The sequence below is a fragment of the Mobula birostris genome, chromosome 4, assembly GCF_030028105.1.
Source record: "Mobula birostris isolate sMobBir1 chromosome 4, sMobBir1.hap1, whole genome shotgun sequence".
Classification (NCBI taxonomy): domain Eukaryota; kingdom Metazoa; phylum Chordata; class Chondrichthyes; order Myliobatiformes; family Myliobatidae; genus Mobula; species Mobula birostris.
In genome coordinates this window covers 74,120,382-74,264,560 of record NC_092373.1, presented here as the reverse complement: position 1 = coordinate 74,264,560, position 144,179 = coordinate 74,120,382, and the positions used below count along the sequence as shown (strand labels likewise).

The following is a 144,179-nucleotide window of genomic DNA, read 5'->3' as shown; positions in this document are numbered from 1 at the left end:
ACTTACTCTGTTCCAGTCCAGGTTGAGATCGAGAAACTGCCTCCCTCGTCTGCAGGAATGAGAAAAAAACTCTTCGGTTCACGCAATTCCCAGCGTGTTGGCGAATTCGAGCGCTCTTCCACAACCCGCCTACATATTCTTAGAATATAAAATCTATGTTAATTTTTTTTTAAACTGTATACTGAAATTGATCTTATAATCATTTAATTACATTACATAATTACATCCAACTGGTCGTTGCTGGATGCGTTGCAGTCTCTATTCCGCATTTATGCATGAATGCTGCCAAAGTCTTTTTGTCGTCAGAGTAAAACCCTACTCTGAATATTTACTCCTCAAAGAGACACAGCTCAGGTTATAAACTGCAGCTGGATTTGGCTTTCACCTGGCTGGCTGAATGACAGGTAACTGAACACAGTCTGTGCTCACGTGTTCATTTCAAACACTCACCAGTTGTCTTGGCTCTATATAGCTGTTGATCAAATCTGACTACACCAGAGTTAGTCACACTACTATTACTGAGGGAAATAGGTCCACACTCCTTTGTATTCTTGCAGAACAGCGTGGCGGGGAATCTGCAAGAACAGAATCCCTTGCATATTTATAGTTAACCTGAGAAGGAGGTGAAGATTGACAGGCTGTAGTTAATGCTATGAAGTGGTGCGGGGATAGTTTTCTGAAATACTGCAGTCAGAGTGGAAAATATATTCATTTACTACTGCTTGGTAGGAACCTACAAGATTTTCATCTATTAATACAAAAAATGAGGATATGTCGGCATGATGTGCTACTTAAAGTGGAACTTTCACAGTGACACACCATACCCTTGCTTTGCTTGATCTTCTGGCTCTGGATCTGAGCCGTGAGGTTGAATACAATACCGTGAGTTGATCCAGTATCTGAAGATGGTATGTACTACAGCTATTGTCAATCACAGAGTTTTTTTTAAATTAAATAAACTTTATTCATAATAAAAATATTTACAAGATCAAACCATGTTATGCCTTTTCATTCTTCCATCCGCAGAGAATGCATTAAGTACTATTCAATTTCTTTTTTTAAACTATCAGACCATAAGACATAGGAGCAGTAACAGGCCATTTGGTGCATCAAGACTTGCTCAATCAGTCAATCATGGCTGAATCTTTTTGTCCTCTCCTCAGACCCACTTCCCGGCATTCTTCCTGTAACCTTTGATCCAATCAAGAACCTATCAATCTCTGCCTTAAATACACCAATAACCTGGCCTCCACAGCTGACTGTGGTAACAAATTCCACAAATCTACCACCCTCTGTCTAAAGAATTTTCTCTGCATCTGTTTCAAATGGACACCCCTCCATCCTGAGGCTGTGCCCTCTTGTCCTGGACACAACTGCCATTGGAGACATCCTTTCCACTACTCTGTCTAGGCCTTTCAATATTCAAAAGGATTCAATGAGATTCCCCGCTCATCCTAAATTCCAGCGAGTACAGACCCAGAGCCATTAAATGCTCCTCGTATGATAACCCTTTCCTTCCAGAATCATCCTTGTGCACCTCATCAGAACCCTCTCCAAAGCCAGCACATCTTTTCTGAGAGGAAGAGCGGAAAACTATTCACAATACAGAAGGTGAGGCCTCATTAGTGCCTTATAAATCCTCAGCATACATCCCTGCTCTTGTACTCTAGACTTCTTGAAATGAGTGCTAACATTGCATTTGCCTTCCTCGCCACCAACTCAAACTGCAAGTTAACATTTAGGGTGTTCTTCACAAGGACTTCCAAGTCCCTTTGCATCTCAGATTTTTGGATTTTCTCCCTGTTTAGAAAATAGTCTGCACATTTATTTCTACTACCAAAGTGCATGACCATGTATTTTTCAACATTGTACAATCTATTTCATTTGCCACTTTTTTGCCCTCTCTCATCTGTCCAAGTCCTGCAGCATACCTGTTTCCTCAACACTACCTGCACTAATCTTCATATCTGCAAACTTGGTAACAAAGCCATCCAACATCGTGGCTATCCCTTGGGGTCGAGGATGATGGTCTTCATTCCGTTGATCTATTTATGGGCTCTCAAGTGGCTTATGAGTCCAATCTTGGCTTTGAAAGTTCTGCATTCAGGACAGGTAGTTCCAGATGGCGGGGCCCACAGAGTGAAGACGCCTGTGCATGTATTTGTTTAACATGTACTTGATGTTGCACTCCAAGAAGCACACAATACTTCACAAATCAACCAACTAATTCCAATGGCATGGAAACCACGACGATTGAAGCTGATGGATTTGTTGCAGCCTTCATTCGCCTTCACAGCCATTGAGTTCAAAGTAACTTCATCCACCAGTTCCACCGTTGAGATCTTGGTTGGATTGTTCTTTGTCAGGGACCTTACCCTCGACCTTACCGCCATGGGTGAACCTACCAGGAGCATAGCTCCAGACGGCATTGCCCTCGGGATCTCAGGACCACACAAGCTTCTCCACCACGACAAGGTGACAATCTATGGAGAAGAAAGCCATCCATTCCATCAGCTAAATCATTGATGTCCGGCATAAAACGAAGCGGTCTCAAGACCAACCCCAGCAGAACACCACTAGTCACTGGCAGCCAACCAGAAAAGGATCCTTTTATTCCTACTCACTGCCTCCTACCAATCAGCCAATGCTCTAACCATGCCAGTAACTTTCCTATAATACCATCATCTCTTAACTTGGTAGGCAGCCTCACCTGTGGCACCTGGTCAAAGACCTTCTGAAAGTCCAAATATACAATATCCACTGCATCCCCTTTATCTATCCGACTTGTAATCTCCTCCAAGAATTCCATTAGGTCCGAGAGGCAAGATTTCTCCTTAAAGAAACCATGCAGAATTTGTCCTGTGTCACCAAGTACTCCATAACCTCATCCTTAACAATTGACTCCAACATCTTCCCAACCACTTAGGTCAAGCTAACAGGTCTATAATTTCCTTTCTGCTGCCTTCCTCCCTTCTATGACCTCATTTTCTAGCGGTCCTATATCCACTCTCAGCTCTCTTTTATTTTATTTTAATTTATTTTATTCTTATTTATTTATTTTCATGCTTGAAGACGTTGTGAAGAATGGGTGAACCCAAACGCAGGACACTGACACAGAGGTAGAGCAATCTGAAGAGTGTTCATTAATGGTTGCAGGGAAGGCAGGGGAGTGAGCGAGGCTTGACCGGGGACCGAACCCGGGACAATGCGGTGAGAACGCGGCATTTAACCACTGAGCCAGCGGAGAGTGTAGGCCAGTGGCGGGACGAGGCAGAGCAGGTATGTGAGCGTGGCTGGAAGAGAACGGTAGGCAGGAGGATGAAGAGGAAGGCGGGCGGCATGCGGTGCTCCTGTTAAAGCGGAGAGACAGAGTTAACACATGCAAACAACAGCACGGAAACAAAACTTAGAATACACAATTCTAAGCAGCCTGGAACGTGAACTACCACACTGGCTGGAGCAATGATCTGGCAATGAGTGGATCGAAAGCCGGGACATTTATGCTGCAGGTTATATGAGATTCAGGTGCACCGCAATCTGGAAGCCCCGGAGAACTAAAGGAACTCAACGCCCCCCCCCCCCCCACACACTCAAACAAACAGAGAGACAGACGGGGAGCAGGAGAAATACGGGGAAAAGGGAATTAGGAGAACATGAGGATAAACAGGAGGGACGGCTGGGACCATGACAGTCCCTCCCTCTAGGGGCGCCTGTAGGCGAACCACTAGGCTTGCCCAGGTTGTCGCGATGGAAGTCTTGGATGAGGGAGGGATCTAAGATGAAGGAGCTGGGAATCCAGGTGCACTCCTCCGGACCGTATCCCTCCCACTCGACGAGGTACTGGAAACTCCTGCCTCGGTGGCGCACATCCAGTATTCGCCGGACGGTGTAAACTGGGTGATTGCCAATGACCCGGGCGGGTGAAGAAGGTTCAGCAGGAGGGCACAAAGGGTTGACGGACATGGGTTTCAGTTGGGAGACGTGGAACGTGGGATGAATGTGCCTGGATCTGGGTAGCTTGAGTTTGACCGCCGAGGGGTTGATGATACTCTCAATCTCGAATGGTCCGATGTAACGAGGGGTGAGTTTCTTGGATTCGGTTTTGAGGGGGATGTCTCTTGAAGAGAGCCAAACCTTCTGACCAGGCTGATAGTTGGGTGCTGGAATCTGGTGGTGATCGGCGATGCGCCAGTTGCGGTCAGCTGAGTGGAGCAGGACCGCACGTGCATCCTTCCAGACCTTGCGGCAGCGGCGGAGATGGGCCTGAACTGAAGGTACGGCTTCGTGGGCCTGAACTGAAGGTACTGCTTCGTGGGCAGGAAACAGATGAGGTTGGTAGCCTAGGGAGCATTCGAAAGGGGACATACCGGTGGCGGCACTGGTCAGGGAGTTGTGGGCATACTCAATCCAAGTGAGATGTGTGCTCCAGGATGATGGGTTACTGGTAGAAATGCAGCGCAGTGCTGCTTCCAGGTCTTGATTGGCTCGTTCCGTTTGACTGTTAGTCTGTGGATGGAAACCGGAAGACTGACTTACTGAAGCTCCGAGAGCTCGACAGAAGGTTCCCCAGACTTGAGAGATGAATTGCGGGCCGCAGTCAGAAATGATGTCAAAGGGAATTCCATGAAGGTGGAAGACGTGATGGACAAGGAGGTCGGCAGTTTCACGGGCTGTAGGGAGTTTGGGAAGGGCTATGAAGTGCACGGCTTTGGAAAAACGGTCCACAACGGTGAATGTAGCAGTGCTACCATGTGAAGGGGGTAGTCCAGTGACGAAATTGGGACCAAGTCCAGCCACGAAAGGTAGGGGATGAAGCAGCCCAGCAAATGGTCGATGGGAAGCTTTTCCACAGGCACATACAGAACAGGCAGAGACGAAGGAGCGAGTGTCAGCATCTATGGTGGGCCACCAGAAATGTTGCTTCAAATGGGACAGGATGCGACTGATTCCAGGATGGCAGGCGAACCGGAAGTATGACCCCATGGAAGAACCTGAGAACAGACAAATTCAGGCACGAAGAGACGAATGGGGGGTCCAGTGCCTGGGTTTGGCTGAGTCCGTTGGGCCTCTCTAACTACGGACTCGATCTCCCACGACGCAGGATCGTGGAAGGATGGTATTAGGATTGGAGACGTACTGACGAGAGAGAGCATCAGGCTTTACGTTCATGGAACCAGGACAGTAGGTAAGGGTGAAGTTGAAGCGGCCAAAGAACAGTGCCCAGCGGAGTTAAGGCGTTTAGCTGTCTGAATGTATGCCAGGTTCTTATAGTCCGTCCAAACGATGAAAGGGTGTTCTGCTCCCTCCAGCCAGTGCCTCCACTCCTCCAAGGCGAGTTTAACGGCCAGCAACTGACGATTCCCAACGTCGTAGTTCCATTCGGCGGGGGATAGACGGCGAAAGAAGAAGGCGCAGGAATGGAGCTTTTGGCCTGGGACGGAGTGTTGGGAAAGGACAGCTCCCACCCCAGTGTCAGAGGCGTCCACCGCCACTATGAACTGGCGAGATGGGTCAGGCTGGACCAGGATGGCAGCAGAGGTGAAATGCCTCTTAAACTCTGAGAAGGCTGAGTTCACATCGGGAGTCCAGTGGAAGCGGGTCATAGGTGAGGTGAGCTGGGTAAGGGGCGCTGCCAACCGGCTGTGGTCCCTGATGAAGCAACGGTAGAAATTGGCAAATCCCAGAACTCGCTGGAGCTGTTTAAGCAAAGTGGGTTTGGGCCACTCTGCCACCGCCCAGATCTTTTCGGGATCCGTCCTCACTTGCCCGTTTTCAATGATGTACCCCAGGAAACTGACGGAACGGGCATGGAATTCGCATTTCCCAGCCTTAACAAATAGTTTGTTTTCCAAGAGCCTCTGAAGAACCTGGCGAACATGGAGGGTGTGCTCCTAGAGGTTACGGGAGAAGATTAGGATATCGTCCAGATAAATGAAGGCAAACCGGTTGCTAAAGTCCCTAAGAACATCGTTGACCAGAGCCTGGAACACCACGGGAGCGTTGGTCAAGCTGAAGGGCATCACCAGGTATTCAAAATGGTCGAGGGGGGCGTTGAAGACTTGTCTTCCATTCATCAAAGGGAGGAGGGGAGGAGAAGATGGCGGTGCGACGCAGCGCGTGCGGCCGCTCTGGTCTGATATCATATTTGTAAGTAGGTACTATGCAGAAACCTGATTTGATGGAGACAGACGTGAGAAGCATGAAGGAACATCTGGAGAAACTTCTGAAATGCCCGCTTCGCTGCCGCTGCTACTGTGCGATTGAGAATCTCCAGAGGGGAAGGCACCAAATCCTGGGCTTTGCCTATTGCTTGTTGCCGGGGCTGGGGTCGAAGCGCTCAGCAGAGATGGCACTCGGTGCTTGGTGTTGGAGGGCTGGTCGGAGGCTGGAAGTTTTCAGATGGACTCAAGAGACCGCTGTGGTCGGGTGCTTTCAGGGTGCTGCATCAGCAAGTTTGCGGCGCTAGAAGCTTATGGCAGGGAGAGTTTTTCTTTCTTCTGCCGTCTGCGTGAGATGATGAGACTTTCGAGAGACTTTGAGACTTTTTTTTTTACCGTGCCATGGTCTGTTCTTTATCAAATTACGGTATTGCTTTGCATTGTTGTAACTACAAACGTTTGTATATGTTATAATTATGTGGTCATTGTCGGTTTTTTAGTCTTGGTTTGTCTTGTGTTTCTGTGATATCATTCTGGAGGAACATTGTATCATTTCTTAATGCATGCATTACTAAATGACAATAAAAGAGGACTGTGTGTCCTTATAATCTAATCTAATCTAATCTCCCTCCTTTATCCTGGCCAGGTGATAGGGAGTCATTTACGAACGTCTCCATAGCTTCTCTTTCTGGACGGGACACGCTGTACAGCCGACTGGTAGGTAGTGAGGCTCCGGGGAGAAGGTCAATCACGCAATCGTAAGGGCAATGTGGAGGCAGGGAAAGGGCCCGTTGCTTACTAAACACCTCTCCAAGATCATGATATTCTGCGGGACGGTGGACAAGTCGGGGGCTCAGAGGAGGACGAGATAGCACTGACCTCCGCTGGGGGAAGTGCTGATTGCAGGCAAGAGGATTGGCAGAACGAGCTCCAGCTGACTATCTTCCCGGTAGGCCAGTCGATGTGAGGGTTATGACGGCTTAGCCATGGGTGGCTAAGAATTAAAGGGGCCTGAGGAGAGGAGATTAGATTGAATCGTATGTGTTCCTGACGGTTTCCGGAGAGAAGGAGAAGCAGGGGTTTCGTGCAGTGTGTGACTTGGGTGAGAACAGAGTTGATGGTGGAGGATCTCTCTGCTTCTTTTTGGATTCCAGACCAAATCAGTTCCCCTCTACCACCACTCTGCTCCGTCTAGCAGAATTAGTCCTTACTCTTAATAATTTCTCCTTTGGCTCCTCCCACTTCCTCCAAACTAAAGGTGTAGCTATGGGCACCCGTATGGGTCCTAGCTATGCCTGCCTTTTTGTTGGCTTTGTGGAACAAGCTATGTTCCAAACCTATTCTGGTATCTGTCCCCCACTTTTCCTTCGCTACATCAACGACTGTATTGGCGCTGCTTCCTGCACACTGCTGAGCTCGTTGACTTCATTAACTTTGCCTCCAACTTTCACCCTGCCCTCAAGTTTACCTGGTCTATTTCCGACACCTCCCTCCCCTTTCTAGATCTTTCTGTCTCTATCTCTGGAGACAGCTTATCTACTGATGTCTACTATAAGCCTACTGACTCTCACAGCTATCTGGACTATTCCTCTTCTCACCCTGTCTCTTGCAAAAATGCCATTCCCTTCTCGCAATTCCTCCATCTCTGCTGCATCTGCTCTCAGGATGAGGCTTTTCATTCCAGGATGAGGGAAATGTCCTCCTTTTTTAAAGAAAGGGGCTTCCCTTCCTCCACCATCAACTCTGCTCTTAAACACATCTCCCCCATTTCACACACATCTGCTCTCAGGATGAGGCTTTTCACACATACACACATCCTTTCTCTCACTCTCCATATTCTCCCTCTGTCCCTCTGACTATACCCCTTGCCCATCCTCTGGGTTTTTCCCCCCTCCCCCTTTTCCTTCTCCCTGGGCCTCCTGTCACATGATCCTCTCATATCCCTTTTGCCAATTACCTGTCCAGCTCTTGGCTCCATCCCTCCCCCTCCTGTCTTCTCCTATCATTTCGGATCTCCCCCTCCCCCTCCCACTTTCAAATCTCTTACTAGCTCTTCTTTCAGTTAGTCCTGACGGAGGGTCTCGGCCTGAAACGTCAACTGTACCTCCTCCTAGAGATGCTGCCTGGCCTGCTGCGTTCACCAGCAACTTTGATGTGTGTTAGAATACACAGTTCTAGGTGGCCTAGAACGTGAACTACCACAGTGGCTGAAGCAATGATCTAGCGATGAGTAGATGGAAAGCTGGGATACTGTATTTGTGCTGCAGGTTAGATGAGATTCAGGTGCGCTGCAATCAGGAAGTCCAGGAGAACAAAAGGAAAGCCACGCTCACTGCACACACACACACACACACACACACACACACACACAGACACACACAGTCACACCCACACACACACACACACACACACACACACACACTCACACACTCACACACACTCATACACACACATACACAGACACACACACAGTCACACCCACACACACACACACACACACACTCACACATACACACACTCACACACACTCATACACACACACACTCTCACACACACACATACATACACTCACACACACACACAGAGACGCACACACACACACACTCACAGACACACACACACACACACACCCACACACATACACACACACACTCACACATACACACTCACACTCACATACACACACACCCACACTCACATACACACACATACACTGACACACAGACACACACACACTCACACACACACACACATACACACATTCACGTACACACACACCCACACACACACACACACACACACGCTCACACATACTCACACACATAACACACACACACACACACACACACACACACACAGACTCATACTCACACACATAACACACACACACACACAGACACTCACACACACACACAGGCACAGGCACAGCCACACACACACACACACACAGGCACACACACACACAGGCACACACACACACACACACACTCACACACAGATGGAGAGCAGGAGAAACACGGGGAAAAGGGAATTAGGAGAACATGAGGAATAAACGGGAGGGACGGCGGGGACCATGACAGAAGAAGCTTTTACTATCCCCTTTGATATTGGTTGCCAGCTTCTTTCATATTTCATCTTTTCCCTCTTAATTATTCTTTTATTTGCTCTCTGTATCTTTTAAAAGCTTCCCAATTCTGCGTCTTCATACTAATTTTTGCATTTTTGTATGCCCTCTCATTTGCCTTTACATTAGCCTTGACTCCACTTGTAACCATGGTTGTACTATTTTTTCATTTGAGTATTTCCTTGCTTTTGGAAAAAATCCATCCTGCACCTTCCTCATTTTCCCAGAAACTCACACCATTGCTGCTCGGATGAAATTCCTGCCTGCATCTCGTTCCAATTTACTTTGGCCAAATCTTCTCTCTTACTATTGTAATTTCCTTTACTCCAGTAAAATAATGCTACGTCAGACATTCCTCTCTCCCTATCAAATTTTAAGTTGGACTCAATCGTATTGTGTTCGCTGCCTCCTAAGGGTTCTTTTACATCAAGTTCCCTAATCTCCTCTGGTTCATTACTTAACACCCAATCCAGTAAAGCTGAAACCCTAGTAGGCTCAATGACAAACTGCTCTAAAAAAACTATTTCATAGAAATTCAACAAACTCACTTTCTTGAGATCTATTTTCAACCTGATTTCCCCTAATCCATTGTTTACCAGCAGAGCCACTCCACCTCCTCTGCCTACCTTCCTATCCCTCTGATACAACATGTAACCTTGGACATTCAGCTCCCAACTACAACCATCCTTCAGCCATGATTCAGTGATGGCCACAACATCAGATCTGACAATCTGTAATAGTGCAACAAGATCATCCAACTTATTTATTATATTCCATGCATTGAGATATAACACTTCCAGCACTGTATTTGCTATCCTTTTTGATTCTGCATCCCTAATGCACTGATACTCACTCTGCTGGCTGCAATTATGTTTAATAAGCTTCCTGCCCTTCCCGATAGTCTGAATGCATGCTATCTTTGCTTTTTTACCATCCGTCCTATCCTGAGTCCCCTCGCTCTGGTTCCCATCCCCCCTGTCAAATTAGCTTAAACCCTCCCCATCAGCTCTAACAAACCTGCCTATGAGAATATTGGTCCTCCTCGGATTCAGGTGCAAGCCGTCACTTTGGAAAAGGTCATACCTCCTCCATATTCCCACTGGTGCTATGGTAGACCCATGCAGTGGTGCAGTACCTCAATAATTGAGGATCTACTTGTTGAGTAGTGGAAGAACACTATCCCGTGGTCTTTCCCCACCAAGCCCTTGTGGTGGCTGCACCCAACTTCAGTGTATCCATCAGCACGTGCTCCTGCAGGCTGGAACTTGCCAGTCGGCAGCATTCCTCGACGGACATCTAGATGTGTTAGCAGACCAACAATTTTCAGGTAGATCAGAAGACTGCCTTTCACTGTGCCAATCACCTTCCAGCAGCACTTTAAGTCCATCACTGGGAACAGCCCATAGATCAGAGAGTCCTCTGTCACGTCTCTGCTCAGGATGAACCGTGACACAGGCATCTTTCTCCACACCCCCTTCACAAAGCCACAGACCACAAAGAGGTGAGCAACTGTCTCAAAGTTCAAAGTAAATTTATTATCAAAGTACATACATGTCACCATAAACACCCTGATGTTCATATTCTTGTAGCATACTCAGTAAATCCAATAACCATAATAGAATCGCTCAAAGACCATCCCAACAGGGTGGACAGACAGTGTGCAAAAGACAACAAACTGCAAATACAAAAATAAATAATAATAATAAATCAACAAGCAATGAATATTGAGAACATGAGATGAATTCTTCTTGAAAATGAGTCTATAGGTTGTGGGAACAGTTTAGTGATGGGGCCAGTGAAGTTATCCCCTTTGGTTCAAGAGACCAATGGTTGAGGGGTAATAGCTGCTCCTGAACCTGGTGGTGTGAGTCCTGTGGCTCCTGTACTTTCTTCCTGATTGCAGTAGCGAGAAGAGAGCATGACCAGGGTTGTGGGGGTCCCTAATGATAGTTGCTGCTTTTTTGCGACAATGTTCTGTGTAGAAATGCTCAATGATGGGGAGGGCTTTACCCATGATGGACTGGGTTACATCCACTATATCTTGTAGGATTTGCCAGTCAAGGATATTGGTATTTCCATACCAGGCTGTGATGCAGCCAGTTAATCTACTCTCCTCACTCCCATCTCATCCCCACTACAGTCATCTTGGGGACATTATGCAGTGGGAATGAGGTTCTAGGCATGCAGGAAAGAATTGACTGGGAGGGTCACTGGCACTGCCAGCTAGGTAGGGTCTTGGTGCCTGTTGCTGAGGCAATAGTGTATGTGGATAAAGTGCCAGCATCAGATCTATTTTGCCCTGGATATATTGAGCTTGTTTCAGGTTGCAGTACACTGGACATATTCATACTATTTTCAGATTCCTGGTTTTTATTTTACAAATGGTCAGTGTTTTGGAAAGTCACTCAACACAGGATATCCAGATATGAACCTGCTGAGTAGCTGCAGTAATTATGCTTCTGGTTCAATTAAAATTCTGCTAAATGTAGAATCCAGAATGTGCATGAGGGAATGGCAGATGGGAACTTTTGTGACAGGCAACTAATTTCACGAGTTATTGTCTGACATTTATGTGTCATGAATTTTACTTGTCACTGGCCAATCGTGTCCATGTCTTGCAACACATGGACAATATCTGTAAGAGGAAACAAAGTTTGTTACCATCAGCAAACATACACATTTTTGACATACTAAGCAAAGCTCTGAGCAGTCTTGATTCTGACTCTGGTAACAATTTGGTGTGATTTAGCCTGAATTTCCCACTTTCCAGCAGCCACAGTACTCACTGTTCTCACTGTAAAATTTCTCTTTGCATTTGTGACCCGGCCTCACTGTTGTTCATTACACTCAGCATTATTTCAGTGTCTGACAAAAAGTAAGAAGACATTTAGCAAGGTTGAATTCAATAGTAAATTATTGTAAATTGCAATGGTTATGCACAATGTCCACCTTATTGAAGTTCCTTTTCTTTGCAGTTCTCATTGGTGAAATCAATTTTATTTTGTTATTTTGAAAGATTACAAAGATGTAAGGAAATGTAGAAGGCCTTGAACCAAAAGTAGAGCAGTGGAGACAATTCAGCAGTGAACAATAACTTTAAGAATGCATTGCAAAATAGCAAAGCATCTGGAGGGAGGTTGTCACTAAACAAGAAAAAATAGAAGGTAAACACAACAGACGCCAAAGTAAGTTTTACGCAGGGAGAGTGAAAGCTAGGAGCAACTGATTGAGGTCAGCTGTTTCAATGAGTGAACAATGACTGTGGATGAGAACTGGGGTTAAGGAGGCTGCAGGGGATGAGTCTGGAACAAGCCTTTCCTTTCCAGTCCATGTACCTGCCTAAATTTCTTTTATGCATTCTAATTGTACCCACCTTTACTATTTCCTGTGGCAACACATTTGACATACCCACCACTCTCTATTGTTGCTCAAGTCCCTTTTAAACCTTTCCCCTCTTATTTTAAATCAATGCCGTTTAGACATCCCAACCTTGTGGGGAAAAATCCTGTGATCATTTACCTTATCTATTCTGCTCGTGATTTTAAATATATTAACTTCCTCGCTCTGGGGGATAATGTTGTCTACTCGCTGTCCATATAACTCAAGCTCACCCATCCAGTAATATCCTTGTGAAAATTGTTTCTATAAACTTCCCAGTGTAGTGACATCCTTCTCATAGCTAGGTGAACAGAACTGAACTGAAGTGCTTTGAGATGTTGGTAACAAAGCATATCAACACCTGCCTGTGGAAACTTTGGTTTTATAATATCATTCATGGATATTAAAACTATGGACACTGACACCATTCCTGGCTATTCATTTGTTCATGGATAGAAATATGGATAACCCTGGGAATTATAGACTAGTGAGTCCTACACCAGTTGTTTGCAAACCATTGGAGAAGATTTTGAGAGATAGAGTTTATGAGCATTAATTGAATTGATTTTATTACTTACATCATAGAACAAAGAAATAGAAAACCTACAGCACAATACAGGCCCTTCAGCCCACAAAGCTGTGCCAAACTTGTCCTTACCTTAGAACTACCTAGGCTCACCCATAGCCCTCTATTTTTCTAATCCTTCATATACATAAGTAAAAATCTTTACGTTTCATCTCTGTCTAAATGTGCAGTGTGCAATTTATAGTAATTTTATTAAAAAGTATGTACATCAGGATAGTCAATATAACATAGAAATACAGTTGTGTCAGCATGAATTAATCAGTCTGATGGCCTGGTGTGAGAAGCTGACCCGGAGCCTATTGGTCCTGGCTTTTATGCTGATAGCAGCTGGAAAAGTTGGTAGTTGGGGTGTCTTGGGTCCCCAATAATCCTTCGGGCCCTTTTTATATACCTGTCTCTGTAAATGTCCTGAATTGTGGGAAGTTCATATCTACAGATGCGCTGGGTTGTCCAAACCACTCTCTGCAGAGTCCCGTGATTGAGGGAAGTACAGTTCCCATACCAGGCAGTAATGCAGCCAGTCAAGATGCTGTCAATTGTGTCCCTGTAGAAAGTTCTGAGCATCTGCGGGCCCATACCAAACTTCATCAACCAACTGAGGTGAAAGAGGCGCTGTTGTGTGTTTTTCACCACACAGCCGGTATGTACAGATCATGTGAGATCCTCGGTTGTGTGTACGCCGAGGAACTTAAAGCTGTTCACTCCCTCAAACCCAGATCCATTGATGTCAGTTGGGGCTAGCCTGTCTCCATTCCTCCTGTAGTCCACAACCAGCTCCTTTGTTTGCACACCATTGAGGGAGAGGTTGTTTTCTTGACACCACTGTGTCAGGGTGATGACTTCTTCTCTGTAGGCTGTCTCGTTATTATTTGAGATTAGGCCAATCCATGTAGTATCGTCAGCAAATTTGATTAGCAGTTTGGAGCTATGGGTATATAGAGAGTAAAGGAGGGGGCTTAGTACACAGCCCTGAGGGACTTAGTACACAGTGTTGAGGGTCAGAGGGGCAGAGGTGAGGGAGCCCACTCTCACCATCTGCCAGTGATCTGACAGGAAGTCTGGGATCTAGCAGCACAAGGCAGGGTCAAGGCAGAGGTCTCTGAGCTTAGAGGGAATTATGGTGTTGAATGCTGAACTGTAGTCCAAGAGCAGCATTCTCACATAAGCATCCTTCTTCTCTAGATGGGTAAGGATGGTGTGTAGAACTGTGGCTATTGCATCATCTGTTGTTTGATTGTGCTTTAGGTGAATTGTAGGGGGTCCAGTGTGGGTGGTAGCATGCTGCAGATGTAGTCCTTGACCAGCCTCTCAAAGCATCTGCTTATTATTGAGGTGAGTCTCTGGAATAGTCAGTATGGCCTTGTGAGGAAGCAAGTAGTACCTCATGAATCTGATTGAATTCTTTGAGGATGTGACAAAGCAGTTGATGTGGTGTCCACAGAGGCAGAGGGTGGTAGGGGATGGAGCATATGGAGCAGATTCTGACTGAAGGGTGGTGACCAGAGGAGTTCTGGGATGGAGCAAATGGAGTTCATTCCGCAAAAAATGTGAAGTGATACTTTGGAAGGTCCAACTGGAAGGCAGAGTAGAGGGTTAATGGCAGGATTCTTAGAAGTGTGGAGGAACAGTTGGTACTCATACCCACAGATCCCTCAAAATTGCTGTGACTCTCGAACTCAATCCTACAACCAATGAAAGTTAACACACCATATGCCTTCTTAACAAATCTATCAAGTTGATAAGGTGGTTAAGCCTCTTCATTGTCTATGTAAGACAGTCCCTGTTCCAAGCCTTCCCTAGTAATTCTCCCCAACTCTTCTTCAGCTATATTGATGACAGTAGTGGTGATGTTCCATACACCCACGCTGAGCTCATCAACTTCATCAACTTTACATCCACCTTGCACCCTGCTCATAAATTCATTTTGCCCATTTCTGACACCTCCTTTCCCTTTCCTTGATCTCTGGAGACAAACTGTCAGCCAATATCTTACATCTTATATTCGCCTGCCAGAGCAACAAGTCAACGACAGATGACATCTCTCTGGCACTACATTCCTCCTTAGAACACCTGGAGAATAAAGATGCATATGTAAGGCTCTTTTTCATTGACTACAGCTCTGCCTTTAATGCTATCATTCCAAATAAACTGATTCCTAATCTCCGGAACCTGGGCCTTAGCACTCAGCTCTGCAGCTGGATCTTCAACTTCCTCACAGACAGGACCCAGGCTATAAAAATAGGGGACAAACTCTCCTCTACAATCACTCTGAGCACCGGTGCCCCACAAGGCTGTGTACTCAGCCCCCTGCTGTACTCACTGTACACCCATGATTGTGTAGCTAAGTTTCCAACAAACTCAATATATAAGTTTGCTGATGACACAACAATTGTAGGTCGTATCTTGGGTAATGATGAGTTTGAGTACAGAGAGAAAATTAAGAACCTGGTGGCATGGTGCGAAGACAATAACCTATCCCTCAATGTCAGCAAGACGAACGAATTGGTTGTTGACTTTAGAAGAAGTAGCGGACCACACGACCCAATTTACGTCGGTGGTGCACAAGTGAAACAAGTCAAAAGCTTTAAGTTCCTCACGGTCAATATCACAAATGACCTGACTTGGTCCAGCCAAGCAGAGTTCACTGCCAAGAAGGCCCACCAGCGCCTTTACTTACTGAGAAAACTAAAGAAATTTGGCCTGTCCCCTAAAACCCTCACTAATTTTTATAGATGCACCGTAGAAAGCATTCTTCTAGGGTGAATCACAACCTGGTATGGAGGTTGTCCTGTCCAAGATCAAAAAAAGCTGCAGAAGATCGTGAACACGGTGCAGCACATCACACAAACCAATCTTCCGTCTGTGGACCCACTTTACATCGCACGCTGTCGGAGCAGTGCTGCCAGGATAATCAAGGACACGACCCACCCAGTCAACAGACTTTTCGTCCCTCTTCCCTCCGGGAGAAGGCTCAGGAGCTTGAAGACTTGTATGGCCAGATTTGGGAACAGCTTCTTTCCAACTGTGATAAGTCTGCTGAACGGAACCTGACCCGGATCTGGGCCATACCCTCCAAATATTCGGACCTGCCTCTCAGTTTTTTTGCAATACCTTACTTCCCATTTTTCTATTTTCTATTTATGATTTATAATTTAAATTTTTAAAATTTACTAATTTTAACTATTTTTAATATTTAATATTTGTAATCCAGGGAGTGTGAAGCGCAAAATCAAATATCACTGTGATGCTTGTACGTTCTAGTACCAATTGTTTGGCAACAATAGAGTATAAAGTATAAAGTATATAAACCTACTGATTCTAACAGTTATCTTAACTACACTTCTTCCCACCCTGTCTCCAATAAAAATGCTCTTCCCTTTTCTCAGATTTCTTGTCTCTGCTGCTTCTGTTCCAAGGATGCAGCTTTCCTTTCCAGAACATCAGAGATGTCCTCCTTCTTCAGCAACATCCACCATCTCCAAAGGGATCCTACCACCCAACATATCTTTACCTCTTCCCACAATCCACCTTCTGCAGGAATCACCCCCTACCTGATTCTCTTGTCCATTCACAACCCCCCACTCTCCCTCCTGGCATGTATCCCTGCAAGCAGCCAAAGTGCTACACCTGTCCATTCACCTTCTCCCTTACTTCCACTCAGGGTCCCAAACCATTGTTCCAGCTGAGGCAGTACTTCACCTGCAAATCTGTTGAAGTTGTCTATTGTGTCTGGTGCTCCCAACGTGGCCCATTTTACATGGAGAGACGTAAAAACATAGAAAACCTACAGCACAATACAGGCCCTTGGGCCCACAATGCTGTGCCGTACATGTACTTACTTTAGTAATTACCTGCCCATAGCCCTCTATTTTTCTAAGCTCCATGTGTCACAAAGGTTTGGATATGGCCCAAGTGCAGAGTGAGAGACACTGCTCTGGTTCGATAGTTCACAGACTTTAATGCAAAGAGTGTTACTGGGAAAGAAAACAATAAACACTAGGCCAAACAGGGCTGTTAACTAAACTCACAAATGGAAAATAAAGCCTACACTGCGGCTGAAAAGAACAACTAAGAATTGAAATACCGGTAGTCTTCGCATTCAGTTGACTCAACAGTCCAACTTTTCAGGCAAGGCGGAACGCAGGAAGCAAAGTATAGCTATGTCCTGGGTTCGAGTCTCGACAAACGAATGGAATTAAATACTATCACAATGAAATAATAATTGGCTGACACATGCATAGTCACGAGTGCAACTGCCGAATCTGCTGCGCTGCTGAATCCGTGGTTGTGACACCATGTACCTATCCAGGAGTCTCTTAGAAGACCCTATCGTATCTGCCTCCACCACCATCGCCAGCAGCACATTCCGTGCACTCACCACTCTCTGCGTAAAAAACTTACCCCTGACATCTCCACTGTACCTACTTCCAAGCATCTTAAAACTATTCCCTCTCGTGATAGCCATTTCAGCCCTGGGAAAAAAAGCCTCTGACTATCCGCACAATCAATACCTCTCAATATCTTATACACCTCTATCAGGTCACCTCTCATCCTCCATCGTTCCAAGAAGAAAAGGCCAAGTTCACTCAGCCTATTCTCGTAAGGCATACTCCCCAATCCAGGCAACATCCTTGCAAACCTCCCCTGCACGCTTTCTAAAGTTTCCACATCCTTCCTGTAGTGAGGTGACCAGAATTTAGCACAGTACTCCAGGTGTGTTCTGACCAGGTCCTATATAGCTGTGACATTACCTCTCAGCTCTTAAACTCAATTGTAAACTGGGGGACCCACTTTGTTGAGCACCCCTGCTCCATCTGCCAAAAGCGGAACTTCCCAATGGCCCAAACATTTTAATTCAGAATCCTATTCCGACATGTCAGACCACAGCTTCCTCTTGTGCTGAGATGATGCTACCCTCAGTGTGGAGGAGCAGCACCTTATATTTCGTCTAGGTAGCCTCCAACCCAATGTTATGAATATCAATTTCTCCTTCCAGGAAAGAAAATTTTCCCTTCCATTCCCCTCTTGTTCTATTCCCCGCACTGGCCGCTTACCTCTTCTCACCTGCCCATCACCTCCCCCGAGCCCTCCCCCTCTTTCCCTTTCTCCCATGTTCACTCTCGTCTCCGGTCAGATTCTTTTCTCTCCAGCCCATTATCTTTCCTAACCACCTGGCTTCACCTATCACCTTCTGGCTATCCTCCTCTTCTCCCTACTTTCTTATTCTGGCATCTTCTCCGCTTCCTTTCCAGTCCTAAAGTAGGGTCTCAGGCTGACACATCGAGGTTTATTAAATTCTATTGATGTTGTCTGACTCACTGAATTCCTCCAGCATTTTGTGTGTATTTCATTGGTTATGAAGATTTATAGTGTGATGGCCTTCTTTGGTCATGGGATTGAGTTCAAGAGACACAGGTAATGTTGCAGCTCTATAAAACTCTGAGACCACATTTGGAATATTGTGTTCAGATTTGTCATCTCAATATCGGATGGATGTGGAAGCTCTAAAGAAGGAACAGAAGAGATCTTCCAGGATGCTGCCTGGATTAGAGAGCATGTCTGCAGAGGAAAGGTTAAATGAACTAGGGCCTTTCCCTTTGGAGTAAAGGAGGATGAGAGGCATGAGAGGCCAGACCAGCATTCGTTTCCCACCCCTACCTGCCCTCAAGATTGGCAAGACCTCAAGTTTGCTGCTCCCCGCTGCTCCCCAACTGACATTCACAGCCTGAGTAATTTGGCAAGGAGGAATGGGCCAATCTTTCTCCATCACATTGTACTAAGCTAATAGAGACTTGTACAAAAAAGACTACTGACTGTAATAGCTGCTAGAGGCGGTTCAACTAAGTACTGAGCAAAGGAGAATGAATACTTTTGAACAGTTGATGCTTGTTTTTGAATTTTCAGTTTTTCATGCTTTACAATTGTCTCTTTTGGGTTCTCTGATTCAGAGATAAAAAAATCTCAGTTAAATTGATCAAAGTCCATGGTTGTAATACCCTTCAGTTCACCATGTCAATACCAACGCTTTTGATCATCCTAGTTATATTTGATTGCACAAATTCCATATCCTTCTATGCCTTGCCTATTTAAGTGTCAAAGTGTCTCTTAATTGTAATAATTGTATATGATTCCACCATCTTCTCTGGTACTGAATTTGAGATATCAACCACTCTTTGTGATATTTGCAAACTTGCTAATCATATCTCCTGCATTCATATCCAAGTCATCAATATTTCATAATGTCCATTAATATTCTGTCAATGTCTTGCTTTAGTCAATCTTCTTAGTTACCTCCTAAAAAGATGAAGTGAAATTCATGTAATAGAATATTGCTCTCACAAAACCATGCAGAGAATCATTCATCCGCCCATGTTTCCAAATGTACATAAATCCTATCTCATGGGACTTTCTCCAGTAATTTTCCTACCATGGACACTGGGCTCGCCAATCTGTAGTTACCTGGCTTATCCCTTCAGCCTTTCTAAAATAAGGGAATAATATTAGCTATCCTCTAGATTTCTGGAAATTCACCCACAAGTGAGTTGCAAAGCTCTCCATCATGGCCCAATTATCTCTTTCCTTACTTCCAAAAGCAAACTCAGATGGAGTTCTGCAGCCACTGGATATTGAGCAATCCCAATGTGTCTGATGTCATCTAATATCTCCTCATTCTACTACCTACTGACCTACTCCCGAATATCCACCTTTCACTTCCTAAACTCACTGTCCACCATGTCTTTCTCCTTGTGAATACTGCCCCAAGAACAAGATTAACCCTTTGGTCTCCAAGGATGGATCGCTGTTCTTGGCTAGCTTCTTGCTCCTGATCTGCTCACAGAATGCCTTGGAATACTCCTTAACTTTGCCTGTCAACAATATTTACCAGTTTATTTACCAATTTATTTCATGGCCACTTTTTGCCCTCCTAATTTATTTCTTAAATTCTCTCCTACACATTCTATATTGCTCAAAGAAATTTCCCTCTTTGCAGTTGCCCATACCTGTCACATGCTTCGTTTATTTTCTTTCTCTCCTCCCCTCTTCTCACATGGCCACAGACCGCTCCACAGTTTGCCACTATCTTCTTGCTCCTGCAAGCCTAACCCTAATTTTCCTGCCCTACACCCACCCAGTTCACCATCCCCATCATGTCAACTCAATGATCACTGGCCTTCCCTCCATCAACTTTGTCTACACTTCTTAGTATCTCAGTAAAACAACCAATGTAATCAAAGACCCCACTCACTCTGGAATTCTCTCTTCTCCCTCCTCTCACCGCGCAGAAGATACAAAATCCTGAAAGCATGAACAACTAGGCTCAACAAGGACAGCTTCTATCCCACTGCTACAAGACCACTGAGCAGTCCTGTACTACAAGTAGATGGACTCTTGACCTCACACTCTACCTCCTAATGGCCTTGCACCTTATTATCTTCCTGCATTGCACTCTCTGTATGTAACACTTTATTCGACATTCTGTTATCGTTTTCCCTTGTTTTAGCTCAATGCATTGAGCTGATGAAATAATCTGTATTGTTGACATGCAAGACAAAGTTATTCATTGTACCTTGGTACATGTGACAACAATAAATCAATTTATCAACTTATACCGCACAATGAGACTCCCGGTTGACTGCCAACAACGTGCTCCCTCCACAACCCGTCTCTGCCTCCTGTTTCTGAACTAGCACACCCCAAGCCACCCATAGTCCCAAGCCTGGGTTTCAGTATAATCCATATCCACCTGTCAGGCTTAACTAACTCTGAGGAGCCATCCTTTGTCATAATCCCATAATTCTTTGCCCCACCAACCCTTTAGCTTCAGATTGAAGCCATGTATTATCTGCTACAGGGATCAGTTCTTGTCCTCTGTGCTTTGTCATCGACATTAATGCTTTGGATGAGAATATATTTGGCATGGTTAGTATGCTTGCAGATGAAACTAAACAATGATATCATAGACAGGGAAGAAGGTTATTTAAAATTAGAATGAAATGCAGATCAAATGGGGAAGTGGAATAGCAGATGTCTTCTTATTCTCTCCTTCTCCTTCTTCCCAACTTAAAGGTGTATTAGCACCACCAGCTGCACTGGAGTGTGGTGTAGAGAGTTGGGAAATAAAACCCCTACTAGTTCTTTATCAAATGGAAACTAAGTTACCTCTAAGAGCTTTATAGATTGTAGATAATGAAAGAAAATATTAAGAATTAAAGTCACTTCCATGACTAAGTAAAGTTGTTAATGAAAACTTTCAATCCCTAAAGCTTGCAGCCTGTATTTGCTTTCTTAACCTCCTATGTTTCACATTGGAAAATAATGTGTCCAACTATTTCATAATGACAAAACTTACACACCCCAGAGTGATGTTTTCCAACAAGATACAATGAATAATTAAGCATAGCTTGCCCAATTCTATATCAAGTCAATACAATTTCTTCCCTTCTTGTCTTGCCCCCTTCTCCCATCAATCCAACAGTTTAATGTGTCCTGTAAAGGTGTCTTCCATTATCCCACAAATCATGCCATAAGCCCCTAATTCTTAGCCCCATTAACCCATTATCTTCTGATTTGCTAAGCGGAAGGTCTATATCCACAGATGAAACTTTAACAGCTTTTTTGGTGAAACAATCAACCCACTCATTTCTTTAACACCTCTATGTGCAGGGACCCATAAGATGACACGTAGACCAATACTCTGAATATGAAATAAAGCTCGAACAGTTTTCCGCAGTACATCTGATCAACTGCTAGACTGACCTGTTTTAAGACTCGTCAAAACTTCCTTTTTTTTAAATCTTTTTACTAAGTTTCAAAATTAATAAACATAAGAATAGTAATGATACAAAGATATTGGGATTACATTAATAACAGTTAACATGTACAAGCACAGATTCCATGTAAGAAATATAGTTTAGCCTACCAATCTCATTGTAACTAACCATGAAAAAGATATTTTATAAAGAGAAGAAAAAACCTTAAACTGAAAAAACAACTAAACTGAAAAATAAACAAACAAAGATTGGGCTGTCATATTACATCGGCTAAATTTATTGTTTGTTGTTAACTCCACTCCTCTATACACAAACAAAAAATTACTACAAAGGATTCAGAAAGGGTCAAATTACATCATATGAAAATATTGAATAAATGGCCCCCAAGTTTCTTTGAATTTAACCTAAGGATCCATAGTACCGCTCCTAATTTTTTCCAAGTTTAGGCATGCTATCGTTTGGGAAAACTACTGAAATTTAGTAGGGCGATTGGAATCTTTCCATTTAAGTAAAATGGATCTTCTGGCTATTAATGTAACAAATGCAATTAGACGACAAGCTGACAAGGATAAACGACTATAATCTATCACTGGTAGTTCAAAAATTGCAGTAATAGGATGAGGTTGTAAATCAATACGCAGAACTACTGAAATAATATCAAAAATAACTTTCCAATATTTTTCTAGAAGAGGACAAGACCAGAACATATGTTTCAAGGAAGCTACCTCAGAATGACATCTATCACAAACAGGATTTATATGGCAGTAAAAATGAGATAACTTATCCTTGGACATGAGCCCTGTGAACTACCTTTAATTGTATCAAAGCATGTCTGGCACACATTGAAGTAGTATTAACTAGTTGAAGAATTTTCTCCCATTTCTCTGTAGGTAAAGGTATCTGAACTCATTCCCACTCATTCTTAATTTTATCGGAAGTACTTAAGCGTATTTTCATAATTAAATCATAAATAAATGAGATTAAACTCTTCTGATAGGGATTTGAACTTAACATTTTTTCTGTAACTTCAATTCGATGTGATATCAGAAAGGTAGGTAAAATAACATTTAGAAAGTTTCTTAAAACGCAAACAACAGGAATTCTGCAGATGCTGGAAATTCAAGCAACACACATCAAAGTTGCTGCTGAACGCAGCAGGCCAGGCAGCATCCCCAGGAAGAGGTACAGTTGACGTTTCAGGCCGAGACCCTTTCAGGGTCTCATATTCATATTGTATGTTTAATTATTGGATTTATCATTTGTTTATTCAATTTAGTAAGTGCAAAGGGAAGCGCAACCCCTAAAATATAAGCCAATGAAAACCCCTGTACAGACTCACGCTCAAGGTTCATCCATTGTGGACATTAAGTTTCATCCAACTCTTGTGTCCAAAATGTTAAATATTGAATATTAATTGCCCAATAATAAAATCTAAGATTCGGCAAAGCCAAACCACCTTCCTTTTTTGATTTCTATAAATATTTCTTACTTAACCTAGGATTTCTATTTATATGAATATATAAATAGATATGAATATATAAATATTAGTTCCCAATGCAAGGTAGTTGCAGATGGCCAGACCCACCCAGCGAAAGTAAGGTACCATTCGATAAGGTACCACATAGGAGATTGGTGGGTAAAATCAGAGCTCATGGCATTGGGGGGAGGATATTGACATGGACAGAAAACTGGTTGGCAGATATAAAGCAAAGGGTAGCAGTGAATGGGTGTTTTTCGGAATGGCAGGTGGTGACTAGTGGGGTGCCACAGGGCTCGGTATTGGGACCACAGCTGTTTACGATTTACGTCAATGATTTAGAGGAAGGCATTGTGAATAACATCAGCAAGTTTGCTGATGATACTAAGCTGGGTGGCAGTGTGACATGTGATGAGGATGTTAGGAGAATTCAAGGTGACTTGGATAGGCTGGGTGAGTGGGCAGAAACTTGGCAGATAGTGTTTAATGTGAATAAGTGTGAGGTTGTTCACTTTGGGAGCAAGAACAGGAAGGCAGATTATTATCTGAATGGTGTGGAATTAGGTAAGGGAGAAATACAAAGAGATCTAGGAGTACTTGTTCATCAGTTTCTGAAGGTGAATGAGCAAGTGCAGCAGGCAGTGAAGAAGGCTAATGGAATGTTGGCCTTTATTACAAAGGGAATTGAGCACAAGAGCAAGAAAATCCTTTTGCATTTGTAAAGGGCCCTGGTGAGACCACACCTGGAGTATTGTGGGCAGTTTTGGTCTCCAGGATTAAGGAAGGACATCCTGGCTGTGGAGGAGGTGCAGCGTAGGTTCACTAAGTTAATTCCTGGGATGTCTGGACTGTCTTACGCAGAGAGGTTAGAGAGACTGGGCTTGTACATGCTGGAATTAAGGAGATTGAGGGGGGATCTGATTGAGACATATAAGATTATTAAGCGATTGGACAAGATAGAGGCAGAAAATATGTTCTAGATGCTGGGAGAGTCCAGTACCAGAGGGGTAGGTCATTTAGGACAGAGTTGAGGAGGGACTTCTTCCCCCAGAGAGTTGTGGAGGTGTGGAATGCGCTGCCTCAGAAGGCAGTGGAGGCCCATTCTCTGGATGCTTTCAAGAAGGAGCTAGATAGGTATCTTATGGATAGGGAAATCAAGGGTTATGGGGACAAGGTAGGAACCGGGTATTGATAGTAGATGATCAGCCATGATCTCAGAATGGCAGTGCAGGCTCGAAGGGCTGAATGGTCTACTTCTGCACCTATTGTCTATTGAAGGTGTGGATACAGACAGTTCCCAACACTAGGTAGCAGCAAATGGCTGGACCTACCTAGTGAAGGCATGGACACAGAGACAGTTCAAAACAACGACAGACAGTTCCTTATCTTGCTCCGGTGATTGAACTAGACAGTGGTGCAGGTGAGGGTTACAGGCGAGACAAGGCTTTAGACGAGGCAAGGTGAGGCGAGGCTTCGGACGAGGCGAGGCGAGGTTGTGAATGAGGCAAGGCGAGGGGAAGCGAGGCTTCAGACGAGGCGAGGCGAGGCTTTGGACAAGGCGAGGCAAGGCTTCGGACAAGGCGAGGCAAGGCTTCGGACAAGGCGAGGCAAGTCTTCGGATGAGGCAAGGCAAGGCTTGGCTTCAGATGAGGCAACAGGAGGCGAGGCAAGGCTTTAGATGGGGAAAGGCTTCAGGTGAGGGAACAGAAGGGATTCAGACAGGGGGTATGGACAGGAACAAACCAACAGCCAGAGGCTGAATCCTGAAGGTATTTATGAAGCCAGCCCAAATAAGAATCAGCTGCCTCAACAGCAACTGGGGAAAACCGGAAAATCTGGAATAAGGAGTATGGACCGGACCATAAACCGGAATGCAGATTTCATGGGCCGGACCATGACATATTCACAGGCAGTGACAAATGAAACTAATCGAGAATCAATAAAGAAGTAATCTTTAGTGACTGCTGTTGAACCTGTAGGTATAGAGAAAACTTTGGACTCTGGCTCAGAAAGAGTTTTATTATCAATGGCATATATTGTGAAATTTTGGTATTTTGCAGCTGCACTATATTAAAAATTATTATGTTACAATAGAAATATATCAAACAAGTAGTGCAAAAGGACTCCAAAGTTTTGAGGAACTGTCCATATGCTTTTGGACTGTCCTGATGATGGATGGAAAAAAGCTGTTCCTTAAAGGTCGAGCGTAGCCCTTCAAGCTCCTGTACCTCCTTCCTGATGCAAAAATGAGAAGAGGACATGTCCTTAAAACCGGCTGCCGCCGCCTTGAAGCATCACTTTCTGAAAATGTCCTCGATGGTGGGGAGGGTTGGAAGAGCTCTCCAGCGATGCACGGGGAGAGCAGATCGCACCTCCCATCAGATCCAGCAGGAGTTGTTGGAAAAAATTGGCCTCCGTCCATACATGTGAAACTATTGCCTGTTCGTGGTGAAAGCCCATAAAGACTATAGTCGTGACTGTAGGAAGATCTTGACCTATTTAAGTCACCACACCACAGTGGAACATTTCAACAGAATGAAATTCAATGAAAAGGTGTACACGTATGCATGTACATGTTAAGACAGTACATACTGATTTCCACATCATTTTCAAGAGAGATAAAGCCTTGCCTAGCACATTGTACGAGGCTAACATTTCCCTCATTTTAGAGAAAGGTAAAGAGGAAACAGACCCGGCCAGCTATAGGCCCATTGCACTTCAGAATTTCGATAAAAAGGTAATTACTAAAATTCTGGCTAACCGACTAAATAAGTACTTGTCATATATCATTCATCCTGATCAGACAGGGTTTGTCCCGGGTAGGTTTTCTTTTTCCAATGTCAGATGCCTCCTTAATACTATATATGCTGATCATGGGAAAGCTAATGGGGCAGCAATTTTATCCCTTGATGCACTGAAGGCTTTTGACCAGATTGAGTGGCCTTACATGCTTGAGTCACTGTACAGGTTTGGGTTCGGCAAGTCATTTGTATCTTGGGTAAAACTGATATATGCCAGCCCAGTGTGTTCTACTATAACTAATGGTGACAATTCAAATCTGTGTCCCCTACACCGTTCAGCCCAGCAGGGGGCCCTCTCTCGCTGGCCCGTTCTGCCGTCGCGGTAGAGCCCCTCGCCCTAAAAATAAGAAATCACCCAAATATTCTGGGTTTGAAAGTGGGAGGTATTGAAACACTTACTAGTTTATATGCTGACGATGTGATACTCTACTTACAAAACGCAGAAAAGTCAGTCCCTCCTCTTCTAGATTTAATCACCTCTTTTGGCAGACTATCGGGGTACTCAATCAATTGGACAAAAAATGACTTTGTGCCCCTCTCCAACGACTACACACGGGGATTTTTGGAAAGTGTCCAGTTCAAAGTAGTTAAAGATCACTTTACTTATCTTGGCTTGACAATCCCCAAAGATCCTAAATTAATATTCAAATTAAACTTCATGGAGTTTATTTCAAAACTTAAACAGAATATAGAAAGTTGGAAAACCCTGCCTCTGTCCATGATTGGTCGTATAAATTCAATTAAAATGATTTCCCTTCGTAGTTTTCTCTATCTTTGTCAAAATCTCCCCATTTTTCTTACATCAGTTTTCTTTAAAGAATTGGACTCCATTATATTGTCTTATATCTGGAATTATAAGAATCACAGGGTTCCGAAAATTCATTTACAAAAGCCCAAGTCTGAAGGAGGGCTGGGATTATCTGTATTTAGACACTATTGTTGGGGTGTCAATGCTAGGGCTTTAATGATTTCGCAACAGGGGGCTCCGGATAACCTAGCCCCTGGGGCTCCATTGTGGCTATGTATGGAGTCCAACTCTGTTGTCAATTCCTCCTTGCCAGCCATGCTGTTCTCTAAGTTAGAGAAGCCTGGGACTTAAAGTTTGAGTTTTTTTTTGAAAAAATCCATCAGAATTCTAAATCAGATCAGGAGCGTACTGTACAAACACCAATCTGTTTCAATCACTCCCTTCTATCCTCATGGTCAGATAAAACCTACCATGCTTGGAGGGAGAAGAGTCTAGTTTCTATTGAAGACCTGTACATAGAGGGATGGTTTGCAACATTTAGTCTGCTGGAAGAGAAATACAAGCTGCCTCATTCGCACTTTTTTCGTTACTTACAAATTAGACACGACATTCAATCTAAGATTTGTAATTTTGAAATCCTTCCAGAGAAACGTGAGTTTTTTGATATTTTAAAGAACCCTCCTGACTCCAGGCATCTCCTTTCTAAGTTTGTACGTTTGTTTGATAATTGTACTGTAGCATCTACTGTGAAGATTAGAGATGCCTGGAGAGAGGAGTTGGGCATTGAATTATCTGAAGCTGCCTGGGATAAGTGTTTGTCTATGATACAGGCTTGCTCTATTAACAGCAGGCACCAACTGATCCATTTTAAAGTTGTCCACCGTCTCCATTACTCTAAACTTAGATTGCACAGGATTTACCCTTCTGTTTCACCAATGTGTGATAGATGCCAAGGGACGGAAACCACATTGTTGCACACCTTTTGGTTTTGCCCATTGCTGACTGGATTTTGGTCCAAAATATTCGACTGGTACTCAAAGGCCTATAAAAGATCCTTCCCCTTGGAAGCTGGTCTCGCTATATTTGGCTGCTCGCAATCTACTATTTGTTTCCCTGCAGCCATACAACAGTCTCTAATGCTGGGGATGATTGTTGCCAAAAGACTTATCTTGAGAGAATGGAAATCACCTTCTCCCCCTTCCTTTCGGAGATGGATGGCTGATATGATCTCAGTCATACAGATGGAGAAACTTAGGTTCTTGATAACCAATTCAATTAAAAAAATTTCAGCTATCTGGGATCCATTTCTTGCCTACCTGGACGAGTCTGGGGACGGATGAGCAATTTCCCCCCAGCTGATTTCTCATGGCCCTCATTTGAGATTTAATGTTTAGTATTTTTGAGCACTTTTTACAATAGGCATCCCTCTAATGTTATGACTTTTTTTTTTGCTTATTTCATTTTTATACATGTCTGAGCTGGCATGTTCTTGTTGATTTCATTGTTTCTTTTTGAAAATTTTGAAAATAAAGTATTAAAAAAAAAGGAAAATTAGCTCCTGTTCAGGCAAAAGTTCAGGCAATTTTCGAAGTACCCACTCCAACTGGTAAGAAAACTCTCAGAAGATTCTTGGGTATGGTCGGATATTACCGAAAATTTTGTAAGAATTTTGTGAACATTGCTCTTCCATTAACTAACCTCTTGAAGGAAAATGAAAAGTTTGTTTGGCAGAGCCTTGTCAAGAGGCCTTTGATAAATTGAAAACTATATTATGTAGTCAACCTGTGCTCAAATCCCCTGACTTTGAAAAATCATTTTCATTAGCTGTAGATGCCAGTGATAAAGCTGCAGGAGCAGTGTTACTTCAAAGGGATGAGGGTGATGAAGTTGATTGTCTGGTAGCTTGCTTTTCTAAGAAATTTAATTTGCATCAAAGAAATTATTCAATGATAGAAAAGGAATTATTATCTCTGGTTTTGGCTTTACAACATTTTGAAGTGTATGTTGGTACTACTCAGAAACCACTCATAGTTTACACCTATCATTATCCGTTAGTGTTTTTGAGTAAGATGAAAAACAAAAATAGAAGATTACTAAATTGGAGTTTGATGTTACAGGAGTATAATATTTTGATAACTCATATTAAAGGTAAAGATAATGTGATCGCTGATTATCTGTCTAGATGTTAAATGCACAATGTAATTTTTTTAATAGAGTGGTATTTTAACACTTGTAACAGTCCTACTGCACATTAGTTTGCAAGATGCTGTATGATAATACTGTGTATATTGTGTAAGTTGTGGATTTTATACATTTGTATTTTTTTTGTAAATAGTTGTTAAAATTTTGCTCCTAAAAGACCAAAATTTTTTTTGAAGGGAGGTGTTACATACCTCATGGATGTCTTGTGACTGTTTTATGACCATGATGTAATTGAGTATCTTATAAGCATGATGTAATGGTCTTGCAGAGGTTACATGATGTAATTTTCCTGCCAGTGAGGTCACATGATGACCTGTTCTCAACAGTTATATAAAAGAGGCCCCTGGTGTGACACAGTTAGTTTTCAGTTTAGTTTTGTGTTAGTTACTCCGTATTGCTGCGTATTCATCTTATGATGCAGTTTCATTTTAAAGTGGAGTTCTACTTTCTATTGTAAGTAGCATTGGAGAGTGAAGACCTTACAAAAGTACAGGAATTCACCGAGTCAAGTAAAGCTGATATTGTTTGGCGGTTTTGGAGAGGATCGACCTATATTGAATCTTCGTTCAAGAAAAAGTGACCTGCATTTTGAGATATCCTCTGCTAAAACAGGAAGGATTGTTCAGTGTCTATTCTCCAGAGGAAAAGGTCAGTTCCTTTAAACCATTTTATTTCCATCGTTGTGAATCCTGCGGACAAGGCAGGTTCTGGCTGGGATCAGCAGTAATGTTACGTCTTCGAGGAATTCTTTACTTCAGGAAAGTCTCTCCTAATTGACTGTATAAATCTCTTGGACTTTCCAATTTACTGTACTAAGAACTGTGTTCGAATTTACCACTTTAAGAACTGTTTTCACATTTACCCTTTTAAGAACTGTTCCAGAGTTGCCGTATAGCAGTTAACTTCCGGTTAAGTTAGTCGTTTAAATACATTTCGCTATTTTTGAGCAGAGTTTAATAAATGTTAGTTTGTTTTTATAAAACCTGACTGGATTCTATATTAATTGTTGCCGGTCACATGACAATATGCTGGTAGATTGGGAAAATCAGGTTGGTGCTGGATTCCAAGAGGAGGGATTTCTACAATGCCTGTGAGATGGCTTTTTAGAGCAGCTCATGGTTGAGCCCACTAGGGGATCTGTTATTCTGGATTGGGTGTTGTGCAATGAACCTGAATTGACTAGTGAACTTAAGGTAAAAGAACCCTTAGGGACAGGTGATCATAATATGATAAAGTTCATCCTGCAATTCGAGAAGGAGAAGCTAAAGTCAGATGTATCGGTGTTACAGTGGAGTAAAAGGAATTACAGGGAATGAGAGAGGAGCTGGCAAACATCCGTTGTTTGGAAAAGAACACTGGCAGGGATGATGGCTGTGCAGCAATGGCTGGAATTCCTGGGAGCAATTCAGAAGATGCAGGATATATACATGCCAAAGAGGAAGAAGTATTCTAAAGGCAGGATGACACAACTGTGGCTGACAAAAGAACTCAAAGCCAGCATAAAAGCCAACGAATGAGCTTATAATATAGCAAAAATCAATGCACAGTTAGAAGCTTTTAAAAACCAACAGAAGGCAACTAAAAAACTCATAAAGAAGGAAAAGATAGAATACAAAGGTAGGCTAGTCAATACTATTAAAGAGGACACCAAAGGTTTATTCAGATACATAGTGTAAAAGAGAGGCAAGAGTAGCTATTGGACTACTGGAAAATGGTGGCTGTGATGGAGGACAAGGAAATGGCTGATGAACTGAATAAGTATTTGCATTAGTCTTCAGTATGGAAGACACTATGCTGGAAGTTCAACAGTGATGGGGGGAGAAGTGTGTGCAGTTGCCATTACTAAGGAGAAGGTTCTTGGGACTATAAAAAGTCTGGATGTAGATGAGTCACTGTGACCTGATGGCATACACTCCAGGGTTCTGAAAGAGGTGGCTGAAACTATTGTGGAGGAATTAGTAATGATTTTTTTCAGAATAAATTGATTCTGCGTGGTTCTGGAGGAATGTAAATGCCACTCTACTCTCCAAGAAGGCAGAGAGGCAGAATAATGGAAACACTAGGCCAGTTAGTCTAAACTCTGTTTTTGGAAAGCTATTCAAGTTGATTATTAAGGATGTGGTTTTGATGTACTTGAAGGTACATGATAAAATAGGCCGTAGTCAATATGGTTTCCTTAAGGGAAAATCTTGCCTGATAATTCTGTTGGAATTAGTTGAAGAAATAACAAGCAGGATAAACAAAGGAGAATCAGTGAATGCTGTGTACTTGGATTTTTAGAAGGCCTTTCACATGAAGCTGCTTAACTAGTTAAGAGCCCACGGTACTATAGCTTGTAGTTGCTTGAATGAAGTCACCAGGTAGGTATGTGGCAGCTTCTTTATTCAACAAAACAAGATACAACGTGCATCATATGGGGGACTTTAAGTGGAAAGTCCTGCCTCCACCCAGCACTACACACACTTTATGTGCAAAGAACAAAAACATTCATGACAGTTCAAGTAAATCCATGATTACAATCTTCCCACGATCACACCCAGAATAAGCGCATCCATGCATTGGAGAGACAAAATAATCTGCTGATGCTGGGATCAAAGCAACACTCACAACATGCTGGAGGAACTCAGCAGGTCGGGCAGCATCTGGGAAACAATGAGTCGATGTTTCGGGCCGGAACCCTTCATCAGGACTGTAGGGGGAAGGGGCAGAGGCCCTATAAAGAAGGTAGGGGGGAGGGTGGGAAGGAGAAGGCTGGTAGGTTCCAGGTGAAAAATCACTAAGGGGAAAGAAAAAGGGGTGGGGGAGGGGAAGCAGGGAGGTGATAGGCAGGAAAGGTGAAGAAGGAATAGGGAAAAACACAATGGGTAGTAGAAGGAGGCGGAACCATGAGGGAGGTGATAGGCAGCTGGGGGATGGGGCAGAGTGAAATAGGGATAGAGGAAGGGAAGGGGAGCGAATTACCAGAAGCTGGAGAATTCTACGTTCACACCAAGGGGCTGGAGACTACCTAGACGGTATATGAGGTGTTGCTCCTCCAACCTGAGTCTAGTCTTATCATGCCAGTAGAGGAGGCCATGTATGGACATATCTGAATGGGAATGGGAAGCAGAGTTGAAGTGGGTGGCTATCGGGAGATCCTGTCTGTTTTGGCGGACGGAGCGGAGGTGCTCGATGAAGCGGTCCCCCAATCTGTGTTGGGTTTCACCGATGTAGAGGAGGCCGCACCAGGAGCACTAGATGCAACAGATGAACCCAACAGACTCACAAGTGAAGTGTTGCCTCACCTGGAAGGACTGTTTGGGGCCCTGAATGGTGGCAAGAGAGGAGGCATAGGGACAGGTGTAGCACTTACGCTTACAGGTATAAGTGTCAGGTGGGAGATCCGTGGGGAGGGACGTGTGGATAAGGGAGTCACGGAGGGACCGATCCCTGCGGAAAGTGGAGAGGGGTGGAGAGGGAAAGATGTGCTAGGTGGTGGGGTCCTGTTGAAGGTGGTGGAAGTTGCGGAGGATAATGTGTTGGATCCGGAGGCTAGTGGGGTGGTAGGTGAGGTCAAGGGGAACTCTGTCCCTGTTGTGGTGGCGGGAGGATGGGGTGAGAGCCGAAATGCGGGAAATGGAGGAGATGCGGATGAGGGCATCATTGATGATGGTAGAAGGGAAACCACAATCCTTAAAGAAAGAGGACATTTGAGATGTCCTGGAATGGAAAGCCTCATCCTGGGAGCAGATGCGGCGGAGACGAAGGAACTGGGAACAGGGAATTTCATTTTTGCATGTGGCGGGGTGGCACATTGGGATCTGGTCTGCCTGGTCTGTGAACCTTTTGTTTAGAGCTTCATTAAAATCAAATCAAGTCTGCCTAACAGTCCCTCCTCTTGGCCCTACTGGACAAAAATAATTTTCTACCTAGAAAGGCCAACCTTAAGGAGGATCAACTCAAATAGGGCAGCAAAAATCCTTGCCCCAGAACCCCCTCCCAATTATTCTATGTGTATCCTCATCCACCCTGTCATCTCGAATCACTGCCTACAAAATGCTGAGCAGGGAGATTGTTCCAGAAATTTGAACAACAGTCTTAAGATCTGCAGCTTCATTTGAATGCCCGTTGGCTCTTCCCCTGCTGGACGATTGCAGCTTAATCACATTTCACGTCTTCACCCGTTCATTCTCTGGTAGCTAAGACTCTCCCTTTTCAGGAGCACCAGCAAGGTAAGTACATCAGGCTCACAGGCCCTCTCATCGATGTACAGGAAGGGGTTGGGGTGGTCTCTATTTGAATGACCGCAAGGAACTCTCTCCCTTCTGAACTATGCAGTTGATCGCAGGTCTGACTACTGAAAGGGCCCAGCTCATTTGTTAGTGGAGTCACGTGATCTCCTGCTCTGTCTGTGGGAGCAGCAAGAAGCTGAGTCATCTGGTTTAACCTGAGGCCAGTGTTTCCATTAGCTGCCTCACCGAGTCTGCACACAGACAGGTATCACTTGTTAAAAGTACCACCTGTGGTCCGATCCATCAGGGAGCAAACCCTGCCCTTTCAGGTCGCACCCTTACCATGACTTGGTCACCCAGCTGTGGGAGGACTACCTACTTTCCCTCCAGCTCTCTATGATCAGTAATGTGCTGCTGTCGTTTTGCTCGGTCCTTCAACACTTTAAGTTGGTTACAAAGGTCTTTCACATAGCGTGTCGTTCTTGTCATGCTTCGGTCCATGAAATCCAGATTCCAGTTCACAGTCCAGTCCATCATTCTTATTCCAAGTTTTCTGGTTTTCCCTTTTTTCTGTTGGGTGCTCTAATTGAGGCAGCTGATTCACATTTTGGCCTGGCTACATAAATAGCTCCTTGCTTCAGCTTCAGGGGCTGAAAGCGGAACAAATCTCAAAGTAAATGTCCGCGGTGGGTGGGGCTGAGTTCAGGATTGAGAGGCAAAGAGAAAGCCACTGTTGTGTGGGAGTCTTGCGAGGTCAGAGAGCAGGATTTGATTGTGGAGCTCACTGCAAAATGGCGGAGAGAGAGAACATCAAGGAAAGAGCCAAGCTGTTGAAGCAAGTTTTTGGCGAGAGTGGAAGTGAACTAGAGATGGAGGTTGGCGGGAAAGAGAAATGGAATGGAAAGAGGAAGAAAAGAAAGCAGAGGTATGGGATATCAAACTCTGAGGAGTCAGTGCATGATCAAAACAGGACAGCAAAACAATGGAAAGAAGATGAGATTAAAGCAATTATAAAACTAAGCGAAGTCTTTTGGTAATTGGAACCCGATTCATTTGACGAAGATGCTCAACAAAATTATTAGAGATTAGAGATTAGAGATTATGAGATTAAAAGAGCAAAGATTTTATGAAATGGATCGCTATTAGTGATCTGTCGGGATAGTGCTCAGCAAGGCAAAGTGATAAGATTAAGTAAAATAGATGGCAAAGAAGTACGGTGCTCAATACCCAACAATAGAAAGAGGACTAGAGGAGTTATTTCGTGGATACCAACGAAAATTACTATGGATGAGATTAAACAGAACATATAAGGAGCAAAAAATATTGAGGCCAAACGTTTGAAAGTTACAACAAATGGGAAAAAGTGTGATAGTTTATCGGTAATGATTAACTTTGATGAAGAAAGATTGCCAATTAATGTTTACTTAGGGTGTATGTGTTATGCGGTTAGAATATATATACCACAGCCTTTAAGATGCTATAAACATCAGAAATTCAGGCACATTGCGGCGGTCTGCAGAGGGAAACAAAGATGTAGGAGATGCACTGGAGAACATGAATATGGGAAATGTGAAGCGGGAGTTAAGCTGAAATGCTGCAATTGTGGCGAGGAACACAGCGCAGCTTATCGAGGGTGCACTTACAGCAAGAAGGCGGCTGAGATACAATATGTAAAAGTAAATCAAGGAATCAGTTATGCAGAGGCAGTGAAAAAATTTGCTGAAAAAAGGCTGTCAAGCAAACAAACACAGGGAATAATAAACTGGTGAATTGTGAGGGCTGTGATATGAAAAATAAGGATACACTATTAATGAGTAGAAAGGATTTTGACCTTTTTATGGTGGATACAATTAATTGTTCAGCGCAAACAAGCAAAAGAACTGAGAAAATTAAAATTATCGTCAAGTCTGCAGAAAAGTATCTTGGTATTAAAGGAATTAGGTGGGAAGAAGTCAAAGAAATGCTGAATGGAGGATCCAACAGTTCACAGGCAGGGGAGATGGAATCTTAATGGCAGTATATTTATCACAAATGGTCAAGAATTTAAGAAATATGTTTCAGAACTTAAGGAAAATCCTCGAATTTTATGGTTGAATCCCAGGGTAAATGTGCAGAACTTCAACAACAAATAGAAATACCCGACAAGAACAACTGTGAGTTGGAAAAGAGATTGGAAAATGGAGGAAATTATTACAAGGATACAAAAGGAAAAGGAATTGTTGCAAAGTGAATTATCTACGTTCAGATTATAAAATGAAAACATGGAAGCAAATGAGGAAGAACTCCAAGGTCTCAGTAAACAACTGCAGGCTACGATCCAAGAAAAGGAAAACCTGAAAAAGCAGATAGACTTGGGAAAACAGCAATTTTAAAAGTATAACGTGCGATAATTACTATTCTTTAACAAGATAATTTTAATCTTACAAGTCATTTAGATGAAATCAATGTAATTGAGGTAATGCAACTACATGAAAACCATGTGACAAAATTAGGGAAGAATAGCAGTTTGCGGCATTATCTAATGAGCGCATTAAGCGTTCACGAGGAATTGCAACTACAGAGTGATGCTAATAGAGAACTGTAGGCTGAACTAGGTTGTCTAAAGTAGAGAACTCCAGGACATATTTGGCTGGAACACCACAAGTCTAGCAGGTGGTGGTAATGCACTGAAAAACTGGTTGCCAACCACCATAAAACAAAAAAGAAGAAGAAGAAGAGGCTTCAGAGGCTGGGCTGGGCTGGGTGCATGTGTAAATGTGGTTTGGAACTTGTTGAGGGAAAGAGAGTGAGGAAGGAGCGGGAATTGCTGGGAGGGAGTTGCGTAGGTCTGGTAATGGCGGACAAGGTGAGAGGGGGTGTTGAGGGTAAGAGAGTGGAGAAGGAGCAGGATAGGGATTTGGGATCAGAGGTAGGCAGCTGGGAAGAAATGGATTATTGTGAAGGGAGAAATAAAGGGAATGAGGAGATGGTGAGGGGATGGATGAATGAAAACTGAGACAAAGGGAATAAAAGAATAAGAAATGACAGTGGAGAAAGCTCTGAAAGTGAGGAAGGTGAACAAGCTCAGAGAGGAGGTGTTGTCATAATTAGGTTTAATGAGAAGGCTCAGGGACATATGAAGAAAATTAACCTGTTTGTGCTAACAACAACTATGACAAATAAGATAGGGGAAATAGTATTTGCAAAAGTCCTTAATGATAGCAATCTATTGGTAAGATGTGTGAATGAGGAACAACTTGAGAAAGCACTCAAGCTAAAAGAGATAGGAAAATGCAAGGTGGAATACACAGGGAGGGTGGGAGCACAAAATAGTGGTTGTAAAAAAGTGATCACGGGGGTACCAATGAGTATAAATATGGACGAGTTAAAGAGGAATATCAAAGGAGGAAAAGTAATGAATGTTCAAAGACTGAAAACAACAAAGGAGGGAGTGAAAAGGGAAAGTGAATCAGTATTGATTGAATTTGAAGAAGAAAGAGTACCGGTGAAGGTGTTCCTGGGTTTCATGAGTTACCCAGTAAGGGTGTATGTGCCAAAGCCATTGAGGTGTTATAATTGTCAAAAGTTTGGACACATAGCTAAAAACTGTAAAAGGCAGAGGAGATGTGCTAGATGTGGGGGTGATCATGAATATGGAAAGTGCGGAACAGGAGTGCAACTAAAACGCTGCAATTGTGGAGGAGCTCATAATGTGGCATATAGTGGGTGTGAGGTTATGAGATGGGAGAATAAAATTCAAGAAATAAGAGTGAAAAGAAAGATCACTTATGCAGAAGCTGAAAGAATGTCAAGAGAACAGAATAATGCTCCTAACGAACAGGGAGCAAAAGGGATGCAAGAGATGCAGCAAAGAACAAATGACAGGATTTATGTAGACAAAAAGGCTCTAGTAACATTCATTGCAGGAGTGATTAATAGTATGGCTGAGGTAAAGTCAAAAAGTGACAAAATTCAGCTGGTGGTCAAAGCGGCAGTAAACCATCTAGGATTAGTAGGACTGACATGGGAAGAAGCGAGGGAGAACGTCGCTAATCAGTCAAGCCAGGAAGTGTCATGGGTTGGTTAATACTAATTATGGCGATTCTTTTGCAAAGGAATACAGTGAGCTTACTGGCCAATAGCCAGGAATTCAAGCACTTTATAAAAGAAATAGTTGTAAAACCGGATGTAGTGTGTATTCAGGAAACTTGGTTGAAATGAACTTTAGACTTTGTGGTACATGGGTATACAATGATAAGGAAAGATAGAAATCTAGGGGGAGGAGGGGGTTGTGCTATGTTAATCAAGCAAGGTATACCATATAGGGTACTGGAAAAAGGAGATGATCAGGAATACATAGTGGTGGAAGTATGGGAGAGAGGGGAGGGAGTGGTTATAATTAACTACTACAATCCATGTAAAAGCTTGGATTTGGACAGCCTATTAAGGATACAAGGACAAAACAGACATAAAGTAGTGTGATGTGCAGATTTCAATGTTGACAGCACAATATGTGGGGGATCTGATTACAGATTCAAATGGAAAAGTAATTGAAGATTTGATGGAAGAAAGGGATTTGGTGTGTATGAATGATGGTAGAGGAACAAGGACAGACATAACAACAGGAACTGAGTCAGTGTTAGATATTACGTTAGTGTCTAATACCTTGGCTGGCATTAGTAACTGGGGAGTTTGGACTGCTTCAACAGTAGGCAGTGATCACTACCCAGTTTTGTGTTCAGTGGGTGAAAGAGTTGAAGTAAGATCAAGTGGTAGAATCTCAAAGTGGGTGTTTGGAAAAGCAGATTGGGATAAATTCCAGAAGTTGAGTGAAGAAGCATTGAAAAAGATTGACATTTCCGGAAACACAGATGAATTAAACAGTCAGGTGACTTCAGCAATTATTATGGCAGCAGAAGGATCAATACCCAGGAGTAAATATAGGATGAACAGAAAACTGGTACCATGGTGGACAGAGGAATGTTGTCAGGCTGTAAAAAACAGAAATAGAGCATTCAGGCTAGTTGAAAGAACCCATGATATGCAGCATTTGGTTCAATATAAGAAGGCACGGGCAGTGGTGAGAAGTATACGTCAAGCTAAAAGGGCAAGTTGGAGCAGTTTTTGCAACAAAATAGGAAGAAAAACATCTGTGGGAGAGGTATGGGGAATGATTAAGAGGATGGGGGGAGAGAGAAGGGAATGGGAATATCCAGTAATGATATCTGAGGAGGAAACTGCAGTCTCCAGTAGGGATAAGGCTGAGATCATGGCCAAGTCGTTTGTACAGATACACAGTTCAGAAAATTTGTCTGAAGAAGGGAGACGGAGAAGGGAAAGAATAATGAGCCAACACCCAGGTGTGTTAAACAGGAGGGAAGAAACAGATGATGTAATTGATGATTCATTTACGTTGGCAGAGATGGTGAGAGCAATAAAGAGATCGAGACCAGCCTCCCCAGGGAAAGATCTGATATGCTCTGTGATGCTAAAAAATCTAGGAGAAGGAGCGCTCTTGAAGTTGCTGCATTTTTATAACAGAGTGTGGGAGGAGGGCAGATTACCAAGGGCATGGAAAGAAGCAGTAGTAATTCCAATAAGGAAACCTGGCAAGGATCCATCAAAACCCACTAGCTACAGACCAATAGCATTAACATCAAATATATGTAAGATAATGGAAAGGATGATAACAGAAAGGTTATCGTATGAGCTTGAGAAGAGGGGAATGCTGTCAAGTTATCAGAGTGGTTTTAGGAAGGGAAGGAATTCCATGGACTCAGTGATAAGGTTAGAGACTGAAATAAGAAAGGCCCAGGCAAATAAAGAATCAGTAGTTGCAGTGTTTTTTGACACTGAAAAAGCCTATGATATGATGTGGAAGGAAGGATTATTAATTAAACTGCACAAGATGGAGGTTGGTGGGAGAGTTTTTAATTGGATTAAAGATTTTTTGTTTGGTAGAAAAATTCAAGTTCGGATTGGATCAGAATTATCAAAACAATACACAGTGGGAAATGGCACACCTCAAGGTAGTGTGTTTAGCCCGTTACTTTTTATCATTATGATCAATGATGTCTTCACAAAGGTACCAGTGGATATAGGTAGGTCACTGTTTGCGGATGATGGGGCCTTGTGGAAAAGAGTCAGGAACATGGAGCATATAATCAGGAAACTACAGGAAGCAATTGATGAAGTGCTGGAGTGGGGTTATGATTGGGGATGTAGACTTTCAGTAGAAAAAACTCAAACTGTATTTTTCACCAGGAAAAGAATTGAGGTAGGGATGAAGTTAAGGATGTGTGGGATTGAATTAGAAAGGGCTGGATCATTTAAATTTCTGGAAGTTATATTTGATTCACGATTAACATGGGCAGACCATATCAGGAAAGTTGAGGAGAAATGTAAAAAAGTAATAAATGTGATGAGATGTTTGACTGGTAGGGAATGGGGAGCAAGTTGTTCAGCGTTGAAGAGAATGTATGTGGCTTTAGTAAGATCTGTGTTTGACTATGGAGATATAGCATATGGATCAGCAGCTAGGTCTCTTATAAGGAAACTGGATGTGATTCAGGCTCAGGCTTTGAGAGTGTGCAGTGGGGCGTTTAAAACGTCACCAGTATCAGCCCTACAGGTAGAAATTAGAGTAATGTCTTTGGAACTAAGAAGGATGCAATTTATGGCAAACTACTGGGCTGACTTGCAGGGGCACAATGATTCTCACCCTGCCAAAAGAGTGTTGCAGGAGTTCTGGGAAAATGGGAGGTTTCAGAGGGATAACTTTAGTTAAGTAAGGAATGATATTGCTAAAGAATGTGGAATGTTTGATCTAAGGTTAAGTCCTTCAGTAGTTTATCGGGTTGTAGCTCCATGGAAGCTTGTATGGCCTGACATAGACTGGCATTTGTTAGAGGTAAAAAGGAAAATAAAATATAAAACTGATTTGGTAAGTGCATTTTACTGTCATGTGATGGAAAATTATAGTGATTATACTCAAATTTATACCGATGGTGCTAAGGAACCTGAAACAGGAGTGACAGGGTTTGGGGTGGCTATACCAGCAAAAGAAATTGGCATCAGCATAAGAACATCTAATAGGGGTTAGAAATTGGCATCAGCATAAGAACATCTAATAGGGGTTAGGGGTGTTGGCAGTGGAGATGTGGGCAGTTAGGGGTGTTTACAGTGGAGATGTGGGCAGTGTTGGTTGGATTGCAATGGGTGTAGAAAGCCAGACAAGTCAAAGCATTGATATGCTCGGATTCATCCTCAGTTCTAGCAAGTTTAAGGTCTTTTCACTCAAACAGTCGGCAAAGTGTATTTTCTGAAGTCCTTCAGTCAGTCACAAGATTTTCAAATCAGGGAGGTCAGGTAAAATTTCTATGCGTTCCAGCACATGTAGGGGTGAAGGGGAATGAGAGAGTGGATGAGTTGGTAAAGAGGGCGTTAAAGAAAGAAAATGTGGAAATGCACATTAGTATCAGTAAAGCAGAGGCTAAGTGTGTAATCTGGGAAAAAATCAACCAAATGTGGCAAGAAAGATGGGACAGGGAGGGGAAAGGGAGGCACTTATATCAAATATAAAAAAGTGTTGCAGGTACTAGGGTAGGTAATGGAAACAGAAGAGAGGAAACTGTGTGGACTAGGTTAAGGCTGGGGCACTGTGCATTAAACAAAACATTGAAAATGATAGGGAAACACCAGACAGGATTGTGTGAGGAATGTCAGGAAGAGGAGTCAGTAGAACATGTAGTTCTGAGTTGCAGGAAGTATGGGATACAGAGAGAGATGATGAGAATCATATTAAGGGAATTGGGGGTACAAGAATTCACATTAAAAGGGTTGCTTGTCATGGGTGAGAGAGCACAGGTTAGGGTATTTTTAGCTTTCTTAAGGGGTACAGGTTTTTTTATAAGATATGACGGATAAACAGGAATAGGGTACTAGGATGGCCAAAGAGGGGAGGGTAAAGTGTAGCTTAGGGTATGTGTGTGTGTGATTGGGTGAAGAGATTTAGAATGTAAGTCTATTGCACATTCCGGAGCAGAAGGTGGCGGTAATGCACCATTAAGCTTGGTGCCAACCACCATAAAACAAGACAGAGAGAGAGCGAGAGAGCTTCAGTGGCTGGGTTGTCCCTGTCCAAACCTCCTGTCTGTATCCCTTCTCTGTTCCTTCTGAAGTCTTGCCCTGCAACCAGTGTCTGAAGCCTTGCCTCGCCTGTAAGCTTTGCCTGCACCGCTGTCAAGTTCAACAGCCTGAGCAAGATAAGGAACTGTCTATCGTTGTTTTGAACTGTCTTTGTGTCCACGCTTTCACTAGGTAGGTCCGGCCTTTTGCCGTTACCTAGTGTTGGGAATCGTCTCTGTGTCCACGCCTTTGCTAGGTAGGTCCAGCCGTGAGTGGAGAACTGTCTCAGTGTTCTGTGTACGAGTCCCAGCCCTACGTCCCGCTCCCTAGGAGGGGTCCTGACTCTGTGTAGAGCCCCGGCCCCTCATCCTGTTCCCAAGGAGGGGTCCTGGCTCTGTGTTCCATGTCCCTGTGTGCCTGTCTCTCCCAAGACCAAGGCTCTGTGTTCTGCGTTCCTATCATCCTCGTCCAAGGCTCCGAGGTCCCTGTCTCCCAAGACCATGTCATGTCTTCGTCTAGTTCTGGAGTCTGAGCCCGAGTCAAGACCCAGGTTCTGGGTCCTTGTCCCGTCTCTGGCTGGGAGTCCGAACCCAAGCCTCGTCATGTCCTCGCCTCGAGGAACCCAAGCCACGTCCATTCGTGTAGCCACGTCATGTCCTCGCCTAGATCTGGGGTCCGAGCCCGAGTCAAGACCCAGGTTTCGGGTCCTTGTCCAGTCTCTGGCTCGGAGTCCAAGCCCAGGCTCCCAGTTCCCTGTTCCTAGTCCTGGTTTCGCTTGCCTAGCCCAAGTCCATGCTCTTGTCCCAGCTCCTAGTCTGCATCCAGTCACATCCCTAACTCTAGTCTCTAGCCATGTCCAGTTCCTAGTACTTCAGTGTCTGTGTCTTGCATTTGGGTCAGCACCCATTGCCCCACTTTATGACAGTTCTATCCCTGTAAGCCCCAGGCTCACCACAATCCATAATTACCCCATAAAGGAGTCACATTGCTCGCCCCATCAATAATTTGCAGTGGCTGAGACCCAGCGAGTGAATTGGGGTTACCTGCAATCTCATCAAGATTCTTGGTAATACAAACGTTTGTACATCAACCCATGTTTCTTCCATCACAGCTATAGCTTTGGCTAAAGCATTCTTGATTGTTTGGTTCATCCTTTCTACCATTCCTGAACTCTGGTGGTGACAGGATATGTAGAACTGTTGTTGAATCTCTAAGTCGGCACATTTCCTTTGTCACTTTCCCTGTGAAATATGCTCCCTGATTCAAGTCCAACTGAACTGGGTTTCCCCACCTTGGGAGGATTTCCTGAACTAGAAACTGCACAGCAGTGCTGGTGGTGCAGTCCCTTGTTGGGAAAGCCTCTACCCACCCACCACGTGAAGTAGTCCACGATTACTAGACAGTAGCTTTTCCCAGTTTTTTTGGTAGGAGCACCATGAATTCCATCTGGATGCTTTCCCAGGGCCCCAACAGCCGGGGCTCATTTGCCGGCTGTAGCTTTATGCCCTTACTGGGGTTATGCTGGGCACAAATGTCTCAACGGTGGCAGAATTTCTCAACATCCCCGCCCATCCCTGGCTACCAGCCGTCCTATCCAGAGGGTTGTGATCATGCTCTGCCTTCCCTGGTGCATCACCCCATGATACAACTTCAGTAGTGTCTGCCTAATACATGGTGGTGCCACGACTCCTTCCTCCCCGTGTGTTCAGCTCCCATTTAGTCTCTCATTTGTTCCCTTTCTAAACTATTTCTCCTTCTTTTCTGCCTCCACGTCTTCACATGATATTACTAAACTGGCTTCCGTTGTTTCTTCCCACACACCTGCAATTCTCTTGTTGCTCTGCTGCCTTCTTCACACTGATGTCTGCCCACTCATTTCCTTTCAGCTCCTTACTGTCCTCTTTCTGGGGAGCTTTTAAATTGATCACTGTCACCTCTGCTGGCAGACTCACTGCTGTTGTATTAGGTGCCCGGGCTGAATAGCTGCCCCGTTGAGGTTTCAAATTCTCGCTGTGCCCATGCCATCAGGTAATCATGCACCACCCGAAGGCACGCCGGCTGTCTGTATATAATTTACTCATCTGCTTTTACTGTAGTGCCGTGCTTCTGTCAGGGCCACCAGTTCCACCACCTGAGCTGAACAACCCCCTGGCAGTTCTCCTGAAGCCAATTCTTCACCTGTTCCCTTCACCACAGCTCACCCATGATTCTTGTCGAGCCTGGATAGAACTACGGTATTGAATGCTGAACTGTAGTCCAGGAACAGCATTCTCACATAAGCATCCTTCTCCAGCTGTGTAAGGACAGTGTGAAGAGCTGTGACAAAATCTGCATCATCTGTCGATCGGTTGTGTCGGTAGACGAATTGTAGCAAGCTGCAGATGTAGTCCTCGACCAGCCTGTCAAAGGATTTGCTTACTATTGAGGTGAGTGTGACAGGACGCCGGTCATTCAGACAGGTTACCTCGGTCTCTTTAGGTACAGGGACAAGGGTGGATGTTTTTGAGCAGGAGGGCACTCTACACTGGGAGAGGGAGAGATGAAAAATGTCTGCAAACTCACCAGCCAGTTGTGCCAGGCACATTCTGAGCACCCACCCTGGGATGCCATCCAGTCCCGCAGCCTCGCGCTGTTCATTCATTGGAAACACCTGTGTACTTCATCCTCAGAGACGACCAAGTTGCAGGTTGCATCGGCAGCTCTCCTCAAGGGCTCAATGCTGGCGACATCGAACAGAGCGTAAACAAGATTTAGGTCATCTGGGGGAGAGGCAGCAATGTTGTCAGCACCACTGCGTTTAGCTCTGAAGTCTGCGAAGATGTGCAGACCTGACCATAGGCTGTGTATGTTGTTGGTGGAGAGTTGAGTCTGGACTCGTCCCCGTATTGTTGTTTTGCTAGCTTGATGACTTTGCTAGATCGTAGCGGCATTTTTTGAGTTCAAAAGCTCTATCTCACGCGGTGAGTGCAGTGTGCACGCAACTGTTGATCCAGGGTTTTTGGTTTGGATAGATCCTGTCCAAATTTGGGGGGCAACATCCTCCATGCAATTTCAGATGAAGCTCATGACCCCTTCTGTGAACTCAGAGACATCCTCATCACGAAAGACACTCCAGTTGACGTCACCAAAGCAGTCATGTAGCATGGAGACTGATCGGCTGGACAAACAGTGAATGGTTTTAACTATGGCCGCCTCTTGTTTCAGCTTCTGACTGTACATGCGCAGAAGCAGGTTGGAGGAATGGTCACACTTCCCAAGTGGAGTATAGAGGAGCACTGTGTAAGCATTTCGGAAGGGAGAGTAGCAGTGGTCAAGTATGCTACCTTCCCGTGTGCTCACCTGGATGTGTTGACAAAACTTCAGAGAGACTTCAGTCAGCAACGCTCGATTAAAATCTCTAGTGATGATGAAAGCAGCCTCTGGGTGTACAGTCTACAGGGTGCTGATGTTCTTATAAAGTTCTTTGAGAGCCAGGTCAGTACTGGCCTGCGATGGAAAACACAGTTGTGGTACTGACAGCCGTGAACTCTCTAGGCAGCCAATAAGTTCTACGCATGTCTGCCGTGACTTTTGCCTGTGTTTTTTCTCCCGCCTTTTTTGGACTCTGCCTCCAACCACGTCCTGATAGGCTACAGTTGTAACATATTAACTCCTTTACCCTCCCATGTCTATTCTAGCTTTTCCTTGCTACGTGTCCTGGTTGTTGGCACGCAAATCAAACCCTCTGGGACATCACAGCTGCTGCATCCATCATAGCCACTTTATGATTTCTCTTGCACTTTCTTTGGTGTGCCTCACTGGCCCATGAAACTGGCCCACCACTGTTCCTAAGTCTGACATTTCCTGGTGGGCTGAGCTCAGGCCTTCGTTCATCATTTTCAGGAAGACTGGATCATCCCTCCCTGGATTATGCAACCTGAGAACTCCTCATACGCTCGATATTTATGTTCTGCATAATCCATGGCTGTCTCATCTGCTCTTTGAATCACTGTCATTATCATTCCCCAGTTACTCTCACCTCCTCCCAGTCACTGTCTCACTTCCCCTTTAAAAGAGCGATAACTTTCTTCATTGCTGACTTCTCCAGAAGTACCACATGTATCATCCCACACCCCGGGTCATACCGACCCACATATTCATCGGGAAATTTGCTTTTGCCAACACGTGTCTGCGTTAGGGTGCATCTGGTGAATTTCAACCTTGTGCTTGCACCAGAGTTATGAATTCTTACATGAGACTCTAAGTGAGGGCAACTCTGACAAAATGCTCTGTTTCTCCACAGGGGTGAAGGGCTGATGAATAGTCGTAATCAAAGTCAAGGGCTTGCTCAGACCATCAGGGTTCTTGACCTGACGTTGCCTGACCTCAATAGGTGCCGTTCTGACAGATATGTCTGGGTAAAACCTCTCCCTGAAATATCTCCATACTAATTCCCGCACTATACATAGTATAAATGATGGGTACCAGTTAAACAGCACATAGTTAAATCTGCAGAGTATGTACTCTGTAATCTTCCACTTCGAGCACCTGAACTCATGATGCTTACTGTATTCCTTTGCATCACACTTGCAAAATGCGTATGCTAAAATACAACCTCGGGAAAGCGTATAGATGCCCTCACTGGTGTTTTGAAATTTCAATAATGACCCTTCACAACTGGTGACGCCGTCTCACCAAATTAACACACAAAGTTCTGTCTCTTACATAAACACACATGCACGCACACACACCACTTTTATATCTACCAGTTCAGCTCTCTGTAATTGTGATACCTCTTGTTCCTGTGTACCACTGACCTAAGCAGATCCAAGTGTGAATGCTAATTTTAAAAATACTCATCCTAAAATCACCGGCCACACAATGGGTCGCATGAATGTATCCCACTCCTCACAGCAAATGCTGCTGCGTGAAGTCACTGGGGAAAAGTACAGGTAGGTACGAAGTAACTTCTTTATTCCACAAAGCAAGGTACCGCAGGCATCATATGGAGGGATGTTCAGTGGAAAAGATCTGCCTATGCCCAGCACTACAAACATTTCATGTGTCAAAGATCAAAGAAAGTTCAGGACAATTCAAACAAATCCATATTTAAAACCTTCCCACCATCACACCCGAAATAAATGTAATCACTGTCACATCCCTACATTGGAATGTTGATAGGATTCATGCATATGCAGACATATATTTAAGATATTGTTTCCTGGTCTGCCTGGTCTGTGAACCTATTGTTCAGAGCTGCATTAAAATCAAATCCACAATACATATTCAGATATGAAGACTGGTGGCTGAAGTCATTTGCTGAACATAAATGTGTTAAAGCCAAAAATAGCTTTAACCTAGGTAAGGTACTAGCATGGATAAGGCAGTGGCTGATTGGCAGGATACAAAGAGTGGAAATGAAGAGAGCCTTTTCTGGATGGCCGACAGTAATTAGTGGTGTTCCACAGGAGTTGGTGTTGGGACTGATTCTTTCTACGTTATATGTCAATGACATCAACGATTTGGATTATGGAATAGATGGCTTTGTGGCTAAGTTTGCTGATGATACGAAGGTAGGTGGAGGGGCCGGTAGTGCTGAGGAAATGGAGAGTCTGCAGAGAGACTTGGATAGATTGGAAGAATGGGTAAAGAAGTGGCAAATGAAATGTTCATGGTCCGGTCCGTGGACTCAGGACTCTGGGTCTTCCAGCTGTCCCTTGTTTGAGTTAATCATAGGCACCTGATTCCCATCTTTGGGCTTGCAATATAAGTAGCCTAGGGACTGAGTATAGGCTGCTGGTTTGCTGTGTCAGTTCCCCTTGGAGCAACCTGTTGATGGAAGGCTAGTGAAACCATTTGTGATCTCTAGACCTAGTTGGAAGACCACTGCTTCATGGAGCCTTGTTGCCACTTGTTGGAGTAGTTTTGTAGTATGGATTTGGCTGTTTCCCAGGCTAGCTGAGTGGCTGTCAGACACTCTGAGCTAGGTAGTGATCCAGCTGTTTCTGTAGCCAGCTGAGGTTGCTGGCTGAACTGAGACTTGGAGCTACCCTGGAGCAGAGATGGAACTGTCTGTTGTTCTTTGGTGTTTGTCTCTTCTTGTCTTCACCTCTGTGGGGTCAGTCAGGCTGTCTTGCTGTTGCCCTGTGGGGGGGTCATGTCTTGTCTTGTCCTCACCTCTGTGGGGTAAGTCAGGCTGTCTTGCCGTTGCCCTGTGGCGGGACATGTCTTGTCTTTGCCGCTGTTGGGTAAGTCTGGCTGTCCTGCAGTTACCCAACAGGTGGACCTGTCCCACCTTGGTGTGGAGATGAAGTTGAGTCCCGGTTTATTGAAGGATAAGTCCCGGCTCTATGTTGATGTTTGGTTCCCAGTCTGTCTCTGAGCTCCAAGAGCCCAAGCCTCGACGATCCCGCAACCAAGCTCCAAGAGCCCAAGCCTCGACGATCCCGCAACCAAGCTCCAAGAACGCAAGCCTCGACGATCCCGCAACCAAGCTCCAAGAGCCCAAGCCTCGACGATCCCGCAACCAAGCTGCAAGAACGCAAGCCTCGACGATCCCGCAACCAAGCTGCAAGAACGCAAGCCTCGACGATCCCGCAACCAAGCTGCAAGAACGCAAGCCTCGACGATCCCGCAACCAAGCTGCAAGAACGCAAGCCTCGACGATCCCGCAACCAAGCTGCAAGAACGCAAGCCTCGACGATCCCGCAACCAAGCTGCAAGAACGCAAGCCTCGACGATCCCGCAACCAAGCTGCAAGAACGCAAGCCTCGACGATCCCGCAACCAAGCTGCAAGAACGCAAGCCTCGACGATCCCGCAACCAAGCTGCAAGAACGCAAGCCTCGACGATCCCGCAACCAAGCTGCAAGAACGCAAGCCTCGACGATCCCGCAACCAAGCTGCAAGAACGCAAGCCTCGACGATCCCGCAACCAAGCTCCAAGAATGCAAGCCTTGAGGATCCCTAGACAAGCTCGACCCAAGACTCCAGCCTGCAGCCAAGCTCAAGACCCCAAGACTTGACTTGAGGATCCCAAGCCAAACTCCAAGAACCCAGGCCTTGAGGATCTCTAGCCAAGCACAAGACCCCAAGCCAAGCTCCAAGAAGCCAAGCCTCGAGGTTTCCAAGCCTTGAGGGTCCCAAGCCAAGTGCAAGACCCCAAGCCTTGAGGATCCCAAACCAAGCTCAAAACCCAAGACCCCAGCCTCAAGCCTCAAGAGCTAAGACCTCAGCCTGTCTCCAAGCTCAGGCCTCTAGACCCCAGCCACATCCTGTCCTGAAGCCATGTCATGTCCTTGCCTGCTTCTGGGGTCCGAGCCCGAGGCAAGACCCAGGTTCTGGGTCCTTGTCCAGTCTCGGGCTCGGAGTCCAAGCCTTGTCTCCTAGTCCATGGTTCCTAGTCCTGGTCCCGCTTTCCCTAGCCCAAGTCTGCGCTCTTGTCCCTGCTCCTTGCCTGAATCCTGTCACGTCCTTACTCTAGTCAAGTCCTGTTCCTTGTACTTCGGTGTCTGTGTCTCGCATTTGGGTCCATTCCCAGCACCCCATGTGACAGAAATACAATGTTGGAAAGTGTATGGTTATGCACTTTGGCAGAAGAAATAAACGGGCAGGCTATTATTTAAATGGAGAAAGAATTCAAAGTTCTGAGATGCAACGGGACTTGGAAGTCCTCGTACAGGACACCCTTAAGGTTAACCTCCAGGTTGAGTCGGTGGTGAAGAAGGTGAATGCAATGTTGGCATTCATTTCTAGAGGAATAGAGTATAAGAGCAGCGATGTGATGTTGAGGTTTTATAAGGCACTGGTGAGACCTCACTTGGAGTACTGTGGGCAGTTTTGGGCTCCTTATTTAAGAAAGGATGTGCAGATGTTGGAAAGGGTACAGAGAAGATTTACTAGAATGATTCCAGGAATGAGAGGGTTAACATATGGGGAACGTTTGTCCGCTCTTGGACTGTATTCCTTGGAGTTTAGAAGAATGGGGGGAGACCTCATAGAAACATTTCAAATGTTGAAAGGCATGGACAGAGTGGATGTGGAAAAGTTGTTTCCCATGATGGGGGAGTCTAGTACGAGAGGGCATGACTTAAGGAATGAAGGGCACTCATTCAGAACAGAAATGCGAAGAAATTTTTTGTCGGAGGATGGTGAATCTATGGAATTTGTTGCCACGGGCAGCAGTGGAGGCCAAGTCATTGGGTGTATTTAAGGCAGAGATTAATAAGTATCTGAGTAGCCAGGGCATCAAAGGTTATGGTGAAAAGGTGGGGGGAGTGGGACTAAATGGGAGAATGGATCAGCTCATGATAAAATGGCGGAGCAGACTCAGTGGGCCGAATGGCCGACTTCTGCTCCTTTGTCTTATGGTCTTGTGGTCTTATGGACTTGGATGATGAAGCTGATGGCCTTGTGGCCAAGTTTGCAGATGATATGGAGATATGTTGAAGGGCAGGTAATTTTGAGGAAGTAGGCTACAGAAGGACTTGGACAGATTAGAAGAATAGGCAAAGAAGTGGCAGATGGAATACAGTGTCAGGACGTTTATGGTCATGCACTTTGGTAGAAGAAAATCATGCATTCTGCAGAACAGAAAGGATAGTTTAAAAAAAACTATGTTCAATTATGCTCTATTATTTCCTAATACGTTTTACATTGTCATATATTCTGGGCTAAGGTATTTTCAGCTGCCTTTTCTTCAAAGTCACCCTGGCTTGCCAACAATATACCCACCTTCTGTTAACCAAATTTATTTTTGCACTGTATTGTGCTGGCCAATACAATTGAGACTGAACTTTGTGTAATGATGCGGCAATCTGAATGGTCATAGTGTAAGCTGTCCCCTGATGATTTTGGGCAGCTGAGTCTGGAAAACAGTACCTGACTCTGATCTGTTGTTAAATCAAGAACTGCTGGTAATTAAACCCAATGGAAGGTACCCAATAATGAAATAAAGTCGGTGTGCATCCAATGTGAGCTCAGGAATGGAGAACATGTAAAATATTGAACAAAGATTAAAAAAAAATAATAATTATATATACACACACAAATGACCCATGATAGAGCATCAGTATTGCATTAACATACAATGCATCATTATATATGCAATGTAAATTATTGACTGAAATCCTGCCCAACTTGGTTCTATCAGTATGGCAACAAACCATTTCAGTACTTCACAATTACCATAAAATGTCTAAGTTCATTTGGAACCATATCCATGGATAAAGTCATCAAATTTTGACAGATATTCAACAAAGAATAATTTTGATCTAGTTTTAGAGAAGAGCACAAATCTCAGAGAACCAATTTACTGTGGCTTTAAATCTCCTGCTCAATGATCATTCCTGTAATATTGCTTCAGCCTCATACGACTATCTATTAATTAGACTTGTGTAATTATATAATAAATTTGATATGCAGCATTGACTGAGTGCAAAGTTCAGTGAGAAAAGCATTTACATCAAAGAATACATGTGTTTCTACATGGCCAGAACATTCTTCACTTGTGTGCATGATGTACTATCACTTTAGTTGATCTGGTTAGCTATTCACATTTAATATTGTGTGGGCTGATTTGATGTTCACGGAATAATAACACCAATCATCTTTGTATTCAAAAACATCAAATAAAAACCACAGTTATTTTGCTGAACAAAGCAGGTCTCATTGAAAGACTAGTACCTGTGTTCTCAGCCACTTCCTGTTACACAACCCCACTCCTGGTTTCTCAAGTAACACATTTTCCATTCAGATGTTAAATGGACATTAAATAAATAGGCCTCCCCACCTCTTTCCTGTCTGTGAACACCATGTATGGGAAGGCTTTGGATTTAGGACTGTTTTCATATAAGATTTGAAATGTATTGAATTTTACATAAAACTATAAATAGCTTCCAGAAAAAGATCAATAGAAGTTTCCATTTGTTCCTTGCAACTTATTGTGATAATTAATACCATTTCAATGTAACTCCTACTTTTGTTATCATGAGACTTTAGATATTTTCTACTGACAGTGGAATGTAAAACCACATTGTGTTGCAAGGTCTTGATTAATTATGGTGGAGAAGTGGCAGGCAAATCCACTTATTTGATAGGGGGAATCCCTAATATTTTTTACATCAGGAACTTACTGACCGGAACTGATACCTTTATGTCTGAAAAAAATGTTAACTTAACCCAGGATGTCATTTCCAATTAAACAGAAGATTTGGCACTGGTCTGGAGGCCTAGTGAATTGTTCTGTAAGAAGCAGAAAGAGGATTCACTTGCTAATCCATTGGTAATGGAACAAAACTGTCAAAGTAATTACTTTATAGCAGCCCGCGGCAATAATAGTTTATTCCAGCATCTGCATAGATGATATCCAGATATCGAGTAGGCTGAATGACTAACTACTACAACTAGTACAGTATCATTCTAATACAAATATAGTTGCCTATGACCTATATCATCCAATGGTAAGGTTATACAACACAAACATGAGAAATTCTACAGATGTTGGAATCCAAAGCAATACTGGAGGAACTCAGCAGATCAGGCAGCATCTATGGAAAAGAGTAAACAGCTGATAACATACTGTAGGTAAACAACTTGTTGACAAAACTGAGATATGAATCCCACTCTTTATCAGTTTCATATCATTACAAAGTATGCCTGTAGGTTTATTGAATTTCCATCCTGGTCTTAAATTAATTTGCTTGTTTTCCATATGAACTGTGCATCATTAAATGGGTTGTTTGTCGGTGGAAATGCATTTAAAATGCATAATCAGAATTGTACTTTTAATGTTGCTTTTCTTGTCTCCTGAATAATCTCAACTGAATTATTCTATTTCAATATGGTTTAATGGAATGTCACCGGCAACTGACAAAATAAAGAGAAAGGTTTTGTGAAGAGATAAGTAAATAAAACATTTTTTAAATTACAAAACTCAGTACTATTTTCCCTGCTTTTATGAAAAGTGACCTTAGAAATGAAATGTTCACTCAATATTCACGACAAAAACACTTTTGGTTATTGATCACATTACCTGCATTAAGCCGTAGCATTTTTTACAATGGTCAGCTTCAAGGGGTTGATCAAAATGCAAAACTCTCAAAATGCTGGAGGAACTCAGCAGGCCAGGCAGCATCAATGGAAAAAAGTACAGTTAAAGTTTCGGGCCGAAATGTCAATTGTACTCTTTTCCATAGATGCTGCCTGGCCTGCTGAGTTCCTCCAGCATCTTGTGTGTGTTGCTCGGATTTAAAGCATCTGCAGATCTTCTCTTATTTGTGAACATGTAAGACTGACAGTATGGGTTTGATAGATGAAAATTTTCATTAAAATAACAATCATTAATTCCAGTTTTGTGCCTCATTCTCAGTCTTAATCTACAGTTATGCAATGCAGAAAAGTTAATTTCACCCTAACTGACAAATGCGCATGAACATTCAGCTGGAGACACTGTACAGAATGATACAATTGAAACAGGTTAGTCAAAGGAAATCAGATTTCCTTCAGCTGATGTATTTCAGAAATATAAAGTACCAGGCCTCTTATCATCAAATACATCCTCTTGTGGAGATGTATGCTTGGAATTCAAGCGTTGATTTTTTTTTTCTGTTCAGTTGGGCAATGATAATGTCATGAAACTCATTGTTGTTCCAGGGTACTGTCATACAGAATTGGTTGAAGGTCACTATAACTGATCGCCATTCTGCAGCAGACGGGGTTCAATCATTTTCTTTCAGTTTTCAATTGGTGTCCAGTTCATGGGCTGTCTTTAGTATGAATCCAAAATATCAATATATGTGGGTTCAATAACTCCATCTTGAAGGAAAACCACTTCCTTTCCAGGCCTTTGTGTTTCCCTCTCTGAAAAATCCGTGAGAGTTATATCATTATCATGTTTTTGAAAACTTGCCAAAATGTGTGACTAGCAGATGCTCAAAACACAAGTAAATAATGAGCTCCAACCATAGGATACCCACAATTCAGGCCATGCTCTCTTCTTGCTGCTGCCATCAGGGAGGAGGTACAGGGGCTTTAGGACCGATACCACCAGGAACAGTTATTACCCCTCAACCATCAGGCTCCTGAACCAGAGTGGATAGCTTTACTCATCCCAAAGTGAACTGATTCCTCAAACAATGGACTCACTTTCAATGACTCTGCAACTCATGTTCGCACTATTTATTAGTTATTTTTCATTGTTATTTTGTTATTTTTTTGGATTTATTAAATGCTTGCAAGCAAATGAATCTCAGGGGAGTATATGGTGATGTATATGTACTTTGGTTCTTTAAGCTTGTTGTAGCCAGGGGTGGCAATGGGGCCAAGCTCCTGCTACCTGTCAAATGCTCACAATGGCATGCACCTCAAATAGCCTCTGACAACCAAGTCCAGCTCCTGGCCTTCATGTGTGGCTTAGCTACTAAGCCCGGCAGAACTGTTTCTACTAACAGGAGAAGGGGCAAAGGTGGGTTACTGGCACCATAAAAGCAGTCGCTTCGGGCAGATGGGGCACATCAGCCATGGTTGGCAACTCATCCAGGGGAAGGAAAACTCTGATCTCAAACTTCCACTGTTTGCAGCTATACACACTCATGGGGAAGGCTTCAGAAGTAAACCCCAAGGGAAAAATCTGGAGCTGGACTCCCTAAGGAAGTCGTACATTGAGTTCATTGCTGACGGGCAACTCTTGTGACCCTGCTGGTACCAAACTGTATTGGTCTCTGCCACTCCCTTGGGTTCATCGGATACATGGAGAGGGGGAGCTTCCTACATGAGCAAAAGCTTCCTCTCCATATCTTACTGCCCAGTCTTGCGTATCTAGACAACTAGAATGCAATATCCATGGTCAACTTTGACCAATGGAGCCCCTCATGTATGTAATTTGATAATAAATTTATTTTTAACTTTGAATTTTAATCATCACAATCTGCTGTTAAATTCTGCTGCTTGTTTATTGGATTTCTCCTTGATTATATCTCTGTTGTTTAGTTCAATCTCTCCTTCATATTGATTCCCCAATCCATATAAGGTGATATTTACAAATTATGGTTTCATTTTCATTTTTACATCTTTTTATTAATTATTATTGAAAATTGACAACAAAAGAATACATTAAAATAACCAAGTCAATATATCAATATATGAGTCAAACTATTAACCAAGCCAAACAGTATATCAATAATAATAATTTAAAAAAACAAAATGTTAAAGCTATTTTTTTTGAAAAAAGAAAGGAAAAAAGAACCCCTACTAACTAAAACAAAAAAACCCAGCTAACAAAAAAAAAAGAGAAAAAAAAAACCCATTTGGAGTGCAAACCTGGAGCTATACGTCATACAAGCTTCTATTAAAAAAAAGACATCAATTCGCCAACCAAATCCATTTACCCAAGGATCAGAAGGGGACCATCTTAATTAACTCAAATCAAGTGATAGTAGCAGGCAAAAGAGCCCCACCTTTTCTCAAAGTCAAATTGAGGATCAAAAGTTCGACTTCTGATTTTTTCCAAACTAAGACATAGCATCAACTGAGAGAACCATTGTATCAAAGTGGGAGCAGAGGCATCTTTCCATTTTAATAAAATAGCCCTTCTAGCCAATAATGTAACAAATGCACTTACATGTTGGCCTGATATAGAAATACCATGAATATATTGAGAAATTATACCAAACAGAACTGTCAATTTATTAGGTTGTAAATTAATTTTTAAAGCTTTAGAAATTGTAGAGAAAGTAGATTTCCAAAACTGTTTCAATACAGAATGTGACCAAAGCATACGTGTCAATGTAGCTATCTCAGTTTTACATCTGTCACACTGACTATCAACATTAGGAAATATTTTAGACAGTCTCTCCTTTGTCAAATAATAATGATGTACAATTTTAAATTGAATTAGAGAATGATTGGCACAAATCGAAGAAGAGTTAACCAACTTCAAAATTCGTAACCAATCCTCTGTTATCAAGGTCATGTTAAGCTCTCTTTCCCAATCTTGCTTAATCTTAAATAGAGGATAATTATTCTGTTGTAATAGTAAATTATAAATTTTCCCAAAAAAACCTCTCACTAAAGGGTTCTTTTTTAAAATAATGTCTAACAGATCAGAATCTTGTATATATGGAAATTTACTTAAGTATTCTTGTAAAAAATGTCTGACCTGAAGATATTGTAAAAAGTGTGAATATGAAAGAGAGTACTTAGTTACTAATTTCACAAAGAACATCAATCGGCCTTTTTGAAACAAATCCATAAAGGAATAAATTCCTTTATTCCTCCAAAGCGAAAAGGTAGGATCACTAAGTGAATGTTTAAATAAATAGTTTCAATAAATTAAACTAAGAAGGTTAACTTTTTTAAGATTAAAAAACTTACGAAATTGGTACCAAATTCGTAATGACTGCTTAATCATACGATTTATATTTAAAATAGAAATTTTGGCTAGTTGTACAGGTAAAAAAGCTCCTAATAATCAACTTAAGTAAAATTTTTTCACAACTTTCAATTCCAGATCAACCCATGGTGGTCGTTCATTTTTATCGGTCTAATATAACCAAGAACACGCATAGCGTATATTAACTGCCGAATAATACGTTCTTAAATTAGGCAATGCAAGACCTCCATCCTTTTTTAATTTTTGTAAATGACATTTTCCAATTCTTGGTCTTTTATTATTCCAAACAAAAGATGAAATAATAGAATCAACCTGATCAAAAAACTTCTTGTTAAAAAAAAGGAATATTTTGAAAGGCATATAAAAATTTTGCTATGATCATCATTTTAACTGCATGAATTTGACCGCAAGTGTAAGAGGATTCCATCTAGAAAATAATTGCTTCATAAAATCCACTAAGGGAACTAAATGAGCTCTATAAAGGTCTCCATAATTTTTAGTGATGACAATTCCTAAATATTTAAAGGAATCCGTAACTTTAAAAGGAATATCATCATGTATAAAAGCAGAATCATTTGAAGGAAATAATTCACTTTCATGCAGGTTTAATTTATATTCTGAATACTTTCCAAATTCATTTAATAATTTCAATAAACTAAGAATAGATTCTTCAGGATTCGAAACATAAACTAAGAGATCATGAGTATAAAGGGAGAACTTATGAATAGTCCCATTTATGGAAATTCCTTGAATATCCTTAGCTTCACAAAGTGCAATAGCCAAAAGTTCCAGCACCAAATTAAATAACAAAGGACTTAACGGACATCCTTGTCTCGTACCCCACGGAAGCCAAAAAAAGGGGGATCTACAGTTATTAGTAATCACAGTGGCAATAGGGCTTTTATATATCATTCTAATTGAATTATTAAAATTAATACCAAAACAAAATTTCTCTGAAATGTTAAATAAATATTTCCATTCAACTCTATCAAATGCCTTTTCAGCATCACAAGGCTAACTACTTTCTAGATTTATTGTAAGTTTAAGGGGTGTTTAGTATCATTTTAGATGTTTCCCTACTAATCAGTGGAGGCACCTCACCTAGGACAGAGTGCAGAGGAGTGTTGCAAGAACTAGAACTTTTTATCTGTGAAGGCAATTGGATAGATTGGAGTTCTTTTCTTTGGAAGTGAGAAGGCTGAAAGGAGAGTCTTTACTGAGGTGTACAGAACTATTTGAGGGGTGATGGTGGTGGGTGGGTCTTGATGGAATAGTAAGGAATAACGCATTTCTCTGTTTTGCAGAATTAATAGCTACAGGTTATAGAGTCGCAGACATTACCACAAACACTAGAAATAAGGTGAGGAAAATATTTTTCATACAGGATGATTTATAATTCACTGGCAAAGGGGATGATGAAGGCAATGCCTAGAGCTACAGTATATAACAGGATATAGTGCTGGAATTTCACCAGGTAGCTCCTTCTCTGTTGTCGATTGAGCTGATTGGTCATGGTCTGTGTAAATTTTCTATAATTTATTTTTATATTGCTTCTCACAATTAACCAGTATATGAGCTAATACCTTTATATTTTATTGCTATGCAATACAATTTATCCACAAGGCAGGAATAGATGTTTGGGTCTGTTAAGTTTACTGGCAAATTAATGGGTGTAGGAAAAGTAAAAGGGAATTTTTTCCTCAATGTAACAGAATACAAATAGAATATAAAATTGACGATGTTGTTTTTCAGAAATAATGCTCTCTGCGTTTCAGTGAATTCTTTGATATTGTGCCAGAAAAAAATAGAGAGGCATTGCAATGAATGTGTTGTATCTGGAATTTACAAAGATTTTCAAGAAGTTTGATTTATAATTAGGATCCAGATATTTAGCATCAGGGGACAAGTAGAAGGAACATGGAGTAAGCTATTTTCAAAACAGGAAGCTAAAAATGGGAGTTGAGAGTGGCTCTTCAGACTGGAACTAGATTTGTAATAGTGTTCCACAAGGATAGTCACTGTTCAGCTTGTATACAAAACAATTTGAATTGGGAAATTAGAAGAACAGCTTCAAAATGTATGCATGGTACAGTAGCAAATGGTATAGTTAATAGCAAGACTACAAAAATGTAGTCAATAACAAATAAGCAGAATGCACTTAGAATTTTAAAAAGTAATTGTACTTACTGAATTGTTCGTCATGGGCACACTGTTTTATTTTTTGGTAGTTATATACGACTACAACAGCAAGTAATAGCAACATTGCTGGGTATATGTAATAGAGGTGCTCACCTAAAGTACATCAGAGAGAGAGAATAATATTTGTAATGTGTTAAAACAATGATATGATAGGATAACGAACTGATTTAATAAACATAAATTTTTGTGTAATGTGGTACATCTGAAACATGTATTTTGATGCTTCTTGGACAATTTAATTCCCTGGTGAATATACTGTACACTGGGAGACAGAATGAGTAAAAATCCATTTCAGTGTTTAAGAAATACCTGGGGTATTTGAAATACCTGCTGTAATGGACAAGAGCTCCCTTGTATCCCTATTAATAGTCAACTGAGAGGGAAAGGCAATATTGTGATTCTGGGCTCGTGCATCATTTTAAACTGATCTGTCTCTTTATATTTTTAAAGTTTAGGTATCAATATGACCTCTATGTTAACAGAGGAACGTTTCTGTGAACCTTTCATCTCTGATAAGCTTTGAATGAAAAGCCAATATTTTTGAAATCAAAGAAATAAAGGAAAAAATTCTAAATCTGATTCTAAATCTAGCTACATCTGAATTGTGAAATTTGAACATTAATAGTGAAAGACTTCATAATATTCACAGTAAGATCACACTGTATCATTGTTCACAGTAGTATTCGTCAATGTAGTCAAATTACAAATCTGCATTTGTATTAACAGCTAAAACACATAATAGAACCAGTAGCAATAGCCTACATTTGTTCCTATAATCTAGAAGCCTTTGAAGACTGGAACCATTATTAAGGGAAAACCAAAAGCTTCTAGATCAAAAATCAGAAACTGAAAGTTATGGACAAAGTTGCATGAAGATTGGCTCCAAAATGCAAAGCATATGCCAAGCAAACAAGAGTTCTTGGAAGTCTAATAATTTCAATGAGAAAGGACTTGCATTTGTACACCACCGGCTATATCCCTACAATTCTCTCAAAAGATTCCAAACCAACTAGATGTGGACAATGATATCAGAAAGATATTAGCTTGGTCTGGGGCTTGGTCCAAGCTCTGAGTCTAGGGATGTTATGGTGCAGTTTCTTGAGTAAAGTCTTCTATTGTCAGTACACTTATTTATCAAAAACCTGGAATAAATTCTACAAAATATGTCAACAAAAGGTTATATTCATCATGATGGAAATTGGTGCAGTCACATATCAATCTATTGTGATTTAAACTGTAAAATATCTTTGAGAGATTCCGTAGTTATAACAGTTGGAAGCTTCACAGAAATGAATGGAGATGGATCAAATGTCAGTGCCGCTATGACTTGTATGTGTGAACATATTGATTGACAGTATCCTGGCTTATCAGTAACAAATTGTCAGTATATCAAAATAAAAATGGAAATTACAGAAATGCCCAACGGGTCAAGAGCATCTGTGGAAAGAGAAACAGAGCTGAAGTTTCGGGTTCATGACCTCTCTTCAAAACTGAGCCAGTCCTCATTGGGGGGTGAGAGGTGGAGAGTCAGCACTTTTAAATTCCTCAGCTTAATCGTTACAGAGGATCTGTCCTGGGTCCAGCATGTAACTGCCACTACAAAGAAGGCACAGCAGCACCTCTATTTCCTGAGACGTTTGTGTAGATTCAGCTTGTCATCTCCAACTGACCAATTTCTATACAAGTGCTGTGGAGAGTATACTGAGTTGTTGCATCTTGGTCTGGTATTGAACATCAATGCCATTGAATAGAACAAACTGTAAAAGGTAGTGGATATGGCCCAGTATATCACAGGTAAGCCCTCGCCCTCACAACCATTGAGCACATTTACAAGGAGCGCTATCACAAGAAAGCAGCATTCACCATCAAAGACCACCCCACCACCCCCCAGACCACCATCCAGGCCCTGCTCGCTTCTTGCTGTTGCCATCAGAGAGGATGTACAGGAGTATCAAGTACGACACTTCCAAGTTCAGGAGCAGTTATTACACCTCATCCATCAGTCCCTTGAGCCAGAAGGGATAATTTCACTCATCCGACATTGAACTGATTCCGCAAGCTATGGACTCACTTTTAAAGACTCTACAACTGATGTTTTTGATATTTATTGTTTATTTATATATATATAATAAAATTGTTGTTGTATGTTTTCAGCTCTAACTGGTAAAACCTGAGGTACAAGCATATCCAAGCACACTCATTTCTCAATATCTAGGGACTTTTGGACTGTTCTAGTGGTATTTATTTTCTGGCATTCTGCAGGCTTACATTTCCAGACATCTCCAATATTGCTGCCCTGGTCTAATTGTTTAACGCTACTGTGTAGTGACTTTGGGAAGATACAGTGGCATGCAAAAGTTTGGGCACCCCGGTCAAAATTTTTGTTACAGTGAATAGCTAAGCAAGTAAAAGATGACATGATTTCCGAAAGGCATAATGTTAAAGATGACACAAAATAATCTGCAGATGCTGGGGTCAAAGCAACACTCACAACACGCTGGAGGAACTCAGCAGATCGGGCAGCATCTGTGAAAAAGATCAGTCGACGTTTTCAGTCCTGATGAAGGGTTCCAGCCCGAAACGTCGACTGATCTTTTCCACGGATGCTGCCCGACCTGCTGAGTTCCTCCAGCGTGTTGTGAATGTTAAAGATGACACATTTCTTTAATATTTTAAGCAAGATTACTTTTTTATTTCCACCTTTTACAGTTTCAAAATAACAAAAAGGAAAAGGGCCAGAAGCAAAAGTTTGGGCACCCTGCATGGTCAGTACTTAAGTAACACCCACTTTGGCAAGTATCACAGCTTGTAAACACTTTCTGTAGCCAGCTAAGAGTCTTTCAATTCTTGTTTGGCAGATTTTCGCCCATTCTTCCTTGCAAAAGGCTCCTAGTTCTGTGAGATTCTTGGGCCGTGTTGCATGCATTGCTCTTTTGAGGTCTATTCACAGATTCTCGATGATGTTTAGGTCGGGGGACTGTGAGGGCCATGGCAAAACCTTCAGCTTGTGTCTGTTGAGGTAGATCATTGTGGATTTTGAGGTGTGTTTTGGATCATTATCCTGTTGTAGAAACCATCTTCTTTTCATCTTCAGCTTTTTTACAGAGGGTGTGATGTTTGCTGGTATTTAATTGAATTCATTCTTCCCTCTACCAGTGAAATGTTCCCCGTGCCACTGGCTGCAACACAATCCCAAAGCATGATTGATCCACCCCCGTGCTTAACAGTTGGAGAGGGGTTCTTTTCGTGAAATTCTGCACCCTTTTTTCTCCAAACATACCTTTGCTCATTGCAGCCATAAAGTTCTATTTTAACTTCATCAGTCCACAGGACTTATTTCCAAAATACATCAGGCTTGTTTAGATGTTCCTTTGCAAACGTCTGATGCTGAATTTTGTGGTAAGGATGCAGGAAAGGTTTTCTTCTGATGACTCTTCCATGAAGGTCATATTTGTGCAGGTGTTGCTGCACAGTAGAACAGCTCACCACCACTCCAGAGTCTGCTAAATCATCCTGAAGGTCTTTTGCAGTCAAACGGGGGTTTTGATTTGCCTTTCTAGCAATCCTATGAGCAGTTCTTTCGAAAAGTTTTCCTGGTCTTCTACACCTCAACTTGACCTCCACCATTCATGTTAACTGCCATTTCTTAATTACATTATGGACTGAGGAAACGGCTACCTGAAGACACTTTGCAATCTTCTTACAGCCTTCTCCTGCTTTGTGGGCATCAATTATTTTAATTTTCAGAGTGCTAGGCAGCTGCTTACAGGAGCCCATGGCTGCTGATTGTTGGGACAAGGTTTGAGGTGTCAGGGTATTTATAAAGCTTTGAAATTTACCTGGCCTTTCCTAATGATGACTGTGAACAAGCTATAGCCCTAACAAGCTAATTAAGGTCTGAGACCATGGTAAAAGTTATCTGAGAGCTCAAATCTCTTGGGGTGCCCAAACTTTTGCATGGCGCTCCTTTCCCTTTTTTCACTGTAAAATTGTACAAAACAGAAATAATACACTAACCTTGCTTAAAATGTTGAAAAGAATGTTTCATCTTTAACTTTATGACTTTTGGATATCAGTTCATCTTCTACTCACTTAACTATTCACAGTAACAGAAATTTTGACTGGGGTGCCCAAACTATATCAGTTGTAGATATACCTTGTTTATGTCCCAGAGTCTTTCAATTTCCTCTTTTAAATCAACATATTTCTGGTGCTTTACATTCATTGATTCCTATATGTTATGTGTGTTTCATTGTCTATCTCTATGAAGTTGTTCTTGCTGGTTTATCCTGTAAGATTATCTCTGGATGGTTATCATGGATTGTGCTATCTGTAATAAAAGGTTAGTCATAATATAATTTGTAGGACTCTGACTCTAAAACTGGATCAGACGTGTATTTATAGCAAGGTATAGTGCCTTTTATGAGTTTGTATTTTACAGTAAGATGAATGATGCTTGCCACTTGATTGTGTAGGGAATCAGATTCAGTTAAACCACTGCAGGATCCTGTATTGTGTTGAATTGTTTCTGGTTTCTCATTGTATTTTCTGCATTGATCATCTTGAATATGTTAGTCTTATATCACATAATTTTGATAAGTTTTTGTGTTGACCACCTGCTCCTGTATAGCCACAAGGAAACCCTCTGTTTCAATACATATGACAAATAAAGCTTATCTCCTTATGACAATTATAAAGATTCACTACTCTGTAATGAAGAAATTTATTCTCACCTCATCCATAGGAAATGTTCCAGGATGCTGCTTGGATTAAAGATGATGCCTCATGAGGAAAGTTTGAGTAAGCTAGGGATCTTCTGTTTGGAGTGAAGGAGGACGACAGATGACTTCAAAGAGGTGTACAAGATGATAAGAAGCATAGATAGAGTGGAGAGGCAGCACCTTTTTTCCCAGGCAGCTTTGGCTAGTACGAGAGGGCATAATTGTAAGATGATTTGAGGAAAGTATAGGGAGGAGGTCAAATGTAGTTTTTTTTTAAACACAGAGAGTGGTATTTGTGTGAAATGCAGTGCCAGGGATGATGGTGGAGGCAGATAATTTGGGGGCACTGAAGAGACTCATGGACAGGCACATGAATGAAAGAAAATGAAGAAGTATGGGGGAGGGAAGAATTAGATTGATTTTGGAGTAGGCTAAAAAAATTGACACATGACCAGTACTGTGATATACTGTTCTATGTTCTGTTTTATATCAAGAGAGAGGATAGTTGTGAGTACATTGGAACAACGTAATGCAGCAGTATAAACAGACTTTATTCTTCATACTTACGTGCAAAATTATTTTCATTGCACAACTCTGTAATAGTGAGTCCACTACTTGCATTACTAACTCTGTTCTTCACTATGCACCTGAATATGTATTGTTTCCACTCATTCTCATGGTTCACCACCAGTTGCGGCCCCTCAAAGGTTCTGTTGGTGTTTTCAGACAGGGATAGAATATCCCAGTGGAATGTAACATTTGTTCCATTGGAGACAGAGCAGTTCAGAGTTATATTTGGAGGCGGACACTTCCAAATTTGTGTTATCACCGGCTTCTGAACTGGTTCTGAAATGGAGATAGTAGTTAAAAGAATTATGTGATTTTTCTTTTCTTTTTAAGAGATACAGCATATTAATAAACCCTTTCCACCCAGCGATCCCACACCACCCATAATATGGAGTCCTGAATATTAGAATTTAATAATTTGGTTGAAAGTATAGAATATTGATTGGAAAATGTACAGAAATCTCGGATCACCAGGTTCTCTTTTTCCAGCAACACGAAAACCATCTAAACTCACCACCATCTCTCTGTAACACTGACAGCGACTTCCACTTCTCTGATGGAGAGTTAAATTTAGAAATCAGGAGGCTGTCCTCAGTGGTTCGCTGCTGATAAAGTCATAGCACAGAAGCAGGACCTTTGGACCACTATGTCCTTGCTGAACACTGTACTCACCTTTACTAGTTTTATTAATCCACATTTGGTCCACAGCCTTTATGCCTCAGCAATTGTCTAACTCATTCTTAAACACTCTGAATGCACCTACCTCCACTGCCTGCTCAGATGGTACATTCCAGATTCCAACCACACTAGGTATGAAAGAATTCCTGTTCAGATGCCCTCAAAAACCCATATTTCTCAACTTACAGTTACACTCGTCACCATGGGGAAAGGATTGTTTACCACCTCCCCTACCTATTCCTCTAATAATTCTGAATATCCATTTCAGATCATCCCTTGGTCTCTTCTGCTCCAAGGAAAATAAACACACCTTATTGAATCTCTTCCTTATAACCGAAAAACACGATGTAAACAACTTCCATGTGAAACTCCGCTGCACTCTGCCTAGTGCAATCACATCTTTTCTATAGTGTGATAATCAGAACTGTGCACAATACTCCAGGTGGGCCCTAACCAGTGTTTTACAAAGTTGTAACATGATGTCCCAGGTGAATCAGAATTATGTTGATTATAATTGACAGATGCCATGAAGTTTGTTATTTTCTGGAGCAGTACAGTGCAAGACATGAAAACATTACTATAAATTACAATAAAATATAAAACAAGTAAGTTATGTGAAAGAGGAATAGTGATGTTCATGGGTTCATGGAAAGCTCAAAAATCTGAAGGCGGGGTGGTGGGGGTTGGAGAAGAGGCCATTCTTTAATCATTGAGTGTAGGTTGTCAGGCTCCTGTAACTTCTCCCAGATGGTAGTAATGAGAAGAAAGCCTGTCCTGGGTGGCAAGTTCCTTAATGATGGATGCACCTTCTTGATACATTGCCTTTTGAAGATCCTGGATGGTGGTGAGGGTTATGCCCTTGATGCAGCTGGCTGAGTCGACAAACTTCTGCAGTCTCTGTTGATCCTGTGTATTGGAGCTTCCATTCCAGGTATGATGCAACCCAGTCATGGTGCATCTGTAGACATTTGCTAGAGACTTTTGTGACACACCCATTCTCCTAAAAGTCTTAATGAGGTAAATCTACCAGCAAGCCTGCTTCATGATTGCATCAATATGTTGGGCTCAGGATAGATCCTCTAGGTGTCAATACCCACAAACAAATCCTTTCCACTGTTGATTCCTTGATGTTCTCCTGACTTCCCTTTCTTGAAGTCCACAATCAATTCATTGGTCTTGCTAATTGTTAATGTAAAGCTGTGTAATGACACCACTCAAAGAGCTGATCAATTTCACATCTGTTCTGCAATGTTCTCTCTATTTTTTCTACAGCTATGTGACTGAACCATTGCTCTGAGCAGGAAAACTTTGCATGGCCTGAAAACTGTGTGTCACTTTAAATGGATTCCTGTGTATGAATTTCCTGCACAGAATGCATAGGAACATTAATTTTAATTGCTAAAATAATGTTATCAATTACTACATTGACCATATCAGTCAGACTTCTTTCATGCATCTAGTTTCACTCATCCTTGGCGCTCTTTTGGAGTTTCAGTTAACATGCAAAGTTTCACATTTTTTCCAGTGCATAATTTGATATCTGCATCCATAGGCAACAAGTCTATGTGGGCAGTGGCATTTTGGTTACTGTGCGGCCACACACCTGTAGAATGTACGCCTCCTCATCAACATCTGAGATTCTGTCAACAATAGTGGTGCAGTTGGCAAATTTATTGTTGGTGTTTAAGCTGTGCCCAGCCACACAGTCATAAATACTGAGAAGGTAGAGCAATATTCTATGCCAAGCAACCCATATATGTTTTTCACCACTCTTTTCACCTGTACTGCCACTTTCAGGGATCTGTGGACTTCTACCCCAAAGTCTGTTTGTTCATCAAACTCCCCAAGGCTCTGATGCATTCTGGAGATTGTCCAAAATGCATCACTTCATACATTAGAATTAAATTCCATCTGCTATTGCTCCATCCAAGTTTCTAACTGATAAATGTTATGATGCAACCTGAGACAATCTATTTCACTGCTGTGGTGCTCCTCCTCTGATTGAGATGTTGCAGAGTCCAGAGATGCAGCCAACAAAGAATCAGTGATTAATGTGAATTACAATTGCATTCCCTATCGTTATTCTAAAAATAAAATGATGATTTCTTGGTGATGATAATAAGTCTTAGTTACATAGATGGAGTTGAGTGTTTAATGTTGGGCTAAAGCCATATCAGTTTCTGATGACTGAATCTTACAAATATGGATTCTCATTCACTCAATGCATGATTGTAGTTATAAAAATTTAAGCAAGGACATGGACACAATAAGGGAGCATTACTGAACTCAAAGGTCATATTGCCTACTTACCGCAATTTCCTAAGCTCTTACATTCTTTTTTCTTTATGGATGTTCTTTATGCTGAATGGCTGATTGATCTGACTGCACAATAGCTGTATTATAGCTGGATGCTATAGGTAATGATATATTTCCCATCGTGTCAGAATGGACAGATTCAACATTATAATATCTGCACCTCTTAGTGAGCAGCTTCTTTCAGCGGCTATGAGAAATACTGGACCTTTGTCACTGGATCATGATGAGGAGAGCACATCTTTTCTGAAGAGAGGATGCGAAAAAAGAGTAGGAGTTTGGTTCAGATTAGCTGGACTTGAGGATGGCCAGAAGTCTGGAACACTGATGGCTGGGACTGCCATATAACCAAGCAGGGTGAGTAGGGGGTGGAGAGCTAAAGGTAAGTTGATGGTTAGATCTTGGGGAAGGAGCTGGAGTGTGGGTAGGAGGATAGTATTGGAGAGTGGGGTAGTGATTCTGAGTTGGAGATAGGAAATTAATAGAGAGAGTGCTCAGATGGAGAGAAAGAATGTTATTGAGGTTGATAGAGGAGAACAGGGCAAGATGGGAAAACACTGATTTGGGAATGGGGTTGGGCTGAGGGGATTAAAAGAAGGTAAAAGGCAATTAGGTAAAGTGAATGCTGATTGCGCTCAGCAAGTCAGGCAACATCTGTGGAGGGGATTAAGCAGTCAACGGTTTGTGTTGAGACTGAGGGAGGGAAGGTGCAGTTAGTTGAGAATGTCAGTGGGAAGATGACAGACTCCATCTGGCTTGGACCCAGTGGCCAAGGACTAGGCATTTACTCCGTCAATCCCGTGTGACATCTACTCTGCAGTGACCATCTACGTTAATATAATTCACACACAGATATCTTCTACTCCGCCATGTTGGAAGCTGCTGACATTCGGATGTCACGTCTCCACATCCCCTAATTCACCCTCGACCCTCTCCGTAACCCCTGCGGCCAACCCTTGTTCTTCTCACCTCTGTTCTCCTCATACCTCGATTTACCGTCCCATTCTCCGTCCTTCAGCAGCCCATCGCCCTTTACTCTCTCCAGTCCCACCTGGTATCCTCACCACTGCTCTTACACTCTCCCCAAGGTCTCCAACTCCCCACACCCCTCCCGGCTATTCCCCAAGCTGGCTTTCCTTTCCTTTCTGCACGACTCCATCCGCTCCCTCCCCCCCCCCCCACCTCTCTGCCACCCGTCTCCACCCCTTCGTCCCACCGCTCTTTCTTCCCTAGCACCTCACTCTGTTCCCCTTCCTTCCCTCTGCGACCCCATCATTCCACCGTCCTCAACTCTGTATTTCTCGCGTTAGTCCCGGACTGTCCTTGGCTCCGGGTACTTTGAACCGAAGCTACAAACCCAGTCCCTGGCTCATTTTTTAGCATTACCCCTACACCCTTTGCCGGGGCCGAGCCAACCTCTATCCGGCAGCTGGTGCCGCCCGTATGCCGCAGCCTGGCGCGCTGTTGCATTCCGACCCGAACCTGGATCACCCCCCGCACCAGGCTTCTCTCGGTCTCCTGATACTCTCCACGAATCCTGGTTTACCAGTAAATCACACCACCCACTCTATCAGTTACTTACCGAATACGTGCAAGTCGTAGATCATTTTCGTTGCGCCCATTGAGGACTCGTGGAAGCAGTCGATTTGGGTTTCGTATCGTTTACTGTCATTAACCTGCACATTGGACAGCACCGGGGAACCATTCGCGCTCCAGTACAGTCTGTCCTTGTACAGTGGGTGCTGTGTCTCAGACATGTTCGTCCCCCACAAGGCAAGGCGTGCAGCAACCGGGGATAGTAACTGAAATGTTACTAGAAATTGATCTTCGCACTGAGTCTCCACAGGGAAATGAACATCTTGTCCAACGACGGCATCAATGGTTGTATCAGGTTGGTCTGAGATCGCTGAGGCACAGAGTGTGAGAAAACGGAGCGCTGGAATGGGACGGTGCATTTATATTAAAATGATGAATGTTAGTATTTCTGAACAATAGTTAGCTTAATAACTCCCAAAACGTTATTTCCAGAAATTATGGTACACACCTTCACACCGAGGAAATCCAATTAATTAGTTCTGTATAAACACACTAAGTTGTCGTTTATCTGAATACCGGTTAGCTTAGATTAGTGTATTACCTGAGAGCACTGCAAACATCTTCACAACGAAGAACCAAATAACTTTATAGTGTAGGCCCACTTCTTTTACATGCTTGTGTTGGCATCATAAAAGGAATTAATCTGTAGGACAAGATAAAACAGTTGAAAAATAAGCCTCCTTTGGCGAGTATCTGAATTTTTAATATTGTAATACAGTGTTTCAAAACATCTCATTTACAAATTGCGAAGCATTGTCGAGCAGCAAGAGTTCCAACACACATTATTGAGGTTAAGAACATTTGAAAAAGATCTTTACTTAATCACAATCACCAGGAAATCCACTGTCACTTTTAGAAACACAACAGCGTATGGACTGAATTTCAGTGTGTGTTTTGTTAATCTCTCCCGTGAAAATGCAGCCGCTTCACCTCATTCGAAACATTTCCATGGGGAACTGGACACCAAGTTGTGACACCGCTAACAGAGGAACAGCAGCGGATGTTCATTTGAAGCCCATTCACCATTAGTTCTCTCCTAACGGCGAGTCTCCTTAGCTTCGCTGTCACAATCACTGTGACATCTGGTCAAATATGATTATTACTGGGGTGTTTGACAGCGTCCTTTTGAATTGGCCAAGTAACCTATTACAGAACTCCACTTTGCCAATCCCAGGTGCGCTCATTCTTTAGTCTTGGATAGGGAATGAATCAGAGACTAGCCGAGCGCACGTTGGATTGGCAAACTTTAGGAAAGATTGCGCGGATCATTAAGGTGAGGTACTTGGAGAGACCTGTGGTTGAGACCAGAGGGACCTTATAGCAGACACTGCCTTACAGAGGAAGACAAGTGGCCTCGAGCTTGGACAGACTTGTTCGCTCTGGGGCAGGTCCTGACTCTTATCCTCCTCTCCCCTATTAACACACGCACAGACCGACTGCGGTCAGGAAAGAGTCACTTCCAACTTTGAGAGCAACACGTTATTGTACAACCAGAAAAGCTTTCTACAAAATACAAGCAACAGAAAGTTCAAATTTAGAGTATATATTAAATAGTTTTTAAAGTTTATTATTTTAATTAATATATTTATTGGTAAGCATCCGCACTATGTATTCGATTTTTAAAATCGAATTTTATCTCCTTCGTATAAAAATGTAAACGGTGACCAGTAAAATTAATGAGAGCAACATTATTTTGCTTTGCATACTGTAAGCAAAGAAATAGAACATTTTAAATCACCATTTACTGTTCTCATCCGCATTTTCTGGGAGACTTATTTAACATTACATCCATAAATTTCCACCGTTTCCCGTTTCACATGACGGGATGAACTGAAGAGCCCAAGCGAGGGATCTGATGTAGGCTAAGCGTCAGATACCGATGTCCATTGCGGAAAATGACCCGCGTTCACTAAACTCTCCATCACTTGGCACGTATCACGGTGGTCGTGATTCTAAATCGGAAGATATATTTTTAAGGGGAGTGGGTGGGTTGGAAAACAATCTTCCCTCTCATTTAGTTTGTTCATACTCGAATATAAAGACCACAATTTGTATGAAATATTTAGATATTCGAGCAACCCCCGCAGCGGGAAGGAACAATAATTGTCATTTCTGTTATTTCAAATGTTAACATGTCTCGCATAAATTAAAATAAAGAATACCACTGTAATATCTCTCATGAGATTACTCCAAGCAAAGAGTGAATTTGTGGATGAGGGACTAGAAAAGAAAATTGTCGGTGGTTGTGAGCCTTTTGCCGCAGGAAACTTCCACCAGTTGAGTTAAATTGTCCCAGCACAGAATACCAATAACAACAGGATTCAATTACAACACGCACTAAGGTTGTGAACATTCAATTAGCTCCTTGACCGATGGTGGATCTGGATACATCCTTATTCATCTTGAACTCATGGACAACTCGCCCTAATCGTCTCATTATCAAGAATGCAACTGCAAAAAAAAACACTGTATTGTGGTGTTTTCCTGCATAGAAATATGTTTTATTTATTGAAGGAGTAAAATTTAAAATATACAGATCATTTTACTAACCCACTTTGTATAAAAAAAACTCTCTCCAATGGGAACCTGGATTGCGAAGGCCGCAATACTGAATCTGTTCTCTGACACATTTCAACAGGTCAGTTCCTAATTATTCGTCCAGTTAGTTTCAATGTCCTTCAACCGCACTGAATGTACCTGGTAACTATTTAATGCAAATATTTATTGGTTTAAATACAAACTCCTGTTCACCGCGTTCAAGAGAGAAAATTAAAGCGATATAGTGAACAGCTTTCATTTAAGACTGCAAGTCTTTCTATAAACTCTGGTCGAGAAATATTATTAGCAAACTAGTTTTTCAGTCCAGACAATATAAGGAACAAAAAATCACCTTCGTCAGGAAAGCGGAGATAGACTTGACCACCTTCTCAACGAAATCCCGTAGTTTCTGCTTTGTTTTAATATTCTTCATTCTATGTAATTATTTTAGAAATGCTATCAGCTTATTGTAAATTCGGGGGTAAAGTATGTTCAGCCACCTTCTATTTTCAATGTTTCAACTTGCAAATCAAATGTTCAACTTCCGTTAACCGAGTTCATTTTTGCTCTGCATTTCGCCAGCGTCGGTAACATTAAAATAATCGGTGGACTCGGGGATGTGATGTGTGTTGAATGTTGACCGGTTACACTTACGCTGTCCTATGGTGATTCCGACATGCGGATACTGGAAAACAGTACGTGACACTGACCTGAAAGTCATACAGAAATTGCTCTTTACTAAACCAATGAGAGGCACTCGGACCCGCTCAGATAATCTTTTACCTCCAGCTTTGCAAGTTATTACCTCTTTAGCTTTAAGTTCTCAGGCGTCAAGCTCTGAAGAATATACGGATAAGATAATGCCCAGAGTGAGGTCAGGAGTAGGAAAGGTACTCTTTGAATCTTTGTCTTCATACAAGATGCATTGATTTTATATCTGGTAATATTATTAGATCACATAAAAGACCAACCATGAAAGGTCAGCAATCTATTTCATGCATTAGTTTTAGTCATGGTGTAAGTAATTGATTTAAGAACTTCCCTAACTCAAGTCTATAGCCATAGGATTGCAATGTTTGGCCCATCCTTTGAGTAAGGAGATGACCTCAGGGTTATATCTAGTACAGCAATTGAGCAGATTCCTACATGCATTTCATTGAAGGCTGAATTTGTTTCAGCCTGAGAGAAAGAGTCCTGGGACATCAGAACAGCTTCCTGTGTTTTTGGTGGAGATTTGAAGGAAACAAACTAATTGTTATTTCACATCCCTTACTCCAGTCTATGTGATACTCTCATCCATTTGTTTCAAGCGGCATTTTTAAATCAACTAATTAGCTATTACTCATGCAATCAACTTAATTATCAGATTGTTTTTAAATTACATATGGAAAATATCCACACCATACAATGCAATTTCACCCAGTTTGTAGCTTGAATTTTCTCCATCGGTATGACAAATGACATTTTTTTATTTATTTAATTTCTCTGTTACTTATTCAAGTTAGTTTTATTCTTGGGTGGGCTGTTTTGATATTCACATAATGCTAAAACCAATCTTTCCACACTGGACAACAGAATACTTAGAGCCCCGTATTCTTGTTTAGAGATACCATCTGTATTTTCAGCCACTTCCTGTTCTATTCTGTCAGAAGGAACATGTCTTTGTACACATTTTCCATTCAGCAATTTGAAAAGGTCTCACATTGGTTGGCATCGATTCTGGTTGTGGAGACTATGTGTAGGAGGGCCTTTTGCTTTCCATTCTTTTAATAACAATGAAATATATACTTGTATACAACTATAAATATTTTTTAAAAAAAATATAGGCCAATATGTGTGAACTCTTATCCAATTTGTATGAATATATGCACACTGGTTGTAAATGTATGCTTTTTAATGAAATGCATACTTCTGTTATTATTATACATTAGTTATTTCTGTTTAAGATTGAAACCACAGAATGTCAGTAGTCTTGTAATATTGCTAAGTCCAATGCGAATTGTGGAGTTGTTGTGAAAGTTGAATTAAATCAATACCATCTGGAAAGGGAATACCTGAAATTTCTCCTGTCTTAAGCTTATATATTCTGGAACTGATGCTCCTATAGAGAAATGGGCAAGGAGAGGCTCAGCTTGATCTCATAACCTCTTCCCTATTTACAGAGATGCTTTGGTTTATGTCTGGAGGCCGATGACCTGTTCATGTTTTGTATTGAATAAGGAGAGCATAGAGGAGGATAAACTTACTTTAAATTGAGACTCAACAATGTAAATTAGCTTCCAGGACTGCAATAACATTGATGACCAGAAGCTGCTAATGGTTCATTTTTCTATGTAACTCTTACTATAATTACCGTGTTTAAGCTCCTGCACTTATCTATAACTTTCATGTTTTTACCTTGATACTCAGGGCAGTCAAGCCAGTCTTAGCTGTATAATTCTCTTTTGAATTAGGACCAATGATTTGCATGATGGAATTGATAGCTTTGTTGCTAAGTTTGTGGATGATACAAAGATAGGTGGAGGGGATGGTAGTTTTGAGGAAGCAGAGATGCTTCAGAAGGACTTAGACAGATTAGGAAAATGGGCAAAGAAATGACAATGGAATTCAGTGTTAGGAGTGTATGGTCATGCACTTTGGTAGAAGAAATAAAAGCATAAACAATTTTCTAAATGGAGAGAAAATTAAAAAATCTGATGTGCAGAGGAACATGGGAGTCCTCGTGCAGCTTAATTCACAGGTTGAGTCAGCAGTGAGGAAGGCAAGTACGATGTTAGCATTCATTTTGAGAGGACTAGAAAATAAAAGCAAGGATGTATTGTTGAGGTTGTATAATGCACTGTGAGTCCTCACTTGGAGTATGCTGAGCGTTTCTGGGCCCCTTATCTCAGAAAAGATGTGCTGACATTGGACAGAGTTCAACAAATGTTCACCAAGATGATTCCAAGATTGAAAAAGCCGATCGTATGAAGTGCATTTGATGGTTCTGGGCCTGTATTCACTGGAATTCAGAAGAATGGGGGGGGGGGGGCGTGAAATCTTATTGAAACTTATTGAATGTTGAAGGAAGATGTGGAGAGAATGTTTCCCATGGTGGGAAGTTCAGGACCAGAGAACACATCCTCAGAATTGAGGGATGTCCATTTAGAATGGAGATGAGGAGGAATTTCTTTAGTCAGAGAGTGACGAATCTATTGCCACAGGTGGTTGTGGAGGCCAAATCATTTGGTATTTTTAAGGCAGAGGTTGATAGGCTCTTGATTAGTTGGGGTATGATGGGATATGGGGAGAAGGCAAGGAGATTGGGTTTGAGAGTGGAATCAATCAGCCATGATGAAATGGTGGACAACACTTGAGGGATGAAATGGTCTAATTCTGTTCTGATATCTCATGGCCTAAAGAATAGGCCTAATGTCCTGACAGAATGCAAATGCAGCAATGGGCACTGTCACATCTAAGTAACCACACAATTGATTGTCTACTTGAATTATTTCTATGATATTTGAGTAGAAGCTGTTTGGATGCATTAGATTTATTTTACATGTTGTGGATAGGGGAATTCTAGAGAAACTTCTCAATTTTTTGGGGTGGTTCTCATTTTAAAGACAACTGACCAGATTATCCAGAGCTACAGTTAGTTCAATGTGCACTCAGCTCCTGTAAACAGGCAATGAGATTGCATTTTGCAGCTGGTGCACACTGTAGACACTGCCTCACATATATGAGGCTCACAAAAGATTGCATTGATAATTGTCTATAATGGAAGTTTTGTATTTCTCTCTAAAGCAGGAATGCACAAACCCTGTCCCTCAACACTTGAGCACTAGCCACCTAAATAGGCACTGACAGTCTGTTTTGCAGTATTCCTACACTCAAGACCATCTATAAAATGCAGAGCAATTGGTTATGACTGTAGCAGCACCTCTCAAAACTCTAACTCAACAACTGACAAGTTCAAAGGAAGCAGGAACCTCTAGTTTCATTTCCAATGCGGCCTTAGAAACATTAAGGTTCCTTTACTATATATTGGCATCTCTGTTTGAATGCACTGACGATATAGACTTCAAGAACAGCGTTCACAAAACATGTCAAAGATAATGGCAATAAATGCCAGTCTTCTACGTGACACCGCTAACCCATAATAGAATTTCAAATAAGCAAGCGCTTTCTGCTGTATGACGTCACTGCATATTTCTGCAGTCTCCATTGCTACCATGTCACACCTGCAGAAATGAGCCAGGAACGATCTGGGGCTGTCATTGTGCTTCTCCAAGCTCAAAATTTAGTTCACCCACTCAGCAGTCTGGCAGCCAATTACACTTGAATGATTTTCATAAAAGTTCTTGCAATTATGTTGCATCTGTTTGGATGTCACCAAGAGTCTCAGAGTCTTTTGAATTTGAATCAGTATAGTATTATATAGAGAAAACCTGTCTGAAGAATACCAATAACAGGATTCAATTACAACACGCACGATGGGTGTGAACATCCAATTGGCTCCTTGTGCAATGTTGGATCTGGATACATCCTTATTCATCTTGAACTCACGGACAACTCGCCCTTATCTCTCATCATCAAGAATGCAATTGCCAAAACATTATATTGCTCAGCTGTGGTGTTTTCCTGCATAGAAATAAGCTTTATTTAAGGAGTGAAATTTAAAAAGTTACAGATAATTTTGCTAACCTACTTTGTAAAGGAAATAATTCTTTAAAATGGGAACCTGGATTGAGACAGAGAAGGAAACATGTACCACCATGGAGCGCACTGTATATATTTTACACGTCAACCAGCCGTAAAACTCAGGCCATTTTGAACCCCCTCCCCTTCCCCAATAAAAACTCGAGCTTTTCTTTAGCGTGGTCCCCGAGGAGCTTCACCTATTAGGTTCTAGATCGATAAATATCACAATTCTGCTCAGAAACAATTGGTGAAACTGTGTCAGAGCCGCATGAAAGTAGAACCGCTAGTTCCCACAGACAGGAGCTTTGCAGCGGATTTAATTCTATCGGACGGGGACAGCGGTCACTTAACAACATGCACTATATAACTGGAGATTTGCGTAGGTCGCACGACTGTATTCGGTCTCCAAATTTGAACAGGTCAGTTTCTTACTATTCGACCAGTTGGTTTCAATGTCCTTCAACCGCAGTGAACGTACCTGGTAAACATTTAATGCAAATATTTATTGGTTTTAAGCACAAACTCAGATTCACCGCGTTCAAGAGAGAGAAGTTAAGCGATATAGTGAATAGAGCTCATTTGAGATTACAAGTCTTTCTTTAAAGTCTGGTCGAGACTTATTATTAGCAAACTTATTTTTCAGTCCAGGCAATATAAGGAGTAAAATATCATCTTTGACAGGAAAGCGGAGATAGATTTGACCACCTTCTGAACAAAAACCCGACGTTTCAGCTTTGTTTTAATATTCTTCGTGCTATCTAATTATTTCAGAAACGCATTCAGCTTATTGTAAATTCTGGACCAAAGTAAGTTCACCCACCTTCTCTCTTTAAAGTTTCAACTAGCAAATAAAATGTCCAACTTCTGCTAAACAAGACTACATTTCGCCAGCATCGGTAACAATAAAATAATCGGCGGATTCGGGGGTGTGACGTGTGTTGAATGTTGAGTGGTTACACTTACGCTGTCCTATGGTGATTCCGATATGCGGATATTGGAAAACAGTACGTGACACTGACCTGAAGGTTATACAGAAATTGCTCTTTACTAAACCAATGAGCGGCACTTGGACCCGCTCAGATAATCTTTTACTTCCAGCTTTGCAAATTGTTTCCTCTTTAGCTGGAAGTTCTCAGGCGTCAAGTTCTGAAGAATATAAGAATGAGATAATTTCCAGAGTGAGGTCAAGAGCGGAAGAGGTATGCTTTGAAACTTTGTCTTCATACAAGATGCATTGATTTTATATCTAATAATGTTATTAGATCCCATAAAAGACCAACCGTGAAAGGTCAGCAATCTATTTCGTGCATTAGTTTTAGTCATGATGTAAGTAATTTGTTTAAGATCTTCCCTAACTGAAGGGTATAGTCATAGGATTGCGATGTTCACCTCGGGGTCACATCTAGTAAAGCAATTGAACAGATTCCTACAAACATTTAAGTGAAGTATAAATTTGATTCAGCCTGGGAGAATGAGTCCTGGGTCATCAGAATTGATCGGTGTTTTCTTGGTGTAGATTTCAGGGAGAACAAACTAATTGGTATTTCACATCCCTTATTCCAATCTATGTGATCCTCCCAAACATTTGTTTCAATCAGCATATTTAAATCAACTTATTAGCTATGTTCAATTTAATCATATAATTAATTATATTATCAGATTGTTTTTAAATTATGCATGAAATATATCCACATCATACAATGCAATTTCACCAACCTTGAAGCTGGGACTTTTTCCATCTGCATGAAAAAAGACGTTTTTTATTTCTTTAATTTCTCTGTTGCTCATTCAAGCTAGCTTTTTTTTGTTGGGTGGGCTGCTATGATGTTCACATTATACCAAAACCAACCTTTCCACACTGGACAACAGAATACTTAGAGCCCAGTATTTTTGTTAAGAGATATCATCTGTATTTTCAGCCACTTCCTGTTCTATTCTGTCAGAAGGAACTTGTCTTTCTACACATTTTCCAATCAACATTTGAAATGGTCTCACATTGACTGACATCGATTTTCATTGTGGAGACTACGTGTAGGAGGGCCTTTTGCTTTCCATTCTTTTAATAAAAATAAAATATATACTTGTGTACAAATGATAAATAATTTTTCAAATATAGGCCAATATGAGTGCTGTCTTATCCAATTTGTTTGGATATATGCAAACCTGGTATCAATGCATGCTTTTTAATGAAATGCATACTTCTGTTATTATTATACATCAGTTACTTCTGTTTAAAATAGAAATTGCAGGATGTCAGTAGCCTTGTAATATCAAGTCCTGGGTGAATTGTGGAGTTGGGTGAAATATTATTTCAATCAATATCATCTGGAAAGGGAGTCCCTAAAATTTCCCCTGACTTAAGCTTATGTGCTGGATCTACTCCTCCTATAGAGAAATGAGCAAGGAGAGGCTCAGCTTGATCCCATAACCTCATCCCTATTTACAGAGGTGCTTTGGTTCATGTCCGGAGGCAGATGACCTGTTCATGTTTTGTATTGAATAAGGAGAGCATAGAGGAGAGTAAAAGTACCATAAATTTAGACTCAAGTATGTATAGTGACTTCTGGGACTGCAATAACACTGATGACCAGAAGCTGCTCATGGTTCATTTTTCCATGTCACTCTCATTATAATTATCACTTTTAAGCTGCTGCACCTAACTATGACTTTCAGGTTTTTAACTCGATGCTCAGGGCAGTGACTCCAGTCTCATCTGCATAATTCCCTCTTGAATTGTGACCAATGATTTGGATGATGGAATTGATAGCTTTATTGCCAAGTTTGTGGATCAAACAAAGATAGGTGAGGGGATGGTAGCGTTGAGGAAGCTGAGAGGCTTCAGAAGGACAGACATATTAGGAGAATGGGGAAAGTAATAGCAATGGAATACAGTATCGGGAAGTGTATGGTCATGCACTTTGGGAGAAGAAATAAAAACGTAGACAATTCTGTAAATGAAGAGAAAATTCAAAAATCTGAGGTACAGAGGGACTTGGGAGCCCTTGTGCAGAATTCTCTAAAGGTTCATTTGCAGACTGAGTCAGTGGTGAGGTAGACAAACGTGACATTAGCACATTTTGAGAGGACTAGAATATAAAAGCAAGGACCTGTTGTAGTGGCTTCATAAAGCAATGTGAGGCCTCACTTGGAGTATTCTGAGCACATCTGGGCCCCTTATCTTAAAAATGATGTGCTGATATTAGAGAGAGTACAAAGAAGGTTCACAAAAATCATTCCAGGATTGAAAGGCCGATTATATGAGCTCTGGGCCTGTACTCACTGGAATTCAGAAGAATGAAGGGGGGGATCTCATTGAACCTTGTCGAATGTTGAAAGGCCTAGATAGATTAGGTATGGAGAGGATGTTTCTTATGGTGGGGAAGTTCAAGATTAGAGGACGCATCCTCAAAATAGAGTGATGTCCATTTAGAATGGAGATGAGGGGGAATTTCTTCAGCCAGAGAGTGGTGGATCTCTGGAATTTGTTGCCACAGGCGGCTTTGAAGGCCAAATCGTTGGGTATGTTTGGGGCAGAGGTTGATAGGCTCTTGATTGGTCAGAGCATGATGGGATATGGGTAGTAGGCAGGAGTTTGGGGTTCAGAGGGGAATTGATCAGCCATGATGAAATGGCAGCAATACTTGGTGGACCAAATAGTGTAATTCTATTCTGATATCTCATGGTCTAAACACTAGGCATAATATCCTTACAGAATGCAAATTCAGTAATGGGTAAGATGACATCCAAGTCATGATGCAATTGATGGTCTATTTGGTTTACTCCTTTGATATTAAAGTAGAAGCTATTTGGGTGAATTGGATTTATTTTTCATTTTGCGAACAGGGGATTCTAGAGAAACTTCTCAATTTGATGGGTGGTTGTCATTACTTTAATGACACTTGACCAGATTATCCAGAGTTACAGTTAGATCTAGAGTATTTCTTCAGTTCTATGACTGTGATGTTGCTGTAGTCTAAGACGTTTTCAATGTGTACTCAGCTCCTTTGAACAGGCAATCAGATTGCAATTTGCAGGTGGTGCACACTGCAGACACTGCCTCACGAATATGAGGCTCACAAAAACTCTGAAAGATTGCATTTTTAATTGTCTATAAAGGAAGTTTTGTATTTCTCTCTAAAGCAGGAATGCACAAACTCTGTTCCTCAACACTTGAGGGCCAGCCATCTAAGTGGGCACTGACAGTTTGTTGTGCAGTATTCCTACACTCAAGACCACCTATAAAATGCAGTGTAATTACTAAGTTATCACTGTAGCAGCACCTCTCAAAACTCTAACTCTCCAACTGATCAGTTCAAAGGAGGCAGGAACCTCTGGTTTCATTTCCTGGTCACATATACTCCAGACTTGGAAATGTTCCTTTATCATTTACTGGCATCTCTGTCTGAATGAATTCACCATATGGAGTTCAGTGGATCATGAACAAGGTTCACAATCAACTTGTCAAAGATAATGGCAAGAAATGACAGTCTTGTGGGTGACACCACTGACTCTTAATAGAATTTGAAATAAGTAAGTGCTTTCTGCTGTTTGACATCACCGCATATGTCTGCAGTTTCCATAGCTACCATGTCACACCTGCACAAATGTGCCAGGAATAATCTTGAACTGTGGTTTTTGCTTCTCCAAGGCCACAATTTAGTTCAGCCACTCAGCAGTGTGGCATCCAATTACTCTTGAATGATTTTCATAAAAAGAATTTGCAATTATGTTGCATTTGTCAGGATGTGGCTAAGTGTCTCAGAATCTTTTGAATTTGAATCACTGTAAGTCCTAGAATTTAAAGTTCATTCTTAATTTGTGCATTAGGTGGGCAGTCTATATTGCTCAAGCACTAAATCAGAAATCACCCAAACATTTCTGAAATTGGAGGAGTAATTTCTTTAGCCAGAGAATGGTGCATCTGTGGTATTTGTTACCACAGGTGGCTGTGGAGGAAAGCCATTCGGTATATTCAAGGCAGAGCTTGATAGATTCTTGATCGGTCAGGGCATGAAGGGATACAAGGGGAAGGCCGGAGATTGGGACAGAGAGGAAAAATTGATCTGCCATGATGAAATGGTGGAACAGACTCGATGGGCCAAATGGCCTAGGTCTGCTCCTACATCTGATGTTCTTATGGTGTTAACAAATAATTTTTGTGTTTGCTGCTTTTAAGAAATATTAAAACCAAAGTTGAGCCTTTCCCCAGCACAGACTCGTATTCAATAGGCAACATCAATAGCATTCTCTCATTAACCAATGGAAAATGGGTCAATGCTCTTGCAGTGATCACTCTAAGGCAGTCTGAGGCAATTATTGAGTTGGGTGATGATGAGAATGGCTGGATTGTGCCGGGTGGTGATGGTAGTGAAGGCAGGGTAATAATATTTCAATGGTCACCTGGAAAGACCACAATGCCTGACCAATGCAGAGAGTTCATTGTGTTGAATGGATATACCTAATTCCAATCATTTACCACATCTGTGAAGGTGCTGGGCAAATAAAACAAGAGATCTGTGATCCACAGGAATCATTTCACAGAAACATGATCTGTTTCAAGAGCCAGAAATGAATAAACTGATATCTTGAAAGAAGCACTTGACACCATGCAGCTTTTAGATTAGATTAGATTCCACCTTATTGTCATAGTGCCAAGTACAGATACAAAGCCAATGAAATGCAGTTAGCATCTAACCAGAAATGCAAAGAATCGTGTTATTTACAAAATCACTGCAAATAAAAAGTAAGTGCTACAGCACACAAATATAAAAGTCCTGAGAAAGTACAATATGTGTGCAATACTGCTTAGCGCTGTGATGTGTGGTTCAGCAGGGTCACAGCCTCAGGGAGGAAGCTCTTCCTGTGCCTGCTGGTGCAGAAATGGAGGGTCCTGTAGCGCCTACTGGATGGGAGGAGAGTAAAAAGTCCATGGTTAGGGTGAGATGCGTCCTTGATAATGCTTTTCGCCCTGCTTATGTTGTGTACTCCTTGTTGAACTATGAGTAAATAACACAGGTAATAAATTGTGGCATGTTGATTTCATTTCTGTTATGGAACAATTCGGAGGTGACATTTTGATAGTGTTTGTGCATGCATGAAATATGATGGGCAAATTAGATAATGGGAGGCCCGGTGACCCAAGCTGTAGTGCTGTTGCCTCCCAGCTCCAGTGAGCTGTGTATGATCCTGAACTCTGCATGGTGTTTGCATTTTTTTTGAGACAATGTGAGTTTTCTCCAGGTACTACAGATTTAAGAAAAGGCCACAATCCAGAGATTACTACTCTGAAGGTCCTGCTTTCAACTTTCTACCTAAAATCTCTCCCTAAAATCATTCTTCAATTGTGATTGAACTTTGGGGAAAGAATAGTAAAGTATAGAAAATAAATGTTTATGACAACTATGAAAGTTTAACACTGGATATATTGAAGAGTGTGTGTGGAAATGGGAAAAATAAGGTTATATGGTATGGGAATTTTAATGCTTATTGTACAATGTGGGTTTTGTAATGACACAAGTGTGAATGGGACCGTGGTGGAAGACTATCCAGAAGAAAAATCTTTGGTGAGCTTGGATGATGGTAGGAGCATAAGGAAAAATCTATTAAACAACACTGCTTCTGCTATAGACTTTACTCTGGTATCTGAGGATGTAGCAAGTATGTGTAACTGTAAAGGATATAATTACACAAATGTGGAGAGTGATAATTTCCCAATTATCTGTAAATTGGGAATAGATGCGTATCAGAGTAAAGGATCTCCTGTCCCCAGATGGAATTTTTGAAAAAGGTGAATTGGGATGATTTATGAGAACATAGATTTTCTGATCATTTGGTTTTGGAGGAGAGTTGTTCCCCAGTGGATTGATGAATGTAAAGGAGCCGTGAAGGGGCATAAAGCTTTTTGGAAAGCTAGGTACTGATACTCCTAGTCATCTTTCATACAACATTAAAGATCTCAAGCTATAGTTAGTAAAATAGTGAGATGGACAAAGGAAATGTATTGGAGAACTTGTTATGATAGCATTGGGAAAGAGATCCAGGCAGGGGAGGTTTGGGGTTTGATACAGAAAATCGGGGGATTTGAAAAACTTGATGCATTACCAACTTTATATGGTGGGGTGAGGATTGCAGTTACTGACTCTGAAAAAGCTGAATTATTAGCAAAAAAATGTCAGTGTACATAGTTCAGTCAATTTGAGAAAAGAATAGAGGTCTTACAGAGTAACAGTTTTGGAATGCAATCCTGAGAATTCTGAGAAAAAGAGAATGTTCCAGTTCCTGCTTTGATGTCATATTTACATCATCTGAACTTAAAAGGACTATTAATGGTGTTGGTCAGGCATCACTTGGGAAAGTTGATATTTGTTATAATATGTTTATATGATTATTGGATTCAAAACTCTTGTGGTTTTGAAATTCTTTGATACATTACGGGTTCCTGGTTCATGGAAATTAGCAGTTGTTATCCCTGTGTTGAAACCTGGTAAGGATCAATCAGAGCACTTGGGTTATAGACCTATTTTGCTAACTTCACATGTACCTAAGGTAATGGAATGAATAGTTATAGCAAGGCTTTTGTATTTTGTAGAATGTAGTGAGAATTAGCTGTACACCAATCTGGATTTCATAAAGGGAGAATGACCATTGGCTCGGCGTTAGGTTTTGAATTTGATATTCATGAGACCCAAGTTAATAAAGAATAAGTGGTAGCAGTTTTTTAAGTAGAGAAAGCTTATGATGTGTTATGGACATGAGGGTTGCTGAATGAACTGAAAAAGATGGGAATAGGTGGTAGAATGTTCAATTTGATTCTAGATATTTTTATGTGATCGAAAGATACAAGTTATGTGGAAACACCATTCTCTAAGGAGTATGAAGTAGAGAGTGGGACTCCACAGGGGAGAGTGTGTAGACCACTCCTTTTTAATATTATGATGAATGATATTTTCCTAAATGTTGGTTCAGATGTTTCCAAATTGTTATATGCTGATGATGATGCAGTGTTGAAGAGAGACAGGAATATAAATTATTTTGTTTGGAAAATGCAGGCGGCTGTTAATGAAGTAGAGGAATGGGGACATCAGTGAGCATTTAAGTTTTCTGTTGCAAAGATTAAAGTTTTTTTTAAAAAAGGAACATTATACCCACAATTGATCTCAAGTCATATGGCAAATCTCTTAAACCAGAGTCAGCGGTAAAGTTTCTAAGTATGTGGATGGATACCTGGTTAACATAGAAGGAAAATGTGAATAGAATCCCAGAAAGTATAAAGAAGACCTTACTGTACTTTGTTTTCATAAGATCTTCAGCTTTGGGTGGATGAGAAATGAATGGTTTCAAAATCTTGGATTGTTTAATGCAGATTTGGTATGGTGTTACAATGTCAGAATCTAATTGTGGAGGAAAGGCAGACTCCAATGTAGAGACGGTGACCAAAGCTTATTCATTAGAACTCCAACAGAACATTGGTGACTAGGCTGAGTGACACAGTGAGATGTAGCATTCTCAAAGCAGGGACCCCACAATTAGTGCTAATCAGGTGTCTCCTTAAGTAATCCAAGTAACACAAAATCCCTGAACCTATCCAAATAAGTTTAACAGTTTTAAACAGAAAGCACCATGAGACCGCATTACAAAGAGCTAGTAGCTCGAGAATAGCATAAGGGAATCCAAATGATTAATGGCTCACATTAAACAACGATTAAGCAATTCAAGGGCTCTGAAAACCTTGTTGCCCTGTGCTCTCTGGCTCCCCACACAGGCCTGAAGAGCTCATTACAGTACCCACTTTCCTATGGCTGGCACCCAACTGCCGAGGGGGACACAGGAAACCTCGAGAGGAATTCGAAAACATTGAATAAACCTTGGAGACCTGTAGGGTCATGGGAGACCTGGAGAACTTTGGTGACTTAAAACCAACCAATGTGCAAGTGTTGCAGTTCAGCCCCAAATAATTTCAAAAAGTCTAATGCTTTTCAGAAAGTCAAATACACACTTACATCCAGGATATGTAAATGATTAAGAATCTCATGAAACAACTATTAATCAATTCCGATGCTCTATAAACCTCAAAGTCCAAAGTATTAGGCAGGAATGAAGGAGAGTTAATTTGGAATAGTTATTCCTGGACAAGTTCTCATCTGACAAATGGAAATTGTTTAAACATCAAGTCACAGAGTTCAGTAGAGGTACACTCCAATAAGAAGTTAGGACAAAGTTAAAATGGTAAGGAAACCTTGGATATTGAGAGTGATGCTGAATTTACTTAAAAGGAAAAAAAAATGTAAGGTTTAGCAAGCAAAAATCAAACAGAGCCCTTGAGGATTATAAAGATGTCAGAAAAGATCCTTGAGAATTATTAAGAAGCCAGAAAAGAACTCAAGAAGGGAATTAGAGAAAGTAGGAGAGGCTATAAATGTCCTTGACAAATAGTATTAAAGAGAATCTCAAGGCATCCTATACAGCAAGAGCAAAAGGATAACCAGGGAGTGAATAGGACCACTTTGAGATAAAGGAGGAAATGTGTCTTGGAGGCAGATGATGTGGATGAGTTCCTAAATGAATACTTTGCATCAGGATTTACCGAGGAGAAGGATGTGGAGGATAGGGAGACCAGTGTGAGTGTGCTAATTTGCTAGAGCATTTGGAGATAAAAGAGGTAGTATTGTTTTTCTTAAGATCACTAAGATTGGTAAATCCCTAGGGCCTGATGTGATATACCCTAGGTTATTGAGAGATGAAAGAGGTGAAATTGCTAGGGCGTAAATCAATATTTTCATATATCACATAGGGACATCGAGATCCTGGAAAACTGGCAAGTTGTTAATATTGTTCCATTGTTGAAGAAGGTAATTATGGATAATGATGGAACCTTTAGACTGTTAAGTCAGTCATAGAGAAGATATTGGAGAAGATTCTTGGGGAGAGGAGTTCTGAACAATTGGAAAGCCTTGCCAAATTAGGGACAGTTGTTCTGGCTTTGTGCAGGGCAGGTCATGTCTTACAAACTGGACTGTTTATTTCTGAGGAGTTGATGAAGATAGAGCTGTGGATGTTGTCTACATAGATTTTGAAAAGGCATTTGAGAAGGTTTCCCATGGGAGGCTCAACAAAAGATTAAGATGAATGGGATTTGCAATGAATTAGCCTTTGGATTCAGACTTGGCTAGCTCATAGAAGACAGAGGGTAGTGGTCAATGGGACTTATTCTGGTTGGAGGTCTGTAATTAGTACTGTGCAGGGATCTGTACTGGAACCTCTAGTGCTTGTGATATATAATGTGGATGAACATGTAGATGGGTGGTTTAGTAAGTTTGCAGATGATATGAAGACTGGTGCTGTGGATAGTATAGAAGACTGGCAAAGGATACAGTGGGATATAGATCATTTGCAGATACAGGCAGAGAAATGCGAGATGGAGTTCAACCCAGCCAAATGTGAAGTATTGCTCTTAAAAAGATCAAATGTAAGGAGACAAGACACTGCTAATGGCAAGACCATTAAGTGTTGATGTGCAGAGAGATCTTGGGGTCTAAGTCCATAATTCCCTGGAAATAGCTATGCTGGTTGATAGGGTGGTAAAGAAGGCATGCTTTGTTCATTTCTCAAGGAATTGAATGCATGGGTTGGGAGCTTTGTTGCAGTTTTATATAAAACATTTCGGCCAAATTTGGATTATCACATTCAGTCTGGTTGCCCCATTATAGGAAGGATGGTGCAGCTCTAGAAAGGTTGTAGAAGAGGTTCACCAGGATTCTACCTGGATTTAATGGACATGTGCTCTAAGGAGAGGTTGGACAATCTTAGATTGTTTTCTCTGGTGCAGTGGAGGCTGAGGGGAGATCTGATAAATTCTTATAAGATTGAGGCATAGATAAAGTAGAGAGACTGTATCTTTTCCCAAGGCATGTGTTTAAACTGAAAGGAGGTAAATTTACCAGAGCAGTGTGGGACAACTTTGTTTTTACAGTGGTGGGTGACTGGAATATGCTGCCTGGCTAGTAGTGGAGGCAACTATAATCAAAGTGTTCAGGAGAGTCTCAGGCTCATGAATGTACAGGAAATGGAAAGGTTGTGTAGGGAGAAGAATTAGTTTAGTTAGCCACTTGATTAATAAGTTAATTAGCTTGGCACAACTTTCTGGTATAAAGACCTGTTCCTATGCTGTACTGTCCTATATTAATGAGCAGTTTGTTTTCAAGTTCTGACTGAGAAGTTTTTATGCCAAAAATGTTCTCACCCACTGTGCTCCTATGTGGTTAGAATCAGTGTAGGTGTTTTTCACCATTTCTTCTGTTCCTTTTGTTAGTTATTTAGCATACTTTTATTGCTGCATGGGCTGATTTGATGTACTCATAGTTAAAACCAAGTCACTTTGCAGTTAACAGAAAAATAAGAGTCCAGAGCTTTGCTATCTGTTTCCAGCCACTTCCTGTTGTACAATATGTTTATCTATCACCCTACACATCATCTGCTGAAACCATATTAATAAATAGGCATACCAATGGTGTCTGTGGAGACATTTGGAAGATCTTTCACCTTGAACCCTTTCAGTACAGATGGAGATGTGGAGATACGTTTTACATACATACTGTTCAGTTCAGGCCAGTTAGACCTTCTGCTTTTTTGTGTCTGCATGCAGCCTGTTTTAGTTTACTGAAGCTTCTTTAATTATTAGACTATAAATATTTCTGTTTAAAATGCAGAATGTCAAAGATCTGATAGAACCTCGAACATCTCCTCATTTACTGAAAATGATGCTTATATATTACGGAGGAAATAGTCAAAGAACAGGTCAACCTGATCCATAACCTCATTGCCAAAAAATGGAGAAACATTGGCATAGGTCTGGAGGCAGGTTGTAGTCCATGCTTTTGGTGTGTATTACATCTAGACTCCACAGATGAGGATAAGGTATTTTAATTGTAGGCTCAATAATGTTAAATGTCTTTTGTTAGGATAATATTGTTACTTCTGCTCAAAAATGTGATTATTCTTTTTTAATATAATCTTTATTGTTACTTTGTAGTGTAATGTCTCTGAGGTACAACAAAGTCAGCCACATAAAACAAGGGAATCAAAACTTAAAGGCCTGAAATGTGTGGAGACCAAATTCAACGTGATAAGACAGGACCTGGCAAGTAGACAGGGTGCAGCAACTTGCAGGTAAGTCTATATGGAACTTGCAGGGGTGATTCAAAAGTAAAATGAAAGTTCAAAGCCAGATGTTCTCATAAGGTGGAAGTTAAGATCAACAGGTCCAAGGAACTTTGGATATCATGAGAGATTGAGAGTTTTTGCTAATAATTTTGCTTCTTCAAAGTCAGTAACTGCAGACTTCTCCCAACATATAAAGTTGGTAATGCATCAAGTTTTCTGTATCATACCCCAAACTTCTCCTGCCTGGATCTCTTTCCCAATGCTATCATAGTATGTTCTCCAATACACTTTCTTTGTCCATCTCACTACTTTTCTAACTATAGCTTGAGGTCTTTTATGTTGCATGAAAGATGAATAGGATTAACAATGCCTAGCTTCCCAAAAAGCTTTATGTCCCCTCTTCACAGCTCCTTTACATTCATCAGTCCACCAGGGAACAGCTCTCCTTTTATTATCTCCCACAGTTCTGGGAATTGTTTCCTTAGCTATTGAGTTGAGTACAGAGCACAAGGCATTATGACTCAACTTAATATCCTCCAAAACCAAATGATCAGGAAATCTACTTTCTCATAAATCATCCCAATTTGCCTTTTTAAAAAATGCTATCTGGGGACAGGAGATCCTTTGCTCTGATATGCATCTATTCCCATTTTACAGATAATGGGAAATTATCACTCTCCACAGTTGTGTTATTATATCCTTTCCAGTAACACACACTTGCTACATCCTCAGATACCAGTGTAATGTCTATAACAGAAACAGTGTTGTTTAATAGTCTTATCATGGTACTCCTACCATCATTCAAGCACACCAAACATTTTTCAAGATTCAAGATTCAAGATTCAAAAAACTTTATTGTCATTCTAACCGTACATCAGCTCTGCAGGGCAGAATGAGACAGCGTTTCCCAGGAGCAGTGCAATCATAACAGAACAAACGCAACACTAAATAATAAACATAACAATAAATAGTAAAACACAACAGCCACATGTCAGTTAAAATCAAGTTATAAGTGTCCAGTGCAAGTTAAAAGTGTCCAAAGCAGAGTCAGGTGGAGCAGCTATTTAGCAGTCTGACTGCCTGTGGGAGGAAGCTGTTTAGTAGCCTTGTGGTTTTAGTTTTGATGCTCCTGTAACATTTGCCTGATGGCAGAAGAACAAACAGTTAATGGAGAGGGTGTGAGGGGTCTCTAATGATGTACTGTGTCTTCTGGAGGCATCGACTCTGAAAGAGGTCTTGGACAGAAGGTAGGGAGACCCCAATAACCTTCTCTGCTCCCCTAACCACCCTCTGCAAGGCTTTTTCGTCGACAGCACTGCAGCTGGAGTACCAGGTTGTGATGCAAAAGGTCAGCACACCCTCAACCACGCCTCTGTAGTATGTAGTTAAGATGTTAGTGGGAGTGATGCTTGTTTAAGCTTCCTCAGAAAGTGCAATCTCTACTGGGCCCGCTTCATAATTCCAGTGGTGTTCCTGGACCAGGTGAGATTGTCCGAGATCTGCACCCCAAGGAACTTGATGTTTTCCACTCACTCCACTGTGGAGCCGCTGATGCTGAGGGGTGTGTGCTCAGGCTGAGACCGTCAGAAATCGACGATCATCTCCTTGGTTTTGGTGACATTAAGCATCACTGCACCAGCTCTCTAGGTGTTTGACCTCCTCCCTGTACATCGTTTCATCATTTTTGCTGATGAGCCCCACCACTGTGGTATCATCAGCAAATTTAATGATCAGGTTCTCCTTGAATCTGGCTGCACAGTCATATGCCAGCAGTGTAAACAGCAATGGGGTAAGCACACAGCCTTGTGGGGATCCAGTGCTCAGCGCGATGGAGTCAGAGATGTTCCTGCCAACACAGACCGACTGTGGTCTCTCTGTCAGGAAATCCAGAATCCAGGATTTTCTTCCGGATAGTCTTCCACCATGGTACCATTCACATTTGAGTCACTACAAACCCACATTGTACTATGAGCATTAAAGTTCCCACCTCATATGACCTTATTTTTCCCATTTCCACACATGCTTTCCAATATATCAGGTGTTAATCTTCTACAGTGGTCATAAAAATTTATTATCTCTACATTACTATTCTTTCCCCAAATTTCAGGACCTTCAGTGTTGTAATCTCCGGATTGCTGTCTTTTCTTTGATCTGCAGTACCTGGGAACAACCTCACATTGGCACAAGAAGAAAATGCAAACATCATGCAGAGTTCAGGATCATACAGAGCTCACTGGAACTGAGAGGCAGCAGCACTACAGCTTGGGTCACTGGGCCTCCCATAATCTAACTTGCCTATCATATTTCATGCATGTACGATTCTATAAAAATGTCACCATCCCTTTGATCCATAAGAGAAATGAGATCAACATGCCACAATTTATTACCTGTGTTACTTACTCATAGTTTAACAAGGAGTACACAACATAAAAGCTGCATGGTGTCAAGTGTTTTTATTCAGTATGTCAGCTTATTAATTTGTGGCCCTTGAAACAGATCATGTTTCTGTGAAATGATTACTGTGGATCACATATCTTTTGTTTTGTTTCCCCAGCGCCTTTACAGATGTGGCAAATGATTGGGATTAGGCATATCCATCCAACACAATGAACTTTCTGCATTTGTCAGGCATTATGGTGTTTCCAGGTAACCATTGAACAATTATTACCCTGCCTTCACCATCATCACCACCCAGCACAATCCAGCCATTCTCATCATCACCCAACTCAATAATTGCTTCAGACTGCCTTGGAATGATCACTGCAAGACCATTTGCCCATTTTCCATTTGTTTATTGAGAGAAAGCCATTGATGTTGCCTGTTGAATATGAGTCTCTGATGGGGAAATAATCAACTTTGGTTTTAATGTTGTTTAAAAGCAGAAACCACAAAAATGATTCCTTAACACCATGAGACCATAAGATATAGGAGCAGACTTAGGCTATTTAGCCCATCGAGTCTGTTCCACCATTTCATCATGGCAGATCAAGTTTTCCTCTCAGCCCCAATCTCTTGCTTTCCCTTGTATCCTTTCATGTCCTGGCCAATCAAGGACCTATCAGGCTCTGCCTTAAATATACCCAATGACTTGTCCTCCACAGCCACCTGTAGTAACAAATACCACAAGTTCACCATTCTCTGACTGGAGAAATTCCTCCTATAATTTCACAAATTTTTGGGTGACTTCTGATTTGGTGTTTGAACAATATGAACTGCCCATCTAATGCGCAAATTAAGTACGAACTCTCAATTCTAGGATTTACAGGGAAGTTTGAAAACATATCTTGGCGGTTTTCCAGTGAACAAGCAAATTATTGTGACATCTGCACTCAAAAATCATAACAAAACAGGCATAAGCATCTACAGACATAGCAGTCATTCTTTCATACCATTCAATACTGACACTATTTTAAATTAATCAAAAGTAATCTAGTAATCTGTGAGTACCAGGTTGAATTAGATTCAGAAGAACCTTCCTCTTTAACCTCTTTGGAGACATATCTATCTTAAGGGCTGTGGTTAGTCCAATCTTGTAACAGACCTTGATTTCTAATGCTTGGATGAAAAGTTACCCCACCAAGCCTATTTAATTATATTTAAAACATTGAAAATGAATAGGTAAGAAGGCAAATGAAACTGTTTGGACTGTAGGAACCACAAACTGTTCAATAGAGGAACAATATTAGAGTGAAACAATGTGGAGAGGACCATGTGATAAATACCACAGATTCCCCATTCTGTGAACTTCAGTGAAGTAAAAGTAATAAATACAAGATAAACTGAACTAACAGAAATACATTATAGCAATGTCAGGATAATTGTTTTCCTACATTTTCCAATTTAGAAAGGTATTAAGATCACAGCAAGTGGTTAAGAAATTCCAGAATAAATTATGTAAGCAATAGATAGATAGGTTCATGATTAGCCAGGGCATCAAAGGGTATGGGGTGAAGGCAGGGGAGTGGGGATGACTGGAAGAATCAGATCAGTCCATGATTGATTGGCAGAGCAGACTAGATGGGCCGAATGGCCTACTTCTACTCCTATATCTTATGGTCTCATGGTCAACAGCACCCAGAAAATAATTATCCCTATATTGCTCTACCTCAGTTTGTGGGACCTCACTATAGACAGGTTTTCTCTATACAATACCATACTGATTCAAATTCAATAGACTATGAGACACTTGGCCACATCCAAACAGATGCAACATATGTTTTATGAAAATCATTCAAGAGTAATTGGGTGCCACACTGCTGAGTGGGTGAGCTAAATTTTGAGCTTGGAGAAGCAAAATGACAGTCCCAGATTATTCCTGGCACATTTGTGCAGGTGTAACATGGTAGCAATGGAGACTGCAGAAATATGCAGTGACAGCAATCAGCAGAAAGCGCTTGCTTATTTCAAATTCTATTATGGGTTAGTGGTATCACTTACAAGACTGGCATTTATTTCCATTATCCTTGACACGTTTTGTGAGCGCTGTTCTTGATCCACTGAAGTCTATATGATGAATGCATTCAAACAGACATGCCAATAAAGGAACCTGAATGTTTCTAAGTCTGACTTGGAAATGAAACTGGAGGTTCCTGCTTCCTTTGAACTTGTCAGTTGTTGAGTTAGACTTTTGAGAGGTGCTGCTACAGTCATAACCAATTGCTCTGCATTTTATAGATGGTGTTGAGTGTAGGAATACTGCAAAACAGACTGTCAGTGCCCATTTAGATGGCTAGTGCTCAAGTGTTGAGCGACAGGGTTTGTGCATTCCTGCTTTAGAGAGAAATACAAAACTTCCTTTATAGACAATTATCAATGCAATCTTTCAGAGTTGTTGTGAGCCTAATATATGTGAAGCAGTGTCTGCAGTGTGCACCAGCTACAAAATGCAATCTCATTGCTTGTTTACAGGAGCTGAGTGCAGATAGAACTAACTGTAGCTCTGGATAATCTGGTCAGTCGTCCTTAAAATGGGAACCACCCCAAAAAATTGAGGAGTTTCTCTAGAATTCCCCTATCCACAACATGCAAAATAAATCCAATGCAGACAAATAGCTTCAACTCAAATATCACAGAAATAAATCAAGTAGATCATCAATTCTGTGGTTACTTAGATGTGATATTGCCCATTTGCTGCATTTGCATTCTGTCAGGACATTAGACCTATTCTTTAGGCCATGAGATATCACAGCAGAATTAGACCATTTTGTCCATCAAGTGTTGTCCACCATTTCATCATGGCCGATCGATTCCCCTCTCAACCCCAATCTCCTGCCTTCTCCCCATATCGCATCATACCCCAACTAATCAAGAGCCTATCAACCTCTGCCTTAAAAATACCAAATGATTTGGCCTCCACAACCACCTGTGGCAATAGATTCACTACTCTGTGGCTAAAGAAATTCCTCCTCATCTCCATTCTAAATGGACATCCCTCTATTCTGAGGTGTGTCCTCTGGTCTTGAACTTCCCCACCATGGGAAACATCCTCTCCACATCCTCTTTCGACATTCAATAGGTTTCAATGAGATTTCGTGCCCTCCGTCCCCATCCTTCTGAATTCCAGTGAGTACAGGCCCAGAACCATCAAACACACTTCATATGATCGACCTTTCAATCTTGGAATCATCTTGGTGAACGTTTGTTGAACTCTGTCCAATGTCAGCACATCTTTTCTGAGATAAGGGGCCCAGAAACGCTCAGCATACTCCAAGTGAGGCCTCACCAGTGCATTATATAACCTCAACAATACATCCTTGCTTTTATATTCTAGTCCTCTCAAAATGAATGTTAACATCGTACTTGCCTTCCTCACCGCTGACTCAACCTGTGAATTAAACTTTAGAGAATTCTGCACGAGGACTCCCATGTTCCTCTGCACATCAGATTTTTGAATTTTCTCTCCATTTAGAAAGTTGTCTATGCTTTTATTTCTTCTACCAAAGTGCATGACCATACACTCCTAACACTGAATTCCATTGTCATTTCTTTGCCCATTCTCCTAATCTGTTTAAGTCCTTCTGAAGCATCTCTGCTTCCTCAAAACTACCATCCCCTCCACCTATCTTTGTATCATCCACAAACTTAGCAACAAAGCTATCAATTCCATCATGCAAATCTTTGGTCCTAATTCAAAAGAGACTGGCTTGACTGCCCTGAGTATCCAGTTAAAAACATGAAAGTCATAGTTAGGGGCAGAAGCTTAGACATGTTAATTATAGTAAAAGTTACACAGAAAAATGAACCATTAGCAGCTTCTGGTCATCAGTGTTATTGCAGTCCTGGAAGCTACTTTACATTGTTGAGTCTCAATTTAAAGTAAGTTTATCCTCCTCTATGCTCTCCTTATTCAATACAAAACATGAACAAGTCATCTGCCTCCAGACATCTCTGTAAATAGGGATGAAGTTATGGGATCAAGCTGAGCCTCTCCTTGCCCATTTCTCTATAGGAGCATCAGTTCCAGAATATATAAGCTTAAGTCAGGAGAAATTTCAGGTACTCCCTTTCCAGATGGTATTGATTAATTCATCTTTCACAACAACTCCACAATTCGCATTGGACTTAGCAATATTACAAGACTACTGACATTCTGTGGTTTCTATCTTAACCAGAAATAACTGATATATAATAATAACAGAAGTATGCATTTCATTAAAAAACATACATTTACAGCTGCTGTGCATATATTCAAACAAATTGGATAAGAGGGCACACATATTGGCCTATATTTTTAAAAAATATTTATAGTTGTATACAACTATATATTTTATTTTTATTAAAAGAATGAAAGCAAAAAGCCCTCCTACACATAGTCTCTACAACTAGAATCGATGCCAGCCAATGTGAGACCTTTTCAAATGCTGAATGGAAAATGTGTAGAAAGACAATTTCCTTCTGACATAATAGAACAGGAAGTGGCTGAAAATACAAATGGTATCTCTTAACAAGTTTCTAGAATTATGTGAACATCAAAACAGCCCACCCAACAATAAAACTAACTTGTATAAGTAACAGAGAAATTAAAGAAATAAAAAAATGTCATTTGTCACGCTGATGGAGAAAGTTCAAGCTACAAAGTGGGTGAAATTGCATTTTTGGTGTGGATATTTTCCACACCTAATTTAAAAACAATCTGATAATTAAGTTGATTGCATGAGTAATAGCTAATTAGTTGATTTAAAAATGCCGCTTGAAACAAATGGATGAGAGGATCACATAGACTGGAGTAAGGGATGTGAAATAACAATTAGTTTGTTTCCTTCAAATCTCCAGCAAAAACACAGGAAGCAGTTCTGATGTCCCAGGATGCTTTCTCTCAGGCTGAAACAAATTCAGCCTTCAATGAAATGCATGTAGGAATCTGCTCAATTGCTGTACTAGATAACACCCCAGGTGATCTCCTTACTCCAAGGATGGACCAAACATTGCAATCCTATGGCTATAGCCTTGAGTTAGGGAAGTTCTTAAATCAATTACTTACACCATGACTAAAACTAAGGTATGAAATAGATTGCTGACCTTTCACAGTTGGTCTTTTATGAGATCTAATAACATTACCAGATACAAAATCAATGCATCTTACATGAAGTCAAAGATTCAAGGCATACCTTTCCTGCTCCTGACCTCACTTTGGGAATTATCTCATTCTTATATTCTCCAGAACTTGACGCCTGAGAACTTCCAGCTAAAGAGGAAACAACTTGCAAAGCTGGAAGTAAAAGTTTATCTGAACGGGTCCGACTGCCGTTCATTGGTTTAGTAAAGAGAAGTTTCTGTATCACTTTCAGGTCAGTGTCACGTACTGTTTTCCAGTATCCGCATCTCGGAATCACCATAGGACAGCGTAGGTGTAACCGGTCAACATTCAACACACGTCACACCCCGGAGTCCACCGATTATTTTAATGTTACCGACGCTGGCGAAATGCAGAACAAAAATGAACTCGATAACGGAAGTCGGACATTTTATTTGTAAGTTGAAATATTGAAAAGAGAAGGTGGGTGAACATACTTTGCCCCCGAATTTACAATGAGCTGATAGCATTTCTAAAATAATGACATAGAATGAAGAATATTAAAACAAAGCTAAAACTACGGGATTTCGTTGAGAAGGTGGTCAAATCTATCTCCGCTTTCCTGACAAAGCTGATTTTTTTATTCCTTATATTGTCTGGACTGAAAAACTAGTTTGCTAATAATATTTCTCGACCAGAGTTTATAGAAAGACTTGCAGTCTTAAATGAAAGCTGTTCACTATATCGCTTTAATTTTCTCTCTTGAACGCGATGAACCGGAGTTTGTACTTAAACCAATAAATATTTGCATTAAATAGTTACCAGGTACATTCAGTGCGGTTGAAGGACATTGAAACTAACTGGACGAGTAATTAGGAACTGACCTGTTGAAATGTGTCAGAGAACAGATTCAGTATTGCGGCCTACGCAATCCAGGTTCCCATTGGAGAGAATTATTTATTATACAAAGTGGGTTAGTGAAATGATCTGTATCTTTTAAATTTTACTCCTTCAATAAATAAAACACATTTCAATGCAGGAAAACACCACAATATAATGAGCAATATAGTGTTTTGGAAAATGCATTCTTGATAATGAGACGATAAGGGCGAGTTGTCCATGAGTTCAAGATGAGTAAGGATGTATCCAGATCCACCATCGCTCAAGGAGCTAAATGAATGTTCACAACCTTCGTGCGTGTTGTAATTGAATCCTGTTGTTATTGGTATTCTTTGCTGGGACAATTTAACTCAACTGGTGGAAGTTTCCTGCGGCAAAAGGCTCACAACCACCGACAATTTTCTTTTTTAGTCCCTCATCCACAAATTCACTCTTTGCTTGGAGTAATCTCATGAGAGATATTACAGTGGTATTCTTTATTTTAATTTATGCGAGACATGTTAATATTTGAAATAACAGAAATGGCAATTATTCTTCTCTCTCGCTACGGGAGTTGCTCGAATATCTAAATATTCATACAAATTGTGGTCTTTAAATTCGAGCATGAGCAAACTAAAGGAGACAGAAGATTGTTATCCAACCCACCCACTCCCCTTAAAAATATATCTTCCGATTTAAAATCACGACCACCGTGATACGTGCCGAGTGATGGAGAGTTTAGTGAACGCGGGTCATTTTCCGCAATGGACATCAATATCTGACGCTTAGCCTACATCAGATCCCTCGCTTGGGCTCTTCAGTTCATCCCGTCATGTGAAACGGGAAACGGTGGAATTTTATGGATGTAATGTTAAATAAGACTCCTAGAAAATGCGGATGAGAACAGTAAATGGTGATTAAAATGTTCTATTTAGTTTGCTTATCGGACCTGATGCGCAGTAATTTTGCTATCAGTAACCTTACTGGCCGCCGTTTATATTTTTGTACTGAGGAGATAAAATTGGATTTTAAAAAACGAATATAGATTGCTAATAAATACACATGTAACGCGCTGTTAGGTTTCACTGCTAATGTTATGGCTTCTTTGTGGTATTCATTACTGAGGTAATGGTTTCTCTGTAGCTGCAATGTTTGGGTTATGGCTGGAGATAACAGGACTTTGGTATGCAAGTTAGCCAATAAGAGATTGTTGCTCTGTCTTGTTAATCTGGAAAGATTTTTTTCGCGGTCTTTTGTCGAGGAGAGATGAAGAGGGAAAACGCGTGAGGAGGGAGCTGGTAGACCACCGAATGGAGTGGACTGGGATCTGAGGGTCCGAAGGTCGGCGACGTTCGGAGGAGACCGATGGTGGAAGAATGACGACTGAGTGAGCTCCAGCGTGAACTTCTGACTTTTCCTTGAATTGGGCCCTTTTAAAAAAAATTCATTACTAATCCAATATTCAGATTAAGATTCATAAAGTCCAATCATTAATTGCATATGGTGCACTGTCTGATATTTTGCATTGTAGACTTGTAACTGGGCGGTACATTACACAGCATCCACACAAACGTGAATTCCCAGTTTGGCGGGGCCAAAAGCTGCTTCCCCCTAGACGAACACGAGCTGGGCGAGCCTGAGGGTTACGTGCAAATTAAGTAATAAACTTTAAAAAATATTTAATACATACCATAAATTTGAAATTTATGTTGTTGGTGTTTTGTAGCTCTTTTGGTTGTACAATAATGTGTTGCTCTCAAAGTTGGAAGTGACTCTTTCCTGACCGCAGTCGGTCTGTGCGTGTGTTAATAGGGGAGAGGGGGATAAGAGTCGGGACCTGCCCCAGAGCGAACAAGTCTGTCCAATCTCGAGGCCACTTGCCTTCCTCTGTAAGGCAGTGTTTGCTATAAGATCCCTCTGGTCTCAACCACATGCCTCTCCAAATGCCTCGCCTTAATGATCCGCGCAATCTTTCCCAAACTTAGCCAATCCGACTTGCGCTCGGCTAGTCTCTGATTCATTCCCTACCCAAGACTAAAGAATAAACGCACCTGGGATTGGCAAAGTACAGTTCGGTAATAGGTTACTTGGCCAATTCAAAAGGAAGCTGTCAAACAGCCCAGTAATAATCACATTTGACCAGAAGTCACAGTGATAGTGACAGCGAAGCTAAGGAGACTCACCGTTAGGAGAGAACTAATGGTGAATGGGCTTCAAATGAACATCCGCTGCTGTTCCTCTGTTAGCGGTGTCACAACTTGGTGTTCAGTTCCCCATGGAAATGTTTTAAATGAGGTGAAGTGGCTGCACTTTCACGGGAGAAATGAATAAAACACACACTGAAATTCAGTCCATACGCTGTAGTGTTTTTGAAAGTGACAGTGGATTTCCTGGTGATTGTGATTAATTAAAGCTCTTCTTCTCCAACTGTTTTTAACCTCAATAATGTGTGTTGTAACTCTTGGTGTTCAACAGTGCCTCGCAATCTGTAAATAAAATGTTTTGAAACACGGTGCTCCAGTATGAAGAATTTCAGATGCCCGCCAATGGAGGCTTATTTTTAAACTGTTTTATCTTGTCCTACAGATTGTTTTATTTTCACGATGCCAACACAAGTATGGAAAAGAAGTGGCCCCACACTATAAAGTTATTTGGTTCTTCGTTGTGAAGATGTTTGCAGTGCTCTCAGGTAATACACTAATCTAAGCTAACTGGTATTCAGACAAGCGACAACTTAGTGTGTATATACAGAATTAATTAATTGGATTTCTTCGGTGTGAAGGTGTGTACCATGCTTTCCGGAAATAAATTTTGGGAATTGTTAAGCTAACTGTTGCTCAGAAATATTAACATTCATAATTTTAATATAAATGCACTGTCCCATTCCAGCGCTCCGTTTTCTCACACTCTGTGCCTCAGAGATCTCAGCCCAACCCGATACAATCATTGATGCCGTCGTTGGACAAGATGTTCATTTCCCTGTGGAGAATCAGTGCGAAGATCAACTTCTAGTAACATTTCAGTTACTATCCCCGGTTGTTGCAGTTCTTGCCTCGCGGGGAATGAACATGTCTGAGACACAGCACCCGCTGTAAAAGGGCAGACTGTACTGGAGCGCGAATGGTTCCCCGGTGCTGGTCAATGTGCGGGTTAATGACAGGAAACGATACGCCATCCAAATCGACTGCTACCACGAATTCCTCAATGACCACAGCGAGAAAGATCTACGACTTGCCCGTGTTCGGTGAGTAACCGATAGTGTGGGAGTGGTGTGGTTTACTGGTAAACCAGGATTCGTGGAGAGTATCAGGAGACCGAGAGAAGCCTGGTGCGGGGGGTGATCCAGATTCGGGTCGGAATGCAACAGCGCGCCAGGCTGCGGCATACGGGCGGCACCAGCTGCCGGATAGAGGTTGGCTCGGCCCCGGCAAAGGGTGTAGGGGTAATGCTAAAAAATGTGCCGGGGACTGGGTTTGTAGCTTCGGTTCAAAGTACCCGGAGCCAAGGAGAGTCCGGGACTAACGCGAGAAATACAGAGTTGAGGACAGTGGAATGATGGGGTCGCAGAGGGAAGGAAGGGGAACAGAGTGAGGTGCTAGGGAAGAAAGAGCGGTGGGACGAAGGGGTGGAGACGGGTGGCAGAGAGGTGGGGGGGGGGAGCGGATGGAGTTGTGCGGAAAGGAAAGGAAAGCCAGCTTGGGGAATAGCTGGGAGGGGTGTGGGGAGTTGGAGACCTTGGGGAGAGTGTAGGAGCAGTGGTGAGGATAGCAGGTGGGACTGGAGAGAGTAAAGGGCGATGGGCTGCTGAAGGACGGAGAATGGGACGGTAAATCGAGGTATGAGGAGAACAGCGGTGAGAAGAACAAGGGTTGGCCGAAAGGGTTACGGAAAAGGTCGAGGGTTGATTAGGAGATGTGGAGACGTGACATCTCGAATTTCAGCAGCTTCCAACACAGCGGAGTAGAAAATGTCTCTGTGTGAATTATATTAACGTAGACGGTCACTGCAGAGCAGATGTCACACGGGATTGACGGAGTAAATGCCTAGTTCTTGGCCACTGGGTCGAATTCAAATGAACCTGCGCTGTGCTGGAGTCAACAGTAGATACACACAGACACCGAACCTCACTCGTGACACTCGTGGAGAGATTTCACCCATACACATATGGATTGATCTAACACTTACACACTGACCCCGCTGAATCCATTACCCTCCCCTGTCTGTTATATATTTCTGTCATCTTCCCACTGACATTCCCAACTAACTGCACCTTCCCTCCCTCAGTCTCAACATGAACCGTCGACTGTTTAATCCCCTCCACAGATGTTGCCTGACTTGCTGAGTGCGTTCAGCATTCACTTTACCTAATTGCCTCTTACCTCCTTTTAATCCCTTCACCCCAACGATATTCCCAGATCAGTGCCTTCCCATCTTGCACTAATCCCCTCTATCACCCTCCATAACATTCTTTATCTCCATCTGAGCACTCTCTCTATGAATTTTCTATCTCTAACTCTAAATCACTACCCCAGTCTCCAGTGCTGTCCTCCACCAAGATATAACCCCTCAATTTACCTTTATCTCTCCATCACCAACTCACTCCCCCTGGGCATGTGGCAGTTCCAGCCATCAGTGTTCCAGACTGCTGGCCATCCTCAAGTCCAGCTAATGTGAACCCAACTCCTACTCTTTTTTTCACATCCTGGACTTCATTCTTGAGTTTCTTCAGAGAAAACAAAGTCCCCTTCTCATCATGATCCAGTGACAAAGGTCCAGCATTTGTCATAGCCTCTGAGAGAAGTTGCTCACTATTATAATGTAGAACCTGTCCATTCTGACATGATGGTTAACATGTCATTGTCTATGGCATCCAGCAATAACACAGGTAGATCAATCAGCCATTCAGCATAAAAAACATTCATAAAAAAAATAATGTAAGAACTTAGGAACTTGAGGAAAGTAAGCAATTTGACCTCTGAATTCACTGATGCTGAATTACCATCTTTGTTTTAAAAACAAAAACATAAAAATTTGAAACGTTTTTATCTAATATATTGGTGGTCCTATTTTGTAGAGAAGCAAAAGTTCAGGGTTTGAGTTCAGTAGTGGGAAAAAATAGGAGAATGCAAGTTAGATCATTTAAAACATCTTAACTAAATTATGCAACCAGAAAAAATACAGAATTTTGCATTTTAGCTGAAATTCTAAAAGAGCACGAAGCAAGAGTGAAACAAGATGCATGAAAGAAGTCTATCTGTGATATTATAATTCATGTTTCTATGCATTCTGTGCAAGAATTTCATACACGTGAATCCATTTAACGTGCCACACAGTTTCCAGGCTGTGTAAAGTTTTCCTGCTCAGAGCAATAGTTGGTCCACACAGCTGCAAAAAAAAAAACTAGACAGAACATTGCAGTACAGGTGTGAGAATGATCAGCTGTTTGAATGGTGTCATAATACAACCTTACATTAACAATCAGCAAGACCAAGGAATTGATTCTGGGCTTCAAGAAAAGGAAGTCAGGAGAACATCAAGGGACCAACAGTGGAAAGGATGAGCAGTTTCAAGTTCATGGGCATTGACATCTCAGAGGATCTATCCTGAGCCCAACATATTGGTGCAATCATGAAGCAGGCTTGCCAGTAGATTTACTTCATTAGAACCTTTAGGAGAATCGGTGTGTCACCAAAGTTGCTAGCAAGTTTCTACAAATGTACCATGGAGAGCATTCTGACTGGGTTGTATCACCACCTGGAATGGAGGCTCCAATGTACAGGACCAACAGAGACTGCAGAGGTTTGTCATCTCAGCCAGCTGCATCAAGGGCGTAACCCTTACCACCATCCAGGATCTTCAAAAGGCAATGTCTCAAGAAGGAGCATCCATCATTAAGGAATTCGCCATCCAGGACATGGTCTCTTCTCATTACTACCATCAGAGGGAAGTTACAGGAGTATTAAAACCTACACTTGATTCAGGAACAGTATCTACACCACCGCACCCCCCCCCCCCCCACCCCGCCGCCTCCCCACCACTGCCTTCAGAGTTTTGAACTTTCCATGAACTCATGACCATCACATCGGTATTCCTCTTTCGCATGACTTATTTATTTTATTTTATTGTAATTTATAGTAATGTCTTAATGTCTTGCACTGTACCGCTGCCACAAAATAACAAACTTCATGGCATCTGTCAATTATAATCAACATAATTCTGATTCATCTGGGACATCATGTTACAACTTTATAAAACACTGGTTAGGCCCCACGTGAAATATTGTGCACAGTTCCGATTATCACACTATAGAAAAGATGTGATTGCACTAGGCAGAGTGCAGGGAAGATTCACGTGGAAGTTGTTTGCATTGTGTTTTTTGGTTATAAGGAGAGATTCAATAGGGTGTGCTTATTTTCCTTGGAGCAGAAGAAACCAAGAGATGACCCGAAATGGATATTCAGAATTATTAGAGGAATAGGTAGGGGAGGTGGTAAACAATTCTTTCCCCATGGTGACGAGTGTAACTGTAAGTTGAGAAATATGGGTTTTTGAGGGCATCTGAACAGGAATTCTTTCATACCTAGTGTGGTTGGAATCTGGAATGTACTGTCTGAGCAGGCAGTGGAGGTAGGTGCATTCAGAGTGTTTAAGAATGATTTAGACAATTGCTGCATCAGAAAGGCTGTGGACCAAATGTGGATTAATAAAACTAGTAAAGGTAAGTACAGTGTTCAGCAAGGACATAGTGGTCTAAAGGTCCTGCTTCTGTACTATGACTTTACCAGTAGCGAACCACTGAGAACAGCCTCCTGATTTCTAAATTTAACTCTCCATCAGGGAAGTGGAAGTCACTGTCAGTGTTTTAGAGAGATGATGGTGAGTGTAGATGGTTTTCATGTTACTACAAAAAGAGAACCTGGTGATCAGAGATTTCTGTACATTTCCTAATCAACATATCTTACTTTCAAGCAAATCATTCAATTTCAAACATCAGGAGTCTATATTATGGGTGGTGTGGGGTCTCTGGACAGAAAGGGTTTACTATGCTGCATCTCTTAAAAAGAAAAGCAAGATCACATAATTCTTCTATCTACTATCTCATTTCAGAACCAGTTTTGAAGCCAGTGATAACACCAATTTGGAAGTGTCCGTCTCCAAATATCACTCTGAACTGCTCTATCTCCAATGGAGCAAATGTTACATTCTACTGGGATATTCTATCCCTGTCTGAAAACACCAACAGAACCTTTGAGGGGCCGGAACTGGTGGTGAACCATGAGAATGAGTGGAAACAATACATATTCAGGTGCATAGTGAAGAACAGAGTTAGTAATGCAAGTAGTGAACTCACTATTACAGAGTTGTGCAATGAACATAATTTTGCAAGTAAGTATGAAGAATAAAGTTTGTTCATAGCGCTGCATTAAATTCTTCCAAAGTATTCACAACTATCCTCTCTCTTGATATAATACAGAACATAGAACAGTACAGCACAGTACTGGGCATGTTGTGTTGATTTCTTTTAGCCTACTCCAAAATCAATCTAACTCTTACTGCCCACATACTTCTTCAGTTTCTTTTATTCATGTAAATGTCTAAGAGTCTCTTCAGTGCCCCCAAATTATCTGCCTCCACCACCATCTCTGGCACTGCATTCCACACAAATACCACTCTCTGTGTAAAAAAAATCTACATCTGACATCCTCCCTATACCTTCCTCAAATCATCTTACGATTTTGCCCTCTCATACTAACCAATTCTGTCCTGGGGAAAAGGTGCTGCCTATCCACTCTATCTACACTTCTTTTCATCTTATATGCCTCTTTGAAGTCACCTCTCGTCCTCCTCCGCTTCAAACAGAAAAGCTCTAACTCACTCAAACTTTCCTCATGAGGCATTATCTTTAATCAAGGCAGTATCCTGGTGAATTTCCTGTGGATGAGGCGAGAAGAAATTTCTTCACTTAAAGGATAGTGCAATGATACAGAGGTGCTAAGAGAGCTTAAGGTTAAGGAACCCTTAGGGAACAGTGATCACAATATGATCTAGCTCACTTTGAAATTTGAGAAGGAGAAACTACATTCCAAGGTGTCAGTATTTTAGTGGAATAAATGAACTTACAATGGCATGTGGGGAGAAATGGCCAAGGTTGACCAGAAAGGGACACTAGCAGGAAGGACAGCAGAGCATCAATGGCTGGAGTTTCTGTGAAAAATGAGGTAAGTGCAAGACAGATATATTCCAAATAAGGAGAATTTTTCAAATGGTAGAAGGATACTACCATGGCTGACAAGTGAAGTCAGAGCCATAGTAAAAGCAAATGAGAGGTATACAAGGAAGCCAAAGCTAGTGGGAAGATAAAGGATTGGGAAGCTTTTAAAAACTTGCAGAAGGAAACTAAGAAGGTGAAAAAGATGAATTATGAAAGGAAGCAGGTGACTAATATCAAAGAAGATACTAAAAGCTTTTTTAAGTATACTTTGTTATATAAAGGGTAAAAGGGAGTTGAGGGTAGATATAGGACCATGGAATTACAAGGGAGTTACTAGCATGGGTGGAGCATTAGCTGATTGGCAGAAAACAGAGAGTGGGAATAAAGGGCTCCTATTCTGGCTGGCTGATGGTTATCAGTGGAGTTCCACAGGGGTCGGTTTTGGGACCGCTTCTTTTTACAATGGATTTGTGGCTAAATTTGCGGATGATACAAAGATAGGTGGAGGACCGGGTAGTGTTGAGGAAACAGAGAGCCTGCAGCAAGACTTAGATAGTTTAGGGGAATGGGCAAAGAAGAGGCAAATGAAATACAACGTTGGAAAGTGTGCTTTGGTGGAAGAAATAAACGGGCAGACTATTATTTAGATGGGGAGAGAATTCAAAATACAGAGGTGCATAGGGACTTGGGGGTCCTTGTGCAGGATACCCTAAAGGTTAACCTCCAGGTTGAGTCGATGGTGAAGAAGGCGAATACGATGTTGGCGTTCATTTCCAGAACTATAGAATATAAGAGCAGGGATGTGATGTTGAGGTTCTATAATACACTTGGAAGACCACACTTGGAGTATTGTGTACAGATTTGGGCTCTTTATTTTAGAAAGGATGTACTGACATTGGAGAGGGTTCAGAGAAGATTCACAAGAATGATTCCAGGAATGAAAGGGTTACCGTATGAGGACTGTCTGGCAGCTCTTGTGCTGTATTCCCTGGAATTCCGGAGAATGAGGGGGGATCTCATAGAAACATTCTGAATGTTAAAAGGCCTGAACAGATTAGATAGGGCAAAGTTATTTCCCATGGTAGGGGCTTCTAGGAAAAGAGGGCACGACTTCAGGATTGAAGGATGTCAATTTGGAACAGAGATGCAGAGAAAGTACATTAGTCAGAGGGTAGTAAATCTGTGGGATTTGTTGCAAGGAGTGGCTGTGGAAGCCAAGTCATTGGGAGCATTTAGGGCAGAAATAGATAGATTCTTGTTTAGCCAGGGCATGGGGATATGGAGAGAAGGTAGAAGAGTGGGGATGACTAGAAGATTTGAACCAGCCCATAACTGAATGGTGAAGCAGTTTGATGGGCTGAATGGCCAACTTCTGCTCCTATATCTTATGTTCTTATGGTAGTGAATCTTCGCAATTCTCATAAAGAGATAAGCTTTATTTGTCATATGTATCGAAAGTGGAGTTCTTTGTGGCAATAGAGGAGCAGGTGGTAAACAGAAGAAATAGGAGCGGGAGTAGGCCACGTGACCAGTCGAGCATGCTCAACCATTCAATTAGATCATGCCTGCTCTGGCCATGGACTCATCTCCACCTACCTGCCTTTTCCCCATAACCCTTAATGCTCCTACTATGCAAAAATCTATCCAACCTTGTCTTTCAATATACAGTATTTACTGTGGTAACCTCCACTGCAGAAGCTAATGTCTTTCTGATACTATTGTACATATTTAGTTGGCTTGGAATAGTAGGGATATAACTGCTGGTATACAAATGCAAGTCCTTCCTCATTGAATTATTAGACCTCCTGGAACTTTTGTTTGCATGGCATATGCTTTGTATTTTGAAGTCAATCTTCATGCAACTTTGTTCATAACTTTCAGTTTATGTTTTTTGACCTGGAAGCTTTTGGTTTTCCCTAAATAATGGTACCAATCTTCAAAGGCTTCTAGATTATAGGAACAAATGTAAGCCATTGCTACGGGTTCTATAATGTGTTATAGCTGTTAATACAAATACAGATTTATAATCCAACGACTACATTGACGAACACTCCTGTGAAGAATGATACAGTGTGATCTTATTGTGTATGTTATAAAGTCTTGCACCATGAATGTTCAAATTTCACAATTCAGACGTGTTTATAAGGAATCTTTTCCTTTATATTTTTGAGTTCAAAAATATTGGCTTTTCATTCAAAGCTTACCAGACATAAAAGGTTCCCAAAAAACTTTCCTCAACAATTAATATTTCATTCTAAGGCTATTATCATTGATGTCATTCTGATATCCAAACATTGAAAACATTAAGAGACAGGTCAGTTTAAAATGATGCACAAGCTGAGAAACTCAGTATTGCCCTTCTCTCTCAGTTGAACATTAATAGTGATACAGGAGAGCGCTTGTATTGCTAGGTATTGCTTACATACTGTAAAAAGAATTTTAATTATTTTGTCTGCCAATGTATAATATACTCACCACCGAAGTAAATTATCCAAGTAACATCAAACTACATATGTTTCAGATGTACTACATAATCAATAATTAATGTTTATTAAATCAGATTGTTGTCCTATTATATCATTGTTTTAATAGATTACAAATATTATTCTCTCCCTCTGATCTACTTTAGGTGAGCTCTGCTGATACATATTTGCAGGAAAATTGCTGTTAGTTTTTCTTTTAATCATACTTAACTATCAAAAAGTAAAATCATTGTGCAAACAAAATAGTAAGTAAAATTACTTTTAACAATTGTAAGAAGTACAATTCTGCTAATTATTGACTATGTTTTTGTAGTTTTGCTAATGATACCGCTTGTTATTGTACCATGATCACAGTTTGAAAACTGTTCTTCTAATTTCCCTATTGAAATTGTTTTGTATACAAGCTGAATAGTGACTATCCTTGTGGAACACTATTACAAATCTAGTTCCAGTCTGAAGAGCCACTCCCAACTCCCATTTTTAGCTCTCTGTTTTGAAAATAGCTTATTCCATGTTCCTTCTACTTGTCCCCTGATTCTAAATATCTGGATCCTAATTATAACCATATAACTATATAACAATTACAGCATGGAAACAGGCCATCTCAGTCCTTCTAGTCCGTGTCGAACACTTACTCTCACCTAGTCCCACCGACCTGCACTCAGCCCATAACCCTCCATTCCTTTCCTGTCCATATAGCTGTCCAATTTAACTTTAAACAACAACATCGAACCTGCCTCAACCACTTCTTCTGGAAGCTCATTCCACACAGCTACCACTCTCTGAGTAAAGAAGTTCCCCCTCATGTTACCCCTAAACTTTCGCCTTTTAACTCTCAATGAATCTCCCCTACTCTCAATGGAAAAAGCCTATCCATGTCAACTCTATCTATACCCCTCATAATTTTAAATACCTCTATCAAGTCTGCGTCAACCTTCTACATTCCAAAGAATAAAGACCCAACTTGTTCAACCATTCTCTGTAACTTAGGTGATGAAACCCACGTAACATTGTAGTAAATCTTCTCTGTACTCTCTCTATATGTTGACATCTTTCCCATACAGTAATTCAGTGACCAAAACTGTACACAATACTCCAGATGTGGTCTCACCAATGCCTTATACAATTTCAACATTACATCCCAACTCCTATACTCAGTGCTCTGATTAATAAATGCCAGCGTACCAAAAGTTTTCTTCACCACACTATCCACATGAGATTCCACCCTCAGGGAACTATGCACCATTATTCCTAGATCTCTCTGTTCTACTGCATTCTTCAATACCCTACCATTTACCATGTATGTCCTATTTTGGTTAGTCCTACCAAAATGTAGCACCTCACATTTATCAGCATTAAACTCCATTTGCCATCTTTCAGCCCACTCTTCTAACTGGCCTAAATCTCTCTGCAAGCTTTGAAAACCTACTTCATTATCCACAACTCCATTTATCTTAGTATTATCTGCATACCAATATCCTGGCAGGGAGATTAGCGGGGGCTACTGAGGTGACTTTAAACTAGAATGGTTGGGGGGTGGGAATCAAATTAAAGAGGCTAGGCGTGAAGAGGTTAGTTCACTACAGGGGGATGGGGACCAGTGCAGAGAGACAGAGGGGTGTAAAGTGAGGGTAGAAACAAAAAGTACTATGGAGAAAAGTAAAAGTGGCAGGCCGATAAATCCAGGGCAAACATTAAAGAGGGCCACTTTTCAGCATAATTGTAAAAGGACTAAGAGAGTTGTAAAAGAGCACCTGAAGGCTTTGTGTGTCAATGCAAGGAGCATTCGTAATAAGGTGAATGAATTGAAAGTGCAGATTGTTTTTAATGATTATGATATAGTTGGAATCACAGAGACATGGCTCCAGGGTGACCAGGGATGGGAGCTCAATGTTCAGGGATATTCAATATTCAGGAGGGATAGACATGAAGGAAGGGGAGGTGGGGTGGCATTGCTGGTTAAAGAAGAGATTAACGCAATAGAAAGGAAGGACATAAACCGGGAAGATGTGGAATCGATATGGGTAGAGCTGCGTAACGCTAAGGGGCAGAAGACGCTGGTGGGAGTTGTGTTTTAGGCCACCTAACAGTAGTAGTGAGGTCGGAGATGGTATTAAACAGGAAATTAGAAATGTGTGCAATAAAGGAACAGCAGTTATAATGGGTGACTTCAATCTACATGCAGATTGGGTGAACCAAATTGGTAAAGGTGCTGAGGAAGAGGATTTCTTGGAATGTATGCGGGATGGTTTTTTGAACCAACATGTCGAGGAACCAACTAGAGAGCAGGCTATTCTGGACTGGGTTTTGAGCAATGAGGAAGGGTTAATTAGTGATCTTGTCGTGAGAGGCCCCTTGCGTAAGAGTGACCATAATATGGTGGAATTCTTCATTAAGATGGAGAGTGACATAGTTAATTCAGAAACAAAGGTTCTGAACTTAAAGAGGGGTAACTTTGAAGGTATGAGACGTGAATTAGCTAAGATAGACTGGCAAATGACACTTAAAGGATTGACGGTGGATATGCAATGGCAAGCATTTAAAGGTTGCATGGATGAACTACAACAATTGTTCATCCCAGTTTGGCAAAAGAATAAATCAAGGAAGGTAGTGCACCCATGGCTGACAAGAGAAATTAGGGATAGTATCAATTCCAAAGAAGAAGCATACAAATTAGCCAGAGAAAGTGGATCACCTGAGGACTGGGAGAAATTCAGAGTTCAGCAGAGGAGGACAAAGGGCTTAATTAGGAAGGGGAAAAAAGATTATGAGAGAAAACTGGCAGGAAACATAAAAATGGACTGTAAAAGCTTTTATAGATATGTGAGAAGGAAAAGACTGGTAAAGACAAATGTAGGTCCCCTGCAGACAGAAACAGGTGAATTGATTATGGGGAGCAAGGACATGGCAGACCAATTGAATAATTACTTTGGTTCTGTCTTCACTAAGGAGGACATAAATAATCTGCCAGAAATAGTAGGGGACAGAGGGTCCAGTGAGATGGAGGAACTGAGCGAAATACATGTTAGTAGGGAAGTGGTGTTAGGTAAATTGAAGGGATTGAAGGCAGATAAATCCCCAGGGCCAGATGGTCTGCATCCCAGGGTGCTTAAGGAAGTAGCCCAAGAAATAGTGGATGCATTAGTGATAATTTTTCAAAACTCGTTAGATTCTGGACTAGTTCCTGAGGATTGGAGGGTGGCTAATGTAACTCCACTTTTTAAAAAAGGAGGGAGAGAGAAACCGGGGAATTATAGACCAGTTAGCCTAACGTCGGTGGTGGGGAAACTGCTGGAGTCAGTTATCAAGGATGTGATAACAGCACATTTGGAAAGCGGTGAAATGATCGGACAAAGTCAGCATGGATTTGTGAAAGGAAAATCATGTCTGACGAATCTCATAGAATTTTTTGAGGATGTAACTAGTAGAGTGGATAGGGGAGAACCAGTGGATGTGGTATATTTGGATTTTCAGAAGGCTTTTGACAAGGTCCCACACAGGAGATTAGTGTGCAATCTTAAAGCACATGGTATTGCGGATAAGGTATTGGTGTGGGTGGAGAGTTGGTTAGCAGACAGGAAACAAAGAGTGGGAATAAACGGGACCTTTTCAGAATGGCAGGCGGTGACTAGTGGGGTACCGCAAGGCTCAGTGCTGGGACCTCAGTTGTTTACAATATATATTAATGACTTGGATGAGGGAATTAAATGCAGCATCTCCAAGTTTGCAGATGACACGAAGCTGGGTGGCAGTGTTAGCTGTGAGGAGGATGCTAAGAGGATGCAGGGTGACTTGGATAGGTTGGGTGAGTGGGCAAATTCATGGCAGATGCAATTTAATGTGGATAAATGTGAAGTTATCCACTTTGGTGGCAAAAATAGGAAAACAGATTATTATCTGAATGGTGGCCGATCAGGAAAAGGGGAGGTGCAACGAGACCTGGGTGTCATTATACACCAGTCATTGAAAGTGGGCATGCAGGTACAGCAGGCAGTGAAAAAGGCGAATGGTATGCTGGCATTTATAGCGAGAGGATTCGAGTACAGGAGCAGGGAGTACTACTGCAGTTGTACAAGGCCTTGGTGAGACCACACCTGGAGTATTGTGTGCAGTTTTGGTCCCCTAATCTGAGGAAAGACATCCTTGCCATAGAGGGAGTACAAAGAAGGTTCACCAGATTGATTCCTGGGATGGCAGGACTTTCATATGAAGAAAGACTGGATGAACTGGGCTTGTACTCGTTGGAATTTAGAAGATTGAGGGGGGATCTGATTGAAACGTATAAGATCCTAAAGGGATTGGACAGGCTAGATGCAGGAAGATTGTTCCCGATGTTGGGGAAGTCCAGAACGAGGGGCCACAGTTTGAGGATAGAGGGGAGGCCTTTTAGGACCGAGATTATGAAAAACTTCTTCACACAGAGAGTGGTGAATCTGTGGAATTCTCTGCCACAGGAAACAGTTGAGGCCAGTTCATTGGCTATATTTAAGAGGGAGTTAGATATGGCCCTTGTGGCTACGGGGGTCAGGGGGTATGGAGGGAAGGCTGGGGCGGGGTTCTGAGTTGGATGATCAGCCATGATCATAATAAATGGCGCTGCAGGCTCGAAGGGCCGAATGGCCTACTCCTGCACCTATTTTCTATGTATGTTTCTATGTATACTTACTCATCCAATTTACCACCCCATCATCCAGATCATTAATGTATATGAAAAACAACATTGGACCCAGTACAGATTCCTGAGGCACACCACTAGTCAAAGTCCTCCAATCTGGCAAACAGTTATCCACCACTACTCTCTGGCGTCTCCCATCCAGGCACTGCTGAATCCATTTTACTACTTCAATATTAATGCCTGACGATTGAACCTTCCTAACTATCTTTCCCTGTGGATCCTTGTCAAAGGCCTTACTGAGGTTCATATAGACAACATCCACCACTTTACCCTCGTCAACTTTCCTCATAACCTCTTCAAAAAATTCAATAAGCTTTGTCAAACATGACCTTCCATGCACAAATCCATGTTGACTGTTCCTAATCAGACCCTGTCTATCCAGATAATTATATTTAAGATCTCTAAGAATACTTTCCATCAATTATGAATCAAACCCCTGGAAAATCTTTGTAAATTCCAGATACATCACATTCATTGCATTGCCTCTCTATTTTTTTTTGGTACATCGTCAGAGAATTCACTGAAAAATGGAGAGCATTATTTCTGAAAAACAATATCATCAATTTAATATTCTATTTGTATTCTGTTACATAGGAAAAAATTCCCTTATACTTTTCCTACAACCATTAATTTGCCAGTAAACTTAACAGACCCAAACATCTATTCCTGCCTTGTGGATAAATTGTGTTGCATAGCAATAAAATATAAAGGTATTAGCTCATATACTGGTGAATTGTGAGAAGCAATCTAAAAATAAATTGTATTAAATTTACACAGACCGTGACCAATCAGCTCAACAGACACAGAGAAGGAGCTACCAGGTGAAATTCCAGCACTGTATCCTGCTATATGCTGTAGCCCTATGTATTGCCTTCATCATCCCCTTTGCCAGTGAATATATAAATCATCCTGTATGAAAAATATTTTCCTCACTTTACTTCTAGTATTTGTGGTAATGACTGCAACTCTACAACATGTAGCTTTTAAGACTGCAGAACAGAGAAATTAGTTCTTTCTTATTCTTCCATCAAGATCCACCCACCCTAACATCCCCACAATAGTTCTGTACACCTCAATAAAGCCTCTCCTCTCAGCCTTCTCACAAAAGAACTCCAATCTATCGAATTGCCTGCACAGATAAAAAGTTCCAGTTCTAACAACACTCCTCTGCACTCTGTCCTAGGTGAGGTGACTCGGCTGATTAGTAGGGAAACATCTAAAACAATACTAAACATCCCTTAAACTTACAATAAATCCAGAAAGTAGTTAACTTTATACTTTGTAAATGTAACCTTTTAGGCAATGTGGAACTTTACTTGAATCAATATTTAGGAGAGGTTGAACTAAACAACGGAGATGTATTCAAGGAAAAAGCTAATAAATAAACAGCAGAATTGAACAGATTAAAATTCGAAGTACAAAATAAATTTTTTTTAATCAAATTAGCTATGTGAGGGCTTCTGTCGGTCAGAGTTGACCATGGATATTGTGTCCTAGCTGTCTAGATACGTTAATCTGGGCAGTATGATATGGAGAGCAAGCTGTTGCCCATGTAGCAAGCTTGCTCTCTCCACACATCTGATGTACCCAAAGGAACGGCAGAGACCAGTACGGTTTAGTACCATCAGTGTCACAAGAGTTGCCCATCAGCAATGAACGTAATTTAGGACTGCCTTAGGGACTCCAGCTCCAGATTTTTCCCGTGGGGTTTACTCCTGAAGCCTTCCACAGGAGTGGTTATAGACACAAGGCAGCATAAGTCTAAGATCAGAGTTTTCCTTCCCCTAGATGAGCTGTCATCCCCAGCTGACGAGACCCATCTGCCTGGAGTGACTGCTTTTAGGGAGCCAGTAACTCACTTTTGCTCCTTCTCCTGTCAGTAGAAATGGTTCAGCCGGGCTTGGTAGCTAAGCCACACAGGAAGCCAGGAGCAGGACTTGATTATCAGAAGCTATTTGAGGTGCACACCATTGGGAGCATTTAATAGATAGTGGGAGCTTGTCCCCATTACCACTCCTGACTACAACAAGCTTAAAGAACCAAAGTTTATATACATCACCATATACTCCCGTGAGATTCATTTGCTTGAGGGCATTCACTATAAATCCAAAGAAACACCATAGAATCAATGAAAAACTGCACACAGGGATGGACAAACAAAAGACAACAAACTGTACAAATACAAAAAAGAAAAAAAAAACAAACTAATAATAGTAATAATCAATAAATAATATTGTGAACATGAGTTGTAGAGTCCTTGAAAGTGAATCCATAGTTTGAGGAATCAGTTCAAGTTTGGTGAGTAAAGTTATCCACTCTGGTTCAAGAGCCGGATGGTTGAGGGGTAATAACTGTTCCTGGTGGTGTGGGTCCTGAGGCCCCTGTACCTCCTTCCTGATGGCAGCAGTGAGACGAGAGCTATGGGTGTCCGATGGATGGAATGAATTATTTACTTGTGTTTAGATCATCTGATAGTCACATATTTTTGGCAAGTTTTCAAAAACATGTTAATGATATAACTCTCATGAATTTTTCAGAGAGGGAGAAAAGAAAGCCTGGGGAGAAAGAGGTTTATCTTTAAAATGGAATTATTGAACCCACATATATTGATACCTTGGATTCATACTAAAGAGAGCCCATTAACTGGGCAGTTGTTCTCGTGCCGTTTGCCACCAATTGAAAACTGGAAGAAAATGAGTGAACCTCAACTACTGCAGAATGAGAGTCAGTTATATTGAATTTCATCCAACTCTGTATGACGCTGCAGTGGAACAGCAATGGATTTCATGGCATTACCATTGCCCAACTCAACTGAAAGAAATCAAAGCCTGAATTCCAAGTATGGAGATACATCATCCCTACAAATTGATGTATTTGATGCTTATAACAGGCCTGGTAATTTATATTTCTGAAATACATCATCTGAAGCAAATCTGATTTACTTTGACTGAAGTATCCTGAGGATATTGTTCCCAAATGTGTCATTTCCAGCTGGATTTTCATGTCAATTAGGGTGAAATTAATTTTTCTGGATTGCATGGCTGTAAATTAAGATTGAGAATGAGCCACAAAACTGGAACTAATCATTGTCAATTTTAATAAAATTTTTCAACCACCATACTGTCAGTTTTGTATGTTCACAAACGACAGAAAACTTGCAGATGCTGGAAATCCGAGCAACACACAAAATGCTGGAGGAACATTTCGGCCCAAAACTTCGACTGTGCTCTTTTCCATTGATGCTGCCTGGCCTGCTGAGTTCTCCAGCATTTTGTGAGTTTTGCATGTTGATCAACCCCATGAGGCTGACACTGCCGATAATGTGATCAATAACCAAAAATGGTTTTGTCATGAATATTGAGTGAACATTTCATTTCTATGGTCACTTGGACTACCCTCCTTTTCATAAAAGCAGGGAAAATAGTACTGAGTATTGTAATTTAAAAACATTTTACTTTCTTGCCTCTTAGTAAAATCTTTCTCTTTATTTTCTTTCAGTAGCTGATTTGACATTAAACCACATTTAAAAAGAATAATTTGGTTGAGATTGTTTTATTATAAATTAGAACACAAGAAAAGCAACATTAAAAGTACAATTTTGGTGATGCATTTTAAATGCACATCCACAACCAAAGAACCCATTTAATGATGCACAATTCCGTAAGGAAAACAAGCAAATTAAAGATCAGGATGGGAATGAACTATTGCTGCTTAAAACTGTTGGAAACAATGCTGATTGGGGATAGATTCATCCTTGCTGGATTCCACGCAGGAAACGTGGCTGCTAGACAGGGATACAAGTGCGTTTAAGGAAATGGAGTTTAGAACTCCCAGTCCCAACTATCTTGCTGGCAAGCGTGCAGTCTCTGGTGAATGAATTTGATGATATCAAAGTGCTGAATCATTGGGACATTAAGACCATGTGTGTCCTTTGTTTCACGGAATCCTGGTTAACCCCTTCCGTACCGGATGCAGCGATTCAGAACGACAGGTTGACTGTACACCATCAGTATGGATCTATAGAGTTTCTCAAAAGCAGAGGTGGAGGAGTATGTCTCATGATCAACTCCACTTGATGCACATATATATCAGTGCTGTCCCAGTTCTGCTCACCAGACATGGAATATCTCGCAGTTAAGTGCCTTCCATTTTACCTTCCACGGGAAATTTCCATGATCATTTTGGTAGCAGTATACATTCCACCTCAGGCCTATGTCAATCAGGCTTTAGATGATCTGAGCAATGGGATCAGCATGCATGAAACAGCCTTCACCATCGTTTTGGGGGATTTTAACCAGAGCAGTCTGAAAAGATCACTATACATTTACCTTGTAAGGCACAGAAAATTTTGCCAACCAACTGGCGGGAGTATTCAAGGACTTCTGCTTCACTCTGCTTCACATTCTCATATGCTCAGATGGATCCAGCGCTCTTGTCCTTCCACCTAGACCGCTGAAGGGGTCCGCATAAGGAGCTGGGGCGGTCCTTCCACCGAGGTCCCAACTTTGGTCTTTCCCAGTCTCAGATCAGCACCCAGTCGTCAGGGTCGGGGTTAGGCCAGTCGCTGTCGTTTGCTCCCGCCTTATAGGCTTCCACAACCTGAGTATGGAGGAACTTCAAAGAGAGAGTTAATTGCCTGCAATAGTCCTGTAATTCTTGTCCCACTACTTGTAAGTCCACTACGGGAGGGGGAGGTCTGTCACTGTCCCTGGGAGTCTTGCCAGGTCCTCCATAAACTATCTCTGCTGCGGTTAGTCCTGTCCCAATCTGGGGAGTGATCCGCATTGATATGATGCCAGCGGAAGCACTTTCAACCAGTTCTGTCCGGTCTCTAGGGTTAGTTTAGTCAATTTGTCCTTTAGTAACCCATTAGCCCTTTCCACCAGTCCTGCCGCTACAGGATGGTGGGAGCAATGGAACTGCTGGTCTCTCTTTAGTAATTCATAGAGTTCCTTATTGATCTTTCCAATGAAGTGCGGCCCATTGTCTGAAGACAAGCGACAGGGGATTCCAAATCGTGGGATGATGTCCTTTATTAGTATCTTAACCAGCGTACCTGCTTTGTTATTGGTGGTCGGAAAAGCATTTATCCACCTGCTAAGCACATCTGCTATCACCAAGCAATATTTGTAAAAGTGTCCGCGAGGCAGCTCAATAAAGTCCATTTGTAACACTTCAAAAGGCCCTCCCGGAAGTGGAGTCCGGCCTCTTTCGCATTAGATAGATTTTCCAGGGATTACCTTCTGGCAGGTTAGGCATCGCCTGGCTCTATCCTTTGCTGCCTCCTGAATGTTAGGGCTCCACCAGGTTCGGGCTCCACCAGGTTCTTAGCAATATCGCACACATTCCCTCCTTGCCCAGATGTGTATCAGTGTGCAGTTTATCGACAAGAAGGGGTAACCATGCATCTGGGGCACATATTTGTCCTGCTGGTGTCTTCCAGAGACGCGTTACAGAGTCTTGAACGCAATTGTGGTCGCGCCACAGGTCAATCTCAGCCTCAGGGGCGTCCCCCTGGGACTGCAAAATAGTAGATATGTCAGGACCATTAGGGGGCCTGCGTGATAGCAATGCAAGCTGTTCTGTGCTCACTTCCCAGGGGCCAAGTAGGGACGCCTCTTTCGTTGCCGCGTCGGCGCGGGAGTTACCCTGGGTCACCGAGGAGGCGTCTGTTAAATGGGCCGCGCATTTGATACTTGCCAGTTTGGAGGGCAACAGTATGGCTTTAAGTAGGTTGGAGATATAATCAGAATTGGCAATAGGTTTGCCTGTCGAGGTCTGGAATCCGCGCTGCACCCAGAGGGACCCGAAGTCATGGGCGACACCAAAGGCATAACGGAAGTCCGTATATATATATTTGCGCTGACTCCCGAGGCTAAAATGCAAGCCCTAGTAAGGGCGAACAATTCCGCCTTCTGGGCCGAAACGGGAGGTTTAAGGGCCGGTGCTTCTAAGGTCTGGGAGAGGGATGTCACAGCGTAGCCAGCCACGCGGTTGCCTGCAGGGGAGATCGAAGAGGATCCGTCCACAAAAGGAGTAAGGGCAGAGTTGGGTAGTGCATGGTCAGAAAGGTCAGGTCGGGGGGGGGGGGTGGGGTGGGAAGGTATGAAAGTAGTTGAGTTCTATGCAAGTGTGAGGGGGGTTGGTTAGGGGTGTTGGTGGCTCCGGGTAAAAAGGACTCTGGATTGATAGCAGAGCAATATTCAAAAGTAAGGAGAGGGTTCTGAAGGAGGGCAATCTCGTATCGATTAAGGCGGGCCTGGGTAAGATGTTGGATACTGTGCGTAGTGAGCAGCGCCGTAATCACGTGGGAAGTATAAACTGTTACTGGCTACCGAAGGGTGATATTAGCAGCTGCCGTGACCATGCTGTAGACGGCGGGTAATGCATCAGTACACGGGGGAAAACCCTGGGCCTCTGGGTCCAAGGCTACGGAATAGTAGGCAACCGGACAGCGTTGGTCTCCATGAGTTTGTGCCAAAATCGCTGTTGCACGGTCCTAAGTGGGAATTGTCGGGTCACCGGAGGCCAGTCATTCCCGGAATCATGATCAAAATTAGAATTGGGGTCTGGAGCATCAGGGTCCTGGGGGTCCAGGGTGGGACCATCGCCCAACAGTCCGTCAGTTGGGCGAGCCACCGCGTTGCGCCTCGGCCGGGGCTTTGGCAGTGGAATCTGGGAGTGCTGTGTGGTCCGCCAGCGAGTTCGAGTAGCAACATAGTCCGAAAATTGTGGGGTACCTGATCCGCCATTAGTAATAGTCCCGGGAAGTATGGAGTATGCCGGGACGGGGGCCGTCACGGGGGTTGATGTGGGGATAGGAGAATAGGGGGGTGGTTTCGAGACCTGACCTGAAGGATCTGGTAAACCGGGTGGGGGAGGGAGTGGGATTTTTGCAGGGGCTGAAGGAACTATTACATCCTCATTGTCAGTTTCTTCGCCGGCGGTGTCAAACAAAATCTGCAGTCCTGACATATCCAAAGGTGCACCTTTCCCAGTTTATTTAAATTGTTGTTTATCAAATAATTTCCTTAAGGCCTTTAAAACCACATATGGCCGGACCTGGCCCTGATCATCAGTAATAGGGATGTTTCGTTTTTTTGGCATTTTCTTCCCAGAATGTCTGTCTGGAATGCTCATTTAATCTGTCCGCTACTCTTACCCATTTCGTAATCAAATCTTTCCATTATTGAGAGCAATTTTGCTTCCAAACTTCAGTCTCTGCTTTTTTGCATTCGTCCAGGTCCCAAGTTCCCCCCAACGGCCAATTCCCCCCCCCCCACCTTTTATTTAAGCGCGCACTAAGACATCTTAGATTCTTTTCTAGCTCCGGATTCTCCTTACACATCTTTCCGAGTGGGGTGGTAACGTCTCCCTTATCCAAAGTCTGACCCATGTTTATCACTTTACTCCCGCATCCACTTCAAGGTCCTGACCTTCGCGTGGGGGATTTCCCCTCTTGACAACCAGTCTAAGGCTGGATGCAGTTTCAGTGAAATATCACCCGCCCCTTCCTGATTCTTTTACTGCAGTACTCGAGTGCGAGGCGACCCCAACTCAGTCAGTCGTAGAAAAGCGAGATTTCCACTAGTTCACAAGTGTAACCCAAAACGTTGTTACAGCATCCGGATGGACTGCAGGGGAGAGCCACCTCCCCTGTGTTTGGTCAACCGTCTGCTCTGCCCTGTGCTGATCAATTTAATCTACACGCCCCGACCCTCCTACGCCAATTAGAATGGTTACCAGCTTCAAAATGTAATAGGTTACTGCCACTAACCCGCTGACCAATTTGCTATAACACACTCAAAGAAAAATGTAATAGATCACTACCAATGATCCGCTGCCCAATTTATTAGCACCGGCAGGCTTTAATGCTCACAATACTTCATCGGGGATTCTAACCACTCATTGAGGTCCCGGACCTCCAAAGCAAATCCTGCACGTCGGCCCCTGGCCTCGGAGTCCCCGACTCCTCGTTTTTCAGACACTATTTCTCTGCGCGTCGGCCCCTGGCCTCAGAGTCCCTGACTCCCCGTTTTTCAGACACTATCTCTCTGCGCGTCGGCCCCTGGCCTCGGAGTCCCCGACTCCCTGTTTTTCAGACACTGTCTCTCATACAGATTCTTTTATCAGAAATCAATCAACGTTAAAACCACTTACCCTCGTGGCCTCTACCGACTGTGATCCGTGGAGTCCGCTGAGCAGCTCAACAGGAACCCTGAGGGGAACAAGCAACCAAAGGAGACCGTGAGAGGACCGGGGGAAAGACACCCCGTGGGCCCGTCCGTCTCAGCGGCGTCCAGTGGATCGCGAGTTCTCTAACACCAGGGTCGCTGGAGGCCCCCGTTGGGACTCGTGGCTGGCTTGCCAAATTGTCCTTACCAATTCGTTATTCAGTCGGAGAGAACACTCAGAGGCCACGTTTTCGCTCGATCAAATCTTTATTTAACTTGATCCGGGGGGAGGTAATCACCATACCCTTCTACAGCGTCTGGCAAACAGCTCTACCTAGCACGAGTACAAGGTTACATTTATATCCAGAAAAAAGATTTCAGTTAGCACCTGTTTCCCCTGTCCATGCTTGTCACGGTTTGTGGTGAGCAATTTCGTTATGGTCACAACAGCTTCACGTGCAGATGTACAGGTCAGTAAGCACCTCCATTCTTAGAAATGAGCATGCGGTTGCCACATCCTAACCGTGCCCATTTCTGTTGTCTAGTTCCCGGCCCCGCTATATTTTCCAGGTCACATGCACCATTTAATCCTTCCTATCCCGTACTCTAACCCTCTTTCCACTTACATACTAGCACATACTAACCTATTGCTGTACTGTGTGGCTTGCAGAGAAAAGACCACTTATGACTTACTAAGTTTGTAAACAGTCAACTGTTAGCATATTGCCACAAAAACAGGAACAGCACTGACACACAAGCCTAGATATTTACAAAGTCAGATGCTTGTTTTTCACTATTAAAGTGACATCAGAGTAAGATGACGCAGCCTGTCCTGTCCCGTTGTGGATCTGAGCCTATATAGTTGCCGTTATCAGGCCTGCAAATTTGTCACTGGAGCCTCGGATAGCCAGTCCCCTCTTGACCAAAAACTTCACAACCACCACCACTCTTCTCAATACGTCAGTCCAGTAGACACACTCTGACTCGAAATATTTTTGCAGTTCTGTATCTATTCTTCCGCTGACAGACGCTAGTGTAACGTAGATCAGTATCATTTTCCTGTGGTGTTCGCTATTTTCATGCTTTCCAATACGTTCAATGGCATGTTTCTGGTCGCTAAAGCCAGTTTCGAAGATGGACTGACAGTTACCATCACTGAAGATACGGCATGCAAAACAAAACACACAGCCGGTGGAAGGGGGATATAAGATTCATTGCCTTGATATGTACTCACCATTTACGAGCTTGCGTTTGGTTGTTCGGAGGCCTCTGTGGTTGGGAATCCCAAAGTCATGCTCTCTGCTTCTTCAACGTTAGCAGCTGACTGTGGCAAGGACGGTGGTCCTGTTCTAACACTGGTGCTAGCGCTAGCTGTTGAACAAATCTCCCTTTGACCACCGGTCTCACACTGTGACAAGAGCGATGTACTGCTCCATCATCGACCACAGGTTTAAAAAATTCTGTCAATTTCAATGTCTTTTTTAATGCTTCTTTCTCACGGTCCTCTTTTTCTTGTTTCTTTTTTTCTTTTCTGTGCTCCACTCTCGTATTTTTTATGTCCTCCATGATGATAGCTACCTATTTTGGGCCCCTCTGCAGCTTGGGCCCCTGGCTGCAGCCCAGCCTAGCCCTGGCTAAAGTCCGGCACTGGCCATGACTGAATGACGGAGCAGACTCGATGTGCCAGATGGCCGAATTCTGCTCCTGTTTCTTATGGTGTTACCATTCAGTGATGCCCACAACGTCATACATGCCAATCTGCAACAGTGCATCATAATATTAAAAAGGAGTGGCCTACACACTCGCCCCTGTGGAGCCCCACTCTCTACTTCATACTCCTTGGAGAATGGTGTTTCCACATAACTTGTATCTTTCGATCACATAAAAATATCTTGAATCAAATTGAACATTCTACCACCTATTCCCATCTTTTCCAGTTCATTCAGCAACCCTGATGTCCATAACGCATCATAAGCTTTCTCTACATAAAAAAATAAACTGCTACCACTTATTCTTTGTTAACTTGGGTCTCATGAATATCAGATTCAAAACCTAACGCCGAGTCCATGGTCATTCTCCCTTTATGAAATCCAGATTGGTGTACAGCTAATTCTCACTACATTCTAGGAAATACAAAAGCCTTGCTATAACTATTCATTCCATTACCTTAGGTACATGTGAAGTTAGCAAAATAGGTCTATAACCAGAATGATCTGATTGATCCTTACCAGGTTTCAACACAGGGATAACAACTGCTAATCCCCATGAACCAGGAACCCATAATGTATCAAAGAATTTCAAAACCACACAAGTTTTGAATCCAATAATCATATAAACATATTATAACAAATATCAACTTTCCCAGGTGATGTCTGACCAACAACATTAATAGTCCTTTTAAGTTCAGATGATGTAAATATGACATCGAATCAGGAACTGGAACATTCTCCTTTTCTCAGAATTCTCAGGATTGCATTCCAAAACTGTTACTCTGTAAGACCTCTATTCTTTTCTCAAATTGGCTGAACTATGTACCCTGACATTTTTTTGCTAATAATTCAGCTTTTTCAGAGTCAGTAACTGCAATCCTCACCCCACCATATAAAGTTAGTAATGCATCAAGTTTTTCAAATCCCCCCATTTTTTGTATCAAACCCCAAACTTCCCCTGCCTGGACCTCTTTCCCAATGCTATCATAACAAGTTCTCCAATACATTTCCTTTATCCATCTCACTATTTTACTAACTATAGCTTGAGATCTTTAATGTTGTATGAAAGATGACTAGGAGTATCAGTGCCTAGCTTTCCAAAAAGCTTTATGCCCCTTCACGGCTCCTTTACATTCATCAATCCACTGGGGAACAACTCTCCTCCAAAACCAAATGATCAGAAAATCTATGTTCTCATAAATCATCCCAATTCACCTTTTTTAAAATTCCATCTGGGGACAGGAGATCCTTTACTCTGATATGCATCTATTCCCAATTTACAGATAATTGGGAAATTATCACTCTTCGCAGTTGTGTTATTATATCCTACCCAGTTACACATAGTTGCTGCATCCTCAGATACCAGAGTGAAGTCTATAGCAGAAGCAGTGATGTTTAATAGATTTTTCTTGTGCTCCTACCATCATCCAAACTGACCGAAGGTTTTTCTTCTGGATAGTCTTCCACCATTGTCCTATTCATATTTGTGTCACAACAAAACCTACATTGTACAATGAGCATTAAAATCCCTACACCATATAACCTTATTTTTCTCATTTCCACACACACGCTTCAATATATCGAGTGTTAAACTTTCACAGTGGTCATAAAAAAATATTATCTATACTTTACTCTTCTTTCCCAAAGTTCAACCACAATTGAAGAGTGATTTTAGGGAGAGATTTTGGGTAGAAAATTGAAAGCAGGGCCTTCAGAGTAGTAATCTCTGGATTGTGGCCTTTTCTTTGATCTGTAGTACCTGGAAAAAACTCACATTGTCTCAAAAAAATGCAAACACCATGCAGAGTTCAGGATCATACAGAGCTCACTGGAGCTGGGAGGCAACAGCACTACAGCTTGGGTCACTGGGCATCACATTATCTAATTTGCCCATCATATTTCATGCATGCACGAACACTATCAAAATGGCACCTTTAAATTGTTCCATAACAGAGATGAGATCAACATGCCACAATTTATTACCTGTGTTATTTACTCATAGTTCAACAAGGAGTACATGAAATAAGCCGGGTGAAAAGCATTATTAAGGATGCACCTCACCTTAGCCATGAACTTTTTACTCTCCTCCATTCCAGCAGGCACTACAGGAGCCTCTGTTCCCGCACCAGCAGGCACAGGAAGAGCTTCTTCCCTGAGGCTGTGACCCTGCTGAACCTCACATCACAGCACTAAGCAGTATTGCACCCATATCGTACTGTATCAGTACTTTTATATTTGTGTGCTGTAACACTTACTTTTTATTCACAGTGATTTTGTAAATAACACCATTCTTTGCATTTCTGGTTAGATGCTAACTACATTTCATTGGCTTTGTATCTGTACTTGGCACTATGACAATAAGGTGGAATCTAATCTAATCTAAAAGCTGCATGGTGTCAAGTGCTTCTTTCAAGATATCAGTTTATTCATTTGTGGCTCTTGAAACAGATCATGTTTCTGTGAAATGATTCCTGTGGATCACAGATCTCTTGATTTATTTTCCCAGCACCTTCACAGATGTGGCAAATGATTGGAATTAGGTATATCCATTCAACACAATGAACTCTCTGCATTGGTCAGGCATTGTGGTCTTTCCAGGTAACCATTGAACAATTATTACCCTGCCTTCACTACCATCACCACCCAGCACAATCCAGCCATTCCCATCATCACCCAACTCAATAATTGCCTCAGACTGCCTTAGAGTGATCACTGCAAGAGCATTGACCCATTTTCCATTGGTTAATGAGAGAATGCTATTGATGTTGCCTATTGAATACGAGTCTGTGCTGGGGAAAGGCTCAACTTTGGTTTTAATATTTCTTAAAAGCAGCAAACACAAAAATGATTTCTTAACACCATAAGACCATAAGACATAGGAGCAGACTTAGGACATTTGGCCCATCGAGTCTGTTCCACCATTTCATCATGGCAGATCAATTTTTCTTCTCAGCCCCAATCTCCGACCTTCCCCTTGTATCTCTTCATGCTCTGACCGATCAAGAATCTATCAAGCTCTGCCTTAAATATACCCAATGGCTTTCCTCCACAGCCCTCTGTGGCAACAAGTACCACAGATACACTATTCACTGGGTAAAGAAATTCCTCCTCCAATTTCACAAATGTTTGGGTGACTTCTGATTCAGTGCTTGAGCAATATAGACTGCTCATCTAATGCACAAATTAAGAATGAAATCTAAACTTTAGGACTTACAGGGAAGATTATTAAAACCTTCTGGCAGATTTCCAGTGAACAAGCAAATTATTGTGACATCTTCACTCAAAAATTATAAATAAACTGGCATAAGCATTGACAGACATGGTAGTCATTCTTTCATATCATCCAATACAGATCATTTCAAGTTTTCAAAAGTAAACTCTGCACAATAATAACCTATGAATACCAGGTCGATATAGAATCAGAAGAACCTTCCTCTTTAATCTCTTTGGAGACATATCTATCTCAAGGACTGTGGCTAGTCCAATGTTGTGATAGAACGTAATTTCTAATGTTTGGATGAAAACTCACCACACCAAGGCTATTTAATTATATTCAAAGCTGGGCTGCTGATGGTTGTTATAGGGCAGTGAAAATCAATAGCTAAGTAATCAAATTAATGTTCTTGAACTGTAGGAACCAATAACTATTCAATAGTGGAACAATGTTGGAGTGAAACAAGGTGGAGAGGACTGCGTGAGATACCTCGGAACTTCAATTAATTAAAAAAAAGATAAACTGAACAAACCGAGATATAGCAATGTAGGGGTAATTATTTTCCTTCATTTTCCAATTTAGAAAGGCATCAAGATCACAGCAAGTGGTTAAGAAATTCCAGAAGAAATTAGGTAAATGAGCTAAGCAAAAGAACCCTAAAATAATTATCCCTACATTGCTGTATCTCCATTTGTGGGACCTCACTACAGACAAGTTAACTGCTCCTTTCCCTCCAATACCATAGTGATTCAAATTCAAAAGATTCTGAGACACTTGGCCACATCCTGACAAATGCAACATAATTGCAAATTCTTTTTATGAAAATCATTCAAGAGTAATTGGGTGCCACACTGCTGAGTGGCTGAACTAAATTGTGGGTTGGAGAAGCAAAAACCACAGTCCATGATAATTCCTGGCACATTTGTGCAGGTGTGACGTGGTAGCAATGGAAACTGCAGACATATGCGGTGATGTCAAACAGCAGAAAGTGCTTACTTATTTCAAATTCCATTAAGAGTCAGTGGTGTCACCCGCAAGACTGGCATTTCTTGCCATTATCTTTGACAAGTTGAATGTGAACCTTGTTCATGATCCACTGAAGTCCATATGGTGAATTCATTCAGACAAAGATGCCAGTAAATGATAAAGGAACATTTCCAAACGCGAGGAATTCTGCAGATGCTGGAAATTCAAGCAACACACATCAAAGTTGCTGGTGAACGCAGCGGGCCAGGCAGCATCTCTAGGAAGAGGTACAGTTGACGTTTCAGGCTAAGACCCTTCGTCAGTCCTGTCGAAGGGTCTCGGCCCAAAACGTCAACTGTACCGCTTCCTAGAGATGCTGCCTGGCCTGCTGCATTCACCAGCAACTTTGATGTGTGTTGGTTGAAGGAACATTTCCAAGTCTGGATTATAGGTGACCAGGAAATGAAACTGGAGGTTCCTGCTTCCTTTGAACTGATCAGTTGTTGAGTTAGAGTTTTGAGAGGTGCTGCTACAGTCATAACCAATTGCACTGCATTTTATGGGTGGTCTTGAGTGTAGGAATACTGCGCAACAGACTATCAGTGCCCGCTTAGATGGCTGGCCCTCAAGTGTTGACGGACAGAGTTTGTGCATTCCTGCTTTAGACAGAAATACAAAACTTCCTTTATAGACAATTATCAATGCAATCCTTCAGAGTTGTTGTGAGCCTCATATTCGTAAGGCAGTGTCTACAGTGTGCACCACCTGCAAAATGCAATCTCATTGCTTGTTCAAAGGAGCTGAGTGCACATTGAAAATGTCTTAGACTACAGCAACATCACAGTCATAGAGCTGAAGATATACTCTAGAACAACTGTAACTCTGGATAATCTGGTCAAGTGTCATTAAAATAATGAAAACCACCCATCAAGTTGAGTAGTTTCTCTAGAATCCCCTGTTCACAAAATGTAAAATAAATCCAATTCACCAAAATCACTTCTACTTAAATATCAAAGGAATAAACCAAATAGACCATCAATTGCATCATGACTTGGATGTCATATTACCCATTACTGAATTTGCATTCTGTAAGGATATTATGCCTAGTCTTTAGACCATGAGATATCAGAGCAGAATTACACTATTTGGTCAACCATGTATTGCCGCCATTTCATCATGGCTGATCAATTCCCCTCTGAACCCCAAACTCCCGTCTTTACCGATATCCCATCATGCCCTGACCAATCAAGAGCCTATCGACTTCTGCCTTAAACATACCCAATGATTTGGCCTCCAAAGCCACCTGTGGCAACAAATTCCAGAGATTCACCACTCTTTGGCTAAAGAAATTCCCCCTCATCTCAATTCTAAATGGACATCACTCTATTTTGAGGATGTGTCCTCTAGTCTTGAACTTCCCCACCAGAGGAAACATCCTCTCCATACCCAATCTATTCAACTTCAACATTTGACAGGTTTCAATGAGATCCCCCCTTCATTCTTCTGAATTCCAGTGAGTACAGGCCCAGAGCTCATATAAACGTCCTTTCAATCCTGGAATATTTTTTGTGAACCTTCTTTGTACTCTCTCTAATGTCAGCACATCCTTTTTAAGATAAGGGGCCCAGAAGTGCTCAGAATACTCCAAGTGAGGCCTCACATTGCTTTATGAAGCCATTACAATACATCCTTGCTTTTATACCCTAGTCCTCTCAAAATGAATGCTAACATCACATTTGCCTTCCTCATCACTGACTTAACCTGCAAATTAACCTGCAGAGAATTCTGCACAAGGACTTCCAAGTCCCTCTGCACCTCAGATTTTTGAATTTTCTCTTCATTTGCAGATTTGTCTATGTTTTTATTTCTTCTCCCAAAGTGCATGACCATACACTTCCTGATACTGTATTCCATTGCTATTTCTTTGCCCATTCTCCTAAAATGTCTGTCCTTCTGAAGCCTCTCAGCTTCCTCAATGCTACCATCCCCTCACCTACCTTTGTTTGATCCGCAGACTTGGCAACAAAGCTATCAATTCCATCATCCAATTCATTGGTCACAATTCAAGAGGGAATTATACAGGTGAGACTGGAGTCACTGTCCGGAGCATCGAGGTAAAAACCTGAAAGTCATAGTTAGGTGCAGCAGCTTAAACGTGATAATTATAACGAGAGTGACATGGAAAAATGAACCATGAGCAGCTTCTGGTCATCAGTGTTATTGCAGTCCCAGAAGTCACTATACATACTTGAGTCTAAATTTATGGTACTTTTACTCTCCTCTATGCTCTCCTTATTCAATACAAAACATGAACAGGTCACCTGCCTCCAGACATGAACCAAGGCACCTCTGTAAATAGGGATGAGGTTATGGGATCAAGCTGAGCCTCTCCTTGCCCATTTCTCTATAGGAGCAGTAGATCCAGCATTTAAGGTTAAGTCAGGGGAAATTTTAGGGACTCCCTTTCCAGATGATATTGATTGAAATAATATTTCACCCAACTCCACAATTCACCCAGGACTTAATATTACAAGGCTACTGACATCCTGCAATTTCTATTTTAAACAGAAATAACTGATGTATAATAATAACAGAAGTATGCATTTCATTAAAAAGCATGCATTGATACCAGGTTTGCATATATCCAAACAAATTGGATAAGACGGCACTCATATTGGCCTATATTTGAAAAATTATTTATCATTTGTACACAAGTATATATTTTATTTTTATTAAAAGAATGGAAAGCAAAAGGCTCTCCAACACGTAGTCTCCACAATGAGAATTGATGTCAGTCAATGTGAGACCATTTCAAATGTTGAATGGAAAATGTGTAGAAAGACAAGTTCCTTCTGAACAGGAAGTGGCTGAAAATACAGATGATATCTCTTAACAAAAATACTGGGCTCTAAGTATTCTGTTGTCCAGTGTGGAAAGATTGGTTTTAGTATAATGTGAACATCAAAACAGCCCACCCAAAAAAAAACTAGCTTGAATAAGCAACAGAGGAATTAAAGAAATAAAAAAAAATTCATTTGTCATGCAGGTGGAGAAAGCTCCAGCTGCAAATTGGGTGAAATTGCTTTGTATGAATTGGATAGATTTCACCTGTAATTTAAAAACAATATGATAATATAATTAATTGCATGATTAAATTGAACATAGCTAATAAGTTGATTTAAAAATGCTGATTGAAACAAATGTTTGGGAGGATCACATAGATTGGAATAAGGGATGTGAAATACCAATTAGTTTGTTCACCCTCAAATCTACACCAAGAAAACACCAAACAGTTCTGCTGTCCCAGGACTCATTGTTCCAGACTGAATCAAATTTATACTTCACTTAAATGTATGTAGGAATCTGTTCAATTGCTTTACTAGATGTGACCCCGAGGTGAACACCGCAATCCTAGGACTATACCCTTGAGTTAGGGAAGTTCTTAAATCAATTACTTACATCATGACTAAAACTAATGCATGAAATAGATTGCTGACCTTTCAAGGTTGGTCTTTTATGTAATCTAATAACATTATTAGATATAAAATCAATGAATCTTGTATGAAGACAAAGATTCAAAGTATACCTTTCCCGCTCCTGACCTCACTCTGGAAATGATCTCATTATTATATTCTTCATAACTTGACGCCTGAGAACTTCCAGCAAAAGAGGGAACAATTTGCAAAGCTGGAAGTAAAAGATTATCTGAGCGGGTCCGAGTGCCGCTCATTGGTTTAGTAAAGAGCAATTTCTGTATAACCTTCAGGTCAGTGTCACGTACTGTTTTCCAGTATCCGCATATCGGAATCACCATAGGACAGCGTAAGTGTAACCACTCAACATTCAACACACGTCACACCGCCGAATCCGCCGATTATTTTATTGTTACCCACGCTGGTGAAATGTAGTCTTGTTTAGCAGGGGTTGGACATTTTATTTGCAATTTGAAACTTTGAGGAGAGAAGGTGGGTGAATTTACTTTGGTCCAGAATTTACAATAAGCTGAATGCGGTTCTGAAATAGTTAGATAGCACGAAGAATATTAAAGCAAAGCAGAAACGTCGGGTTTTCGTTCTGAAGGTGGTCAAATCTATCTCCGCTTTCCTGGCAAAGGTGATATTATACTTCTGATATTGCCTGGATGGAAAAATAAGTTTGCTAATAATAAGTCTCGACCAGACTTTAAAAAAAGACTTGCAATCTTAAATGAAATCCATTCACTCTATAGCTTAACTTCTCTCTTTTGAACGCGGTGAATCTGAGTTTGTACTTAAATCCAATAATTATTTGCATTAAATATTTACCAGGTACATTCACTGCGGTTGAAGGACATTGAAACCAACAGGTCGAATAATAAAAAAGCTGATTTGTTCAAATTTGGAGACCAAATACAGTCGTGCGACCTACGCAAATCTCCAGTTATATAGTGCATGTTGGTAAGTGACCGCTGTCCCCGTCCGATAGAATTAAATTCGCTGCAAGTTCCTGTCTGTGGGAACTAGCGGTTCTACTTTCATGCGGCACTGACACAGTTTCACCAATTGTTGCCGAGCAGAATCGCGATATTTATCGATCTAGAACCTAATAGGTGAAACTCCTCGGGGACCACGCTAAAGAAAAGCGAGTTTTTATTGGGGAGGTTAAAAAATGACCTGAGTTTTATGGCTGGTTAACATGTAAAATATATACAGTGCGCTCCTTGGTGGTACACGTTTCCTTCTCTGTCTCAATCCAGGTTCCCATTTTAGAGAACTATTTTCTTTAAAATGTAATTTAGTAAAATGATCTGTAAATTTAAAATTTTACTCCTTAAATAAAGATTTCTGTACAGAATTATATATATTCTATTAATATATTCTAACATTATAGCTGAGCAATATAATGTTTTGGCAATTGCATTCTTGATGTTGAGACGATAAGGGCGAGTTGTCCGTAAGATCAAGATGAATAAGGATGTATCCAGATTCACCATCGCTCAAGGAGCTAATTGAACGTTCACAACCTTCGTGCGTGTTGTATTTGAATCCTGTTATTATTGGCATGCTTTGCTGGGACAATTTACCTCCGTTGGTGGAAGTTTCCTGCGGCAAAAGGCTTACAAACACCGACAACTTTCTTTTCTAGTCCGCCTCACCCACAATATTCACTCTTTGCTTGGAGTAATCTCATGAGAGATATTACAGTGGTATTCTTTATTTTAATTTATGCGAGACATGTTGACATTTGAAATAACAGAAATGGCAATTATTCTTCTCTCTCGCTACGGGGGTTGCTGGAATATCTAAATATTTCATACAAATTGTGGTCTTTATATTCGAGAATGAGCAAACTAAAGGAGACAGAAGATTGTTATCCAACCCACCCACTCCCCTTGAAAATGTATCTTCCGATTTAGAATCACGACCACCGTGATACGTGCCGAGTGATGGAGAGTTTAGTGAACGCGGGTCATTTTCCGCAATGGACATTGGTATCTGACGCTTAGCCTACATCAGATCCCTCGCTTGGGCTCTTCAGTTCATCCCGTCATGCGTAAAGGAGACGGTGGAATTTTATGGATGTAAAGTTAACTAAGTCTCTCAGAAAATGCGTGTGAGAGCAGTAAATGGTGATTAAAATGTTCTATTTACTTTGCTTACCGGACACAATGCACAGTAATTTTGCTACCAGTATCCTTACTGGCCGCCGTTTATATTTTTGTCCTGAGGAGATAAAATTGGATTTTAAAAAACGAATGTAGATTGCTAATGTAACGTATTACATGTACACATGTAACGCGCTGTTAGGTTTCACTGCTAATGTAATGGCTTCTTTGTAACGTTTCACTACTAAGGGCAATGGCTTCCTTATACTGCTCACTGCTGAGGTAACGGTTTCTCTGTAGCAGCAATGTTTGGGTTATGACTGGAGATAACAGGACTTTGGTATGCAAGTTAGCCAATAAGATATTGCTCGTCTGTCTTGTGATTCTGGAAAGATGTTGTTTTCGCGGTCTTTTGTCGAGGAGAGATGAAGAGGGAAAACGCGTGAGGAGGGAGCTGGTAGGCCACCGAATGGAGTGGACTGGGATCTGAGGGTCCGAAGGTCGGCGACGCACGGAGGAGACCGACGGTAGAAGAATGACGATTGAGTGAGATCCAACGTGAAATTTTGACTTTTCCTTGAAATGGGCCCTTCTTTAAAATTTTTCATTACTAGCCCTATATTCAGAATTAGATTCATAAAGTTCAATCATTAATTGCATATGGTGCACTGCCTGATATTTTGCGTTGTAGATTTGTAACTGGGCGGTACATTACACAGCATCCACACAAACGTGATTTCCCAGTTTGGCGGGGCCAAAAGCTGTTTCCCCCTAGACGAACTCGAGCTGGGTGAGCCTGAGGGTTACGTGCAAATTAAGTAATAAACTTTAAAAAATATTTAATACATACCATAAATTTGAAATTTCTGTTGTTGGTGTTTTGTAGCTCTTTTGGTTGTACAATAACGTGTGCTCTCAAAGTTGGAAGTGACTCTTTCCTGACCGCAGTCGGTCTGTGCGTGTGTTAATAGGGGAGAGGAGGATAAGAGTCGGGACCTGCCCCAGAGCGAACAAGTCTGTCCAAGCTCGAGCCCACTTGCCTTCCTCTGTAAGGCAGTGTCTGCTATAAGGTTCCTCTGGTCTCAACCACAGGTCTCTCCAAATACCCCACCTTAATGATTCGCGCAATCTTTCCGAAACTTAGCCAATCCGACGTGCGCTCGGCTAGTCTCTGATTCATTCCCTATCCAAGACTAAAGAATGAACGCAGCTGTAAAGTGGAGTTCTGTAATAGGTTGCTTGGCCAATTCAAAAGGACGCTGTCAAACACCCCAGTAATAATCACATTTGACCAGAAGTCACAGTGATAGTGACAGCGAAGCTAAGGAGACTCGCCGTTGGGAGAGAGCTAATGGTGAATGGGCTTCAAATGAACGTCCGCTGCTGTTCACTGTTAGTGGTGTCACAACTTGGTGTCCAGTTCCCCATGGAAATGTTTTGAATGAGGTGAAGTGGCTGCATTTTCACGGGAGAGATGAACATAACACACACTGAAAGTCAGTCCATAAACTGTAGTGTTTTTGAAAGTGACAGTGGATTTCCTGGTGATTGTGATTAATTAAAGCTCTTCTTCTCCAACTGTTTTTAACCTCAATAATGTGTGTTGTAACTCTTGGTGTTCAACAGTGCCTCGCAGTTTGTAAATGAAATGTTTTGAAACACGGTGCTCCAATATGACGAATTTCAGATGCCCGCCAATGGAGGCTTATTTTTCAACCGTTTTATCATCTCCTCAGATTATTTTATTTTCACGATGCCAACACAGGCATGAAAAGGAAATGGCCCCACACTATAAAGTTATTTGGTGCTTCGTTGTGAAGATGTTTGCAGTGCTCTCAGGTAATACACTAATCTAAGCTAACTGGTATTCAGATAAACGACAACTTAGTGTGTTTATACAGAATTAATTGATTGGATTTTTTCAGTGTGATGGTGTGTACCATGCTTCCCGGAAATATATTTTGGGAATTATTAAGCTAACTGTTGCTGAAAAATATTAACATTCATAATTTTAATATAAATGCACTGTCCCATTCCAGCGCTCCGTTTTCTCACACTCTGTGCCTCAGAGATCTCAGCTCAATCCGATACAATCATTGATGCCGTCGTTGGACAAGACGTTCATTTCCCTGTGGAGAATCAGTGCGAAGATAAATTTCTAGTAACATTTCAGTTACTATCCCCGGTTGATGCAGTTCTTGCATCGCGGGGAACGAACATGTCTGAGACACAGCACCCGCTGTACAAGGACAGACTGTACTGGAGCGCGAATGGTTTCCCGGTGCTGTCCAAAGTGCTGGTTAACGACAGTAAACGATACGCGACCCGAATCGACTGCCGGCGCGAATCCTCAATGGGCGCAACGAAAGAGATCTACGATTTGCGCGTGTTCGGTGAGTAACTGACAGGGTGGGAGTGGTGTGGTTTACTGGTAAACCAGGATTCGTGGAGAGTATCAGGAGACCGAGAGAAGCCTGGTGCGGGGGGTGGGGGGGAATCCAGGTTCGGGTCGGACTGCAACAGCGCGCCAGGCTGCGGCATACGGGCGGCACCAGCTGCCGGGTAAAAGTTGGCTCGGCCCTGGCAAAGGGTGTAGGGGTAATGCTAAAAAATGTGCCGGGGACTGGGTTTGTAGCTTCGGTTCAAAGTACCCGGAGCCAAGGAGAGTCCGGGACTAACGCGAGAAATACAGAGTTGAGGACAGTGGAATGACGAGGTCGTAGAGGAAGGAAGGGGAGTAGAGTGAGGTGCTAGGGAAGAAAGAGCGGTGGGACGAAGGGGTGGAGACGGGTGGCAGAGAGGTGGGTGGGCGAGGGAGCGGATGGAGTTGTGCGGAAAGGAAAGGAAAGCCAGCTTGGGGAATAGCCGGGAGGGGTGTGGGGAGTTGGAGACCTTGGGGAGAGTGTAAGAGCAGTGGTGAGGATACCAGGTGGGACTGGAGAGAGTAAAGGGCGATGGGCTGCTGAAGGACGGAGAATGGGACGGTAAATCGAGGTATGAGGAGAACAGTGGTGAGAAGAACAAGGGCTGGCCGAAGGGGTTACGGAGAAGGTCCAGGGTGAATTCGGGGATGCGGAGACATGACATCCGAATGTCAGCAGCTTCCAACATGGCGGAGTAGAAAATGTCTGTGTGTGAATTATATTAACGTAGATGGTCACTGCAGAGCAGATGTCACACGGGATTGACGGAGTAAATGCTTAGTGCTTGGCCACTGGGTCGAAGCCAGATGGAGTCTGTCATCTTCCCACTGACATTCCCAACTAACTGCACCTTCCCTCCCTCGGTCTCAACACAAACCGTTGACTGTTTAATCCCTTCCACAGATGTTGCCTGATTTGCTGAGTGCGTTCAGCATTCTCTTTACCTAATTGCCTCTTACCTTTTAATCCCTTCACCCCAACGATATTCCCAGATCAGTGCCTTCCCATCTTGCACTAATCCCCTCTATCACCCTCCATAACATTCTTTATCTCCATCTGAGCACTCTCTCTATGAATTTTCTATCTCTGACTCTAAATCACTACCCCAGTCTCCAGTGCTGTCCTCCCTCAAGATATAACCCCTCAATTTACCTTTATCTCTCCATCACCAACTCACTCCCCCTGGGCATGTGGCAGTTCCAGCCATCAGTGTTCCAGACTGCTGGCCATCCTCAAGTCCAGCTAATGTGAACCCAACTCCTACTCTTTTTTTTCACATCCTGGACTTCATTCTTGAGTTTCTTCAGAGAAAATAAAGTCCCCTTCTCATCATGATCCAGTGACAAAGGTCCAGCATTTGTCATAGCCGCTGAGAGAAGTTGCTCACTATTATAATGTAGAACCTGTCCATTCTGACATGATGGTTAACATGTCATTGTCTGTGGCATCCAGCAATAACACAGGTAGATCAATCAGCCATTCAGCATAAAGAACATTCATTAAAAAAAATGTAAGAACTTAGGAACTTGAGGAAAGTAAGCAATTTGACCTCTGAGTTCACTGATGTTGAATTACCATCTTTGTTTCAAAAACAAAAAATAAAAATTTGAAACATTTTATCTAATATATTGGTGATGTATCCACCAATTTGTGGAGAAGCGAAAGTTCGGGGGTTGAGTTCAATAGTGGTAAAAGAACAGGAGAATGCAAGTTAGATCATCGAAAATGTCTTAACCAAATAATTCATGTGGATGCAGATACCAAGTTATGCAACCAGAAAAAATACAGAATTTTGCATTTTAACTGAAATTCTAAAAGAGCACAAAGCAAGAGTGAAACAAGATGCATGAAAGAAGTCTATCTCTGATATTAAAATTAATGTTTCTATGCATTCTGTGCAAGACATTCATACATGTGAATCCATTTAACATGCCACACAGTTTCCAGGCCATGTAAAGTTTTCCTGCTCAGAGCAATAGTTGGTCCACACAGCTGCAAAAAAAAAACTAGACAGAACATTGCGGTACAGGTGTGAGAATGATCAGCTGTTTGAATGGTGTCATAATACAACCTTACATTAACAATCAGCAAGACCAAGGAATTGATTCTGGGCTTCAAGAAAAGGAAGTCAGGAGAACATGAAGGGACCAACAGTGGAAAGGATGAGCAGTTTCAAGTTCATGGGCATTGACATCTCAGAGGATCTATCCTGAGCCCAACATATTGATGCAATCATGAAGCAGGCTTGCCAGTAGATTTACTTCATTAGGACTTTTAGGAGAATGGGTGTGTCACCAAAGTCGCTAGCAAGTTTCTACAAATGTACCATGGAAAGCATTCTGACTGGGTTGTATCACCACCTGGAATGGAAGCTCCAATGTACAGGATCAACAGAGACTGCAGAGTTTGTCATCTCAGCCAGCTGCATCAAGGGCGTAACCCTCACCACCATCCAGGATCTTCAAAAGGCAATTTCTCAAGAAGAAGCATCCATCATTAAGGAACTCGCCATCCAGGACATGGTCTCTTCTCAGTACTACCATCAGAGGGAAGTTACAGGAGTATTAAAACCTACACTTGATTCAGGAACGGTATCTACACCACCGCACTCCCCCCCCCCGCCTCCCCCCCACTGCCTTCAGATTTTTGAACTTTCCATGAACTCATGACCATCACATCACGATTCCTCTTTCACATGAATTATTTATTTTATTTTATTGTAATTTATAGTAATGTCTTAATGTCTTGCACTGTACCGCTGCCACAAACTAACAAACTTCATGGCATCTGTCAATTATAATCAACATAATTCTGATTCATCTGGGACATCATGTTACAACTTTATAAAACACTGGTTAGGCCCCACGTGAAATATTGTGCACAGTTCCGATTATCACACTATAGAAAAGATGTTATTACACTAGGCAGAGTGCAGGGAAGATTCACGTGGAAGTTCTTTGCATTGTGTTTTTCGGTTATAAGGAAGAGATTCAGTAGGGTGTGGTTATTTTCCTTGGAGTAGAAGAAGCCAAGAGATGACCCGAAATGGATATTCAGAATTATTAGAGGAATAGGTAGGGGAGGTGGTAAACAATTCTTTCCCCATGGTGACGAGTGTAACTGTAAGTTGAGAAATATGGGTTTTTGAGGGCATCTGAACAGGAATTCTTTCATACCTAGTGTGGTTAGAATCTGGAATGTACTGTCTGAGCAGGCAGTGGAGGTAGGTGCATTCAGAGTGTTTAAGAATGATTTAGACAATTGCTGCATCAGAAAGGCTGTGGACCAAATGTGGATTAATAAAACTAGTAAAGGTAAGTACAGTGTTCAGCAAGGACATAGTGGTCTAAAGGTCCTGCTTCTGTACTATGACTTTACCAGTAGCGAACCACTGAGAACAGCCTCCTGATTTCTAAATTTAACTCTCCATCAGGGAAGTGGAAGTCGCTGTCAGTGTTTTAGAGAGATGATGGTGAGTGTAGATGGTTTTCATGTTACTACAAAAAGAGAACCTGGTGATCAGAGATTTCTGTACATTTCCTAATCAACATATCTTACTTTCAAGCAAATCATTCAATTTCAAACATCAGGAGTCTATATTATGGGTGGTGTGGGGTCTCTGGACAGAAAGGGTTTACTATGCTGCATCTCTTAAAAAGAAAAGCAAGATCACATAATTCTTCTATCTACTATCTCATTTCAGAACCAGTTTTGAAGCCAGTGATAACACCAATTTGGAAGTGTCCGTCTCCAAATATCACTCTGAACTGCTCTGTCTCCAATGGAGCAAATGTTACATTGTACTGGGATAGTCTATCCCTGTCTGAAAACACCTACAGAACCTTTGAGGGGCCAGAACTGGTGGTGAACCATGAGAATGAGTGGAAACAATACATATTCAGGTGCATAGTGAAGAACAGAGTTAGTAATGCAAGTAGTGAACTCACTATTACAGAGTTGTGCAATGAACATAATTTTGCAAGTAAGTATGAAGAATAAAGTTTGTTCATAGCACTGCATTAAATTCTTCCAAAGTATTCACAACTATCCTCTCTCTTGATATAATACAGAATATAGAACAGTACAGCACAGTACTGGACATGTAGTGTCAATTTATTTAGCCTACCCCAAAATCAATCTAATTCTTACCTCCCACATACTTCTTCATTTTCTTTCATTTGTGTAAATATCTAAGAGTCTCTTCAGTGCCCCCAAATTATCTGCCTCCATCACCATTCCTGGCACTGCATTCGACACAAATACCACTCTCTGTGTAAAAAAAATCTACGTCTGACATCCTCCCTATACCTTCCTCAAATCATCTTACAATTATGCCCTCTCATACTAGCCAATTCTGTCCTGGGGAAAAGGTGCTGCCTATCCACTCTGTCTACACTTCTTTTCATCTTATATGCCTCTTTGAAGTCACCCCTCGTCCTCCTCCGCTTCAAACAGAAAAGCTCTAACTCACTCAAACTTTCCACACGAGGCTTCATCATTAATCAAGGCAGCATCCTGGTGAATTTCCTGTGGATGAGGCGAGAAGAAATTTCTTCACTTAAAGGGTAGTGCCACGATCCAGAGGTGCTAAGAGAGCTTAAGGTTAAGGAACCCTTAAGGACCAGTGATCACAATATGATCTAGTTCACTTTGAAATTTGAGAAGGAGAAACTACATTCCAATGTGTCAGTATTTTAGTGGAATAAAGGAAATTACAATGGCATTTTGGGGGAACTGGCCAAGGTTGACCAGAAAGGGACACTAGCAGGAAGGACAGCAGAGCATCAATGGCTGGAGTTTCTGTGAAAAATGAGGTAAGTGCAAGACAGATGTATTCCAAATAAGGAGAATTTTTCAAATGGTAGAAGGATACTACCGTGGCTGACAAGTGAAGTCTGAACCATAGTAAAAGCAAATGAAAGGTATACAAGGAAGCCAAAGCTAGTGGGAAGATAGAGGATTGGGAAGCTTTTAAAAACTTGCAGAAGGGAACTAAGAAGGTGAAAAAGATGAAGCTGGCGACTAATATCAAAGAAGATACTGAAAGTTTTTTTAAGTATATAAAAGGTAAAAGAGAGTTGGGGGTAGATATAGGACCATGGAATTACAAGGGAGTTACTAGCATGGGTGGAGCATTAGCTGATTGGCAGAAAACAGAGAGTGGGAATAAAGGGATCCTATTCTGGCTGGTTGATGGTTATCAATGGAGTTCTACAGGGGTCGTTGTCGGGACTGCTGCCTTTTACAATGCATGTTAATGATTTGGACTATGAGATTAATGGATTTGTGGCTAAATTTGCTGATGATACAAAGATAGGTGGAGAAGCGGGTAGTGTTGAGGAACCAGAGAGCCTGCAGAGAGTTTAGGGGAATGGGCAAAGAAGTGGCAAATGAAATACAATGTTGGAAAGTGCACTTTGGTAGAAGAAATAAACGGGCAGACTATTACTTAGATGGGGAGAGAATTCAAAATACAGAGTTGCAAAGGGACTTGGGAGTCCTTGTGCAGGATACCCTAAACGTTAACCTCCAGGTTGAGTCGATGGTGAAGAAGGCGAATACAATGTTGGCATTCATTTCCAGAACTATAGAATATAAGAGCAGGGATGTGATGTTGAGGTTCTATAATGCACTTGGAAGACCACACTTGGAGTATTTTGTGCAGTTTTGGGCTCTTTATTTTAGAAAGGATGTACTGACATTGGAGAGGGTTCAGAGAAGATTCACAAGATTGATTCCAGGAATGAAAGTGTTACCGTATGAGGACTGTCTGGTAGCTCTTGTGCTGTATTCCCTGGAGTTCCGGAGAATGAGGGGGGATCTCATAGAAACATTCTGAATGTTAAAAGGCCTAAACAGATTAGATATGGCAAAGTTATTTCCCATGGTAGGGGATTCTAGGAAAAGAGGGCATGACTTCAGGATTGAAGGATGTCAATTTGGAACAGAGATGCAGAGAAAGTACATTAGTCAGAGGGTGGTAAATCTGTGGGATTTGTTGCAATGAGTGGCTGTGGAGGCCAAGTCATTGGGAGCATTTAAGGCAGAGATAGATAGATTCTTGTTTAGCCAGGGCATGGGCATATGGGGAGAAGGTAGAAGAGTGGGGATGTCTGGAAGATTTGGATCAGCCCATAACAGAATGGTGAAGCAGTTTGATGGGCTGAATGGCCTACTTCTGCTCCTATATCTTATGTTCTTATGATAGTGAATCTTTGCAATTCTCATAAGGAGATGAGCTTTATTTGTCATATGTATCGAAAGTGGGGTTCTTTGTGACAATAGAGGAGCAGGTGGCAAACAAAAAAAATCAAAATTACATCATATAAACCAACATAATCAAGATGATAAATGCAGGAAATGCAATGAGAAACCATAAACAATTCAACACAATACAGGATCCTGCAGTGGTTTAACTGAATCTGATTAGTTAAACAATGAAGTGGCAAACATCATTCACCAATCTCCTACTTTAAAATACAAACTCACGAACGACACCATACCTTACTACAAATACATGTCTGATCCAGTTTTAGAGTCAGACTCCTACAAATTATATTATGACTAACCCATTATTACAGATAGCACAATCCATAATAACTATCCAGAGATAATTTTACAGGATAAACCAGCAAGAACAACTTCATAGATATAGTCAGTCCAGACACACATAACATATAGGAATCAATGAATGAAAAACACCCGAAGTATGTTGAATTAAAAGAGGAAATTGAAAGACTATGGGACATAATCAAGGTTTACATTTCCCAATTGTAATATCTACAACTGGCATCATCCCAAAGCCACTACACAGTCGCATTAAACAACTGGACCTGGGGAGCAATATTGGAGATGTCTGGAAAAAGAATCTGCAGAAAGCCACAAAATAAACACCACTAGAATAGTCAGAAAGACTCTAGATATTGAGAAATGAGTGTGTTTGGGTATGCCTGTACCTCAGGTTATACCAGCTAATAACTGCTCCTGAACTTGGAAGTGTCATACTTGATACTCCTGTACGTCCCCTCTGATGGCAACAGCAAGAAGCGAGCAGGGCCTGAATCTTGGGGGGTGGGATGGTCTTCGACAATGGATGCTGCTTTCCTGTGATAGCACTCCTTGTAAATGTGCTCAAAGGTTGTGAGGGCATAACACATGATATACTGGGCCATATCCACTACCTTTTACAGTTTGTTCTATTCAAGGGCATTGATGTTCAATACCAGACCGAGATGCAACCATTCAGTATACTCTCCATAGCACTCGTATAGAAATTGGTCAGTTGGAGATGACAAGCTGAATCTACACAAACGTCTCAGAAAATAGAGGTGCTGCTGTGCGTTCTTTGTAGTGGCAGTTACATGCTGGACCCAGGACAAATCCTCTGTAATGATTAAGCTGAGGAATTTAAAAGTACTGACTCTCCACCTCTCATCCCCCAATGAGGACTGGCTCAGTTTTGAAGAGAGGTCATGAACCCAAAACTTCAGCTCTATTTCTCTTTCCACAGATGCTCTTGACCTGTTGGGCATTTCTCTATTTCCCAGTTTTATTTTGATATATTGACAATTTTTTACTGATAAGACAGGATACTGTCAATCAATATGTTCACACATACAAGTCATAGCGGCACTGACATTTGATCCATCTCCAATCATTTCTATGAAGCTTCCAACTGTTAAACTTGGGAGTCTTGGTAAAGACATACTGACTTGAAACTGAAACTGAGGTTAATCATAACACTTAAAAATAGGAATTCAATTTAGTTTTCTCATCAACTAGGGGTAATTAATAATGCAAATGTTCATCTGTAAACCATTTAGTATGGAATAAGACTAGATCTAATTAGAGAGGTGGAGTAATAAAGGGAATTCGAATGTATTTCACTGATTCTCACTAAAAAGGAATTTGGTTTGGTATTTTGTATATATTGCCATTTTTTTTAATCAATGAATCCTACCTCCATATGTGCATGTTTTCTATTCACTGCCTCCTTTTGATGTCTGGAGGTTTTCATGGCCCACTAGCACCTGGTGTAGTTCTGTGTAATTTGATTTTTCTCAAAAAGAGTGCAGCGACCAGCCTCATGAGATAAGACAACCAGATGACATAGGAACAGAAGAAATAGGATCGGGAGTAGGCCATGTGACCAGTAGGGCATGCTCAACCATTCAATAAGATCATGCCTGATCTGGCCATGGGCTCATCTCCACTTTTTCCCCATAATCCTTAATGCTCCTACTATGCAAAAATCTATCCAACCTTGTCTTAAATATACAGTATTTACTGTGGTACCCTCCATTGCAGAAGTTAATGTCTTTCCGATACTATTGTACATATTTAGTTGGCTTGGAATAGTAGGGATATAACTGCTGGTATAAAAAATGCAAGTCTTTCCTCATTGAATTATTAGACTTCCTGGAACTTTTGTTTGCTTGGCATATGCTTTGTATTTTGGAGTCAATCTTCATGCAACTTTGTTCATAACTTTCAGTTTGTCTTTTGATATGGAAGCTTTTGGTTTTCCCTAAATAATGGTTCCAGTCTTCAAAGGCTTCTAGATTATAGGAACAAATGTAAGCCATTGCTACGGGTTCTATAATGTGTTTTAGATGTTAATACAAATGCAGATTTATAATCCAACGACTACATTGACGAACACTCCTGTGAAGAATGATACAGTGTGATCTTACTGTGTATGTTATAAAGTCTTTCACCATGAATGTTCAAATTTCACAATTCAGATGTGTTTGTAAGGAATCTTTTCCTTTATATTTTTGAGTTCAAAAATATTGGCTTTTCATTCAAAGCTTACCAGACATAAAAGGTTCCCAAAAAACTTTCCTCAACAATTAATATTTCATTCTAAGGCTATTATCATTGATGTCATTCTGATATCCAAACATTGAAAACATTAAGAGACAGGTCAGTTTAAACTGATGCACAAGCTCAGAAACTCAGTATTGCCCTTCTCTCTCAGTTGAACATTAATAGTGATACAGGAGAGCTCTTGTATTGCTAGGTTTGGCAGAAAAAATAAATGGGCAGACTATTATTTAAATGGGGAAAGAATTCAAAGTTCTGAGATGCAACGGGGCTTGGGATTCCCTTAAAGTTAACCTCCAGGTTGAGTCGGTAGTGAAGAAGACGAATGCAATGTTGGCATTCATTTCTAGAGGAATAGAGTATAGGAGCAGGGATGTGATGTTGAGGCTCTATAAGGTGCTGGTGAGACCTCACTTGGAGTACTGTGGGCAGTTTTGGTCTCCTTATTTAAGAAAGGATGTGCTGACGTTGGAGAGGGTACAGAGAAGATTCACTAGAACGATTCCGGGAATGAGAGGGTTAACATATGAGGAACGTTTGTCCGCTCTTGGACTGTATTCCTTGGAGTTTAAAAGAATGAGGGGAGACCTCATAGAAACATTTCGAATGTTAAAAGGCATGGACAGAGTGGATGTGGGAAAGTTGTTTTGCATGATGGAGGAGTCTAGTATGAGAGGGCATGACTTCAGGATTGAAGGGCACCCTTTCAGAACAAAAATGCGAAAAAATTTTTTTAGTCAGAGGGTGGTGAATCTATGGAATTTGTTGCCACGGGCAGCAGTGGAGGCCAAGTCATTGGGTGTTTTTAAGGCAGAGATTGATAGGTATCTGAGTAGCCAGGGCTGCAAAGGTTATGATGAGAAGGCGGGGCAGTGGGACTAAATAGGATAAAATGGATCAGCTCATGATAAAATGGCGGAGCAGACTCGATGGGCCGAATGGCCTACTTCTGCTCCTTTGTCTTATGGTCTTATGGTCTTATGGTCTTATGGTATTTCTTACATTCTATAAAACGGACTTTTAACTATTCTGTCTGCCAATGTATAGTATATTCACCACAGAAGTAAATTATCCAAGTAACATGAAACTACATATGTTTCAGATGTACTACATAAGCAATAATTAATGTTTATTAAATCAGATTGTTGTCTTATCATGTCATTCTTTTAATACATTACAAATATTATTCTCTCCCTCTGTTCTACTTTAGGTGAGCTCTGCCGATACATATTTGCAGGAACATTGCTGTTAGTTTTTCTTTTAATCATACTTAACTATCAAAAAGTAAAATCAGTGCGCAAACAAAATAGTAAGTAAAATTGCTTTTTACAATTGTAAGAAGTACAATTCAGCGAATTATTGATTATGTTTTTGTAGTCTTGCTAATAATGATACTGCTTGTTATTGTACTATGATCACAGTTTGAAAACTGTTCTTCTAATTTCCCTATTGAAATTGTTTTGTATACAAGGTGAACGGTGACTATCCTTGTGGAACACTATTACAAATCTAGTTCCAGTCTGAAGAGCCACTCCCAACTCCCATTTTTAGCTTTCTGTTTTGAAAATAGCTTACTCCATGTTCCCTCTACTTGTCCCCTGATTCTAAATATCTGGATCCTAATTATAACCATATAACCATATAACAATTACAGCACGGAAACATGCCATATTGGCCCTTCTAGTCCATGCGAACTCTTACTCTCACCTAGTCCCACCGACCTGCACTCAGCCCATAACCCTCCATTCCTTTCCTGTCCATATAGCTATCCAATTTAACTTTAAATGCCAACATTGAACCTGCCTCAACCACTTCTGCTGGAAGCTCGTTCCACACAGCCACCACTCTCTGAGTAAAGAAGTTCCTCTTCATGTTACCCCTAAACTTTTGCCTTTTAACCCTCAACTCATGTCCTCTTGTTTGAATCTCCCCTACTCTCAATGGAAAAAGCCTATCCACGTCAACTCTATCTATATCCCTCATAATTTTAAATACCTCTATCAAGTCCATCCTCAACCTTCTACGTTCCAAAGAATAAAGACCCAACTTGTTCCACCTTTCTCTGTAACTTAGGTGATGAAACCCAGGTAACATTGTAGTAAATCTTCTCTGTGCTCTCTCTATTTTGTTGACATCTT

At 41.7% G+C, this 144,179-nt stretch overlaps 3 protein-coding genes across 29 annotated transcripts in view; 2 read left to right on the top strand and 1 right to left on the bottom strand.

Moving 5' to 3' along the window:
- Positions 1-52,728: 52,728 nt before the first annotated feature.
- LOC140196418 (SLAM family member 9-like) lies at positions 52,729-76,285 on the bottom strand. 5 transcript variants are annotated; one of them, XM_072255582.1, is made up of 6 exons: positions 76,244-76,285; positions 68,545-68,646; positions 67,990-68,343; positions 63,417-63,695; positions 58,117-58,221; positions 52,729-53,399 (listed from the first exon to the last, which is right to left on the bottom strand). In XM_072255582.1, exons 2-6 carry the CDS (start codon positions 68,561-68,563, stop codon positions 53,308-53,310), a joined length of 849 nt encoding a protein of 282 aa, XP_072111683.1. In that variant the 5' UTR covers positions 68,564-68,646; positions 76,244-76,285; the 3' UTR covers positions 52,729-53,307. The 5 variants fall into 5 exon arrangements, with proteins under 5 accessions (XP_072111683.1, XP_072111684.1, XP_072111686.1 ...); XM_072255583.1 differs by lacking the exon at positions 76,244-76,285 and adding an exon at positions 76,188-76,236; XM_072255585.1 differs by lacking the exon at positions 76,244-76,285 and adding an exon at positions 76,045-76,079.
- On the top strand, positions 71,382-114,640 carry LOC140196419 (uncharacterized). 22 transcript variants are annotated; one of them, XM_072255592.1, is made up of 11 exons: positions 76,261-76,423; positions 87,253-87,389; positions 89,938-90,029; positions 95,044-95,353; positions 97,040-97,162; positions 97,307-97,433; positions 98,362-98,464; positions 98,665-99,019; positions 102,883-103,161; positions 111,923-111,966; positions 113,683-114,640. In XM_072255592.1, exons 8-11 carry the CDS (start codon positions 98,896-98,898, stop codon positions 113,881-113,883), a joined length of 648 nt encoding a protein of 215 aa, XP_072111693.1. In that variant the 5' UTR covers positions 76,261-76,423; positions 87,253-87,389; positions 89,938-90,029; positions 95,044-95,353; positions 97,040-97,162; positions 97,307-97,433; positions 98,362-98,464; positions 98,665-98,895; the 3' UTR covers positions 113,884-114,640. The 22 variants fall into 22 exon arrangements, with proteins under 22 accessions (XP_072111711.1, XP_072111692.1, XP_072111706.1 ...); XM_072255589.1 differs by having other exon boundaries at positions 97,012-97,162; XM_072255591.1 differs by lacking the exon at positions 76,261-76,423 and adding an exon at positions 71,413-71,431 and having other exon boundaries at positions 95,044-97,162.
- Positions 114,641-129,099: 14,459 nt separating this feature from the next.
- The window catches only part of LOC140195948 (uncharacterized), an 18,457-nt gene continuing 3,377 nt past the window's right edge, over positions 129,100-144,179 (top strand). Inside the window, exons 1-6 of one of the 2 annotated variants that reach the window (XM_072254636.1) lie at positions 129,100-129,173; positions 129,516-129,644; positions 132,529-132,631; positions 132,832-133,185; positions 136,919-137,197; positions 143,252-143,350. In XM_072254636.1, the coding sequence (XP_072110737.1) occupies positions 129,639-129,644; positions 132,529-132,631; positions 132,832-133,185; positions 136,919-137,197; positions 143,252-143,350 (841 nt within the window). In that variant the 5' untranslated portion in view covers positions 129,100-129,173; positions 129,516-129,638. The remainder of the gene's footprint in view (positions 129,174-129,515; positions 129,645-132,528; positions 132,632-132,831; positions 133,186-136,918; positions 137,198-143,251; positions 143,351-144,179) is intronic. The other variant, XM_072254637.1, reaches the window with a different exon arrangement.

Excerpts from the sequence above, each read along its gene's own strand:
- LOC140196418 (XM_072255582.1), bottom strand. Across the intron at positions 58,222-63,416 it reads CAATGAAAATAATTTTGCAC|GTGAGCACCTCTATTACATA; the intron begins GTAAGTATGAAG and ends GATGTACTTTAG. Across the intron at positions 53,400-58,116 it reads TGCCCATGACGAACAATTCA|AGAGGGAAACACAAAGGCCT; the intron begins GTAAGTACAATT and ends CGGATTTTTCAG.
- LOC140196419 (XM_072255591.1), top strand. The coding sequence starts at position 98,896 with ATGGTTCCCCGGTGCTGGTCAATGTGCGGGTTAATGACAGGAAACGAT. Across the intron at positions 103,162-111,922 it reads CAATGAACATAATTTTGCAA|ACCGTGACCAATCAGCTCAA; the intron begins GTAAGTATGAAG and ends AAATTTACACAG. Across the intron at positions 111,967-113,682 it reads CACAGAGAAGGAGCTACCAG|AGAGGGAGAAAAGAAAGCCT; the intron begins GTGAAATTCCAG and ends TGAATTTTTCAG.